General features: G+C 35.1%; 2 protein-coding genes and 2 long non-coding RNA genes across 6 annotated transcripts; 1 reads left to right on the forward strand and 3 right to left on the reverse strand.

Annotated features, from left to right (window-relative positions):
• Positions 1-2,660: 2,660 nt before the first annotated feature.
• Positions 2,661-19,856, reverse strand: LOC123547802 (uncharacterized). Its single transcript, XR_008372344.1, has 7 exons — positions 19,743-19,856; positions 18,084-18,149; positions 15,297-15,387; positions 11,137-11,211; positions 8,865-9,008; positions 6,477-6,605; positions 2,661-5,796 (listed from the first exon to the last, which is right to left on the reverse strand). It is a non-coding gene; the product is annotated as an uncharacterized LOC123547802 (long non-coding RNA).
• A 14,677-nt stretch (positions 19,857-34,533) lies between these two features.
• Positions 34,534-68,237, forward strand: LOC123546632 (uncharacterized). Of its 3 annotated transcripts, none has more exons than XR_006685518.2 (7): positions 34,534-34,906; positions 35,684-35,823; positions 38,385-38,665; positions 39,764-39,980; positions 43,692-43,827; positions 63,222-63,305; positions 67,660-68,237. It is a non-coding gene; the product is annotated as an uncharacterized LOC123546632 (long non-coding RNA). The 3 variants fall into 3 exon arrangements; XR_006685517.2 differs by having other exon boundaries at positions 38,406-38,665; positions 43,623-43,827; XR_006685516.2 differs by having other exon boundaries at positions 34,535-34,906; positions 43,623-43,827.
• Positions 68,238-78,156: 9,919 nt separating this feature from the next.
• On the reverse strand, positions 78,157-93,740 carry LOC123546633 (sodium-dependent glucose transporter 1A-like). The gene is made up of 4 exons (XM_045333075.2): positions 92,998-93,740; positions 82,412-82,580; positions 82,076-82,192; positions 78,157-80,123 (listed from the first exon to the last, which is right to left on the reverse strand). The coding sequence occupies exons 1-4, from the start codon at positions 93,178-93,180 to the stop codon at positions 79,102-79,104; spliced, it is 1,491 nt and encodes a 496-aa protein (XP_045189010.2). The 5' UTR covers positions 93,181-93,740; the 3' UTR covers positions 78,157-79,101.
• A 2,196-nt stretch (positions 93,741-95,936) lies between these two features.
• LOC123546634 (prominin-1-A-like) lies at positions 95,937-133,585 on the reverse strand. The gene is made up of 23 exons (XM_053550950.1): positions 133,486-133,585; positions 132,587-132,798; positions 131,601-131,721; positions 130,904-130,970; positions 130,432-130,521; positions 128,181-128,395; positions 127,705-127,782; positions 125,930-125,993; positions 124,897-124,973; positions 123,699-123,772; positions 123,308-123,466; positions 122,860-122,983; positions 120,839-120,933; positions 118,922-119,006; positions 117,868-118,008; positions 115,151-115,231; positions 114,778-114,861; positions 109,930-109,983; positions 106,199-106,279; positions 102,318-102,386; positions 101,833-101,922; positions 98,620-98,705; positions 95,937-98,342 (listed from the first exon to the last, which is right to left on the reverse strand). Exons 2-23 carry the CDS (start codon positions 132,796-132,798, stop codon positions 96,311-96,313), a joined length of 4,179 nt encoding a protein of 1,392 aa, XP_053406925.1. The 5' UTR covers positions 133,486-133,585; the 3' UTR covers positions 95,937-96,310.
• Between the last annotated feature and the right edge of the window lie 10,594 nt (positions 133,586-144,179).

The following is a 144,179-nucleotide window of genomic DNA, read 5'->3' on the forward strand; positions in this document are numbered from 1 at the left end:
ATTTAAAGATATCATTTCCTTGTGTAGACTTCAAGATAATTATTTTGACAATACTAGATTTGGCAACATTGATCCCATGATAAGAAGAAACACAAGTTGTCCTGCATTGTTACTCTTATTACATGACAAACTTCAATGCAAATATTCTCTGTAAGTTTCCAATTAAGAAGATAAACAGAAGCACATTTCAATTCCTTTGGACAGAAAGAAGTACTACATCCCGTAGAATGATTTTAAAGGTGGTCAATCACATTTAATCAACATTTAATGACATTTTTTACTTTTTGTATATTTTGGTAGAGAATTATTTAAGGAACAAAAAGACCGATTACATAGAGTCAGATTCCTATTTGAAATGTATATTTTATTATTTTTATAAAATTTTGTAATTACTCCCCTTTAATATGAAAGTATATAAAAAGCTGGGTATTTCTTTTTATTTCGATACAATGTCTAGTTTTACATTTGCATTCGATAGACATATCAACTATTGAACAATCTGAACCAAAATGCAAGTTTTAAAGCTGTGTGTAGCGTCTGAATTCATTTATTTCCAATCTATCTTGGTTGCGCAACCAAGATAGGCAAAGGGAGGTAATAATAATTTTTCAAACTTGCATTTCTAATGAATTCCATCTAAATACATAATTTTTAATGCAAATATTTTACAAATATATTACAATATGTCTAATATTTATACATTTCCTTAGGCAAAGTATGTTTATCAAATTTATACTTATGATAAAATAACTCTATCTTGGTTGGGCAACCAGGATAGGAAAATGAAATTTTAAAAATACCTCCAGTGAAAATCTAATTTGTATTAAGTGTTACATCAAATTTATACTTATGATAAAATAACTCTATCTTGGTTGGGCAACCAGGATAGGAAAATGAAATTTTAAAAATACCTCCAGTGAAAATCTAATTTGTATTAAGTGTTAAGTGAACATAAATGAGTGTAAATGATCAGATGCTAAAGTTTCGAACAAATCCGTTACATGGCCAAAATCTGATTATCCACCTTTAAAGGTATATTATTCTGCACAGCAAATAACCAACTTAAATGTGTTTGAATTAGTTAAAATACACTTCTGCTATAAATTAACTTTTTTGTATTACGTCTTACATAATACCAAGATGAAATATTGTAGCATGCTGTTTCTTGATCACAGTAAGATAGATACAACATCATTAATTGATCGATTTATTTGAAATATGTTTGAATGATTTAACAGATCATGAAACATCAATCAATATCGGAAGTAAATGTAGAACACTGTCCCAAAAATACATCGTCAATTCACAACTGCAATAATAAAGCAGATACATCATCTGGTCACTACTTTCTCAACTTTCTGCTTAAAATTATGAAAGGACTAGAAGATGCTTTTGTAGAAAAGAGCATGTCTCCCACAGTGTGTAGTCATAAGAAAAGAAGTCAATAACAGACAGGAGCAGAAGTCAAAAAGACACCAATAGTTGGCTGCAATAGGGATCATCTATTTGGCATGTCCAATCATCCCACTATGTTTCCAACATTTTGGGCCTAGTGGTTCTCAAGTTATGAATTGGAAACAGTTTTCCATGTTCAGACCCGTGACCTTGACCTTTGATCGAGCGACCACCAAAATCAGTGTTGGTCATCAACTTTGCATTTCCAATCATCCTAATAACTTTCAACATTCTCGGTCAAGTGGTTCTCAAGTTATTGATTGGAAAGAGTTTTCTACTTTCAGCCCTCTGTGCCCTTCACCTTCGATGGAGTGACCCCAAAAGCAATAAGGGTCATCTATTCTGTATGTCCTATCATCCTAAGAAGTTTGAGGATTCTGGGTCAAATGGTTCTCATTGGTTATTGAATGGAAAATGGATTTCCATGTTCTGTCTGCTGTGACCTTGTCTTTTAATAGATTGACCCCAAAATCAGCAGGGGTCATTTACTCTGCATGTCCAATCATCCTATGAAGTTTCAACATTCCGGGTAAAGTGGTTCTCAAGTTACTGATCAGAAATGGTTTTTCATGTTCAGGTAAATGGTTTTCCGTGTTCAGGTCCCTGTGACCTTGACCTTTAACAGAGTGACCCCAAAATCACTAGTGCTCATCTACTCTGTATGTCCAATCATCTTATTAAGTTTCAACATTCTGGGTCAAGTGGGTCTCAATTTATTGATCGGAAATGGTTTTCCGTGTTCAGACCCGTGACCTTGACCTTTAATGGAGTGACCCCAAAAAAATAGGGGCCTGCTACTCCATAAGCCCTGCCACCCTATGAAGTTTGAATGTTCTAGGTCAAATGGTTCTCTAGTTATTGATCGCAAATGAAGTGTGATGCACAGGCGGATGGACAAGGCAAAAACAGTATGTCTCCTTCAAGTTGGAGGAGTGGGGGGAGACATAACTAGTGCCTCTTAAGCATTCAAATTTCTGTAATCTACAAAGATGAGTGAGTGAGTTGGATTGTACAGCAAATCGACACAAAAAAGGTCATACACCACAGACTACAAAAGTGAAACAACAGAATATTAAAAGAACACATTTTTTTATTTCAAACAAACACGCACAAATTTCCATTGACGTATATCGAGGGCTTAGAGCGAAACTGGTCTATCTGTATATAGAAATAGAAGCAGATAGACCAGTTTCGCTCGATATGATATATCACTTGAGAAAAAAAAATCAATCTACACATATAAACATTTTTTGTAAAATGTCATTTGATGGAAAACAATTTAAATTACAAAATAAAACACAATTCCACATAAACTTTTCATTTTTAAATACTGCAACAGCCAAACTAAACTGTAAGATTGTACGCAAACACTGGGTATATTATTTCACTCACACAAAGTTCTCAGACCAGGTGCCAAGTTTGACTAGGGATATTTACCACTGTTTGGTCCCTTTGAATTTAAAATATCCAGTTCTGACTAGTTAAAATTGGGCAAAATCAAAACTATTAAATTTTCTTTCAATAAAAAACAATAAAGCCAGCAGTGGTTGCTATGACGTATCCTATTCAGAATACAAATTCTTAGAGTAACAACCTGAATTGAAAGCATGCAAAGAAGTCTCTTGTTAGAATACACACATTCACATTAATACAATCTCACTTGCAGGTTAAAGCAATTACTTCCTTAGGTAAAAACAATATCCTCTCAAAATGTGTTAAAAATTGCATTTTGTAAAAGTGATCTTTGGCAAATACATAATCAGGAACTGTTGCAAATCATCCATGTTAAGTACAAGTTTGTTTCCATAGGGAATATTTAGCTAACTCAATGATGTGATATTCACTTCTGAATGGGCCAAAGGTTTCTCCTTAATAAAAACATTGTCTGCTTGCAAAAGCATATACATTTGTATATATATATTTCCACAGTGGGTGTCAGTATAGTCCAAATACCTCATTACTTAAATCTGAAACAGTTTACATATTTATAGTAAAGTACTTCACTTCTAAAAGATGTTATTGTGTAAAAACATCTTATTTCAAGTTCATATGTAACAATGACCTTCACTAATGCAAACCAAAATGCAAATGTATCTTGGTCTCTGTGCAATACACCTGAGAACCAAGTTTAGTGTAAAAATGTATGTTTTATTTCTAACTGAAGTTAATATATTTGTTTTTCTATTTTTCATAAGTAAACACTGTTCTAGACCTTGACCATAGCAACAAAAAAATGCAAATAAATTTTAGTCTCCATGGCAGTTACATATATACAAAGTTTTGTCAAACTTTCTATTCCTAACTAAATTATCAACCAAAAACAATTTTCCTATGTAGAGGATATTACATGAGTGTCTTTTCATACTGAATTTTTTAAACAAGTTGAATAAAATAAAATGCGAGGCTCTGCCGAGCATTTTATCAATTTTATTCAACAAATTTAATAAATTCAATGTGGAAAGTCACAAAATGTAATATTCTTTTTATCACATGTTAGTTTTTCCTGCCGAAACATCAAAAATTCTACTTTCTTTAACTATTATAAACAAGTCAATTTGACCAACTTCTTCTATACTTAAAATGAAGGTGACGTCAAGGCTTTATTACACTAGTGTATTATCAATTTTATGTAATGGCTTTATTTTACTCCCATGATGTCAAATATGTGATAAATGTAGTTACAATGGCCTTGACCAAAAATGTAACCATAACATTGGCTTCTACAAAAACAACCTATTTACCAGTTTAGTTCATTCCTAACTTTCTGAATGAAGTTATTTTGAGTAATTATAAGAAAAACATTTTTTTCTGTTATTTAAGTAACGATGATCTTGACCTTGACCTAAGTAGCGCAAAACACAAGTATAATTATGGCCTCCGTGCATTCCTCCGAATTTCCAAGTTTGGTTCCAACACCTTATTCTTAACTATATTTATTGAGAAGAAACATTTTTTCTATTTTCAGCAACAGCAACCTTGACCTTAAACCAAGCTGCAAGAATGCATGCACACCAGAGTCTCTCAGAAAACTACATACTATGCTTGGTCACAATGTTCCACAGCAAAATTGACCTTATGCCATATGAAAAAAACCCAATGTTGTAAATACACGTATTCTGTATTATACTACTCTTCTGTTCCTCAAACAATTTCATTGAAACTTGCACAGCAACCATATTACATTAGTACCATGTTCTACTGAAATACTCCTAAACATGTCTGACATAAGGCTCAGGAGAGGCAGACAGAAAAAAACATCTTGCAAATGAACTGAAACCTGGCAGGGCCAATTTTCGTTAAAGCAGTTATCATTTATACCAGCTTTAAAATTTACTGAAATCCTGCAAACCATGTCTGAGATACGACTCCGACAGATTGAAAATTAAATACAAACACTATATTATATATCAATATGAAACTTGCGCTCTGCATTTCCCTATAGCAGTGAATATTTCTACCAGGTTTACTTGACACCATGTCTCATATGGCTCCAGATGGATGAAAAGATGGACAGACCATGCCAAAACTATATTCCTCCCCAGGAGCCGGATATTAAAGTGTTTCCTTTAGAATAATGAACAAATTTACATATTCTGCAACTCATTTAAACTGATATGGTACTACTTTTCATGTGGAATTATTTTTTTTTGTATTTTTAGTGTTTCCGCTATTAATTACTTTCTAAAACTGAACAATTAGTGAATCAAGACAGTTTGAAATACTAGTCACATGAAAATATCTGATACTGTAGTAAATCTACTTTAATTTTTGTCTCCAATTTTAATTAGTGACTTTAAAACATTAATACATTCTTTCTTAAGTTTAAGCTCAGAATACATTATGTTTGGGTGCGCCAGTTGCACAGGAATTTATTTCAATCTACTTACACACAAGAAAGTCAAGTTGTACTTATGTATACCAAACATGATACAATCATAAGTTTTCATTTTATATCTAAGACACAATACAGTTGGGTTTATAATTACTCAAAAATTCTGTAAACAATAAAACCTAATGATTCCTTATTTAGTATTGAAAAATTTGTCTTCAGCATGATTATTTTCCAGACCATGATAATGTTGTATATAATACAAAACCAGACAAAACCTTTCATTGAAACTATATGCATGTAGTCTTACGTTGCAATCATTTTTTATTTTAAATCTTGAAGAGTCTAAGATCTGCCAATATTATCTCCAGCCTGAAATCTTAGGCAGAAAGTCACCACAAATTGCATGGATCTGTATTGAAGCCAACTTTCTGCTGTAAGTCCTATCTTCAAAACAGGTACTGGTTTCATAAGTTGCTGACAGTTGCTGCAAATTTGTAACCCGAGTATACCTGAAAAACAAATGCTATGAATAATATAATGCATTACATTTTAAATTTTTTTCTGTTGTGTGGGGTCAGGCAATCTCGAAGAACTATAAGATTTTCATAGCAGACATTAATCTATTAGTGTACACTGTAGTAAGAGTAACATCTCTTGCAAAATGAAATAAAATTATTTCACTATTTATTCGGTTTCATCAAATAAACTAACAAAAAATATTGTTATTAAAAAAGAAAACCCATGAAGCAATTAAGTGCCCCTTTCTGACAACTCATTATGTTTAACAAAAGTTTCATCCAAATCCCTTAAAATGTTTAAAAGTGATAGCTCAGACACAAAGTGTTCAGTATGGACAAACAAACTAACAAATATAATTGAGCCGTGCCACGAGGAAACCAACATAGTGGCTTTGCGACCAGCATAGATCCAGACCAGCCTGCGCATCTGCGCATTCTGGTCAGGATCCATGCTGTTCGCTAATGGTTTCTCTAATTGCAATAGGCTTTGAAAGCGAACAGCATGGATCCTGACCAGACTGGGCAGACGTGCAGGCTGGTCTGGATCCATGCTGGTCACAAAGCCACTATGTTGGTTTTCTCATAGCATGGCTCATTTTTATAGGCCATGTGACTATATGTGGGTATAAAAATCTTTCAGGCCTGTAGTTACTTTTGTAATGGAGAAATACCTTAAGGTTCCAACAAAAAAGTTCTCTCTCACTTTCTCATGCACAACCTATACAAAAGGTTTCATCACATTATCACAGAAAAATGTAATCTGTTGTCAGTGTGTCACCACAACTTTAGCAAAGCAGAACCTGAAAAGTGTTGAAATATTCTGGATGTGTATGCGGAAACTTATAGAATCAATGAAAGTGGGAGAAACATCAAAATGCTGGAAATTTTAAAATGATAGCAAGGAATATGACATTAAAATTCATGTATCAATTATTCAAGTTGTTTTTTCTTTAAAGCACAATATAGAGTACTTTTTTATCATTATTCTTATACCAGATTTATATAGCACCCTTTTCATGATAAGCACGATCAAAGGCACTTTACAAAGTGCTAAGGCAGCCACTCATGGCATCAAAGTCATCCTCTACTAGTAAAAACGCAAGGAGATCTGTCCATAATACAGAGCAAGAGAAAGCCCCCAGAACAGAACGGGAAAGCCTTTAGATATAATGTCTGTCTTGTTAACTTAGTCTTGCTCTTTATGAATAGACAGTCTAATTCTTTAACCTGCCTGGTGTATAGCATAAATACATGTAAAGCTGTCTTTCCCGGGTAGAACCAGTACTGGCCTCTTAGGTAGGGGTCACACCCAAGAGCATCTCAGAAGTTCAAGTGCCTGGACTAGGCTTCAAACCGTGGACCTCTGGATTGGCAGTCAAGCAGGTTACCACTAGACCACTGATTTTACATTCAGTTACATTTGCATGACCAACACTTAGAGAGTTCTACCACATAATACACTTCACAATGTCAGTTTTAGTTTCTGAACATAATACTGGTTTATAGGTCGAAGGGAAGTAACAGTTTTCCCATAGACTTACATTGTAATGTTTTGGGTTATAGCCCTTTCCTAATATTTAAACTTTTGATGCCACCTACCAAGGGTGAAAGAACTATTCAAGGCCTAAAAGAAAACAGCCAGAAATATACATGTTGACCATCATTTTTGTGCACTTTTTTCACCCGCAAGTCAGTAACCCCCAGTCCGGCAGTGAATTTTTGTTTACATTTCATGAAAATACCAAATCACTGAAACAAGCAAAAATTTCAAACAAAATACACTTCAAATATTTTTTCCTCCATTAATCATGGCTTAGAACTTCAATTTAAGAAATAAAACAGTTTTCAAACATATTCAACAGATATTTCACCAATGAGAGACCACTTTACATCTTAAATATTTGTCTCGAAATACCATATACTTTTTCAACCAATCAAAGGCCCTGTTAGTTATTTCCCTTTGACCTAAATCCCTCCTGTTTCAAATCTGTGTCAGTACTGGTAATAAATATTTTAAATATTAACCTGCAGCACAAATCTGAGTTCCAACAGTTAGTCATTCAATTCTTGTATTTTAACATACTAGTACAGGGGATATTTGTTTACTTTAGTGTAAGATCGAAATGCATTCACCCAGTGAACACCATATGCAATACTTTCACAAATGATGCACCCATGAGAGAAAATGAAATTATGGCGTTCTTAAGTGAAATAAGTTTCTGTCTTAATCTGAAAACAAATTTTCCTTTTATTTTATTTATTTTCAATCATTTTAAAACAAATCATATCCATTTAACAGCACAACAGCATCGCATCATGACATCATAAAATTGTCTTATAGTTCTATGATGTTTCTAGACTTCTTTTAGATTTTGTAGTGCAGGAATGTATATCTTTAAGATCCTGTTAGTACTTCTATACATCTATAACTTTACTGAAGTATACTTTGCAAGGAATTTCTGATTATTCATAATTCATATTCTTTTGCATTGAAATGTAGTTCAAAGCAATTTAAAAACTAGATCGAGTTGCTTTTGAGAAAAGCGCATGTCTCCCACAACTGCCTAATCATCTGAATAGTAGTAGTATATGAGTCAACCATGCACCAAGACCTCAAATGCCTTATCAGACTTTCAGTGCTTTGATTATCAAAAACAAGTTTCAAGGGCCATAATTCCGAACTGGCTGGGCTGATTTAGCTAGTTATTGAACTTGAACGCACACTTATTGGCAAACACATTTTGTTCAAGTTCAGTGAAGATCGGATAAGAAATGTTTGACTTAAAGTGCAGACAAGATTTGTGAGAGACACACAGACAGAAGTAAATCAATATGTCTCCCACACCACTGTGTGGTGAGACATAATAAAAACGATATTTTCACCTTTAGAAACAGTGAAAATATCAATTTCATTCACTGAAAGTTCAGTATTTCACTGAAAAACTTAAAATAAAAATCTTTATCTGTAATGACATTTGGTCAGAAGGATTTCATCACAAAGACATATTACCTTAAATTACAAATTTGGTCAGAAGGATTTCATTACAAAGTCATATTACCTTAATTTACAATTTATCTGTCCCTTGGAAAGTTGGACATCAGCATCAGGAGCTATTTCATTTGAATGTGCACTCCATTTAGGGTTAGACAAATATATAAGCATCTGCATCTCTGGAGGTGTCACTGTATGAATACAAATCTTTCTGAAAATTATAATTAACTAGAGATGTTTTTGAGAAAAGCGCATGTCTCCCACAACTGCCATGTTTCTCTGGATGGACTAGACGAGCGGATCCAATCATGGCCTAGACGATTGGATCCAATCAGTAATTCAAGGGCCACAATTCAAAAGTGCCTGGGCGGATTTGGCTAGTTATCAAACTTGGCCGAGGTCTTATGGTCAAACACATTTTGTGGTGAAGATCGGATGAGAAATGTTTGACTTAGAGTGCAGACAAGATTTGTGACAGACAGACACACACACACACACAGACTGGAGTAAATCAATATGTCTCCCACACCACTGTGTGGTGGGAGACATAAATATAATCTCATCAAAATTAATGAATAAAGAGACATTTGTTTCAAAATTGTTATGATATACATGTATCGTACTTCTAATACAAAACACAACAGAACACTTGTGAGAAACAAAACCTTGAAGGCAGCAAGCTACAAACTTCATTCCTGAATGTATACGAAGTACTGGTTGGGAACCAGATTCCTGACCAAACCAGTTTCTGGACTAGTAAAGAAAATTTTACATGATGTAAGATCGAGTGATGATATTTTTGTATTGTAATAGATGCTGCCAGCTTTATCCGTATGCACTGCTTAAGCTTGCTGGCCTTCCTACTAACAGCTTTACCAGTATGCACTGCTTAAGCTTGCTGGCTTTCCTACTAACAGCTTTACCTGTATGCACTGCTTAAGCTTGCTGGCCTTCCTACTAACAGCTTTACCTGTATGCACTGCTTAAGCTTGCTGGCCTTCCTACTAACAGCTTTACCTGTATGCACTGCTTAAGCTTGCGGGCCTTCCTACTAACAGCTTTACCTGTATGCACTGCTTAAGCTTGCTGGCCTTCCTACTAACAGCTTTACCTGTATGCACTGCTTAAGCTTGCTGACCTTCCTACTAACAGCTTTACCTGTATGCATTGTTGTGAAGTTTGCTGGCCTTCCTACTAACAACTTTACCTGTATGCACTGCTTAAGCTTGCTGACCTTCCTACTAACAGCTTTAACTGTGTGCACTGCTTAAGCTTGCTGACCTTCCTACTAACAGCTTTACATGTATGCACTGCTTAAGCTTGCTGGCCTTCCTACTATCAGCTTTACCTGTATGCATTGTTGTGAAGCTTGCTGGCCTTCTTCACTGCCGTGAAGCACAGTGAGCTTGCTACTGGTTTTACTTGTGTGCATTGCCATGAAGCTCAGTAACCTTCCTTCCAGCCTTACCATTGTGCATTGCCATAAAGTTTTTTGACCTTGCTTCAGTCTTACCAGTGCAAACTATTCTGAAACTTGGTAACCTTGCTATCAGCCTTACCTGTGTGCACTGCCATGAAGCTTGGTGGCCTTGCTTCCAGCCTGATATGTGTGCAATGCTGTGGAGCTCTGTGACCTTGCTACTAGCCTTACCTGTGTGCACTGCCATAAAGTGTGGTGACCTTGCTACCAGCCTTACCTGTGTGCACTGCCATAAAGTGTGGTGACCTTGCTACTAGCCTTACCTTTGTGCACTGCCATAAAGTGTGGTGACCTTGCTACTAGCCTTACCTGTGTGCACTGCCATAAAGTGTAGTGACCTTGCTATCAGCCTTACCTGTGTGCACTGCCATAAAGTGTAGTGACCTTGCTATCAGCCTTATGTGTGCACTGCCATGAAAACCCCAGGTGCCACTCTGCGCATTATTTCATCAAGAGCGTGCACCTGGGTAGAACCACCAACCTTCCATAAGCCAGCTGGATAGTTTCCTCACATGAAGAATTCAATGGGCAAGTGATTTGAAGTCAATGACCTTAACCACTCCTGCTATCAGTCTTACCGGTCTGTACTGTCATAACGCTCAGTGACCTTGCTACAGCCTTACCTGTGCGAACTACCCTGAAGCTTTGTGACCTTACTATCAGTCTTACCTGTCTGTACTGCCATAAAGCCCAGTGACCTTGCTACCAGCCTTACCTGTGCACACTGCCATGAAGCTTGATGACCTTGCTATCAGTCTTACCTGTCTACAACATTGTAAAGCTCAGTGACCTTCTTGCTAACAGTCTTACCTGTCTACAACGTTGTAAAGCTCAGTGACCTTCTTGCTAACAGTCTTACCTGTCTGCACTGCCATAAAGCCCAGTGACCTTCTTGTTTATCAACAGTCTTTTACACCACTTTCCATGAAAAAACCTGCACATGAAATATAAATTTACATCTATAGCCTGTGACATCACTTTCTATAGTCTGGTACATCACTTTCCACGGAAATACCTGCACTTGAAATATAAATTTACATCTAGTCTGGTACATCACTTTCTATAGTCTGGTACATGACACTTTCCATGGAAATACCTACACCTGAAATAAAAATTTAAATCTATAGTCTGGTACATCATTTCTATAATCTGGTACATCATTTTTCCATGGAAATACCTGCTTTAAATCTATAGTCTGGTACATCACTTTCCATGGAAATACCTACACTTGAAATACAAATTTAAATCTATAGTCTGGTACATCACTTTCCATGGAAATACCTACACTTGAAATATAAATTTAAATCTATAGTCTGATACATCACTTTCCATGGAAATACCTACACTTGAAATATGAATTTAAATCTATAGTCTGGTACAACACTTTCCATGGAAATACACTTGAAATATAAATTTAAATCTATATATTGTACATACAAGAATTGTGATGTAAATTGACTATTGATATTTCAAGTGCAGGTATCCCAATGCAGAGCCAATAATAATCAAAATATAAAAAGATCAGTCATTAATAAATTGTATACAGGGTGCTTAACACACCTCATGTTTGACTTAGTTATTTAATTATTAAGTTACACCTAGAATTAGCCATCTAGAAGGTTACATGAAAGGCAGAACAGAAAGTCCTTGTGAACTAATTGGAACTTGCATAGTTACATCTAAGATGAAGAATACTAAGTAGACATCCATATACCAAACTATGTAAATGAATACTTGTAATCTCTCACTATCATGATCAACACAGTACTGAAAATTATAAAGAACATACAAGTCAACGAAGTTGTGGGCCCTGAGTTAACTGCTAAAATTAGGTTCTGCAGACATGTGTGGCAGAAGCAGTATAACTATCAGTGCCATATTCCAGTGCTCTGTTGATATAGGGAAACTCCCAAGAGACTGGATGATGTGTTGCTCCTGTCTACTAAACAAGAGGGCAATGATGGCCTTATATCACTCACCTGAGTTTATTTGCTTGCTTGAACAAATTTCTTTGATAAAGCTTCAAAATCAAAAAACTAGGTAAGAAGGTCATGGTAAAGATTATTCAAGATACTGAAATCTGTTAAAAAATAAACAAGTGGTCCAAATTTCTTTGCTGTAGCTTCAAAAACAAGAAAGTAGGTCAGTAAGTAAGGGTTAACAATATTAAAGTTGAGTATTGAAATCTGTATAAACAAGAGCACCGCCTTGCGGGTGCTGACGCTCATCTGATTTTTTGGTATAATAGAAATATTGTTCTACCCATGATTTTCTAAGTCTAAAAAGGGCTATCATTCTTGCAAAAAGCAGGATAGAGTTATATTTCTTGATGTACAGGGTCCGCTTATGATGGTGAAAAACTGTTGCAAGTTTTAAAGCAATAGCTTTGATAGTTTATGAGAAAAGCTGACTTAAACATAATACTCAACCAAGAAAACTAATTTTCTAAGTTCAAAAGGGTCAATAATTATTGCAAAAAGCAGGATGGAGTTATGTTTCTTGCTGTACAGGGTTAGCTTATGATGGTGAACAAGTGTTGCAAGTTTCAAAGCAATAGCTTTGATAGTTTAAGAGTAAAAGTTGACCTAAACATAAAACTTAACCAAGAAATCTGATATTTTCTAAGTCCAAAAGGGGCAATAAATCTTGCAAAATGCAGGATGGAGTTATGTTTCTTGATGTACAGGGTCAGCTTATGATGGTTAACACGTGTTGCAAGTTTCAAAGCAATAGCTTTGATAGTTTAGGAGAAAAGCTGACCTAAACATAAAACTTAACCAAGAAAACTGATTTTCTAAGTCCAAAAGGGGCAATAACTATTGCAAAAAGCAGGATGGAGTTATGTTTCTTGATGTACAGTGTCAGCTAATGATGATAAACAAGTGTTGCAAGTTTCAAAGCAATAGCTTTGATAGTTTAGGAGAAAAGTTGACCTAAACATAAAACTTAACCAAGAAAACTGATTTTCTAAGTCAAAACGGGGCCATAAATCTTGCAAAAAGCAGGATGGAGTTATGTTTCTTGTTGTACAGGGTCAGCTTATGATGGTGAACAAGTGTTCCAAGTTTCAAAGCAATAGTTTTGATAGTTTAGGAGAAAAGCTGACCTAAACATAAAGCTTAACCAGGCAACGCCCACGCAGACGCCGACACCGCTCAAGTGATGACAATAACTCATCATTTTTTTTTCAAAAAATCAGATGAGCTAAAAATTATACAGGTGGTCCAAATTTCTATACAGTAACTTCAAAAATGAAAGAGTAGGTCAGTAGGTCAAGGTCACAGTCAAGTGACCCCTAATTACTTGCGTTCGTTAGGTAATTATAATTAAACAGTCTAGGAAATACGATCAGATAATTTTCAAAGTATTTTTTCGTATTTTTTCCTAGATAACTCATATACAAGTGACCCCCAGGGCGGGGCCTCTTTTCACCCCAGGGGCATAATTTGAACAATCTTGTTAGGGAACCACTAGGAACTACTACATACCAAATATCAAAGGCCTAGGTCTTGAACTTTCAGACAAGAAGATTTTTTTTTTTTTCCTATATAAGTCTATGTAATAAAATCTATAAAAAGATCCTTTGGAAGCAAAGAATGCAACCAAGAAGAATAATAGCAGACTCGGTTTGATTGAGTCTATTCATGAGAGGTAATGAAATGTACAACACTTCTCTAGCACCGGCTTAAGCGGAACTCTATTATACATATGTTGAATGAACTCCATGATCCCAAAGGACCAGAAAATATAACAACACTGAGTCCAAGTATGGGAAGACTTTTTACAGCCGCCATGGACCAGGGCAGGGCCTCTTTTCACACCAGGGACATAATTTCAACAATTTTGGTAGAGGACCACTGGGCAATGCAAAATACCAAATACCAAAAGCAACAATCTTCACAAAGGACCATTAGATACTGTCACATGCCAAATATCGAGACTTTACGCTTTGCGGTTATGGACAAGAAAAAAGTTTTTCCTTTCGATTGCCATGGCAACCAGAGTTCTGTGTGGTATTCAATTCTTTGAAAAATTTTGAAGGGGACCATCCAAGGAACATCCAGGCCAAGTTTCATCAACTTCCACCAAATGGTTTCAGAGGAGATGTTGTTTAAAGGAAAGTGTTGCCGAATGCCGGACGGACAGACGGTGAGATCAGATGAGCTAAAAAGGACAAGATCTATTGTCTTGTTTTGACTGACTTGTGTCATCTCCAAGCTCCCAATGTGAAGCATATCATCTGTTATATATACTCAACCACCTTGACAACAAGAGGACCATGATGGTCCTGAATCGCTCACCTGTCTCCACATGACCCAATTTTCATGAAGATCCATTGAAAAATATGGCTTCTAGAGAGGTCACAAGGTTTTTCTATTATTTGACCTAATGACCTAGTTTTTGAAGGCACATGACCCAGTTTTGAACTTGACCTAGATATTATCAAGGTGAACATTCTCACCAATTTTCATGAAGACCTCATGAAGAGTATGGCCTCTAGAGAGGTCACAAGGTTTTTCTATTTTTATACCTACTGACCTAGTTTTGACCACATGTGACCAAGCTTCAAATTTTATCTAGATATCATCAAGGTGAACATTCAGACAAATTTTCATGAAGATCCATTGAAAAATATGGCCTCTAGAGTGGTCATAAGGTTTTTCTATTTTTAGACCTACTGACCTAGTTTTTGACCACAGTTGACCCAGTTTCGAACTTGACCTAGATATCATCAAGATAAATATTCAGACCAACTTTCATACAGATCCCATGAAAAATGTGGCCTTTAGAGAGGTCACAAGGTTTTTCTATTATTTGACCTACTGACCTAGTTTTTGATGGCACGTGATCCAGTTTCGAACTTGACCTAGATATTGTCAAGATGAACATTCTGACCAATTTTCATAAAGATCCCATTAAAAATGTGACCTCTAGAGTGGTCACAAGCAAAAGTTTACGGACGCACGGACGACCGACACCGTGACAAGGTGAGCTAAAAACAATAAAAAATTAAGTTACCTCAAATGTATACAGATATTACTTTAATGTAATCAGGTCTCCAGCTGCTATATCTGTAGATTTTATGGTGCAAAGTACTACTTTTCACAATCTGAAATATAAAGGAAATGATAATGTTTTTCGATATAATTATACAACAGGTTGGTAGTTCTACATAGTTAATAAGGCTCCAAATCAGTTAAATGGCACCTATGATCTTCTTCAACTCTGTTATCAATAACTGGAAAGTTAATACTATACAGATCTACTTTTGTGGTAATAGAATGTCAAGGTTAAGGCCAAAGCAGCTTTTTCATGACCATATGAATTACAGGATTTTATTTTGCAGCTAAAATCAATAAAGATTTCATTAGTTTATACTCATTCTTTATTGTTGTGATAAAGCTTCCAGCTTATTTGAACTCTACTCTTGCGTCCACTTCCTTGAAAAACCAGTACTGGTGTCATATGAGGAATGGTTGTGGCCCCAGTACAGCACAAACGCATGACTCCTGCTTACAATGGCAAAATCCTTCACCATTAGATTTATCAAGTACCCATTTCAATTTGAGGATGAATTTCAAAATGGTGGGGAAATATGTCATGGTATAGGACTTGAATATCAAAACAGGGAGAAAGTGTATAGACAGCTAGATTGCTCAGTCAGTAGAGCATCGTAACACTATCCTGAGGCCCAGGATTCAAGTCCTGGTCTGGCTGCACATTTTCTCACCCTATGACAACCAGATCACAACTACCTTGATAAGATTTTATTTGTTTGTTGGGAATTGGTTATTGCAGCAACAAGGAAATCAACAGAAATGAGTCCCCTATGAGCATTACAGTATATTACCTAGTGTTGTTGTGACTTAAACCCAACAAACATGAAAACAAGTTACTCTTGCACTTGGATCTGCCTTAAGGATAATCCGGAGAATTTTTTTGTTCGGACATTTTTTGTTTAGAGGACAAGCTGCTATTGTTTGTTTTGGATTTAACACTGTCTTTTAACAGTATTTCAGTTATGTAATGGTGGGCAGTTAACCTAACCAGTGTTCCTGGATTCTGTACCAGTACAAACCTGTTCTCCACAAGTAACTGCCAACTTCCACACATGAATCAGAGGTGTGGGACGAATGATTTCAGACACAATGTCTTTTATCAAATCATCATGGAGAACATACCCCTCGCCCGAAGCTCGAACTCACGACCCCGAGATCTGTAGATCTGCACTCTCCCTATTGAGCTAAGCGGGCGAGCGGGACAAGCTGCTATTAGCTTAAGAATGCACATGTGCAAGCTCTGTTACATTCACCTTGACATAACCAGAATACATCTTGGGTATCAGTACAATTTTGTGACATTTCAAGCCACAGGTACTACGACTAGGGGACTGGGTTTAAAGGAACTATGCCACATGCACAGAACTTGTTAATGTTTGCCTCTGACATCGCAGTGTTCCAAGAATTCTTAAGAAGTGTTGCAAATGTCCAGTTATTGACAATGTGAAATGGGTATTTAACCAAGAGGTCAGAACATTATTTATTAATGCAGACTTGTGCAGTCAAGTCAATGTGCGATCAAATGGCTAAAATGTATGTGCGGGGTAGCAAAATCATAAAAATATATTCAATCTTTCACAATCTTTGTAATTGTAAAATACTGTGCCAAGTTATTTGAGAATCATGCATGCACTGTACATCTGTTGACTTGACAAAATGGGATAGACTGACAGAAAGACTGTCTGACACATCACAAGATAAGAAGTCTCTTGTATGAAATATACTGTTGCCTTTATGGTAAGTATTGAGGCATTCAGCCTCCATAGATTAATAAAATGCCAATTAAGTGTTTCTGTAGAAAAAAATGTACAATAAACAAAACACAAACTAGAGCTTTCACTAAAGGTGATGAATGCACCCCCTGCATGCACTGACACAGTACATTGCAATTTGACACACACAAGATTGCATAATTATTTGGACTGTATGTATATAGACTGTATGTATACAGTATAGTAACAAAAAACAAAGTCCCATAACTATGCAGAATATTTATCTAAAAGAACGTAACATGCACCATGCACAACTAGGGTTGGTACTGATCACTTGAATGTGTGAATTTTCATTAAATTGTGTGCAAGGGTTCGGAAGATTAGGCGCGCACAAGACTGCATATGCAGACTGTATGTACATAGTAGAAACAAAGTCCCATAACTCTGCAATTTTTGTTGTTGAAAGAACTTAACATGCCCATGCACAACTACAGTTGTTACTGATCACTTGTGTGAAGTTTCATTAAACTGTGTCAAGGGGATGAGGAGAGATGGTGCGCACAAGATTGTGTCTATGTATATAGTAAAGTAACAAAAAGCAAAGTCCCGTAACTCTGCAAAAAAATTTTCTGAAAGAACCTAATTTGCCCCATGCACAACTACCATTGTTACTGATCACTTGTGTGAAGTTTCATTAAATTGTGTCAAGGGGATGAGGAGAGATGGTGCGCACAAGACTGTGTCTACGGACAGATGGACAGACAGATGGACAGACAACCTGAAACCAATATACCCCCCTTACAACTTTGTTGTCAGAGGGTACAATAGTTAAGAGCAGATTAGTATTCCTTATTCAAATTGAGTTAACTCCCTTTAATTGTAAAACTTGTTTCATAAAAAAAATAGACTGCATGTTTTCCACTATTTTGTACGTTTAAATGAAACATGAATTATGGTAAATAATTCCAAGTGCAAATGATCTGTATACTTATGAAAGATTTTCTATGACTGCCATGAAATCTAAAACTCCTTACACAAAGCTGAACAAAGATCTCTGAAGCTCATGGTCCGTAGCCATTCTGCTTTACTGTTACTTCACACTATAAAAGAAGAGACATTTTAAGATTACATCAAAATACTACATGCAGATATAAGAAGTTACTGATTTATTTAATGATCATCATCTAAAATCTTTGACAAGTGTCAGGAAGTTTTTTACCTAATATAATGAAATTTTGCACAAAGATTTTTGGACATAAATCCATGCATGTAAAAAACGTTTAGACCAAACATCTAAACCCATGCATGTTAAAAAAAGTTTGACAAAACACGAAAAATCACCTTACATTTTTAACATCTGACTGTTGCTTTGTCTTTAAATGTCTCAGCAATTTAAAAATCCATGCATGTATTGCAATTTTGTTAAACAGAAGAAAAACTGGATAGGTTATCTCACTGAACAAGTGTGTAAAATTTCAACCCATTCCAACAAGTGGTTACTGAGATACCAGTTTAAAAACAAAACCTTAACCATATTAGAATGTGAACACAGATGCAGAAAATTGCAAAAAAAGTCAGTGCAACAGTTCTACTCATTCTTGTCAACCTAAAAACTAGTTTACCAAAACAAAATTAAGAAATGGAATTTTAGTGTCCTTTTTTAAAATTGAGTTACTTCCCTTCAATTGTAAAATTTCTTTAAGTCTTTAAAAAAAATTATTTATGTGTTCAGCCTTTCTTTATAAATGCATCTGGGTTAGTGGAAAATGATTTTACATACACATTTTAATGACCTGCTGATATACATAAATGTTTTCTTTGATAGTCATTCACTGTGTTTCCATCATACACCATGTTGAACAAAGATCTGCATCTCCTAACATGGGAAGTTGGTCTGTAGCTATTCTGCTTTTATTATTGAATTTAAACTTCACACATTTCACTACAAAAGAAAAGACATTTTTCACAACGTTCAGTAAAGCCAGAGAAGTTCAAGATGCACATTAATTTTAAAGTTATTGCAAAAATTATGAAATCCACTGTCTTGTTTCAGCTAGACAGACTGTCAGACATCAGGTCAGAAATATCGATGATAAGCTCTATGTGTGAAATTATAAGCTATGACCAGGGGCCATATTCAAAAAGCATCTTAGAAATCTTCTTAGATTTTACTAAGGAATTTCTTAACTTAAATATTTTAGAAGGTTACACATGTTTTTAAGGTGGTCAATTGCATTTGAGCAACATTTTACAACATTTTGCAGTTTTCATATATATTTTATTGTTCTTCTGGGACAACAATTCGAAAAGTTGAGCATTGGCTGTCTTACGTACAACAGTTTTCGTCACCTTAACGCAACAAAGTCGTATCTTATTATAAATTTATTATAACTTACAACTTTGTTGCATTGAGGTGCTTTTTTTTGTTCAAGTTCACTTTTTTTTTTAAAACTTACTTTATCTTTGAAATATGATATATTTTTATCTTATCAAATAAGATGAGTAAGAAGGACAAGAACCAGAACTATTTTCTTACATTTGGCTAGCACTTGCAGAAAAGCGACAGCACCCACAGGCTGTGTTGTGCTCTTGTTATAAATTGTCATTTAGCTTATGCATCAAAAGAATCAGATGTCACACATATTGAAAATTGTAACCAAATGCACTAGTTGCTATTTAACTTTATAACTCACTTGCATGCTTTAAAAGGCTGTAGAGTATTTTCACCATGTAGAACTCCCCATCTTCTCTTCAACTGACCAATGCCTCTTTCTACTAGTCCTGGTTTCTTTGTGGGCTCTAAAATATATAAATGTAAAATTCTTGTTAAACTATTTATCCATTGCATTGTTCGACGTAGCAGTTCTGGTTTACATCTTGTATCCAAGCTTGTATTTCTTAAACAACTATTGAAATTGGTTTGAAACATCACACACTTGTTAGCTCGACTATTCAAAGAATATGGAGAGCTATACTACTCACTCCGGTGTCTGCATTGATTAAAGTTTTTATGAAATGGTAATATCTTGTATACCATCAAAGATATTTTAACTTCAAACTTGGAACACTTGTTTACTATAGCAGTCTCTACCTGTACACATATAACTCTGTGAAGTATTTTGGCTGAATTATGGCCCTTTTTGGACTTGGAAACTGGTTCAGATATCATACAAGTCCATGTTATGTAAAAACTGTATGACGTGTGGCTTTGAAACTTTGAACACTCGTTTATTATATCAGTCTCTACCTGTAGGCAATAGTGCTTAATTCTGTTAAGTATTATGGCTGAATTATGGCCCTTTTTGGTCTTGGAAATTGGTTCACATTTCATACAATCCCATGTTTTGTAAGAACTATTTGACTGTTTGACATGTGGCTTTGAAACTTTGAACACTTGTTTATTATAACAGTCAGTCTCCACCTGTAGGCAAGAGTACATAACTCTGTCAAGTATTATTGCTGAATTATGGCCCTTTTTGTTCTTGGAAATTGGTTCAAATTTCATACAAATCCATGTTTTGTAAGAACTATTTGACATGTGGCTTTAAAACTTTAAACACTTGTTCATTAGAACAGTCTCTACCTGTAGGCAAGAATACACAACTCTGTCAAGTGTTTTGGCAGAATTATGGCCTTTTTTGAAATTAGAAAATGGTACAATTTTTGTACAGGTCCGCGTTTTGTCAAAATTATCTGACATGTGGCTTTGAAACTTTGAACATTTGTTATTTGTCATAATGTTCATCTGTAGGCAAAAGTACATAACTCTGTCAACTATTTTGGCTGAATTATGGCCATTTCTGAACTTGGAAATCAGTTACATTTTTCATACCAGTCCATATTTTGCCTATTTACATGTTTGTCTTATGACTTTGAAACACTGACCACTTGTTTTCTATCATAATTTACATATGTAGACAAGACTACAAAACTAAGACAAGAACTTAAGCTCAGTTATAGCCTCTTTTTGACATAGAAATTAATTAAGTTTTGCATATCATTCCATATTTTGTCTAAACTGTTTGATATAATATAGCTTTGAAACTTTGAATACTTGCTTACCATCATGGTCAAACATTGCCATACAGTGCAAGACTTATCCAAATCCACAAAATTAATACAGGTAAATTTTGTTTTTTTTCTTTTTTTATTCTTTTGTCTTAAAATATCTGGTAATATTTTGTCCCCATACTTCCATCAATTCTTGAATAGTCACATGCAATGCCAACAAACAGCTCTTGTTTAGTTTGATAATCTGACTTGTGATGCAGAGGTTCCATAATTCTGATACTTTTAGAAATTGTTAAGCCTCATTATTTTACTTTTGATAGAATTCATTCAACTTAATTGTAGGGACTAGGCTTTTGATTTGGACCCGTACATCATTGCTGTTCTCCATGAGGTCCTGGTAACTTATTATTATTATTATACCAGATTTATATAGCGCCCTTTTCATGATCAATTTCACGTTCAAAGGCGCTTTACATGGTTCAAATGCAGCCACACAGGGTGCATAATTCATCCTCTACTAGTACAGACACAGAGCGATCTGACCAGAGGGACAGAGTGAGACAAAGCCCCCACGACAGAGAGATCAGAAATCAGATACAGGCTTGTCCGGCTAACTTAGCCTAGTTCCTTGCGAATAGACAGCCTGGTTCTTTAACATGCCCAGTGTATAGCACTGATACACTCAAGGATCGCCAAGGTTCCTGACCAGTACACCTCTAGTTGGGTGGGAAACACTGAAAAGCGTTTCTGGAAATTCCAGAGTAGCTGCCGGGGATCGAACCCCCGACGTCAGGATTGGAAGGCCAGTGTGCAAACCACTGAGCTATCCGTCCACCTTAGAAAAATTTGTACCTCTTTGGTTTTTTTTTTTTTTTTTTTTTTTTTTTTTATATTCAACCTACTTAAACTATATAACTTTGAAACTATATACCATTACTCTTAGATATTGAGTTATATTGTCAAATTATACAAGAATACTGTTGAAGTCAATTGTTTAGCAGATAATTATTGATAAATAATAGGCGGCAAGTCTATACAGAATGTTAATTACATGTCAAAATTGTTTGTTTTTTTTTTTTGCAATACTTTATGGTTTTCATGTTTAACAATGCACAACTTTTGCAGTTGCTTTCTTATCGAAAATGGTATTTTCAACACTTCTTTTCTCCAAATTTCTGTTCTGTATACAAAATAATTTAATATAAAGTGGAAAATTTTTCAACTTAATAAATGAAGTTAAATCCTTCTTCAATTCATGGCATTATGTAAGTTTGTAAAACTATTTGTGTATTAAATACTCAAAATATGTAAAAAATTATATATGACATAACTCTATGAGAAGATCATTTATTTATTGCTTTCACAATTATAGCTTACCTATTATACTCAGTTTGTGTGAGCCTGCCAGTGATGCAAGTATGGCACCAACAGCCACTGCTTACAAGGATAGTCACTGTCACCTAATAGTCCTCCTTCCATTAGGACCCATAATCAACTTTGCCTCAATATACGGCTGTCATTGGTGGCTCTGCGCCATCTGGACGCAACTTGTCTAAAAGGCGATACTTGGCATCAAAGACAACCTATATTAGAAAATTATTATGAATTAGGAAATATGTGAATAAAAGAAATATATGTATTACATGTTTCTCTTTGCATTAAATTTAGTCATATTTGGTATTTATATACAGTTGTGACTTACTAGTGCAAAAACATTGTTTCAGCTTATGGAGACGTTGGTCAATTTGACTTAGTCTAAAATAGGTTGTTGAATAGAAAGGATAAAATACTCTGCTGAGACTTGCATTTCATTACTTCATTTATCTTTTTTAATAAATTCAGTATAAAGAGACCATCTTGTAATATGCTCTACTAATATTGTCTGTTGATAAAGTCTTACATGTTTTGAAAATAATTCATTTAATTGTGTTAATACATTACCTTTAATATGTTTAATTCAACAGGTCAGTGTAAAAACATTGACTATCACTTGAAATCAAGAATTAATACATGTATTGTTTAAAATGTGTTAAATTAAGTAATAATGACAAAATATTAAAAATAAATTCTACTTGAGGTGTGTTTTATCTTTCTTAACAAATACAATGTTTTAAATTCATTCAATATGGGAAATACATTTCCTGGTTTTGCTTAGAACAGCTACTTAGGCGTTAAAAAAAGTTGTAAGAGTAGTTTTTCATGAAATTGAATGAAAATCATGATATTAATGCGTGACAATTTTCCCATCATGAAATACGAAATGACATGGTAACATAGAGGACTCCATGATCTTACAACAACGAGATGGATCTGAACATGCGATATTAATTATTAAATTCAATGATTATCGTTATTTAATTCATTCACCAAAAATTAATTACGGAAACACATGGATTATTCATGAGTTAAAGTTCAATGCATTATAAAAGCCAAGTGCCAGTTGAATACACGGCGGGAAAAATGGAAGAATCATTCGGTCTCCACGGATTTTATCGACATCTACTCATGTACGAGATACAATAAATAATCGGTGACACGATTACATTACGTCAGTACATCTTGGTTGACATAATTATTTCGGTGATCAACGACGCTCTGAATGAAATTTAATGCATGATCCAGACTGCAAATTCAACAAGAAGATACGTGACAAAAAGAATATTAAATTTTAATGAACAGAAATTAAAAAAATGATCATACTTTTTTGGTCAAAATTTTTTTTGGACCGGCGCAATTCTTGTGGGTCGGGCGAAAGCGGAAAACAAAAGAAATTTTAATTTAGGCCTTGTTCGAGCCTCAGTAGGGACCTTGGTATTTTCTATCCCAGGCTAATAATATTAGTTTTCTTTAGTTCAACAAATAATTCTCCAAATCTCCAAATTTACATCTTGATATTTCTATTATCCAATGATACAAATTTAGTTAATTTAATGATCTGATAAATACCCAAATAGTCTTTATCTCGAATGTTAGTCGAACTAATCCGACGTATACAGTTTGTTTTATATTGTGTCGGTCAAACTGTAACGTCTGACGCGGTGGCTGCAAAAGTAAAAAATTAAAAAGCAGCCACTCAGCGACAGTAAGCTTGTCTACTCGAATGTCGAACTGTGCAAATACATTCCTGATTATAGCAGTCCCAATGCTCCCTAATGGACTCCACTCCACCCCCCCCCAACCCCGCCCCCCTCACCTCCACCACTTACCAGGGTTTTCCAGGACACAGGTTTTCTGCGTCCCTGACGTGCTTTTACTGCTTTGAACTCGCATTTTTTAGTGCCTCTGCGTCCCACTGGACCCGCAAAATCGGTCACGAAACTCCTTTGCACTGAAGCCTCCTTTGCGCAGATACCCATATAAAATGTGCAGTTTTTTACCACCGGGACCATCCCCGAATCATGGGTGCTCATTATACACAGGTGTAGACGATTTTCCAACTTCAAAACAAGTTTTGTTATCGATGTTTGCCATTTTGGTAAAGGGAAACTACTTCTCCGCGCTAACTGTCACCGCTAAAATCTAAGATTGCCGTTACGTTCCGTAAAAGATCGAATGGTTTATTTTTTTATTAAACAAAATTAATTTCATATAAATTTAAGGCAGTGGCTAGAGAACCGGAATCGGTTCCCTAGACAGCAAACTTATTCGTCCGGAACCAGTTCTCTAGCCAAAGTAACGTGCATAGGCTAGGGAACCGGAATTTTATTTCTATGCATAAACTGGCGAAATTCACTTTGTTTCTTTTCGTAAGTATCATGTGCATGTTTTTATCTTAATAAGTTAATTAATTTTACTATTTCAGCAAGCTATGCCCTGTTATTTATTTGTGTTTACTGTGTCTCAAGAAGTGTACTCGCCGCATACTGTCCGCCATATTGGAATGATAAAATAAACTAGTACGAATGAATGCGAAAGCCGAAATAAACTTGAAATTTAAACTTAAAAGGTGTAAGACAATAAAAGAAACGATTAAAACAAATTAAATAATTTCTGTTAATTAGTATTGATTACATATCTTTGAACATGAAATGCCGAGGTGTTACAAACCAGTATTTAAAGAATCTGTATGAAGTTTTAAGGGCAATTAAATTAATTTGTTCATCTATAAACATGTAATGACGCAAATACAAACCAATATTATTTTATATTTAAATAATTTAAATATAGTAAAAGTTTAAAGCAAAATTTAATAACATTTAAAAACTGCGAAGTATAGTTCACGCACTTATTCGTACTAGTTTATATCATTCCAATACGGCAGACACGGTATATATGCGGCGAGTACACTTTTGGAGACAGTAAACGCAGTTAAATGCAAGGGAATAGTAAATTTAATTAAGATAATAATATGCATGACACTTACCAAGAAACAATGTGGATTTCGGCAGCATTATGCATAGAAATAAAATTCCGGTTCCCTACCCTTACAGAAGAAAAAGGCCTGCTGCGTACTCTTGCTGTGTACATACAGCGTATATGATGCGTACATGATGTGTACTGAAATCAAGGGCTTTAAATAGTACGCAGGATATACACCGCACATACACCGATAGTACGTTTGTAGTACACTTTTGACATGCAAATGAGCTCTGCCGCGTACTACTTGCTGCGTACATGCTGTGGACTACATAGTACACAGGATGTACGCTGGAGGAATTTAATATGCAGGAAATAGTACGCAGCATGTACGCGGCACATACACTTTTCACATGCAAATGAGCCTGCAGTGTACTACCCCTGCGGCGTACATGCTGTGTACTCCTGCAGCGTACATGCTGTGTACTCCTGCGGCGTACATGCTGTGTACTCCTGGCCCGAGTCCTGCGGCGTACATGCTGTGTACTCCTGCTGCATACATGCTGTGTACTCTAATGGCGAAACTGCTGTGATAATGTAAATTCCTTACCCCACCAACTTTCTTATGCAAATGCTGATCATTTGGACAGAAAAAAACAGAAAAAAGATAAGTGACATGCATCAATAAGTATTTACCCTTACCAAAATAATGTAGATTGATGTTATCAAATAAATTAGTATGCTTTTCTTCATCCACTTTTCAATGAAATTAATCAATTTTTGTAGCATGTAATTTGGTAAACATCTGAAGAAAATGGCGTAACTGCATCAAGGGGAAACAACTTTAATGCAACTAAATATAAGTGTTATAAATTTCGAAGTAGTTGCGGTGTACATGCAGTGTACTATTTTCTTGTACAAGTCCCTCCTGCGTACATGCAGTGTACTCCTTAAATTTTCAGAGTCTGTGCTGCGTACTTGAAGTGTACTAGTGACCTCCTGCGTACATGCTGTGTACTCGTCGAAATAGTACGCGGCATGTACGCGGCATGCGGTGTATGTAAAATGTACTCCTCTGGCGTACTACTGTGTTCGCGGCATATACACAGCAAATACGCAGCATGTACACCACACAGGGTTGCTTCTGTAAGGGTAGCCTATGCACGGTATTTTGCTTAGAGAACCGGTTCCGGACGAATAAGTTCGCAGTCTAGGGAACCGATTCCGGTTCTCTAGCCACTGCCTAAATTTAAAGTATTTTGATGAAAAAATATTAATAAATCACAGAAATTATGATACTAATTAAGGATCGAGTATTATCTTTAACCGAGATAAAACTGTGAACAACATAATTGACACGAGGTGACACGTTAATTGCCGGTAATTACTGGCTATTTGATCATAACAAAAAGACTATCACACCTTTTGTAATCAGTCTGAATTGAGAAGCTCATGCCATTTTGAAAGATACCATTCCGAAATATTGAATCAGCTGCTATCTAAATTAAAAAGATACAATTAAGTCCATTCGGTTTTAGGGTAAATTTTTATAGTAATAATGTCCATTTTCAAGATCAATAATTTGTGGACCCCCAAAAATTATTAGGGACCCTTAAATTAGCAGCCATGGGAATCCATGGACTCCCAAATAAAAAACCTGAGGGAAAACCCTGACTTACAATCATGATTCATGTCCTAAACACTAGTTACAGAGCATGTACCTCAAATGTTAGTAGAAAACATATGTGTTACACTTTATTCTGACTTGTATTATTCTTGTTGTCAACAAGAATCTCAGACGACAAATGCGATAAGATGCTCCTGTGCAAATGGCGCACTTAGTTAAAGGGAAGTAACTGTGCACTTTCGTCAAGTAGAGCGTTTAAATAATACTTGATATAGATTTAATTATAGAATCTAGATTTACTTTACATAAATAACCGCTTTCTACGGAAACTCAGGCTATCTACCACAAACATGTTTATAAAATGACTGGTAAATGCAGCAAAATCTCGGTTCAGCAAGAAAAAAAGCAGGCAGCATCAGAGCATATAATTTTATTGTCCGACTAGCCGTCATGTTATAGCCTACTTTTTTATCACCAAAATTGTTATCAAAACTGAGTAGCTATAGTCTACATACTTCACGGCCATATCCAAGAATACGTCTCCGGCTGTCGACGCAAAAATCATAGGCCTATCTAAACTGGAATATACATATGAACTTTGTGAACTTCTCTCCAGTGTAACAGACATTCAGGAAAAACTGGGATGGCACTCTCTCTTGAACATACCAGATCAGATTTCCGTCCAGCAATGTTTTATAAAATCTACCATCATCTTGTTGCAAACAACTTTAGAAGTTACACATTCAAGTACCACAGTCTAGATTATCCAAACAGATGCACACGCTTAGTTCAAACAAGTACAGATCGCCTGTAATTATCTAAGATTTTCATTATTTCCTCATTTAGTTGTATTATGGAGTTTACTGCCGGGCCATAAAGTTACCATTCCTGGCTTTGATGCTTACAAGTCGGCTGTGGCAATCATCTACTACTAGATTTATTTGTGTTCCTATGGGATTATGCATCCCTTTCAATATTGACATATAGCCAGTGCGATGTTTCATGAACAGATTCAGTCAAACCGAGTCTGCTGATATTTTATTCAAAGGGTTGGACCATTGGTTTATACTAGCTTCTAATTTGTTTTAGCTCGATTGTGATGAAAACTTTAAGCTTATTGTAACCACTCTCGAGTCCGCTTCCTGGACAAAAAACAGTACTGGTGTCTTATGAGAAGTCATGGTCGTAACCCCAGTGGGGCTCGAACCCATGACCCTAAACTGAGCGGCCGACACCTTATCCTCTAGACCACCCCTCCCCTAAAGCATTAGAAGTGTTGCAGTTTTCATTACATGTATATCTCAAGAACAGACTCAGTCATATTGCATCTGAAAATTATTTTGCTTGTTTGTGTTCTATGCTTCCAAAGAGTAATGTTAGAGATTAACTTTAACTTGATATTATTATTATTATTATTATTATACTTTCGGAATAACATACCGTGTTGTCAGTGTCGCTGATTTGCAGACGGCTTGCACTAAGAATGATCGCTACTCTGTCTTTTGTGATATATGCGTATGTTTGCGAACCGCTTGAACAATCGTGACTTTAATATTGAATCCTTAACCGCGATGCACGATGTTGTACGATGGTGGAAACCAAATGGCGCGATGGCACGATTATAAAACAACGATGGTACGATAGTGAAAACGTAACTGAAACTGAAAAAATCGTGCCATCGCGTTATCACAGTCGTACCATCGCATTATCACCAACTGCCATCGCGTTTTTACCATCGTCCTATATAGATACATTCATCCATTGCTGAAAATGTATGTACAGGAAACTATGCCCTAACCGGAAGGCGATGGCATGATGGTGAAAACCCGATGGTACGATGGTAATTACGCGATGGTAAGATTGTACGGCGGTAATCACGTAATGGCACGATGATGAAAACGCGATCGTACGATGGTGATAACGCGATGATACGATGTTGAAAATGTGATGGTACGATTGTATTTTGGTGAAAACGCGATGGCACGATGGTAAAAACGCGATATTATATAAATATTTCAGCATCGTACTATCGAGAATTTATCATTGTTCTATCACGTTTTCTCCATCGTACCATCGTTGTTTCATCATTTCGCCATCGCGTTATTGCGTTTTCAGTATCGTAACATCGTGCGTCGCCGTTTAGGATTCAAAAATAAGTCACGATTGTCCGCATCGAAATTTTTAGATTAGCAAATGCTACCTTAACACATCTTATGAAAATATTGCTGCGTTTATGTTTGTTTTTAATAAATCAAACATTAAACTTTATGATAGATCTATCACGTCAGATTTTATAGCGTTTTCGTGTAGATTCTATTCTTTATCAAATTACTTAACTGGTAAGTCCGGTCTAGTTATACTGAAATATATTGTGTGAAAATGTATAGAATTTCTACTTACTGTAGATCTAATTGAAACCGAACAAAAATAATTAATTAGTCCAATTTCAGATTAGCGCAGTTTGTAGCCCAAATTCAACTTTACATTTAGTTCAACGCAGCAGCATTGCTTAAATGGTGAATTCCCTCTTCTGTCAGCTAGCGAAGTCTCTGTTGCAAGTCAAAACTAGAACTCGCTTTATCTTATAAAATGCCGGCAAAACAAACACATCATTTTCTCTCATAATTACTAGTATATTTGTAGTATTTGGTTCCCGAGGCTGGTTGCAACATTGCTCCCTGACAAACTCTGAAGGTATCCATGGTATACATGCTAAATCTATTTAATACGACCCCTCCATTTTGCCTTCGATCATACGTGAATGGAACCAACCACCAGTAGATGATCGAGTCCGACAAGAACAAAATATAACACCTCTGTATTATTACGCAAGGTAAGGGAAATAATTCAACGTGATTCCATATATCTGAATTGTATGTATTGCTTCCACTTATATACCATACACGCACTTTTTCCTAAAATAAGCATATTGTGCTATTTGCCGCATAACACGTTATATATGCTATCTACGGTGACACAGAAAGGATATATTATAACGGGTAGTTTTACTTTGCAAGCGCACTTAAAAACTATTGCATGCTCACTTGGAGACTGTTTCGCATATCACGCATTGGCCTTTTTTTTTTGTGCGCATGCATGTGTACACGCGATATTATTTAGTGTTCAAACTCATAAACGTACAAAGCCAGTGATTTCAGTGGCAGCAGTCACTCAACCGCAGATCTAGAAGTCCCTGCTAACGCATGAAGCGGTGATGTAAGACGCGTTGTATATTTTTGAACGCCACTACCGCCACCCATGATTAGCGAAATCTTTTATATTTTAAACAATTATTTTTATTGTGAAAGGCGGGTTTCTGTTTATCAGACCTTTACGAAGACACAGTTAACGCTGTACGTGGTATTGTAGTGAACCCTATTTGAAATCTACGTTTCCGTAAACATGAAAAAGTAAAAAATACGATTAATCGTTACATCTATGGAAGCAGGCTAATTGTGATACACTAACTGCGCTAATTGCCATGTCAAATTCATTTGACACAAAGAATAAAAATTCATTTATTCTTTGTGCCTATATAGCTCTTGAATAAATGAATGCAATCTTCAGTTATTTGGAAATACGATGTTCTTTTACTATGATTTAAAGCAATAGCATGTTTAATGGTTATTTTAACATGGCACTGAAACTGTATTACGTAACGTAGTCTAAACGGAGAACAACACTCAACAATCGCCATTTTTGTATATTTCTTAATGGGCATTTCGCACTCAAACAATTACAGTTTATATAATAGTTGGCATTCAGCAATTAGCATTTGACATAAAGTATTTCGCATTTAACATTTGGCAGTTGGGTATAGCATGTGTGGAAGCGCACGACAGCTTGCTTGGCGCACCGGCCTTCCATACATTCATATGTATTTACCATGATAATGGTGAACCGTTTGCTACTATCCATCAGTAGGTAGTTTTAATCTATCAATCCCTTCATCCTTATTTTGCAACAGGATGCTACATCTTTACTATGCAACAGGGTTACCACACGAATGACAAATGGCTCTTTTTCCAAACATTACACTTCTTCATAATTCATCCATATTTATTTTGTTCTTGTGAAAGATCTTTTTGACAAATATTATCCCCCGCTGAAGGTGGAGTGATATAGGTTTGGCGTTGTCCGTCCGGCTATTTGTCCGTCTGTCCGTGTGCGGCAGTCCGGCTGAAATTGAAAATGCTTGCAATTCAAAAACTATTTTAGCTAGGACCGCCAAATCTTATGTAATTATTGATTAGCCCATAATCTTTGTGCAAATACAATCTTTTCCCCCGTGATCTAGTAAAAGCAGAGTTTTTACCCAATTTGGTAAAAAAAATATGATTTTTTGACCGTATCTAAGTAATCTATTGATTGATCTTCATGGAACGTTACACGAAAGTAGATCACTAAAGGGCGGTGGTTTATGTGCAATTATATCAGGATCACTTCAGTAACTTCATAATTATTGCACAGTTTATTGTTTCACAATCCATAATATACCGAATAACACAGTAATCTATTGATGGATCTTCATGAAATTTAATACAAATGCATATCACTGTAGAGAGATGTTGTAGCGTTCGCACCATTCGTGTGGATCTCTTCAGAAACTGATAAATATAGACCCTTAATTGTTTCGAAATTCGTAAATTGATGGATCTTCATGAAACTATTAAGTTTAAGCAAGTATAGATCACCATAGGGTAGTGGTACGCGCGTTACTTTCGTCAGATTCTCTTAATTACTATTATATCTTACAAAAGATAGTTTCCTCATTTACAAAACAACTGACACGGTGGGGGATATAAATTCACTGAATTTGCTTGTTATAATTTACATTCACAAACATCAAACTTCACTAACAAAAGTCATGCAGTATGCAGTATGTCATACGAAGAATATCGCTTGAAACAGTCGGATGGTAAGATGCGTTATGGAACTTACATGTGTTTTTTGTTCGTTTCGGAACTGAAAAAAAAAATAAACTTGCAATTTTCACGAAGACTGTCAGTTATTCAAATATCAAAATCAAGCATGTTGTCGGGAACCTCCATTCGCATTTTAAACTGACCTGCTCTTCTACCGTAGTCATGGTTTACACACCAAAACAAGTTTGATACCGTTATAATTGAAGGTTTGCATTTTCTGATTGGTCAGTCATGTGACGTACATGTATCCTCTCGGAATGCGACTCGTTCTCACAACAAGGCTATCTAGTCACATACGTTAATCTGCTACGTGATTTATGATACGGAACTGCGCGTTTGCATTCAAACTAAAATTTGGAAATCACATCACCTAATTTCTTGTTACACAAGTTTTTTTGTGCCCATATGAGTGGTGGGGGCATATAGATTTGGTCTTGTCCGTGCTTCCGTGCGTGCGTGCGTCCGTCCGAGGTTCGTGACGCGCCTAGCTCAAAAAGTATTTGATATAAATTGATAAAACCTTGCATGAGTCTTTATCATGATATGAACTTGCGCACCTCCCATTTTTCGTCTGGCCTCGCCCCCTATTTCCAGAGTTATGGCCCCTGAAATATTAAAAAATGCACATTTTCACCTTGTGACACGCCTAGCTCAAAAAGTATTTGATATAGATTCATGAAACCTTGCATGAATCTTAATCATGATATGAACTTGAGCATCTCCTATTTTTCATCTGGGTCCGCCCCCTATTTCCAGAGATATGTCCTCTGAAATAGGCAAAAATGCACATTTTCACCTTGTGACACGCTAGCCCAAAAAGTATTTAATATGAATTTATTAAACCTTGCATGAGTCTTTATCATGATATGAACGTGCGCAACTCCTATTTTTCAGCTGGGTCTACCACCTATTTCCAGAGTTATGGCCCTGAAATAGTCAAAAATGCACATATTCACCTTGTGATGCTCTTAACTTAAAATGTTTTACATACAAATTGATTAAACCTTGCATGAGTCTTAATCATGATATAAACTTGCACACCTCTTATTTTTCGTCTGGCTCCACTCCCTATTTTTAAAGTTATGGCCCCTGAAATAGTCAAAAAAGGCACATTTTCACCTAATTATATGCCTAGCTCTAAAAGTATTTGATGTAATTTGATGAAACATTGCTTGAGTCTTTATCATGATGTGACCTTGCACACTTGGTATTCTTCTTGAGAATCTTAGCGCTTATTACAGAGTTATGGCCCTTGAAATAGCCAAAATAGTGGATTTTTTGTTTGTGATGCTCATAGCTCAAAAAGTATATGGCCTAGAATAATGAGTCCTTTTCATAAACTGCTTATTGAGGCGAAATCCCATTAAGTTTACCTTTAGATATGGCATATGATACATGTATGTGCTAATGTGATATCAGGTACTGGTCCGAGGAGTTTTGCTGCTTGTTTAGACAAAATCAGACCAATCATTAAAAAACTCTCTCTTTTTAGCATACCGGTATTCTCATACAAAAATAAAATTATGGAATGCATCATTGCCAATATTTTCATGATCAGAACACCGTATATATATTTCTATGAAATACAACCGACACTTACGTTAATGACGTCACAGCGGCGCGCAAAAAAAGAAAACCACACAAAACAGGAATATATTTTGTTAATATGTTTAAAGATGCAGATAATAACCCCTAATAACATGTTAGAATCGAAAAAATATATCTCAGATATGTTTTGCTCTTGGTTAAAATAATTGTTTGTCGTTCATATGCGTATTTATATACTGATCAAATGGGCAGCAGCCCCGTGACGTAACTGAACGACAAACATTGAATTTATTCAACGACAAATCACCAATTGAGATACAGTCAAACCTGTGTTAAAGACCACCTCTGAACAGAGACCACCCGGCTCTAATGACCACATGTTTTGTTTCCCATTTTAAAAACACAGTAGTTTAACCCGTGGATAAATACCACCTCCAAATAAAGTTCACATTTTGGCTCTCCCAAGGGTGGAGGCAGGCTTTTGGGGTCACTTGACCCACTGGGTATTTTTCTTAGAAAAAAAAACGTTTGGGCTCACTAGAGTCTGTCTCCGCCACTAAAAGCTGGAAAAGTTGCCATATTTCCTAAATTGTACCGGTGTGATTCTTAACCTCGGCAAAAAAGAAATGAAATGTAAATATGAGCCGTGCGATGAGAAAACCAACATAGTGGCTTTGCGACCTGCATGGATCCAGACCAGCCTGCGTATCCGCGCAGTCTGGTCAGGATTCATGCTGTTCGCTTTCAAAGCTTATTTCAATTAGAGAAACAGTTAGCGAAACAGTTAGCGAACAGCATATATCCCGACCAGACTGGTCTGGATCCATGCTGGTCGCAAAGGCACTATGTTGGTTTTCTCATGGTGCGGCTCATATATATTTTTTACCAGGTGAAAATAGTCATCAGTGATGTATACTTTATAGTCGTTATTGTGCTACTGTTTGTCACTTGGTTTATACAATGGCAAATGTACATATTTTTAATGTATGTAATTTATTAAGACAGCAATAGATATTGGTGTGTAAAGTTTAAAAAGATATACATATGAGAACAATGATGTGACACAGGTTAATATCGGTTTAAGTTCCAGGCTGTGGGAGTAATGCAAGTTTTATATTGAAGGGACAATTTGTGTGGCTCTTAAAAGATGGATGCAACGGTGACGACCGACGGTACACGGGTTCAACACGTAAAAGATCATATTTCAAATTCAGTATGTTAGATTTGTATTTTATGGAAATGGCTGGGGAATAAATTGATATTTGAAATGAAGCGTAGCAATCCTGCACTCCGGTTTAATTAAGATCCTTGAATAGCAGATAACGTACAGTGTTTTACTCTGTCGCCAGTGGTGCGCAAAAGTGTGAACACGTGAAACATATTTTCACGCTAACTGTTCAGTTTCAAGGAGAAGACGGACAACGAAGGACCAAGAATGAAAAAAGGAAAGGTAACAAAATTGATAGAATTATTTAAATGTTTGCTTTCCTAGTTTTAGTTGAATGTTCGAAATTTCATTTTGGTTGCCTAATGTGAATATATTTTTTTTTTTTAAATACTTAGGGAAATGCTGCGCTTTTCGAGGCTTGACTTCCCGCCAATATTTTTCGAGAGTAATTTGGCAACAATTGAATACTAATTTTTACAGTGATCAAGCATTTGTTATGACTTGTTGGGTGCCCAACCATTTTCCAGGAAAATCCATTCAACACTGTTCAATATCCCCTAAAATAGCATCTTCTTAGTTGGCGCCATTTTGTTCACAGGCACGAGTATCGAACCTAGAACAACCAAAAAATATGACCACACTGATAAAAGCCATTGTTTTCATCCAACATATTTTTCATTTTGGACTCATTTAGGATGAAAACAAGGGACTTATCAGTCTGGTCATATTTTTTTTTGTCCCAGCGTGTGGTTTTGTTAGGTCTGGACAAGTGATTGTCTTAACTTGCATACATAATACTATGTATTAACAAGGATCATTTAAAAATGTATTGTCATGATTAGATCATAGGTTCTCTAAAATATCACTTTAATAATGATTTTAACCTCTACAATTTTGGACTTTTCCGATTTAAACAGATTAGTATCCGAGTATATTTTGAGTAAAGTATGTACGTGTTTCATAAATGGCAGTCTTCTCGCATATCTGTCTCGTTTTTATTTTTGTTTATTTATATATATTCATTATATATATCAATTATATATATTTAATCATTTGCAGACCATTAACCTGAATCACAGAGATTGTGCAGCTGAGTTTGTTGTGAAGAAACTGGAGACCACAGAGAGATTGTGCAGCTGAGTTTGTTGTGATGAAACTGGTGATGTTGGCTACTGTTGGTGCATTTAGTCCACAACTTGGTAAGCATATGTGTTTGTTATGTACATTTATAATGTGTAATTGTATAGCTCTACTTAAATGCATATGTAAGTTAACATATATTTCAAGTATATGTCTGAAGTATTGTGTTTAATAACAGTGTGCCACAACACACGACTATATGTTTTAACATATATTATTATTTTAATAAGAGACTGATGTTTTTATTGTAAGATGTATGGTTGTCTGATGTATCTATTATTACCTGGACGGAAAGCTATCCTACTCGCCCTGGTGTCGGTGTCTTTCCGCGTCCACACCTTGGTTAAAATGTTGATGCACTTTCTCTTTTTTAAGCTGCACTATTCGGAGAATAGGGGAGCTATTCTACTCGCCCCGGCATCGGCGTGATCTTTCTTGGTTAAAGTTTTTCGCCAACTTTTGTATACACCCCCACCCCCTCCATTGAGTGGTGGGGGCATATAGATTTGGTCTTGTCCGTCCGTCCGAAGTTCGTGACGCGCCTAGCTCGAAAAGTATTTGATATAGATTGATGAAACCTTGCATGCGTCTTTATCATGATATGAACTTGTGCACCTCCTATTTTTTGTCTGGCTCCTCCTCCTATTTTCAGAGTTATGGCCCCTGAAATAGTAAAAAATGCACATTTTCACCTTCTGACATGCCTAGCTCAAAAAGTATTTGATATAAATGGTTGAAAACTGATATCATGATATAAACTTGCACACTTCTTATATTGTGGCTGGCTCCACTCCCTATTTTTAAAGTTATGGCCCCTGAAATAGTAATAAAATGCACATTTGCACCTAACTATGTGCCTAGCTCAAAAAGTATTTGATGTAAATTCATGAAGCCTTGCTTAAGTCTTTATCATGATGTGACCTTGCACACTTGGCATTCTTCTTGAGAACTTAGCGCTTATTACAGAGTTATGGCCCTTGAAATAGCCAAAATAGTGGATTTTTTGTTTGTGATGCTCATAGCTCAAAAAGTATATGGGCTAGAATAATGAATCCTTTTCATAAAAGGTTTGTTGAGGCTATACCCCATTAAGACTGCAAACATTTGAATTATTGCCCCTTATTTGTGACAAATGTACCAATACACATTCTAGTTTTTCTTATATCTTACTGTAACTTCACATTAACATTGTTTAGCATGCAGACAAAGTATGTGCAGGGGCTGAGCCCATTATACCCAAGGTGAAGGTCAGCAAGGTGTTATACTTAGATTATTTTTAAGAGTTTTTTGGCAACCTTTGTTTTTCTGTCATATTTTTGTTACTATTGCTTATAATTATCTTACTGTAACTTCACATTAACATTGTTCAGCATACAAACAAAGTATGTGCAGGGGCTGGGTCCATTATACTTAAGGTCAAGGTCACCAAGGTGTTATACTTTGGTTATTTTTTAAGGTTGAAGTTTTTCGGCAACCTTTGTTTTTCTGTCATATCTGTTTCTGTTGCCTATCATCTTACTGTAAGTTCACATAAACATTGTCCAGCATACAAACAATTTAATAAGTATGTGTAAGGGCTGGGCCCATTATACCCAAGGTCAAGGTCATCAAGGTGTTATACTTAGATTTTTTTAAGGTTAAAATTTTTCGGAAACCTTTGTTTTTCTGACATATCTTTGTTACTATTGCTTATTTCTTACTCAAACTTCACATAAACATTGTCCAACATACAAGCAAAGTATGTGCAGGGGCTGGGGCTCAGTATACCCAAGGTCAAGGTCATCAAGTTGTTATACTTGGAATTATTTTCATGTTAATTTTTTTCGAAAGCTTCGTTTATAGACATATCTTTTGTACTTTAAAAGATAATGACTTGAAATTGAAATATTTCTTTATAGTCACTATCTGCATGTGTGGTTACAATCCCCATAACTCTTAATTGTATTTTTTACAGAATTACTGCCAGTATGCTCCTTTCTTACTTAATTATTTTTAGCAATCTTCGCTTTCTGGATATAACTTTAGTATAATATAATTAGATAATGACTTGGTGTATCTTCCTTTTAAAGTAGAGTTCTCGTATCGAGACATATGGATTAACAAGAAATAGACATATCTTGTGTTAATAACAAAAAATGTGGCAGCCACATTATGAACAAATAAAGGCATTGTGGGCCTTTAATTCCCTTAACTTGTAATTATATAAGATACGTACATAAATTACTGTGTACATCAATGTCGCCAGTGCTGATTTGAATCCAGAGACTGTTTCAACACTACATGACTACACGAGATGGTAATGTGTTCATACACTGAACAACTGTTCTAGGGAAAATTGAATTTTTATAATAATCAGCTGTAGTAGATGGAATCTGAAGTGCCAGATGATTGTGGTGTCTGGACTGTCTTGTGTAAGGTGTAACACATTGCTTTAGATAAACATCTACATGATAAAAAACAATTTTGTGAAGTAAAATTAGTCTTTACTTGAATACATAAAACTATTTATTAATAAGATTAAGAGTATTTTGAGTAAAGTTTATGTTTCATAAATGGCAGTCTTCTCACATATCACTGTCTCATTCTTTAATTACACATTTAACAATTTAATCATTTGCAGATCCACTAACTTTGATTACAGAGAGATTGTGCAGCTGAGTTTGTTGTGATGAAACTGGTGGTCACAGAGAGATTGTGCAGCTGAGTTTGTTGTGACGAAACTGGTGGTCACAGAGAGATTGTGCAGCTGAGTTTGTTATGATGAAACTGGTGGTCACAGAGAGATTGTGCAGCTGAGTTTGTTGTGATGAAACTGGTGGTCACAGAGAGATTGTGCAGCCGAGTTTGTTGTGATGAAACTGGAGGTGTTAGCTAGTGTTGGTGCATTTAGTCCACAACTTGGTAAGCGTATGTGTTTGTTATGTACATCATCATTATAAAGTATGTGTAATTGCATATTTTAATGAATATGTAAGTTTACATATATTTCAAGTATATGTCTGAAGTATTGTGTTAAATAACAGCAATACATGTGATCACTACACACAGCTATATGTTTTAACATGTATTATTATTTAAGTAAGAGACTGGTGTGTTTAGTAGCTCATCTGAGCCATAGGCTGATGGTGAGCTTTTGTGACAGCTTTATTTCTGTTGTCCGTCCGGCAACATTTTCTAAAAAACTTCAAGTCCATTGGGCAGATTTACACCAAACTTCACAGGAATGATCTTCGGTTGGTCCCCTTTCAAAAATATTCAAACAATTGAATTCCACACAGAATTCTGGTTGCCATGGCAACAGAAAAGAAAAGCTTTAAAGTCTTCCTGTCCAAAACCGCAAGGCACAGAGCCTGGATATTTGGCATGTAACATCATCCTATGATCCTTTACGAAGATTATTCAATTTATGCCCCTGGGGTGAAAAGATACCCCACCCCGGTGGGTCCCAAGTTTATCATAGACTTGTATAGGAAAAAACTTTAAAAATCTTCTTGTCTGAAACTCCAAGGCCTACGCTTTTGGTATTTGGTATGTTGTAAAATTGCCTAGTGGTCCTCTAACGAGATTATTATCCCCCACCAAAGGCGGCGGATATAGTTTTGGCGGCACCTTTCTGTCCATCCGTCCAGAGTCATATCTAGGAAGTGGTTTGGAATATTCAAATAAAACTTAATATACATACCACTATAGGGAAATGTGGCACATCATGTTTCAGTTACAGATTGCCCAAGTAACACCATAGTTATGGCCCTTAGAAGTTTCTAGAGTTATCTATAGGGTACTATAAATATGGTAATTTCTGCTACATAACTGTGACATTTTTCACCTACAACTACGAAACTTATCACTGTAAATAATGATTTTAACCTTTTCAGTTTTGGACTTTTCTGATTTAGACAGATTAGTATATTTTGAGTAAAGTCCATGTTTCATAAATGGCACTCTTCTCGCATATCACTGTCTCCTTTAATTACACATTTAACAATCTATCATTTGCAGACCATTAACCCGAATCGCAGAGATTCACTGTGCAGCTGAGTTTGTTGTGATGAAACTGGAGACCACAGAGAGATTGTGCAGCCGAGTTTGTTGTGATAAAACTGGTGGTGTCAGCTAGTATTGGTGAATTCAAGATCACAGAGAGACTGTGCAGCTGAGTTTGTTGTGATGGAATTGGTGGTGTCAGCTAGTGTTGGTGCATTTAGTCCAGAACTTGGTAAGCATATGTGTTTGTTATGTACATGTATAATATGTAATTGTATACTTCAATGCATATTAAGTTTAACATATATTTCAAGTATATGTCTGAAGTACTGTGTTTAATAACAACAGTGTGCCACTACACACAACAATATTTTAACATGTATTATTATTTTAATAAGAGACTGATGTGTTTATTGTAATATGTATGGTTGTTTGATGTATCTATTATTAGCTCCATGGAGAGCTATCCTACTCGCCCAGGCATCGGTGCCTTTCCGCGTGCACACCTTGGTTAAAGTTTTGATGCACTTTCTCATTTTAGCTCCACTATTCGGAAAATAGGGGTGCTATTCTACTTGCCCAAGGGTCGGCGTGAGCTTTCTTGGTTAAAGTTTTTTGGCAACCTTTGATTTTAGCTTGACTATTCAAAGAAAAGTCTAGCTATTATACTGACCCTGGCATCAGCGTCAGCGTCGGTGTTGGCGTCACACCTTGGTTAAAGTTTTGCATGCAAGTACATATGGCTATCATTTAAAAGCATATAGCTTTGAAACTTTTTTTTTCTTTTTCTAGGTCAATTACCAACCTCGCTTGGTCTAGTTCCATAACTCTGACATGTATTTTGGCCAAATTATGCCCCCTTTTGGACTTAGAAAATCCTGGTTAAAGTTTTACATGCAAGTTACTATCGCCAAAAGTAATGCAGATATTGAATTTAAACTTAACATGTGTCTTAGGGGTTATGTAACTAGGTGATAGCAGCAAGTCTCACAACTCTGACATGCATTTTGGCCAAATTATACCCCCTTTTGGACTTAGAAAATACTGGTTAAAGTTTTGTGTGCAAGTTCATAAAGCTTTTACTTAAAGGCATATAGATTTGAAACCTTTTTTTTTCTAGGTCAAATACCAACCTCACTGGATCAAATCCCATAACTCTCACTTGTGTTTTGGCCAAATCATGCCCCCTTTTGGACTTAGAAAATCCTTGTTAAAGTTTTACATGCAAGTTACTATCTCCAAAAGTAATTAAGATATTGAATTGAAACTTCAAATGTGTCTTCGGATAGCTGATAGCATCAAGTCCCATAACTCTGACATGCATTTTGGTCAAGTTATGCCCACTTTTAGATTTAGAAAATCCTGGTTAAAGTTTTGTGTGCAAGTACATATAGCTATTACTTAAGGGCATATAGAGTTGAAACTTATTTTTTCTTTTTCTGTATCAATTACCAACCTCACTGGGTCAAGTCCCATAACTTTGACATGTATTTTGGACAAATTATGCCCCCTTTTGGAATTCTGGTTAAAGTTTTGTGTGCAAGTTACTTTCTGCAAGACAAATGCAGACATTAAATTGAAACATGAAGATCACAACTCAGGGTCAAAGGCTTGAGCTTTCCATTTTATGTTCCCTCTGTATCTCCTAATCCCCTTGTAGGATTCATATGAAACCTTGGTCAAATGATCACCTCATCAAGACAATATGCAGAACTCATGAGTCAGCCATGCCGGCTCAAGGTCCAGGTCACAAAAGTTTGAGCCTTCCATTTTGTGTCCACTCTGTATCTCCTAAACTCAAGGTCAAATGTTTGAGCTCTGTATTTCTTAAGCCCCTTGAAGGATTTTCATGAAACTTTGGTAAAATGATCACCTCATCAAGATGATGTGCAGGATGCATGAGTCAGTCATACCAGTTCAAGGTCAGGGTCACAGCTCAAGGTCAAAGGTTTACCCTTTCACTATCCATAACAGTGGCGGGGGATTTAGCTGTCGTTCAGACTGCCTTGTTTAAATCTTAAATCTTCCTCGAATTTTTTCAACATGCAATGTTGTCCTACCCCCCGCCCCCCCCCCTCGCGCCTTCACCAGTCACCCAATTATGCATCCCCCCCCCCCACAACATTTTTCTTTGTTTTTATATTTCATCAGATTCATTATCAATATGTGAAGTTTTACCATCACCGTCACCTTAACACCCCCACGACCACCCACCCCCCCCCCACCCCCACCAAAAAGATAATTTTTTAAACTTATAAAACCTTCCATTAATATTTGTCAACATGTGAAGTTGTAAACCCAATTCCCCTGTCATCACCCAGTTACCAGATTTGTTACTTAATTGTGCTCTCTTAAGGACTTAGAACTGTTCTTTTAAGTTCAATGTAATGAAATTATTTGCTTCTGAGTAACATGTCCTAAACTATTTACCATATATATTTCTTTGCCATTCCTCAACACAAACCCATTGGGAGGCGGATACCAATTCATCGAATTTGCCTGTTCAAATTATGCCCCTGAGGTGAAGAGGCGCCCCATCCAGGGGGACCAAAATTTTACTTACAGACTTATATAGAAAAAAACTTAAAATATTCTTGCTTGAAAATGCAAGGCCTAGGCCTTTGATATTTTGTATGTAGCATTGCCTAGTGGTTTTCTAATAAGATTGTTCAAATTATGCCCCAGGGGTGAAAAGAGGCCTGGCCCAGTGGATCACTTGTTATGAGTTATAGGAAAAATACTTCAAACATTATCTGATCACATTTCCTAGACTGTTTAATTATAATTACCTGATGACCCCAAGTAATTATGGGTCACTGACTGACCTTGACCTACTGACCTACTTTGTTTTCTAAGCTATAGCCTTGAAATATGGATGATGTATATAGTTTTGCACACATCTTAAAACTGACTTGCAGTGACCATGAATGGGATCTACTGACCTACTTTCTTAATATTTTGCTAAAATTTAGCAAAAAATAGGGTCAGTAAAACTATTAATATCAGATCGGTGACTGTTCATGCATTTTGATACAGGTTGCTTAGTATGTCGTCCCACATACTAAGCAACCTGTATCAAAACACATGAGCAGTCACCGATTTGATATTAATAGTTTTACCACATACATAGCAACCTGTATCAAAACGCATGAACAGTCACTGATTTGATATTAATAGTTTTACTGACCCTACTTTTTCCGCAATGGTTGCATCACATTTCAATTTACAAGATCATTGCTTAAAGGACTTTTCTTTTATGCCTATTGGTGTTGTAAGAAATGACATTGATCATCTCTGCAAAGAAACAGTGTGGATACATAAACTGAAAACGCTCTATCCAGATGGTTTAAATTCTAAAGTTTTATTTGATATTAATTGACCAATTAACTATTTGTATTGATCTATATATATAGATATGTAATGCCGAGTATATTGTTGTTTTTTCCTATTTCTGTTTTTTTTATATAAATAAGTATAAGAAATTATGTATAAACACTATCCGACAATTTACTCGGTATGTTTGTTAAATTCGTTTAAAGAAACGTTATTTTGAATTCATTTAACATTGTAAATAATGCAGATCTAAACTTTGTATACATTTTACCGCTTTTTTACGCTACGTTTCTTAACGACGTCACGTGCGTTGTTTTTATTGTTATTCTTCCCTGATGAAGGCTTAACGCCGAAACGTTGGAAGTTAATAATTATCTATGAACAAACGCTACACGTGTTGTTGTTGATTTTTCCTGTTTGCTAAAATTTAGCATCAGTTTGACATGTAGCTCATATTACTCTTTATTATGATATATATGGTATTCTGATGTATCTATTATGTGTATTTCCTGATAGTAAGTTTTATGTCATATACTTTCAGGATGCTTCTTTTACCAACACATTAAATTGATGAAGGTATTACGGCTTGTTTCATACACATGGCCTCTAGATGGACCTACCCACTCAACCCCACTGGTAGTTCTGCTTCCTTATAAGCTGTTATGGTAATAAATGGACAAGTGACACATTTTCACCCTTACTGTTCAGTGAGTTTCAAGGACAAAGAAGGATAACCAAGAAGGAAGGTAACAAAATTTATTAAAGTAAAGTTTTTTAAAGGTTTGCTTTTTAAGCTTGAATTTAATGTTTGGATTTTCATTTTGATTGCCTGATGTGAACAGAATTACATAATGAAGGTAAATTTGAAATACTTTGGGGAAATGTAGCTTTTTTGAGACTTTACTCCCGGCCAATATTTCTCAAGTGCAATTTGGCAACAATTGAATACTTTTTTTTACAGTGATCAAGCATTTTTCATGACTTGTTGGGTGCCATCCATTTTCCAGTAAAATCCATTTATGTGTAATATCCCCTAAAATAGCATCATCTTGGTTGGGGCCAATTTGTTAGGTCTGGACAAGTTATTGTCTTTACTTGAATACATAAAACTGTTTTAAATAACAAGAATCATTCAAAAAATGCATTGTCTTGATAAGATCATAGACATCAGAACAGACTTTCTCTAAACAATTGTCTTGGTTATGAATTGCAATATCCTTGAAAATCCATTGTGATTAGTGGGAGCATAATGTAAGATTTGATCCAGTTTGTTTTTTCTTAAATCCTTTGAGAATGTTAGGTCTGATCAAGTATCACCTAGAATCCTTTGAAATTGTTTGGTCTGATTGAGTATAACATCAACTCTATTGTCTTTACTAGGAGCATTTTGTTAGGTCTAATTCAGTATCTCCATTGAATCCTTGAAAATGGTAGGTCTTGTCATATGTCGGATTGAATCCTTTAAAAATGTTAGGTCAGATTCAGTATTCTTTTACAATTACTAGGTCTGATCCAGTATCCTATTAAAACATTAGGTCTGATTTAGTATCCCCTAAATCCTTTGACAGTGTTAGGTCTGATTCAGTATTCACCTAAAATGTTATGTCTGATTCAGTATTCACCTAAAATGTTAGGTCTAATTCAGTGTCACTGAAATCCTTTGAAAATGTAAGGTCTGATTTAGTATCCTCTTTAAGATTTACAGTGTAAGGTCTGCTCAAGTATCCCCTTAAAAATGTTCAGCCTGATTCAGTATCCCTTAAATCCTTTGACAATGCTAGGTCTGACTCAGTATGGTGTGATATGGTGGGTCTGATCCAATATCCCCTTAAAAATGTAAGGTCTGATTAAGTATCCCAGTGATTCCTTGAAAATGTTAGATCAGATTCACTATCCCCTTAAACTCTTTGAAAAAGTCTTATCCAGTGTCACATTTAATCCTTTAAAATTGTTAGGTCTGATAAATTTCTATATCACCTAAAATCCACTGTCTAGTGGGAACATAATATTAGGTCTTATCCAGTAGCCACTGTCTTCATTTGAAATATTTTGTTACTGTTAGGTTACAAACCAGTCTCAAACCAGTCTCTTCCTAAATACCCATTGTCTTGTTTAGTGCTTGTCCAATTATACTGTAAAATGTAACATGTTTGGTCCTGATTTATTTATGCAATGAAAACTGTGCAAAAAAACTTGACAAAAGGGGGAAATACTATATACATTCAATATAGAGTTATGGTTCTTGCATTCTGAATTTCTTCTCATGGCCATATGTCAGTATATTTAGTGCATTAAAATTCTGTTCAGTAAAAATATAATGCAACAATCGGAAGTTTGTAATCTCTAAAATACTATTGTTTTAAATTGGAGCAAATTTTAAGCCATTGAAAATGTATCATCTTAAAAGCCATTGTCTTAACTAAAAACAGATTATTCTCTTAAGCTTTACTCTCTAAAAAGCCATTGCCTTAATTTTGAACAGGTTATTTTTCTGAAGCTGTATGCTCTAAAAACCGTTGTCATAACTGGAAATGGATACTTTTGGGTAGATTTATCCTCTAAAAAGCCATTCTCATAATTGGGAGCAATTTGTTATTCACTGAAGCTATATTCATTTAAAAAGTCATTGTCAAACTTGGAAACAATGCTTTCTTCTAAAGCTGTAACTTCTAAAATGCCACTGTCATAATTGGGAACAGAAAGTAAGATTCTAAAGCGGTGTCCTACCTTAATTGGGAAGGTATTGTTATTCCATAATCTATATGCTATAAAAGGTCATATTCTTAATTGGGAACAGAATGTTATTCTCTGAAGCTGTACTCATTAAAAACCCATTGTTTTGATTGGGAACATGTCATTTATCTTCAGCTGTATCGTCTTTAAGTCATTGTCATAACTGGGAGCAGATTCTTGTTTTTTTTCTATAATTGTATCCTTTAAAAAGTCATCGTTATAATTGGGAACAAAATGGTTAATCACTGAAGCTGTATCCCTTTAAAAAAAGTCGTTTTCTTATTTTGAAAAAATGCTTTTCTCTGAAGATGTATCTTCTAAAAGTCCCGATAGGCCTCTGAAGTAGTTCTTTCAAAAAGCCATTGTCAGTAATTGGAACAGATCATTGGTCTTTCCAGTCTCCAATAAAAAGCCATTTTTAGTAATTTTAGACCGTTACGGTAATAAATAATAAAGTGATTTTGCTCATGGGTGACACAAGAAAACATTAAGCTTTGTAGAAAAAATCTAAATTGAATGCTTTTTTCAGTTCAGTTAAGTTTTTCCCAGAATATTCAAATTCTGCCCAACTTGGGCACCATTTTTCAAAATTACGTTTACTAGTTAACACAAATGGTCTGATCATAAGATTTTAGATCATAAATAGGTAAAATCCTTTTAGTTCATTATACTAAACTTTGACTTGGAGTATTGAGTGAGTTATATCTTTCCCTTGCACTTTTCCCCCGCACTGTCCCACGTCACTGTTCTCTTTCCCCAGCATGCATTCCTCACACTGCTTGTCATATTTCTCATTCGTATACTTCTAAGTCAAATTTAGTATAATGTTCGATCTAGATTTTTCAATTTTTATATCTTTGCTGTTGATATTTTATGAAATATTTAAAATGATTCCAAAAATTTAAAGCATGGTGGAAAATTGTGTCATTCATGAAAAACAGGTCGATAACTCTAAGGTCAAGGTCACAGACAATGGCACATAAATATTTTCAAACATTAATGTTTATAATAAGTTTCATCATTTTTGAGGTTTCCAATGGAACTTTTTAACAAATACAAGTGGCATAATACTTCCATGCTAAGACATTTACATAACTTTTAAATTCAAATGAAGCTTAGAGATGTGCATGATAATTTATGTTGTGCAGGTCAGTGCTTCCAAGGTCAAGGTAATAGGCAATAGTTAGGTCAGTTCTTCCAAAGTCATGATAGGTCAGTTCTTTCAAGGTCAAGGTAATAGGCAATTGTCAGGTCAGTTCTTCCAAGGTCAGGGTAACAGGCAATAGTCAGGTCAGTTCTTCCAAGGTCAAGGTAATAGGCAGTAGTCAGGTCAGTTCCTCCAAGGTCAGGGTAAAAGCGATAGTCAGGTCAGTTTTTCCAAGGACAGGGTAACAGGCAATAGTCAGGTCAGTTCTTCCAAGGTCAAGGTAACAAGCAAGGGTACTTGTAAAAAATCCTTTATGGTATTTTGCGTCTGGGCCACAAGTTTAATCAATTTAATAGGATTCTGATGAAACTTTATGAAAGTTAATAGGTTAAAAGGTTTGCTAATTGCAAAAGTCAGATTTGTAGTGCAAGAAAATGACACTTTCTTGCATTTAATAAATACAGTATTCTGTGTCTCAGACATAACTTTCAAACAATAGAAAACTCTTTGGTTATCTTTTTAAGGTTTATAATAGATTTTGCTAATTTAGCTAATTATCATGCTGGCTATGGGTTATATATCAAGGACATTTGTTAACTGCTTTTTCATACATTTTGTCCTGGTATAGCAACTATTACTAAAGACTTGTGAGGTCTTAGCAAATTATTATTCTGACTGTTGTTTAATATTCAGTTAAAAATGATTTGAATATTTATGAAATAATCCAGTGATTAAGTTGAATTGAATCATTAAGCATTTTGTAGGATTTGGCAAATACTGGCTTCTGATTTTCATGAAACTACCATATCACTTGATTTTAAAGATTGTTTGTTCCCAGTTAGTCATCCAACACTTTTATGCTACCTTTAAGTTCACGAAGCGGTGACATGGTGTTAAGGTTAAATTTCTGTGCACTGGTGTAGTCTCTAGGTTATGTTGATATTTCTTTATGTTAAATTAATGTCCTAGACACAGTGGAATGGTTCAATTGATGTTTATGATACTTGGCAATATGATTTGTTAAATCAGTATAGTGCCAGGGTCTATAGGTTAAATCAATGTTGAAGGCACTATGGCAAGATCTTTAGGTTAAGTGGATGTCCAAGATGCAGTGACAGGATATTTAGGTTAAAATATTGTTAAAGACACTGTTTCAGGGATGAACAATTGTCTGAGATACAGTTGCAAGTCCCTTGCTTTGATTTCGTGTTTAAGATACTGTGACTAAGTGACTAGGTTAAATCAGTATAGTGGCCGTGTGAATGTTTAATTGATGCCAACACAGGCAAGGTCTTTCAATTAGTGCTTAAGATATAGTGGTAAGATTTCTAGGTTAAATGAATAACCAAGATGCAATGGGAGATTCTTGCCACAGGAACAATGTTGTATTTAGGTTAAATCAATATCAGATACAAAGTGGCAGGGTCTTTAGGTTAAATAAATGTCAGAGACATAGTGGTAGGTTCTTTAGTTTAAAAACATTGCCTAAAGAACAGTTGCAAGATATTTAACTTAACAGAAAGACATAGTAGCAATGTTTTAGGTTAAATTTTTGTTCATAATACTGCTCCAGCTTTTTAGGTTAATTAAACCTGTGGCAATGCTAATGTTTAATTAATGGGCAAGATTCAGTGGCAATGTCTATAGGTTAGGCACAGTGTCAGGGGTGCCTTTAGGGTAAATTCATGTTCTAGACACAGTGGCAGGGTCTTTAAATTTATGCCTGAGATACAATGACATGTTTAGGTTAAATTGATATTAAAGACAGAGGCAAGTAATCAGGTTAAATTTCATGTCTTTATGTTAAGTTAATGCTCCAAGGTACAGTGGAAAGGTATTTAGGTTAAATTAATGTTAATGGCACAGTGGCAATGTTTATGTTTAATAGATGACTAAGATACAGTGCTTAAGTGTTCAGGTTAAATTGATGTTAAAGACACAGTCAAGGTTTTCAGGATAAATGTCAAAAATACTGTGACATGGTCTTCTTTAAATAAGGCAAAGAGGCAACATATTTCGGTTATCTTAATGTTAAAAACAAAAGCTCGGTGTCTTATGGTTAAATTGATTTGTAAGTCCGTCGCTTTAAAAAGTTTAGGTAAAATTAATGTCCAAGGTACAGTTTTGACGTGTTTAGTTTCAATTAATGTTAAGATACAATGGCAATGTGTTCAGGTTAAATCTATGTCCAAGGTATATTAGCATGTTCTTCGGCTTAAACTGATGTGTATGACAGTGAAAAAATCATAAGTTAAATTGCTGTCTAAGATGAGTGCTTAGGTGATTTATGTTATTTTAATACAGTGGTAAGGTCTTTAGGTTTGAAACAGTGGCAAAGTTTTAGGTCAAATTTATATCCAAAGGTACAGTGGCAAGGTGTTTATCCAAAATACAGTGGCAATGTGTTTAGGTCAGATTAATATCTGGGATACAATTACCAGCTGTTTGGGCTAAAGTAAAGTTAAAGGCACAGTGATAAGGTTTTCAAGGTTACAATTATGTCAGAGTTGGAATGGGTCTTTGAATTGAACCAATGTCCTTTGAACCATGGTAGGCTCTTTAGGTTAAACTAATGTGGGAGATAGTGGAAATGTGTTTAGTTTAATTGCAAAAACACAGAGGCAAGATCTTATGGTAAAATTGATTTATGTCTGGGACACAGTGGCATATTCATTTGGTTAAATTGATGTCGCGGACACAGTGGCAGGTTTTTTTAGGTAAAATAGGTGTCCAATATACAACGGTAGGATCTTTAGGTTAAAGCCCAAGGCACAACGTCATACAGTTTAGGTTACGTTAATGTCAAACACAATGGCGGGGCATTTTTGGTTAAATTAATATCAGAAATACAATGGCATTTAGCCAAAATATAAAACATCGTGGCAATGTCTTTAGGTTATAATTATATCCCTGACACAGTGGTATTGTCTGTATGTTAAACTGATAAAAAAAGACAGTGGCAGGGTCTTGTGGTTAAATTGAAGGTCTGGTTGTTGAATTAATATCCTAGACACACTGGCTGGGTCTTTAAGTAAAATTTATGCCCAAGACAAACAATGATAGGTCTTTTAAGTCCAAGGCACAATGGCATGCTGTTTAAGTTGTGTTAATATTGCAGAGACAATGGCAGAATCTTTGAGTTAAATTTATATCTAAAAAAACAATGATATTCACAGTATTAGACACAGTAGCAAGGTCTTTAGGTTATAAATATTCATGACTCAGTGGCAAGGTCAATAGGTTATACTGATGAATAAGACAGTGGTAGGGTCTTACGGTTACATTAAAGGTCTGATGGGTAAAGAAATATCCCAAGATACAGTGGCAAGGTCTTTAAGATAATTTTATATCCAGAATTCAGAAGCAAAGTCAAAGGTTAAACTGATGTAAAAGACAGTGGTAGGGTCTTACGGTTAAATTAATATCCCAAAACACAGTGGCAAGGTCTTTAGGTTAGAGTTATGTCCATAGCACTTTGGTATAGTCTGATGGTTAATTTAATACCCCAAAATACAGTGGCAAGGTCTTTAGGTTAGATTTATGTCTATGACACAGTGATATGATCTTTAGGTTGAACTAAAGGTCTGATGGTTAAATTAATATCCCAAAATACAATGGCGTTGGTCAGTAGGTTAGATTTATGTCCATGGCACTGTAGTATGGCCTATATGTTAACTTAATATCCCCAAAATCAGAGGCAATGTCTTTAAGTTAGATTTATGTCCAAGACACAGTGGTGAAGACTATAGGTTAAACGAAAGGTATGATGGTTAAATTAATATTCCCTAATACAGTAGCAAGGTCTTTATGTCAGATTTATGTCCTTAGCAGTGTTATGGTCTATAGATTAAACTAAAGGTCTGATGGTTAAATCAGTATCCCAAAATAGAGTGGGAAGGTCTTTAGGTTAGATTTATGTCCATGACACAGTGTTATAATCTATAGGTTGAATTAAAGATCTGATGGTTAAATTAATATCCCAAAAATTAATATCCCCTAAAAGCAATGGCAAGGTCTTTAGGTTAGATTTGTCTACGACACAGTGGTATTGTCTATAGGTTAAACTAAAGGTCTGATAGTTAACTTAATATCCCAAAATACAATGGCAAGTTCTATACGTTAGATTTATGTCCTTGGCACAACCTTATAGTCTATAGGTTAAACTAAAGGTCTTGTGTTTAAATTGATATTCCCCAAAATCAGTGGCAACGTCTTTTGAGTTAGATTTATATCTGTGGCACAGTGGTATTGTCTGTTGGTTATACTAAAGGTCTGATGATTAAATCAATATCCCAAAATACAGTGGCAAGGTCAGTAGGTTAGATTTATGTCCTTGGGCACAATGTTATAATATATAGGTTTAATTAAAGGTCTGATGATTAACTTAATATCCCCAAGTCTGTGGCAAGTTCTTTGAGTTAGATTTATACCCATGGCACAGTTGTATTGTCTATTGGTTATACGTAAGGTCTGATGGGTAAATCAATGTCCCAAAATACAGTGGCAAGGTATTTAGGTAAGATTTATGTCCTTTGGCACATTGTTATATTCTATAGGTTAAACGAAGGTGTGATGGTTAACTTAATATCCCCAAAAATCAATGGCAAGGTCTTTAGGTTAGATTTATATCTATGGCACAGTGGTTTTGTCTATTGGTTATACAAAAGGTCTGATGGTCAAATTAATATCCCAAAATACAGTGACCAGGTCTTTAGGTTAGATTTATGTCCATGTCGCAGTGGTATGGTCTATAGATTAAAACTAAATGTCTGATAGTAAAATTAATATAAAAAAAATACGGTGGCAATGTCTATAGATTAGATTCATGTCCTTGGCCGAATGTTATAGTCTATAGGTTAAACTAAAGATCTGATGGTTAAATTAATATAACAAAAATCAGTGACATTGTCTTTGAATTAGATTTATGTCCATGACACAGTGATGTGGTCTATAGGTTAAACAAAAGGTCTGATGGTTAAATTAATATCCCAAAATATCCATGAGACAGTAGTATAATCTACTGGCCATACTAAAGTTCTGATAATTAAATTAATATCCCCAAATACTGTGTTACAGTCTATAAATTTAACTAAAGGTCTGATAGTTAAATTAATATCCCAAAATACAATGACAAGGTCTATAGGTTATATTTATGTCCTTGGCACAATGTTATAGTCTTTAGGTTAAACTAAAGGCCTGATGGTTAAATTAATATCCCAAAATACAGTGGCAATGTCTATAGGTTAGATTCATGTCCTTGACACAATGTTATAGTCTACAGATAAAACTAAGTGTCTGATGTTTAGATTGATATCCCAAAATACAGTGGCAATGTCTTTAGGTTAGATTTGTGTCTGTAGCAGTGTTATAGTCTTTAGATCAAACTAAAGGTCTGATAGTTAAATTAATATCCCAAAATACAGTGGCATTGTCTATAGGGTAGATTTATGTCTTTGGCACAATGTTATAGTCTGTAGGTAAAACGTAAGATCTGATGGTTAAATTAATATCTCAAAAATCAGTGGAAGTCGCCATATGACCTATTATGTGTCGGTGCGACGTTAAATAAAAAAAAAAACAGTGGAAATGTCTTTAGGTATTGTCTATTGGTTATACTAAAGGTCTGATGGTTAAATTAATACCCCAAAATATAGCGACAAGGTCTTCAGGTTAAATTTATGTCCGTGGTACAGTGGTATGGTCTATACATGAAAATAAAGGTCTGAAAGTAAAATTAATATGCCAAAATACATTGGCAATGTCTGTAGGTTAGATTAATGTCCTTGCCACAATGTTATGTTCTACAGGTTAAACTAAAGGTCTGAAGTTTAAATTAATATTCCAAAATACTGTGGCAAGGTCTTTCAGTTAGATTCATGCCCTTGGCACTGTGTTACAGTCTATAGATGAAATTAAAGGTCTGATAGTTATATTAATATCCCAAAATACATTGGCAATATCTGTAGGTTAGATTTATGCCCTTGGCACTGTATTATAGTCTGTAGATGAAACTAAAGGTCTGATAGTTAAATTAATATCCCAAAATACAGTGGCTATGTCTATAGGTTACATATATATCCTTGGCACAATGTTATATAGTCTGTAGGTTAAACTAAAGGTTAAATTAATATCCCAAAATACAGTGACAAGGTCTTTAAGTTATAGTTATGTCCATGGTACAGATGTATGGTCTATAGGTTAAACTTAAAATCTTACTGTTAGATTTATATCCCTCAAAACAGTGACAAGGTCTTTGGGATATATTTATGTCCATTGACACAGTGATATATCAATAGGTTAATTTGATGGTTAAATTAATATCCCAAAATACAATGGCAAGGTCTTTAAATTAGATTTATGCCTGTGGCACAGTGGTGTGGTCTTGATGGTAAACTAAAGGTCTGATGGTTAAATTGATATCCCAAAAATACAGTGGCAAGGTCTTTCGGTTAAATTTATGACCTTGAGCACAATGTTGTAGTCTATAGGTTAAACTAAAAGTCTGATAGTTAACTTAATATCCCCAAAAATCAGTGTAAAGGTCTTTGGGTTAGATTTATATCCATGGCACAGTGGTATTGTCTATTAGTTATACTAATGTTCTGATGGTTAAATTAATATCCCAATTTACAGTGACAAGGTCTTTAGGTTAGACTTATGTCCATGGTCCAGTGTTATTGTCTATATATTAAACTAAAGGTCTGATTGTTAAATTAATATCCTAAAAAATCAGTGCCAGTGTCTTTAGGTTAGTTTTATGTCCATCACACAGTGATGTAGTCTGTAGATTAAACGAAAGTTGATGTATATATTACTATCCGAAAATACAGTGGCAATGTGTTAGTCTATAGATTAAACTAAAGGTCTGCTAGTTAATAAATATTCCAAAATACAGTGGCATTGTCTATAGGTTAGATTTATGTCCATGGCACAATGTTATAGTCTATAGTTTAAACTAAAGATCTAATGGTTAAAATAATATCCAAAAAATCAGTGGCAATGTCCTTTGGTTAGATTTATGTCCGTGACACAGTGATTCGGTCTATAGGTTAAACGAAAGGTCTGATGGTTAAATTATTATCCCAAAATATCTGTGACACAGTAGTATTGTCTACTGGTTATATTAAAGATCTGATGGTTAAATTAATAACCCAACATACAGTGGCAAGGTCTTTTGATAAGATTTATGCCTTTGGCACACGGTTATAGTCTATAGGTTAAACTAAAGGTCTGATGGTTAACTTACTATCCGAAAATCAGTGGTAAGGTCGTTAGGTTAGATTTATTTATGTCCATGGCACAGTTGTATGGTCTATAGGGTACACTGAAGGTCTGATGGTTAAATTAATATCCCAAAAATACAGTGGCAAGGTCTTTAGATAAGAGTTATGTCCTTGGCACAATGTTATAGTATATAAGTTAAACTAAAGGTCTGATGGTTAAATTAATATCCCAAATATAGTGGCAAGGTCTTTAGGTTAGATTTATGTCCATGACACAGTGGTATGCTCTATAGGTTAAACTAATGTAAAAGACTATGGCAGGGTCTTATGGTTAAATTTGAAGTCTGATGGTTAAATCAGTGGCATGGTCTTTAGAATAGTTGATGGTCAAGACACTAGTTAAAGTAATGTCCAGGAGACAGTATACCATAGTTTTTACAATACATGCATTAGTCATTCGAACCGAGTGTGCTCAACTCGTACATTTCACTCAATATTATTTTTTTCAAAGAAATGAAACGTGCAATCTTTTTCTACTGCACAACTTACGAACATACGTTTTTAGCTCGACTTTTCGAAGAAAAAGTAGAGCTATTGTACTCGCCCCGGCGTCGGCGTCGTCGTTGGTTAAAGTTTTTGATAAAGTCAAATATCTCTGTTACTATCAAAGCTATTGATTTGAAACTTAAAATAGTTATTTACTGTCAAAGTCTACACCAGGAGAAACAATCCCCATAACTCTGATTTGAATTTTGACAGAATTATGCCCCTTTTTAACTTAGAATTTTTGTTTATAAAGTTTTTGATGTCAAATATCTCTGTTACTATCAAAGCTATTGACTTGAAACTTGAAATACTTGTTATCCCTCAAATTCTACATCAGGAGAAACAATCCCCATAACTCTGATTTGAATTTTGACAGAATTATGCCCCTTTTTAACTTAGAATTTTTTGTTAAATTTTTTGATAAAGTCAAATATCTGTTACTATTAAAGCTTTTGACTTGAAACTCAAAATAGTTATTTACTATCAAAGTCTACACCAGGAGACACAATACCCATACCTCTGATTTGAATTTTGACAGAGTTATGTCCCTTTTTAACTTGGGTATTTTTTTTACTGGCAAAGCTCTAATTCAGAGTCAAGCACAGAGAAAAGTCGAGCGCGCTGTCTTATGGACAGCTCTTGTTATTTTAAGTATTTCTTCCTCAGACATTGCACATTTTTATTTGGTTAGATATGATAGCATTAATATAAGTATGATTAATACAAAATTTGAAATTAAATAGTAGAAAATACATACCTTTGACAAGTTTGGTCTTGAAAAAAAACTAAAATATACATATGATATTTTTGAAATTTTCCAAGTACAATGTACATAGATATTGATTATTAATTTATTATGACAGTCATCGAATTTGTACTGCTTGAAATTGAATAGCATTTCTCTCTTAGTAGGCAGGATGATTGGTAGGTCTTTTGAAATGTTCGCCCAACAAGCTTTCCAAAAGCAGACGACCTAAAGAGTGCAATATGTTTAGTTCAAGGTCAAGTCATAGGTGGGAGCTAAGGTCAAACAGGCAATATTTTATATATGCACTGATTTTTACCTGTTTTAAAATTCATTGAAGTTGGTACAGAAGTTTGTCAAAAAAATAAGATATATACAGAATGTAATTTGTCGTGTAAGTTTAAGGTCAAGGTCATATGGTGGAATAAAACGTTAGTCAGTACTTGATATATACACTGTTTCTTTCTCTTGTCTGAAAGATTTCAAAGAAGTTTGTGCAACTTCCAGCAGTCAGGCTATTTAAGTTCAAGGTAATTATGGTGAGGTCAAATAAGCATTATGTATGCTCTTTATTTTTTATCTGTTTGGGGGATTTCAATGAAATTGCTCCAATTAAATGGTGTACAGAGTACAACTTTCATTACTGTCAGGTTAATGTCATATGCTGAGATCAATGGTCAAGACAGGCTAGTTAACATGTTGGCTTCAAATCTTTACCCCCGAATGGATTTACGAATAACTTTACTCAAATATTTGCCATAATAAGACAATTTAAAATGTGTATCTTTCATTCTTGTCAAGTCAAGGTTATTCAGTGCAGTTAGAGGTCATATAGGCAGTATTTCTTGTCACAGCTGTAGCTTTTTACTTTTTAGGGACTTTAAAGGTTAACCTAGCACAAGTGTTTAGGCAAAATGCAGACTTGTTTAAGGCTAACAAGACATGTATTAGAGATTAATTCTTCCTATCATTTAAATGAAACTGTATGGGGAGACATAGTTAATTATGGTAAATGAAAATCCGTTTGTTGCTGGTCTAGATTTTTAAAAAATCCATGAAGAAAAGCTTTGGAAATAATCTCATTACACTGAGGGACTGGTTTAGCTTAAATATACAATGTAGGTTTATGGGATTTTATTATGATACAAGAATTACCTGTATAGTGCAGATTTAACATAAATTACTATAGAGAAAATATTTGAGCAAGTCCAATTAAAAGCTGTTACAATGCTGTTAATTGGTTACAGTGTGAGATTATAGTCTTTGAAAAGGGATTTTTAAATTCAAAAATTATTGTCAAATTCAAGTTAACCATGGTTTCTACATTTCCATAACATTCTTCACAATTAATATAAGTTAATATTTTGCGTACAGTAAAAATTGCCAAATGTAGAGACCGTACCATAGCTCTTCGCATACTTTGATTTTTCAAACTAAAGTGATTTTTACAAGTGCACCGGTTACGATAAAAATGTAAACAACGGAATCTGTCTATGAAACTTTGAAATGAATGAATGACAGTCGATCTCAGTCATAATACTGATTGACAGTGAATGCTAATGACTCCATGTGTTGCAGAAAGGTATTTAGTTTGTAACTGTAATTTCCCATCATTTGAAATCCTCTCAAAACTGGTAAAATAATTACTTATATTTGGACAAATCTCATCGTCTTTGCCGTTCGGCAGCTGCAAAAAGGGCAAATATAAAAGATTCAGTATAAGTAATATTTCACTGGTACTGCCAGTTAGTAAGTTCATACTCTGAACAACACGTCAGAGAAATTTGGGCAGATTTGACCAATTATGACGTTGACAGCATTAGATTATATTTTTTCTTTACACAAAAATTGCCGTTAGGTAACAAAGCGAATACGCCGATAATCCGGAGTTCACCGATTATTGTTCCAGTTCACGCAATGTAATCCAGCAATTAAACTGCATAGCTATTAGCTACTGCTGTTATAGGGAAGTGGTAGAGTGTCTGCCTTAGGGGTGAGAGGTCCTGGGTTCGAGTCCCAGTTAGAGCTTAACTATTTAGATTCTGCTAAAGCTAAGTTTTGCTGTTGATAGACTGTTCCAGATGTTCTAAATTTTTAGCACACAGTATCATGGATCAGTATTTAGCAATCCAGATCAAAGTTGAATGTTAAATCAAATGCACCCAATTAGAAAATATTGACTATATTATGTCCCTTTGATGTTTATGCTCTCCATGTTCAAGAAGAGTTACATTTCCTTGATCACAAAATTTTCGTTATCATGAAAATATTAAATGCTCATAACTCCGCACTTCTGGTTAAAATATTGTCTATATTTCTGTTTTTGAGAAATATATGGACATTTCTCTTCATTTCAAAGCTTTTTAACTTCAAACCTATAATTTTAAAAACTTAGGTACTATCTCTACCAAATGAATTATTACAAAAAAAATTATTATAAGGACTGGAAGATAAGGCCAAATCTTTAATGCTTCTGTCTTCCATTGTGCTACCAGGTGATGTGTGTTGCATGCAGCCAGCTAGCCAATGCTGATTCTCGGTATCATTCTATTCACTGTGTATCCCATATTTAACTGCTTCTGTCTTTCATTGTGCTACCAGGTGATGTGTGCTGCATGCAGCCAGCTAGCCAATGCTGATTCTCTCTATCACTCCATTCACTATGTATCCAATATTTAATTGCTTCCCTCTTTCATTGTGCTACCAGGTGATGTGTGTTGCATGCAGCCAGCTAGCCAATGCTGATTCTCCCTATCACTCCATTCACTATATATCCCATATTTAATTGCTTCCCTCTTTCATTGTGCTACCGGGTGATGTGTGTAACATGCAGCCAGCTAGCCAATGCTGATTCTCAGTATCATTCCATTCACTGTATATCCCATATATAACTGCTTCTGTCTTTCATTGTGCTACCGGGTAATATGTGTTGCATGCAACCAGCTAGCCAATGCTTATTCTCCCTATACTTCCATTCACTGTATATCCAATTAAGCTGCCCGTCTTTCATTGTGCTACCAGGTGATGTGTGTTGCATGCAGCCAGCTAGCCAGTGCTGATTCTCCCTATCATTTCTATCATTCTATGCACTGTATGTCCCATTCAGCTATCTCTCTTTCATTGTGCTACCAGGTGATGTGTGTTGCATGCAGCCAGCTAGCCATTACTGGTTCTCCCTATCATCCCATTCACTCTGTAAGCAAATTCAGTTGCCCAATTTCCATTGTGCTACCTTGTAATGTGTGTTGCATGCAGCCAGCTAGCCCGGTCATTCAATTCACTGTACATCCCATTCAACTGCCCCTCTTTCAGTGTGGTACCGAGATGTATGTTACATGCAGCCAGCTAGCCAATGCTGATTCTCTCTATCATTCTATTCACTGTATGTTGCATACAGTCTTTCCCGTTGTTCTGTATTGCAGTTTGCTGCCTATTGTTCTTCCTTCCTGGTCTTTGTCTTTCAGTCTTTAGAAACATTTCATTAACTTTTGTTTTAAAATAAGAAAACATTTGGCAGTTATGAAAATGTGGTGCCTATTATGGTAATTAAGAAGTAACAACTAGCGTTTAGCCTATGGTATAGAGTACTACAAAGAAAAGCTTGTACAAATTCTATATTTTTGATATTATTTCTTCCAGAAAAGCAAAAATAAAAATACAGACTTTGAGTGTTTAAAATCTGCATTAAAATGGTTGTTCATTCATAATAAAAGTCCACAGCAATTAATCAAATATTAGCCAATGATTCCCTTTTTTTAAACTTTAATGTTAAAGAGTGTTATTCAAAACAAAAAAAGAACAGATTCAATAGAAATAGCCATGTTCCAAGAATGAGGGTTAATTCAATCTCATTTTAAGTGGAAATTTTTCCAGATCTAGTCTAGCAACTAACAGATATTCTTTACATTATTACTTAATTCTTATCCAGTTTTTCCCCCAGCTTAGTCAAATCAGATCATCTTGGTCGCTCTGAAGTATTTTTTTTCTTTTTTATACTAGTTCAAAATTATACTGAATGTATATGTATAAAAAATCCACGGCCAAGTTCGATAACTAGCCCGTTCAGACCAGTATCTCAAAAGTTAGTTTCCATGTCTTAGTAAAATTGGGCTGCCAAATAGCTAGACATCTTTTTCTTAAGTCTCATAGTATGTAAAAGCTAAGTAAAATACAGCCCCAAAGTTATGACCAATTGATTATTTAAAATTGCAAACTTATAAAAAAAATGAAAGGGAGAGACATTTAGGTAAAGTGTATATTGGATAGGAACATGACTCTTGGGCAATGAAGAAGCAGGTTATTTCTAAGTTTACAAAGTTATGAACAAATTATCCAGACTGCTAGGTAAGGGATGCTGTATCAAAACATCAATGTTGGGTGAAAATATGTTTACAAATTTACTTTTAGAAATATTTGCAATGTTTGTTAAATACATTTTCTAACCAGTTAAAGTTAAATAAATTTTGTTTTAGAATCTGTTCAATAATTAATCAAAAGAAAATAGTTTAAATTTCTGTTTAAGGAACTTTTTAAATATATTGGCAAAGTATTATGAGGAAGTATTGATAATTAAATTTAAGGGCTTAAAGGAGATACATTTGGCAAAGCGTAAGTGGCAAGTACAAAGTAACATTTTTTTTTATTGCTGAAACCTATTTTTCTTGTTGCCTAAATGTAATTTTTAGAAAATATGTATCACTCTTAAAATTCCAGTGAAATTCAACTTCAAGTCAGATTAGACAACTATCCCTAAAGTACAACGTTCAGTTAGTTCAGACAAACATTCCTATATTTCAATATTGTCACTTCAGACCACTACTCCTGGGATAAGATATTAAGCTAGTTCAGACTATCAGTTAAGACCTCTTCTAATAGATTTGACCATTAAATATGTTTAGACCATTATCACTAGGAGTTCAATATTAATTCAGTTAGTCCTACTTAATTATTAAACCAGTTCAGACCATTATTCCCTATAGCTCATTATTTATTCAAATCAGACCACTAGTTATGTATTTCAGTATTAAGCCATTTCAGACCACTATCCTCAGAGTTATGGTAATTAAATAAGTCCAAACAGATCCCTAAACTGTCCATCAAAACTATCGGTTCTATCGAGGGTCCCGGTGTCAATATATCCGCAAGATAGATTCGAGTGGGAGTAACTGATCTACAATTCTGTGCCGGCAGGGTTAAGATGAAGGTTTTCCCTTGGTTAAGAGATGGGAATGGGAGATTGCAAGGATTTATTTTTCAGATCACTATACCAATATTTTTGTATTAAGTCAGTTCAGACCATTATCCCTACAGTTCAATATTAATTCATTTAAAACTGCTTCTTATGATTTCATTATTAAATCAATTTCAAGCATTATTCCCTAGAGATTAATAGTAAGCCAGTTAAAACCCCTTCTAATAGATTTATTAAGCCAGTTCAGACCATTATCCCCAGAGTACAGTATTTATTAAGTTCAGACAACTAGTTATAGGTTACAGTATTAAGCCAACTCAGACCACTATCCCTAGAGTTCAGTATAAAGTCAGATCAGACCATTATCCATAAAGTTCAATATTAATTCAGTTAAGACCACTTCCTATAGATTTCACTATTAAGTCTGTTCAAACCATTAACTGTAGAGTTCAATAATAATTCAGTTCAGACTACTGGTTATAAATTTCAGTATTAAGCCAGTTCAGACAATGGACAAGGGTGCTGTATCTGATTCTGAAAAACATTCATGGAACTATTCAAATACTGAACATATATTGTCAATTTTATAATATACTAGATTGCCTAATCTGAAAACTAGTGAAAATGTTTATTAGCATGCAATAAATGAAAGATTTAAAGCTAAGTCATCTTGAATTATTAATTAGGTCACTGGTCAAATCATAGAAATATCTAAGTAAGGGTCAGAGACCACCAATTCAAAAAAGTACAGGGGACTTACTGGGAATGAGGTAAGTGTATACCTGGGAATAAGGTAACGTCTGTGCGTTCTGATTGGTCAGTCATGTAAACAAACCCAGGAAGTAATTATTTTTTCAAAATTGATATTTTTTCACCGCATTTACAGTATTTTATTAGACATTTTGACAAAATTTGCTACATTTTATGTGTATTGAAAAAAAGTTGTATCAAATGAATTTCTCCCGCCACGTCAATGATGTAAACAGGGGGTCATCTCATTCACACGAAAATTACTTAAATAAAGTATCACTATTCATATGTTTTTCGTCCGATATTTTGGTAGAACTAAGATAGTTCTTGAAAAACTTGTAATTAGATATACATGTTTCGATGTATGGAAGGCCGTACACGCCATAATGTTACAATGTAAGTCTATGGGAAAACAATTGGTGGTCTCTAACCTAAGTTTTCATTCACCATATTTTCTACATAAAATACGGGACGCCAAGTTTTCTACATCAATTATGGCCATGATGATTGGCTTTTATATAATTTAGACTCAATCAAGACTGGGTCACATGAGAATTACCATTGCTAGGTTAAACCATAGAAAACGCTTGTTAATGGTCCAGATTGTTCAGATTCCCTGGCAAGTTTCTTTCCAATACCAGATAAAAAAAACAACAACATTTGTTCTACTAGCTCACTTCAGCTGACATTTACTTTACCAAATGTTTTAAGAAACTATTTTTGATTGTCAAAATGTGTCATTTTTTTTTTTTTTTTTTTTTGAAAATAAATTTTATTTAAATTAAACTGTATAAAATTACTACTTTAAGGACCTTTTTTATACAGATTTGAGTTTGAGTGAGCAATTTTTCTCTGCTAATCAAAAATTGGCAGAGTTGCATTCGTTTACAGCTACCAAGGCCTGACAGATCCCTTAACTGTTGATCAAGACTACTATCGGTACCATCGAGGATCCCGGTGTCAATATATCCGCAAGATGGAGTCGTGTGGGAGTAACTGATCTACAATTCTGCGCCGGCAGTGTTAGATAAAGGTTGTTCCTTAGTCAAGAGAGATGGGAATTAGGGATTGTGAGGATTTACATTTCTTTCAGGTCCATAGCCTGCCAATGACAACTGACTGTATGTACCGTCCATGCGTACAGTCGGCAGGTTTTTCTTTCAGCGTCAAGACCTGCCTAGGGCAACCTCTGTTTGAGGTAGGCAGGATTTCTTTCTTTTTTCAGATTTAAGGCCTGCCATAGACAGCAACTGTATGTTCAACTGAACATACAAATGGTAGAATCTTTCTTGTAGGTTTCAAGGCCTGACGATCCCTTAACTGTTGATCAAGACTTCTATCGTGACCATCGAGGGCTCCGGTGACAATATGTCCGCAAGATGGAATCGTGTGGAGTAACTGACCTATAAGTCTGCGCCGGCGGATTGCTAGATGATAGTTGTTCTTTTGTTGCGAGAAATGGGAATGAGGGATTGTGAGGATTTTTTCTTTTCTTCAGACACATTCCCTGCCTATGACAACTAATGTTTATTTATTTTGGGCGGAATATACATTGGGCAGGATTTCTAATTCTTTCAGGTTCAAGGCCTGCAAGGAACAGTGAAAGGCAGGATTTTTCTCCCTTTTTTTCAGATTCCATGCAAATGTTTGCCTCCATTACTAGGACAGGCAATGTTATACTTTTATTTCTTGTAAGCACACTTAAACTTACTTCTGTAGCATTAAATTCTAGCTTTATTAAAGCAAACTTACTTAGCATGAACATATTTGGGCTCCTCTTTCTTTTTTGGTTCTTTTTTTTTCAGGCTGACTATTCCTATGGAAATGTGAAATGGTGCGAGCCCTTGTTTTGTCTTCTGCTCCCAATCAGATACTTCAATCTTTCATTAGTAAGTATTTTGCATACAGTATGTCCTCTTCAATGTACAGATTAATACAGTTATGAGCCAATTAAGTTAAAGTTTAAAAGAACAGTTCCAGGTATTGAACCTTTAGCCTGCTAAGGCAGTATCACATACTATTCGAAGGGGTATTCACAGAAAAACTTACTCAGACTTGATAACAAACAGTGCAGACCATGATCAGCCTGTAATACAGTCAGATATGCAGACTGGTCTTTGTCTGCACTGGGTGCAAAGACAGAATCACTTGCCTCCAGCAAGCTAAAGATTACTAGTTAACTTTTCTAAAGAAGTTAAAATTTAGAGCATTATAACAGGCATGTCTGGAAACTGTTTACGGTACATCTAGGGGGCCTCCGTGGCCGAGTGGTTAGAGTTGTTGACTTCAAACCATTTGCCCCTCATCGATGTGGGTTCGAAACCTCATTTGGGGCGTAGAATTCTTCACGTGAGGAAGCCATCCAGCTGGCTTACGGAAGGTCGGTGGTTCTACCCAGGTGCCCGCTCGTGATGAAATAATGCACGGAGGGGCACCTGGGGTCTTCCTCCACCATTAAAGCTGGAAAGTCGCCATATGACCTAAAATTGTGTCGGTGCGACGTTAAACCCAACAAAACAAACGGTACATCTAATTATACAGACTTTCAAGTGGCCCTTAAATTCCTGAAAAATCCTTTTTTTCAGGCCTCCCTAAAATGTCTAAAGCCATCCAGCTGGCTTACGGAAGGTCGGTGGTTCTACCCAGGTGCCCGCTCGTGATGAAATAGTGCACGGAGGGGCACCTGGGGTCTTCCTCCACCATTAAAGCTGGAGAGTCGCCATATGACCTAAAATTGTGTAGGTGCGACGTTAAACCCAACAAAATAAATAAATAAAATTTCTAAAAAAAACACACAAAGGGCCAAATTCCTACAAAAGCCCTTTTTAGCTCATCTGATTTTTTTTAAAAAGATGGTGAGTTATTGTCATCACTTGATATCGGTGTCGGCGTCGGTGTTGGCGTCGGCGTCGGCGTTGCCTGGTTAAGTTTTATGTTTAAGTCAGCTTTTCTCCTAAACTATCAAAGGTATTGCTTTGAAACTTGCAACACTTGTTCACCATCATAAGCTGACCCTGTACAGTGAGAAACATAACTCCATCCTGCTTTTTTGCAAGAATTATGGCCCCTTTTGGACTTAGAAAATATCAGATTTCTTGGTTAAGTTTTATGTTTAGGTCAGCTTTTCCTAAACTATTCAAGCTATTGCTTTGAAACTTGCAACATTTGTTCACCATCATAAGCTGACCCTGTACATCAAGAAACGTAACTCCATCCTGCTTTTTTTAAAGAATTATTGCCTCTTTTGGACTTAGAAAATCAGATTTCTTGGTTAAGTTTTATGTTTAGGTCAGCTTTTCTCATAAACTATCAAAGCTATTGCTTTAAAACTTGCAACACTTGTTCACCATGATAAGCTGACCATGTACAGCAAGAAACATAACTCTGTCCTGCTTTTTGCAAGAATTATGGCCCCTTTTGGACTTAGAAAATATCAGATTTCTTGGTTAAGTTTTATGTTTAGGTCAGCTTTTCTCAAGCTGACTCTGTACATCAAGAAACATAACTCCATCCTGCTTTTTGCAAGAATTATGACCCTTTTTGGACTTAAAAAATCATGGGTAGGACAATTTTTCTATTATAAAAAAAAATCAGATGAGCGTCAGCACCCGCAAGGCGGTGCTCTTGTTTAATTATTCCTATTTTTTTTGTAATTACTGTCTGAACGTTTTTAGCTCGACTATTCGAAGAATAGTCTAGCTATTCTACTCACCCTGGCGTCGGCGTCACACCTTGGTTAAGTTTTTTTGCATGCAAGTACATACAGCTATCATTTAAAGGCATATAGCTTTGAAACTTATTTATTCTTTTTCTAGGTCAATTACCAACCTCACTTGGTCAAGTTCCATAACTCTAACATGTATTTTGAGCAAATTATGCCCCCTTTTGGACTTAGAAAATTCTGGTTAAAGTTTTACATGCAAGTTACTATCTCCAAAACTAATGCAGATATTGAATTGAAACTTCACATGTTTCTTCGGGGTTATAAAACTAGTTGATACCATCAAGTCCCATAACTCTGACATGCATTTTGGCCAAATTATGCCCCTTTTTTGACTCTGAAAATCCTGGTCAAAATTCTGCTTGAAAACTCCAAAACTAATGCAGATACTCAGGATTGAAACTCTATAGATATTTTAACTTTTATGGTAATATTCCTACTACTTGGACAATAATTCGAATAGTTGATAGCACCAAGTCCCATAACTCTGACCTTCATTTTTACCAAATTATGCCCCCTTTTGGACTTAGAAAATTCTGGTTAAAGTTTTGCGTGCAAGTACATACAGCTATTACTAAAAGGCATATAGATTTGAAACTTTTTTTTTTCTTTTTCTAGATCAATAACCTACCTCACTGGGTCAAGTCCCATAACTCTGGCATGTATTTTGGCCAATTATGCCCCCTTTTGGACTTAGAAAATCCTGGTTAAAGTTTTGCGTGCAAGTACATACAGCTATTACCAAAAGGCATATAGCTTTGAAACTTATTTATTCTTTTTCTAGGTCAATTACCAACCTCACTGGGTCAAGTTCCATAACTCTTAACATGTATTTTGAGCAAATTATGCCCCCTTTTGGACTTAGAAAATTCTGGTTAAAGTTTTACATGCAAGTTACTATCCCCAAAACTAATGCAGATATTGAATTGAAACTTAACATGTTTCTTCGGGGTTATAAAACTAGTTGATAGCATCAAGTCCCATAACTCTGATATGTCCCCTTTTGAACTTTAAACTCTTTTGGTATTTAACATTTTGGGTAATAATTTCCAGCTTCTGTGACAATATTTCGAATAGTCGAGCTTGGCTGTCTTACGGACAGCTCTTGTTTTTTTTTGCACGAAGTCATGCATAATTAATATAATGTACCAATTAATTTATTCAAGTTAATATTCTTTAAAATTCATTTACAGAGGATGATTCTGTTCCCCCTCCCCCCAGGTTAGCTGAGAAGTGACTTATAATAGTCTAAGTTGTACCGAACTACATTTCAAAATTTAGCCCAATAACGCACCAGAGGCCACCATTCCATACTATTATTTCCAAAATTTACCAGGGAGAAATCCCCATGCCATAACACCCTCAAATAAGGGGAGTACCCCTCCAGTACCTCAAAATTCAGATAAAAGATGCACCAGATACCACTGTCATACCTGTGTTTTCAAATTTTCCAGATGGAGAGTTCCCACACACCCCTAAAATTACAGGGATACCCCTTCCACACATTAAAATTTAAACCAAAAGAAATGCACTACAATCCAGCATTTCATACCTGTATATCATAACCTTTCAAGGGGAGACCCCACTCCTCCCAATATGGACAAAAAGGCCTTACTCCCATACCTAACCCCTTCTCGTGCTATGTGCCTCGCCGTGGACGACCCGGGCCTGGTGATGATGAAAAGCAACAATATATATGGTCAAAGGGTGGGCTCGACATGCTGCTCGTGAGCATTTAGTCCTAATTTAGTCCTTTTTTTGGCAAAAATAGCCCTAATTTTTTGCCAAATAGTACTTGAAAGCCTGAGAATAATACAAACTTGAAATACACGTCTTGTCATTAAAGTGTAATTCATTTACAGAGCTTCGTTAAAACAAAATTCACCATTTCTTTACCCGCCCGCTTAGCTCAGTAGGGAGAGCGTTGGTCTACAGATCGCGGGGTCGCGAATTCGATCCCCCGGTGCGGCATATGTTCTCCGTGACAATTGTATAAAAGGCATTGTGTCTGAAACCATTCGTCCTCCTCTGATTATTCATGTGGGGAAGTTGGTAGTTACTTGCGGAGAACATGAATGTACTGGTACAGAATCCAGGAACACTGGTTAAGTTAAATGCCCGCCGTTACATGACTGAAAAACTGCGTTAAACCCTAAGTAATGATAAAAAATATTACATTTTCCTTCAGTATCAGAACTTTTAGATATTGTTTCCAACCTTATTTATTTTTCCTTCAGTATCAGAACTTTTAGATAGTGTTTCCAACATTACTTACTCAGCTGGTAACTTCATACTTCTTAATATATATTATAAAAAGCAATTGTTCTTCATATGTGATTTTTTTCTCAAATTTTAGTTTTATAAAAATTTAGCTGTGATAGTAGCATGTTCCTTTAAGTTTACCACATCGAAATGATTGTATTTGAATAATAGAATATTGATAATGCTGTTTCTTGAGCATTTGATAAATGCTTTATCCCAAAATAGTATCAACTATTGCCAAATTTCTGATTTTATTTCAGGGATGGAACTTGACTTTGGCAGACTGTTATGAAGATGTGATTGTAAAAATGGTGCTGAATTTAAAAATGGTTTGGGATGAAAGCAGGGAACCTATAAAATACAGTAATTTCCATATTATACAGGAAATCTTAAATCATTTATACAAAACTTGAGGATAAAACATGTGGAAAATGTTAGTTTTTGATTGAAGAGAAGAGTGAACATGAATAATGCTGAAATTTAAAGATGCCCGGAAGTTTTAAACCCATTTTACCGAGAGAGTCGAGACTATGGGGATTATCGTAGTTATGTAACCAGACAAAACTTTGTTAAAAGTCTTACAAGCATAAAGGAGAGAAGACAGTAAACAAGAAGTATGACAGAAAATCTGACTGTTAACATGCACTGTTTTATGGTTGATAGAAACACTAAAATTGTTTTAGTTTCTAACGAAGAAAGTTTGACACCAGTGACATTAGGAAGTTTTAAGATTTATAGTTTCTTTTCAATATTTGTTGGCAAAGCAAGGGATTTTAGTTATCATCCCATTCTCTGATGTGTTGTATCGATAAGTTTCATTTAAATAAAAAAGTTAAAATAACAAATGTATTTATTCCTCTTCCATTTTTAACTCGGCTATACAAAGCATATGTGGAGATGTCCTACTCACTCGGGTGCAATCCAGATTTTAATACATGTAGTTACTCTTTCAATATATCTAATTTACCACATAATAAATTGCTTTATATGTAAAAATAGTTGTTTCTCGTCTTCGCCAAAATCATGTGACACAAGGAACATAATTGGCACCACATTTTCATATGTAATAACAAACTTTTACATAGAATATCGGGTTCCAGGTGCCTGCCTGTGTTGAAATAATGCTCAAGAGGTGCATCTGGTGTCTTCCTCCAACATGAAAAGCTGGAAGGCCGCCATATGACCTATAACTGTCATTGCCATTCCTTACATGCCTTTTCATACTGAATTTATTAAACGAGTTGAATAGAACAACAAAATGTGAGATTCTTCCAAAAACGTTTTAATTTTATTCAACCAGTTTAATAAATTCAATGTGGAAACTGGAACGACACAAATATCACAACAAATTATTTTTTTTCTTCTAAAACATCAAACTTATTTTATTTTTATTATATTTTATTAAATCTTATTTTAGACCACTAATGTAATACAAAAATTATGTAATGGTTAATTTCATTTGTATGTCATAGGCTAGAAATAGCATACCTCAACATAGGGTATGTAAAGAGCTTACAGATGCATTTGACATTTTTTTTTGTATGATGAACCTATTTCGTAATTAAAAAAAGAAGTTCGCATAATTGAAAAATTTAAAAACTATACACCTGAAATGTTTTTGCCCTCTAAGCTGTTACATATATTTTTTATAGATGATTTGTTCATTGAAGCAAACAGTTCAATATTATAGGTCTGATTTAATCACATGGTACAGAGCAATGTTAGCATACTTTGTAATTACTTAAATTAAATATCCTTAAATAATCTGTACCTTGAAAAGGCTAAGCTTGCATCCTAAAGGAATATATGCATGTCCCAACTGGAAGCTAATGTGAGAATTTACAACAACATTTATGCCACAATAAAAGTGTTTATATTTGCCAAAATACATTTTTAATGAATTTTTAGTTTTAAATATTTTACAGCTTTCACTCAATATTTATATAAGAAAAAACTTGATTTTCTTGTCTAAAACCAGCTTAGATATTTTGCTTGTAGCATTATGTAGTGTTCCTCCACCGATTTTTATCAATCGTGCCTCTGCATGGGGTTAAAATTGTTCATGTCCAATGGTCACTCGTTTAACGTAGACTTAAAAACTAAAAACATGAGCTGAACAATGTATGTCATATAATAATGCAATGGAACAGAATAAATATGTTTCAAACACTTTATGATGTGACACAGAATGCTCTGAATAAAGGCTAAGCTTTCTTGCGTCATCGTCATTTCAGTAACACTTTGCTTATTGGCATTTGTATGAAAGTTATTCAATGTATGTTAGCACCTATCCCTATCATTATGTCTTATGACATATTGATTTACTCCTGTCTGTCTGTCTGTCACAAATCTTGTCTGCGCTCTTAAGTCGAACATTTCTCATCCGATCTTCACCAAACTTGAACAAAACGTGTTTGCCAATAAGTCCTCGTTCGATAACTAGCCAAATCCGCCCAGGCACTTCGGAATTATGGCCCATGAAACTTGTTTTTGATAATCAAAGCACTGAAAGTCTGATAAGGCAGTTGAAGTCTTCGCGCATGGTTAACTCATCTACTACTAATCATATGATTAGGCAGTTGTGGGACACATGCGCTTTTTTCAAAAGCAGCTTTAGTTCTTTACAATCGTAGATAACTCTATGATTAAATACATATAAAATGATTGTTCTCGCATTGTTGTCCATCTTTCAATTTGTACAGTACCATTAACTGTTAAAAGGGGTGCTTACCAAAACGACACTGACTGAATTGCGATCCGTGCAGTCTGATTAAAATCTACACTGGTCGCAAAGGCAGACTCGATCGTGTCCAGAATGATAAGGATTGAATTTTGTCATTCGTTTTCTTTTACCTGGCAATGTAAAAAATCCTGTAAATCCTGCATGGCTGTATGACCTTAAAGGGCCTGAATGGCAGACACATTAAATTTTGATAAATGAGTTCTTTTCAAACTGAGACAGCAAACGTAGCTACAATGAATATAAAGTCACTACTAGAAGTACTGCGATTTTAGTGTTGCTGAGAATTATGGTGGGAAATGTCATTAAAAACCCAATGCAAATGAGTTGTCCCAATGAAAATTAACACCAGTTTTTGTAACTTTTTGTTGTGGCAGCTTATGGCTCATGATAAAGAGTACTTTACCTGTCAGGCAGTATACTATTTAGTGGTAGTGGTCTATGAGCTATGTACAGCTTGTTTTAATAATTGATCTTTTAACATTTTTGACTCTTGTTTTATTTTGTTTTGCATATTTTGTTTTGCTTAAGTCGAAAACTGGATATATAATAAACCAACTGTAACACAGTAGCGAATGGGATTGTGCCCCGGGAATGAAGTTGCTCGTATACATTATAATGTCAAACTTTCCTGGTCGTTTTAACAACATAGTACGTCACTCTTACAAGATAGTATACACATTCGGCATGAAAGCATGTTACATTGACAAAATAGAATGGCAGTTTAACAAAAAAGTATGTCACGATGTCCACTTGATATGATAGCATGATGCTTTGAGAAAAAATAGGATGGTCTTTTAACAATATAATACGTCACTCTGACAAAATAGTACGTAGATTGCAAGTCAACATAATAACACAGTATTTAACAAGACATAGTATTCATCTAACGTGTGACAGCTCCGGCGTTCCATAGATAATTACTGTTCATTGTTTTTAGCTACGGTCCATTCGCCCTTTCGGACACAGTACCGCTTTGGTTCTGTTTAGTACGGACCACAGACTTTAACCGGACATGCCGTTAAAGAGGGTACTAGTATTTGAAGCCAAATGGTGAAGAAAAGTTATCTCTGCAAATTATACTGAGTATAAGTCAAAAAGTCAATACTTTTGGAGCCAAAATGGTCCACTGTTCACGGACAGGATGACCTAAATGATACTGACCCAAGGGACACGTGGTGGCATACAGTACAGGTGAGACAATTAAGGTTGCCCATACTAGGACGGTTGTAGCTGCCGTGCTCAGGCGGCTGAAATCGCCGCTAGAATCACTGGTCGCCGCCAGTGTGGTGCTCTTCCTCTCCCGCAGGTCATCATCGGAGACTAACGGTATATTATATATATGTACTATTAAATCGTTTCAAGAAAATAATGCAATATCTGTCGACGTAAAACGTTCAAAACTTTTTAAGTTGTTAATTTTAGTCATTTTCAATGTAACAGGAAATAGGCTCGTACTTTTTATACTGCTGTGGTTCATCAGGACGACTGGAAAATGTATTGAACCGTGTCGATTTATTGATAGTATTTAATAATAAATGGTAAAATTGTCGACGGATTTTCAGCACGTTCAAAAACACCTCATTACAAAAATGGAGCATGTTTCGGGTTCAGATACTCGACCCACTATTTAGTCAGCCTATGTCGTCGTCGGGGATTGTATGAGACAGACTATGAAATCAGTACCAGCAATTAAGGCACTATATGCCAACAAACAACGGTCTATAGAAACTGTAGTACATATCATGTTTTTAATATGCCGGTGGTATATGTTCAGACTTCGGAAGGTCCCATTTCGAATATTGCACATGTTTTGGTGCTAAGTTATTGTTTTATTCTGCAACGAAACGGTGAACTCGACAGAAAAGTTGGTCCACTTAAGTCATCGTCGGGGACGATATGATTTACACTATGAATGAATTAAGAAAGCAGTACATTGTGTACCTACAAAAACATTCATTTTTCTCATTTTTCAAAAATTGGCTCAAACGTTTGTTATTGCTGTAATTCACAACGTCAAGGAGAGCTAGATGTATGTGCAAAGGCAGTGCGTATTGCAGTGAAACGGCATACTCGTTAAGGCGTGTGCTGTCTTTCATATGAAGAAGCAGTCTAGCTTGCCGGTAGAAAGTCGACGGTTCTCTACAAGTCCATTTCCATCAGGAAAATCAACTGAAAATACTAAAATTCACTTCCTGAAATACAATATGACAATACTGGGTACTAAGCTGGTACGAACTATACCGATGGCTCCGACAAATTTCATGGGTCCCGCAAATTCAAAAGAAAGAAATTTGACTTCTTTTATATGTTCAATCAATTCTCTGATCAAAATAATAAACTTCATTATTGGTGACATTCACTGTTAACTATTTTGAATGTTTCTTTTCGAAGTTATTAAAAGATCGATATTAATCATTGTTAATGAAACTGAACTCCATGTAGCAGATTTTCAACAAATTGTTTCAGAATGAGTCAACTGCGTGTTGTTTTTTTTCTGAGCTTTGAATTACCGGTACCTATGATATACATTTTTAACCTTTACCCTGCTAAATTTCTATAATAGACAGGACTGGACCATCATTCAGTTTGGGCAGTATGACTTCTTATTTAAAGGGGTGTTCACTGAAAAATTACTGACTGAACATTATAGCGAACAGTACAGACCATAATCAGCAGGCTGATCTTGGTCTGCACTTGTCGCAAAGGCAGAATCACTTGCCGCCGAACAGGCTAAAGATTAAACGTTCAGAATAAATGCTTGAATTTTAACAACTTTTTTGATTATTAGGATCATAGTTATTCCTTACTTACTTGTAATGAAGTTTATCAATATCATAATTTTAACAAAAAAATGTAATTTACGCTATTAAATACCTTTTAAATATTTGAGCCGCACAATGAGAAAACTAACATTGCATCCGCGCAGTCTGGTCAGGATCCATGCTGTTCGTTTTCAAAGTATATTGCAATTAGAAAAACCGTCAGCGAACAGCATGGATCCTGGATGCGCAGGCTGGTCTGAATCCATGCTGGTCGCAAATGCAGGTATGTTGGTTTTTTTCATGGTGTGGCTCATTTTCGATATGTTACTAGTAAACCTTTTGTATATAAACAAGTACATGGATGTTCGACGTAGATGCTTCATTAAAACGTAAGCAGAAATAAAAAGGATTTGAATTAATTGTCCTGGTTTAAACACCCGTAATATTTATCTATAAGTAAAATTCACTTAAGCTTTTACTTCTCTCAAAGTTTTAGACTTTTGAGTAGTATTTCAAATCTGTTTCAGAATGATTTTGTATATAAGAAAATTTAGTTACAAATGTAGTTTGTGTTGGTGTTCAAGACAATATTTGATATGGTTATTTATATACAAATTAAATTATCCTGTACATATACTGATTCCTTGGTTGCGTGTTATGATTCCAAAGTTTACTGTTATGTTGAAGTCAATAAATACGTTTTGCAGCAACGTGTCTGCATTTTTTTAGTTTCAGTCCGTTCTCTCTAAATTTGCACTGAATTGGTAAATGAGTCATATTACATCAGTCATTGTGTGTTCTGTCTCGAAGTCTATAATTGTATTCTTACCACGCTAAATTTTAATGAACTTGTCAATTGTTTAATTTGGACACTACCATTAACTCTTAAAAGGGGTGCATACCAAAAAGATGCTGACAGAATGGCGAACAGTGCAGATCATGATCAGACTGCACGAATGTGCAAGCTGATCTTGATCTGCCCTTGTCGCAAAGGCAGAAACAATCATGTCTAGCAAGATTATTATAAGGGTTTAAAATGCCTCTATTGCATTAGCATCCTGACAGTTTTGACATACAATTGTTGTCAATTTTCCATAACATTGTTTGAAATCTTCAACGTGAACAATACCAAGGAAAATGCGAAAAGCATGAATATACATGAATAGATACATGTATACAGGTAACATGTACACAATTTTAATCAACCTGTTATAGCAAATGCTTGATAAATATATTTAGCTAACTTATTAATAATACAACTGAGACAATTGTTTAACAAAGTTTTAAACTTATTCAAATTAGGCCAATGTCAATAATAGTTTGGTAGACAGGTACTTCGTAAGTCTCTATAAAATGGACACATTAAGGGGACGCATATTGCTACATTCACAGTTCATACAGCAATGCGGAAGGGGTGCATATTCAAGAAATCGATGGTGGGAAAATAAAAAACATATTCCTAAACTGATATAATACTGATGGACACCTGTAATATTCAGTATTTTGTGGATAAGGATATGGTACTATGAATGTAATAGGAAAACAGAGGTGTTTCTGAAAGTACATTCAACACAAAATATTAAGCTTTTGTATAAGGAAAAAACAGGTTTTTTACAATAACAGTGTTCCAAATAATGTTGAAGGGATGAGATTTTCTTTCTAACACACCAGGTTTGCTTAAACATGTAAAAATTTAACGCCACGTCAGTTCATCTCGGGATGGACGCCATATTTCTCATTGACAAAAAATGTAAACAAAAAAATCAGAGTGGAATTAGCATTGCAAGGACATAACATGACATTCTACACAATGAATACCTTAGAACAGATATCTAAGATGCTACACAGGTCAGGCGGGTTAAATGCATAATGTCGATCACTTGAAATTCATCTTGAAAAGGTGATTAATTTTAGTTTGTTTACATGGTTTTTAATTTTCCCACGACTTCTCGGCGATTCACTGCAAATGTATTACTGTGCCGGACGAAAGGTAACTCTAATAAACAACGGGAGACAACTTAGGTGTCAGCACGTGTACGATTTTTAAAAAAACATGTCGATGATTATAATTTCTTATCAAATAATGAATCCTATTCAGATATTCGTCTTTAATATTAGAAAATTATTAATTTCTGTGGACATTTGTCAAAAAATATTACTTACAGTGGACTACTTTGCGCATCAAACTGGTTTCCGCTTCAGCTGTGAGGCACTTCCGTTATACTTTTGACAACAATAACATAGAGACCGTACCATAGCTCTTCGCATACTTTGATTTTTCAAACTAAAGTGATTTTTACAAGTGCACCGGTTACGATAAAAATGTAAACAACGGAATCTGTCTATGAAACTTTGAAATGAATGAATGACAGTCGATCTCAGTCATAATACTGATTGACAGTGAATGCTAATGACTCCATGTGTTGCAGAAAGGTATTTAGTTTGTAACTGTAATTTCCCATCATTTGAAATCCTCTCAAAACTGGTAAAATAATTACTTATATTTGGACAAATCTCATCGTCTTTGCCGTTCGGCAGCTGCAAAAAGGGCAAATATAAAAGATTCAGTATAAGTAATATTTCACTGGTACTGCCAGTTAGTAAGTTCATACTCTGAACAACACGTCAGAGAAATTTGGGCAGATTTGACCAATTATGACGTTGACAGCATTAGATTATATTTTTTCTTTACACAAAAATTGCCGTTAGGTAACAAAGCGAATACGCCGATAATCCGGAGTTCACCGATTATTGTTCCAGTTCACGCAATGTAATCCAGCAATTAAACTGCATAGCTATTAGCTACTGCTGTTATAGGGAAGTGGTAGAGTGTCTGCCTTAGGGGTGAGAGGTCCTGGGTTCGAGTCCCAGTTAGAGCTTAACTATTTAGATTCTGCTAAAGCTAAGTTTTGCTGTTGATAGACTGTTCCAGATGTTCTAAATTTTTAGCACACAGTATCATGGATCAGTATTTAGCAATCCAGATCAAAGTTGAATGTTAAATCAAATGCACCCAATTAGAAAATATTGACTATATTATGTCCCTTTGATGTTTATGCTCTCCATGTTCAAGAAGAGTTACATTTCCTTGATCACAAAATTTTCGTTATCATGAAAATATTAAATGCTCATAACTCCGCACTTCTGGTTAAAATATTGTCTATATTTCTGTTTTTGAGAAATATATGGACATTTCTCTTCATTTCAAAGCTTTTTAACTTCAAACCTATAATTTTAAAAACTTAGGTACTATCTCTAAATAACAAAACACAAAATGAATCAATAAAGTCACTTATAAACCGACTGCTACTTAAATCAGTGTAGGTAAAGTTGTTGTTACAACATTATACATGTTCGTTACGTTTTGAGATAAAGTTTATCTTGAACTGCATAATCCATTAACTACGTTTACATGATATTGCATTTACAACTTATTTGACCCCATTTTTTTACGTGAATGACAGCATTCTCGTGCAACTCGTGCAAACAGAGTTATGAAAAGTATGGTGGAGAATTCAAGGACAAATTATAAATGACATTAAAGTGAGGATAACTGTATATTCGTCCAGTTTTGATCATTCATTGACATTCCTGCTGTGTATTAAGTAACTTTTGTGAACAAGATTAGAATGTTGCTTTTGCACATATACACATTGATTGGACCTCTCAACCAAATTTCATACCTTATTTTAGGGATTTTTAAGACAGTAGATTTTCAAAAGTTTGTTGAATGTGTTTTGATATTTAAGTGCATTGCGGTTCATGAATACCAAGTTAAAAATTAATAATGGCAACATTTCTAGGCCTTTATTGTAAGCCACTAGACTTCTGTAATGATAAATGTTTAATGTATTAAGGGGAATATACTCTTTTAGTTTTGTAATGTGGCATTCCTTGACCACCGTATCTTTTCTTATGCACTACTTTGTAAACAAACTAAATAATGTGTTTTAGCTCACATATGCCAAATGAAAAGCAAGACAGTGAACTTATTTCACATTCTTTCTTTAAATTAGAATCTGTAGGACATTGATAAATGTTTGGACAAAGTGAAGCACTATTATTTTCGCACCAAAAAGTTTTAATTGTTGACTTTGAATGTACACAAGAAGTCTTATGTAATTCAACAATAACTTTCTTGTTTCAGTTTTTCTCATTTTTATTTTAGTGAGCAATCCTTTGTGTACTTATAACAGTTGAAACAGTATTCATTTCATTTACCAAAACCGTGTACTTTTTTGCAGATAAATTTTATAATACCCCACCCACTTTTTTTCTAATTTCAAAGTATGCGTCCCCTTAACAGAAAGTGATATTCATTCTCAATTGTATTCATGTTGCACCTTGTATCTGTCTATACTTCTATGCCTCCCTTCTTCTATAAGTAATCTGTGTGCTGACCATCTGAATCTAGACAATGTATTTCTATAATTAGCGTTTTTAACACATGACAAATACTTTTCTACTTGAAACTCGGTTTTAAACATACAATATGTTTCAAGTTTAGGTAAGTTTCTAAGGTCTGTAAACATTTTGTTTTTGCGCGTACGACACTGATATATTATTCCATAAATATGAAAATCCTGTATCGTCTTATAGCTTTCTAATATTTTTAGACCACTTATTCGTATAATTACCGTTTTCATCGCGTAAATTGAATAATCTATACACAACAGACAGACAGACAGACAGACAGGTTTTATTGGCGACTTGTATTGTACATTGTCTATAACACAAAAGTTACATAAATAATATCCACGTGAAATTACACATAAACTTCATTAATAGTATCAACGTGCAGTTATAAACGGTTTGAATAAGACATAATATAAATATGAATGGAAAATGAATAAGTAATTGTATAAACCTATATAAACATTGAATATGGATATTCGATGAAGATGAACAAATTTAAATTTCAACATTTAGAACATTAGAAAGTGTACATAATTACATAATGCTTCTTTAACAAATAAAGCTAAATTAATATGTTCGGTTCTGTTGGTTATAGTAAACAATAGGATATATTTAAAAGCTGATGGTCTATCATGATATAATCTATTGACATATGTCAATATTTTCGTCTTAAATCGGAATAATAAGGACATGTACATATAAAGTGATGCTCGTCTTCTAAATCATTTGTATTAAAACTAAACAACGTCGTTCAGGTCTGGGTATACTATTACCACTCATATCTACCAGTTTGTATTCGTTACAGATGCACAGACATAACTAGTCTACACAAATATCATCTCACTGTGCTATTTTTATTATTGCTAAGAATCGTGGCCGGCAGTTAGAGGTTTCGTGGTATTTCCCATCGAAATCTTTGAATGAACGACGATTTTAACAATTTTCACTGCTTCAATTGAAAACAAAATTATTTGACCACCTTCAAGTAGATTTTTTCTGTAACGATATTTAATTGTTCTACGGAAAGTAACTTTAAATATATTTTTATACTATTAAATGTTTCAAAGTGACTTCTGTGTCTCTTTGATTGTGCGAATCGTTGACCTTCAGTCACTTGCCCCTAACTGAAGTGGGTTCGAAACCTTGATTTCATCCTATGAGGACGCCATCTAGCTGGCTTCAGGAATGTAGGCGGTTCTACCCAACAAAAACAAAAACAAAACAGAAATGACTTGTGTCTTACATCTGATTTTTTTCTGAACAGATTGTTACAGTATAAAACACAGTGAAAAGGTATAATGTATTTTTGCTAATTTCTCAATCAAAAATGTAGTGTAACTCAACATTTTCATACAATACATTTTACATAGTAAACAATTCATTGACTACAATTGTTTTAAGCGAATATAAAAAGATAACTTAATAACATTTCTGTTCACGGGGAAATGATTTGCTTGCTCACCAAGTGGCAGACATTTGTAAAAATCTTCTTGTGTAAATGGCTTTCAAGGATAAGTATTCAAAATTAAATAAACATTTAAACTACAACCGAACTTCTATTTTGATGAAATTATTGTATTTTTTGTACTAACAGGGAATAATTGCTGTTACAAACAACGCCCCAACGCATAGATCTTAGAAAATAGGACGCCGCCCCATAGACAAAAGGCTTTCAAAATGTTATATTGTAAAAAAGTTCCCTATGACGTGGATGTTATTTGTTGCCTATAACCTAATATATTTTCATTTGTATTATTTATTTACGGCGTACCTATGAGTTTTCACGTCGTATTTTGTTTTCGCAATAAACCAATCCAATATAGTAATATCAAAAATATGATTATAGCAAATAAGCCTTCTCCTATATTAAGATAGTTAAAATACATGGGAGAGACATTCTCCATCAACACACCGATGTACAAAGGATCAATAAAAAACCCAAGGGCTCCAACAAAAAGAAAAAATCCGCCCATTTTACCACTGATTTTAAGGGCGTTTTCCTGTGTCCAGACTATAAATGTTGGAAATATGACTGAAATACCAAAACCAGCCAATGGTACCATAATCCAAACGACGGCGTCAATTAAGAAATATGAAGCAATACACATACCACATGAAGCTATGATTACCATGCCAAGAAAAGAAATCAGCAAATAGCTGGGAACTAAAAACCGTGATATGAAAATACCAGCAAATCTACCAATGCCGTAAAAAGCCCATAGCAATGATATCAGGTGTGCCCCCTTTGATTTTCCCCAGTTTAACTGCATCTGAACAAACGGCATTATAAAAGACTGGTATTTGCATTCTACTGTTGAGTACGATACCACAGAAACTCCTAAAACAACAATGAAAATAAATCTTTGTGTGCGCGTAAAGTTCACACGTGACATTCCTAAATCGGTTGAAGGAGAAACTCTTTGCTCTTGGATCGGTTTGGAATATGGCGGGATTTTATCATAACCTTGCCTATACAATAGAATATAATGCAGTCCAGAAAAGGAAGTAAGCAGTCCTGTAATAACAAAGGCAATGTGAACTTTTGTTTCCCCGTACAATACAGCGTCATCAACGGGTTTCAAGCCCAAAAAGTCTGTGGTGGTATTTTCACTTCTGTCATCGGAGGAATATGTGACATTCTCGAACGTTATGTTTTCTGTTGATGGTATGTGTATTCTTGGTGCAAGGAAGAGGCTTGTTACTAAGGGTGATATAATTCCACCCAAAGCATAAGTGAAGTGTAATGCCTGCATGTACTGTCTCCCTTCTGTTCCCCAACAGGAAGCTACCTTGGCGTTACCACCTGATAAAATATGTAACATACTTTATTATATACCTATATAAATTCTTTAAAAAATCGGCTTATAATTCACAATTAGATATGAAAAGGCAGAAAAAAATCCGTATTGTACCTTTTAAATTCCGTATTGTACCTTTTGTATTGTATGCTGCCGGACTACTTTCATTAATACTTCACTTAGTTTCATTTTAATATCGATAAACATTGAAGATTTCGTTCAATAACAAATCAACAAACAAAAAGGTAGAAGTATATAATAAAACTAGATCTGGGATTTGTATTCGGCCCTCGTGGATTCTGCAAGGTCGGATCACGCTCGGCACTTGATTTCATTATACCGAAACTTTTCTTTGGGATGATATAGATTTGTCCCTGTTTGCCTGACTGTCCGTCAGACACATAACTCCAAAAGTATTTGAAAAACGTTATTATTACTTGAATATTATTCAACATCAGTTGTGCATCTGGGTCAAAGTGCTCAAGATGAGCTAATGTGGTCGTCAGTCGTTGCCGTCCATTGTATACAATTTCACTTTTAACACACTAGATGTCACAATTCTATCCCAACAGGGTCAGAATGCTTATCCATATGGATACTGGGTGAATTTCAAAACTTGCTCATTTCAGGTGAAAATCAAGGTCACTAAGTCAAAGCACAGGAAAATACTATTAACACTCTATGGACTATATTTTCTGCCTACCTTATCTATATGAAATACGGTTGTGAAATATAACTCAAATTTGAAACTGTGTTTTCTGAGGTTAAAAACAATGCCACTATGCCAAATCAAGAAAAAAAAACGTTGTTAACACTTTAGAAGCTGTTTGTTCTACCTAATTTTCATAAAACCTTGCCATGTGAAAAAGTGATAGCTGAAGTCCAAAACTAGACCACTTAGTCCAGATCAAGTACAGTTAAAACTGATAAGCATTTAGAGACACATTTTCATAGATTTTATTCATTTTATTTTGCAACGCAATAAAGACTTTACTTAGGCAACAACTTTTAGCTTTGGTACATCGAGACGTTAGTACAGTGGTTTCATAGATCCAGCAGAAAGATATAGCATCTATGGGGGTTTTTCTATGATTTGATCTAGTTACCTAGTGTTAGTGCCAAGATGACTCAATAGAAAAAGTTAATACACACTTTCTACGTGTTATCAGGATGACTGAGTTGACATTGTGACCTGCAGAGTGTCTTAAAATAATGAAACCGTGAACGATGGATGACGACGCAAGGCGGACACAGTGCTACCATTTCGAACTTTTTGCTAATATGAGCGAATGCAAAAAAAAGTCCACTGGAAAACTTTTCATGTTGTTTAAATAAATAATCAAGTACCATGATGGTAGGTCAAATGCTTTTGGGAGTATGCATAACACTAATTTTTCCAACGGACAGACGGAAGGATGGACAAATATAGGCAAATCTATATCCCTCACCGCAAAGTGGTGGCATAATACAAGTAAGCTAGACCTTCAAACAGTTAAAGGTGCATATGCCAAATATAATTGAATTATGCTGCAAAGAATCTCTTGAAATATCGATCATCCGAGCAATTCATTCTTCCACTTCGTCTTATTTCGCAAATGTCTGTTAACACGTCTAAACCTATATTTGCCTGAGAACGCAGTTCACCTGTCTACTTGGATTACACAGGGTAATACTAGATACAGTTGCTTTTGCACTTAGCTGATCACGGTTCACTTTCTTATTTGGCATAATTGTTATGGAGCTATTAAATGAAGACTTTTTTTCTCGCATGAGTTCGATGAACAATGTAATAAAAGGAAGGAAGAGGTGTGTTTGAAAACAGTTCCTTGTCTTCTTAAGTTTTCTTACATCAGCTGTTACTGCTGTGTCCAAAATTTTGCTTTTGCTATAGGAAAATTGCAGGAAAAAAAGCAGAAACATCTATATGCTTCGTTAGTTACGGTTAAAATGCGCTTACCTGCGTCACGCCCTCCACACAGAAAGCCATCGATAAACCTCACTGCGAGAAATAATCCAAACAATTTACACCATGGTAACACAATACTTGTTACTCCGTTAACTACTGAAAGAACTCCTGAAAATAGTTGGTTTTTTTTTTTGTATTTACTCCTCTTTTACATAACTGTTTATTAAATATAAAATATAGCAAATGGGTATGGGCAGAGCTTAATGTTCCTTTTTACGTCATTAGTTTACGCCTTTTTCACTGGTTTCGGTGGATTTAAGGCGAAATGTTAATTGTCTGATTTGTTGAATGTGGCGCCATTTCAGATCATAACGAAACATAACTTACCAAGAAGTTTTAGATGACTAACTCTATCGTAAACAAAACCAATGCCAACACTCCCAGCCATATAGCCAACTGAATTCATTGTAAACACTAGTGACGTTTGTTCCACGTTAGTGTTCAGAATGAGTTGTAAGTCGGGAAAAGCTGTGCCAAGTTGTCCATATGTCCAGCCCTATGAGTAAACACAAGACAGTTCATATCAAAAAACAGATACCATAAAACTTATATGCTTAAGAGTATTGTCCTTTTATAAATAGGTAGGTAATTCGCATAATGTTATTCCGCTTGGACTTCACAATAACTTTCCTACACTAGAGCCGAATACAGCATCCCATATTAATATATATTGTTTTTTTTTTATATTAACTATAATTATTTTATCAAAACATAAATAAACAAGAAACGCGGCAATGCAACGAAACCAGGTTTTCAACACTTTTCATAAGAATAAACAAGAGTGCCAGAATGTCACAATATACGCCCGTCACAGCAAATTTCTTTACTCTAGCACCAATATTTGCAGATGTAATTTTAATTTTGTGGTTGTTTAGTAATTGTAATTCTTTTGTTTTTCTAAGTCCACAAAAAAACTCCTTACCAGGTAGAGATACCTTAAAATACACCTAAAATTAGAAAGTAACAACTATGTTGTACCACAGAAAAGTGGTCTTGGTTTTTCCCTACGGTCAATTATAAAAAAGTTACAATATGTTATTTATAGTAACAACTAAGGGAAGTTAAAAAAAAAAATACAAAAAAAAAAAAAATTGTAAGTCCAAACAGAAATCCTTACCAGGTAGAGATTGGTCAAAAAACACCTCAAAATTGGATGTAACATGCATGTTGTACTACAGAAAAGTGGTCTCGAATTTTCCCTACGTCTAGTAATGAAAAAGTTACAATATAAGCTATTTATAGTAACAACAAAGGGAAGTAATTCTAAAGAAGGGAACTGCGCAAGACACTTCGTCTGATGATGGTGTATAATTGTGCCAAGTTACATCAAAATCCCTTTATGCATGAAGAAGATATGCTCCGGACAAATTAGTTTTCATTCTTGTATCCTTTGACCTCTAAGTGTGACCTTGACCTTAGATCTAGGGACCTGGTTCTTGCGCATGACACTCCGTCTCATGATGGTGAACAATTGTGCCAATTTTCATCAAAATCCCTCCATGCATGTAGAAGATATGCTAACCCTAACCCTAACCTAACCCTAACCCTATTTTTAGTAACAATGACCTTGACCTTGATCCCAGAAACCCCAAAATCAATCCCAGCCTTTGTCTTGATATAAGCTACATACATACCAAGTTTTATTCAAATATCTTTACCGAAACAAAAGTTATTGACCGGAAACCCTTTTTCTATTTTAAGTAACAGTGACCTTGACCTTAATCCCAGAAACCCCAAAATCAATCCCAGCCTTTGTCTTGATATAAGCTACATACATACCAAGTTTTATTCAAATATCTTTACCGAAACAAAAGTTATTGACCGGAAACACCAGTTTGACGCCGCCGCCGCCGCCCGCCCGCCCGACCGACAACTACCCCAATCTAATAACTCAGGTTTTCGTTGAAAACCTGGTTAAAGAGAGAGCTTCACGGGAAGTTCATTTTTGAGAGAAAAAATACCATATATATCAGTATGTATTAATTTATTAACTGACTCCAGCGACATATGCCGCATTCGCGTTATTTTATTTTATTTTTTTTTGTATAAATTACCTGGATAATTTAAATGAATACGTTTAACACTCATTGCATCAAACAGAGATGTAATTGTTGTGTTCTTTTTTTTCATACTAAATTATACATTTTCAATCCTGTCGTAAATTATTATGTAAAAATACCAAATAATTTGTTCATATAATAATTCCTTTTACAACAAAGTAAATGGAAGATGCCATTTGATATGACTGCATTTGATTTCGTTCTTTCAAAAACATAATTATATAACCGAAATAAGCTTTCTGGTAGCGTAGCGCCCTTTCTTGCATACCGGACTGGCGTTTCCGGTGATTTTACCCATGCCGGCAAAACCCATCTGGCAACCCCATGCCAGATGACTCTCGTGCTGTTAATAACAACTACTGGTTCATGCACTAACAATGTATTGTTTATGTAAAATACGTAAAAAGCAGGTACCTTGATAGTTTCTCTCCGTTCCTTATAGTATATTTCTCGATTCAAAATACGTTAGTTTACCATAAAAACATAACGTTACGCTACAAACGACAAAACTAAAGTGGAACTTTGTTATTATGCGTAATACCCCCTTCACATCTATGACTTTTCTTACGATTTGTGACGGATTGCACAAAATCGTAAAAGTTCATCGATTCCCCACAATTACGAGCTATTAAAGAGCTCTTTACGATCAAATTGCGATTTATTCCGAGTTATTACGATGCATTTACGACCAAAATTACCGATTTGTTCCGAGTAATTACGGATCAATACGATCGTTTTACGAGGTATTTACGAGTTATTCACGAGCTGTTGCGGGTGAATTACGGAATATCATGATTCACCAAAGGCTTTACGAGTACATTACGATTTGTTTACGAGTTGTTACGAGTAGTTGCGTGTTAGATACGAGTATTTACGAATATCATGTTGTTGCAATTTAAATTTGCACGAAGACGAGCGTACTCTCTTCTTCTTGTTGACTACTTCCTTTTTAGATGGCATTGTCGCAGATATGATTGAGGTCTCACTCCTTTGACGTATTGACAGCAACTGAAAGGAGCTGTCCGATTTGGCAGCTTTTATACCTCTCATAAATCGTAAAGCATACGTACGTACTCGTATTGTACTCGTAAAGTACTCGTAAAGTGCCCGTAACAAATCGTAAACCCCTCGTACCGCATCGTGAAAGAAATCGTAAGAACTCGTAAACACATCGTAAACACATCGTATTTAATCGTAAAACAAACTCTTTAAGATACATTTACGAGCGCTTACGAGTGGTTTACGTGTTGTTTACGATACTTACGACTTGTTACGAGCTCTTTACGAGCTCTTTCCGAGCTATTCACCGATAATTCAAATCGCGGACGATCGTAAGAAATTTTTGACATGTCAAAAATATTACCTCAACGTTCACGATTGCTTGCGATCGTCTGCGACGGTAGTGCCGAGCTATTTACGACTACCGACGAGCTATTTACGATTGCGTGCGGCTGCCTACGAGTTGGCAAATCGTAAGGAATCGTAAGAAAAAATCGTAGGTGTGAAGGGGGTATAACGCAAAACATCATGACGTCACTTCTGCTTACGGATGTTAATTTCCCGCGCTTTGTGTTCATTCTCCACTGTAAGAAAGAGTGCTATAAAGAAAGTATTTCAACCTTTTGTAAAATACGGTATGCAAGAAAAAGTCTGCCAGAATAAAATGCTAACATGTATACGATATGCAAGAAAAAATATCAGTCATGTGTTTACGAATCGGATGGAAATATCCGTCCCTCGGCCACCTGCGCATGGGCGGTAATTCGGCAAGCTTCATTACCGCCCAATGCGCAGGTGCCCTCGGGACGGATATTTCTATCCAATTCGTAAACACATGACAGATATTATTAAGTCTGGGCCTACACTTTTCCATCAAAAAATGAAAAAACTTAAAACGCTAAAAATGCAATAAAATCAAAAGGCGTGTGAATGGGTACTTGATAGGCTTTAACCTCTAAATGATACCAATGAACAGTTTTGCTTGCAATAAAAATGTTGCATAGAAAATTATAAGGACAATAAAAAATATGGACGATAGCCAACAAATCTTGATAAATTGTCCATGTTTAACAAGATATACTTCTTTTTGCGATACCATGTGTATTCTTTTGCACTGTAAAAGTTGATGATTTCCCTTTCCGTAACTACATTTAGTTACAACTTTCCCATGCTGGAAGTAGGGAAAACACCAATATTCGATTTCCACAATGGGAACTTTCTGTGTGTTTGGGCAAATGCGTGTGCTATTTTATTTGAAACAGTTTAAAGGCATTAAAAATTAGTGGAACGGGATGCAATTCTGTTAACGAATAAAGATCAACATGGCTAAAGAAAATATTTCTCCCCAGAATGGGAGGTGGGGGCGGGGTACATTATAAGGTAGAAATTCTTCCTAAATTGCAGAATATGGCAACTATTACGTCTTGTACACCTCAAATGTTTTCAGTAGAACCATTCTTCGTCGTCACATAAAAAAGAGTGGATGTGATTAAACTGAATATTCCCGCTATATATCACTGTTCATAGATGGAAAATAAGGACAAAATATGTACAGTAAATAAATTATTCGTGCGTTTTATTCAGCAGCGTATGTCTATGTTTGATGCTCATTTCCACAGGCATAATCTATAGAACAGGTCAGAACAGAACAGAACAGAACAAAACAAAACTTTTCTTACCATTAAAACGTAACTGGGTGTTGCTGAAGTTGGCGGCCTAGCGGCCTGAAGTTGGCGGCCCAAAATGGTCAACAAATATCTTAAAGGTAGATACAGGTAAAATAATGGACTAACATTAAAATCTTTTAGTACGCCAGATTTTGATAACACCTGAATACTGCTATAAAATGCTAATTTTCAATTTTACTTATTTTTATTACAGCAAAGATAACAAGATTGATAGTCAAACAATTGACTGAACAATATGTCACGTGTTTTCATGACATCACAAGAACAACCATTTTCTGCTCATTTATTTACTTTAAAGATGTACTAGACATAAATTCTATATTTGAATTCTGATTATTTACTAAAATAAGCATTTTAGTGCATCAATAGCACTATGCATTAGGTTTAAACAAATAGTACACACTCCTCATGCATAGCTAAACACGTGAATATAAGTGTATATAGTAAAAGTGTATATTACCATTAAAATAACTGGTAGTTGTTTTAACAAACACCTGTTACTGTAAACCATTTTATTACGAGTTTAGCTCTGATTTATTTAGCCCGCCGTTACATAACTGAAATACTGTTGAAAAACGGCGTTAAACCCAAAACAAACTAATTTATTTAGTAAAAATAAATACATTTGATGAAGATTTTGTACACCTGAATAAATATCTAAAGGTAAAATATTTTAGTGAAAGACGGTCATTGGATATTTTTTAATACTTACGGATCTATTTCATGAAAATATACCCGAATATCGTTTTAAAATCAGAGTACAAACAAGTAGTTTTCAGAGACAGGGCCGCCATCATGCTTACTCACAAAATCACTGTCCTTAATTTGATTTATTAAATCATACTTACAAGACCCTTACTGTGTCATTTCATCCACAATTTACCACTACTGTTGATCTGACAAAGCTTTATTATACCTGCTCATTGAAATACCTGAATATCAGATTATATTTCCAAGTGATCTAATATCTCATGCGCATTTTAGGATATTTTAGAGTTTTAGGGGAATGTGATATTTACTTTTCATATCACCGGTTTTCATACTCTCAAGTACTTTAATATCTCGTGCGCAAAAGTGCTATTTTTTGGTTTTCTGTGTTTTCTGTGCGTGTGACTTTTTCATAGCACGAGTGTACAAAAAAAATGTATATGATATTTTCTGAGTAACATCGAGAGGAATTACAATGTACAAGAACCATACCAAGCATGCAAACAACGTTTAATCAACGTTGAAACTTGGTCGTGACATTGATCAGCCTTATTTCAACCACCAGCAGCCATAGCAGATGCTCTGCTGCGCGACGTTGAATCAGCTTGAATATTGGTCATGTTTCAACCTTCTTGCAAGGTTTAGATAAAAAAAGGAGTGCTTTGAAAATATTTTCGAAATTAATGCAGAGTGGCCTAGTTATTTTTACAGGTGTAAATAAAAATCGTAATTACAGGCATATATTTCAACTTAATTTTTCTCTCTATTACAGCTTCTCCAATTTTCAAAAAAATAAGTCTCAAATATGATCAAATTTCTAAGTTCAAAATAACACCGGTAAATAAAAGTTTTATTGAAACTTCTTGATAAAGTAATAGAAATAAAATGATATGCAGACAATTTCTCTCTTCTACCGGTTATTATACTTATTTAATAAAATCACGTCATGGTTTTCGGAGGTAACTGTTGTAAACATGATAATGCATGGATGCACCAACCATAAGCTCAATATAAACAGGATTAGTGTGTGACATTTTAAGGGATTGCTTGCCTTATCTTTGTGCCTATATTTGTCATGTATCATTATTATTCCTTTTGCAAACAAAATTCTCGCACATTCCTGTTGATAATGCTTTAATGTCATAGTTGTATTTGGTGAGAAGGAAAATGAAAGATTGTTCGTACTTTCTTATACCATTAAGTGTACTACATATTATTCCGAGATGCATTTCTGAATATAACATACAGTAATTGTTTCTATTTATTATAGTTATGGAATAGTATTTGGTAAACCTGACCAGCGAATTGAATATACAAAGAATACTATAAATTCCATTTCAAATAATGAACATTTCTTAAAATTTGAATTTATTTGAATGTAATAATTTAGCAACAATTAGCGAGATTACTTTATACTTTCAGAAAAATGGTGCACATGATTATAATCTCCTGAATGCTATAATTCAAATGGAGGACTGGATATAAATTTGGACTTGATGCAGTTAATTTTTTTAATCATGAAAATATGAAGTAAATAAGTCCTAAACCTTTATCGACGTTATTTCAACGTTTAACCAATCCCAATTTAGTCAATTCCTTGGCCATCTATCAATATTAAGTCTAGATATCAACAAGTTACAATACATGATCAAACAATAAACAATAAGTTATTTAATACTTGGTTGACTTCACTTGGTTGTTAAATCAACGTTGAAACAATGTTGAATCAACGTCATTTCAACCTCAAAATCAACATTGAATAATGGTTGAAACTTCAAAATCAAATATAAATCCAACAAAGTTCAACGATGAAAGATCAATGAGTTTTAACGTTGCTGTGCCTGCTGGGTAACTCCATCTAGCTTATTCTTTATAACCTATAGTTTTCCGAGACATTAACTCAAAACGCCGAATGTCACTAATGAGGCACAGACGAATGTCAGCTGGTCTGCCTATACTGACAACTGATCATTTTTGGGCTATTTTTATGAAAATCACTTTCTCTTATGTAACCGCGCAGAATTTAATCAGGAATAGACTGTCTCACAACTATTTTATATCTATCCGCTATACAATGAAGTTCAATGCGGAATAACTTTTCACCTTTGACGTCATTATCGTTACATACTATATCACCACATTTGAGACAGCCGTGGACTTGGTCACAAACTTACAAGTTCTCATGCGAAGTAAAAAATAGTTCAACATACAGTCGTGTACTACGAATAACTACTGGCTGCAACTGCACATCCTTTCACTTTACAGCGGGTCTGAATGCATAACTGTATATATCACCAAAGCGCAGTATCATATTGATGATATAGTTAGTCAAATCAAATCCTAATTGTATTGGTATTCTAACTATCAAAGCGCTGATAGCGCCTGTGCCATTTTTGTAATGAATTCTTTTCATACACGTACTAACATTAATCACCTTCCATCAGTGCTGTACTTTCAGTACTTTGATTTATTCAGTCATCTAAATAGTGCAAATCTATACTTCTGTTACTGACACCTGCTGATAAAAGATATTTATAGTTTAGATAATATTGCAGCAGATGGTCGCATAAGTCAATAAACACAGCGGTTAACAAGAACTGTATTCATGATCAACAATTAGGTAAAATTTGTCGTCTTATCGGTAAAATTATCCCCCTTGAAATCACCTGGTAGTGCGATATCGATTTTCATCTGGTTGATATTTTCCAATAGAAACAAAGAAGGAAAAAAAGTTTGAACAAATATTGTTTTAATTAGAATGAACACATAATATTTATTATCCTATTGAAGTGTTCGTCATTCTTTTCTCTTTACAAAGATATAAAAATTATTTATCTAAAATGAAGAATTAATGCTTCCCTTGGCGATTAAAAAACATCACTATCAGTCTCTGTTTACGGCATATAGTTACTGAATAAAATAAGCAAAAACCTGTGATACGTATCTTATTTTTTTCCCTGTAGCCACTTTATTCATATTTTGAGAATATTTATTATCCTATTGAAGTATTCTACAGACAATAAACTTTTTTATATATGTTTTTATTTTGAAATTATTTTAATGTCTTCTTGCTTCCCTAGACGTTTAAAAGTTGGTGATTTTTGTATTATTTCTTTATTTGCCGTGTCCGTGGTATTTCCGGACGCGCGCGGAAACGCACGAACTCGCCCGAAGTTTAGCTGCCGATGATACAGAAAATATGATTGTTACAATATAGTATTAAGTGATAATAACAGTGCGGGAATAATTTCAGTTATGACAAGGCGAACCATAGTTTTGGGGAATTACAAGCTTTCCGCAAAATAAATGTTGCAGAGAAAGATGCTGACGTATCATATGTTAATAAATAAAAAAATATAAGACATGATGCACGTTGCAACTATATATATTTCTTTCTAAACCACTGTCTCGTATTTTAAAGATTCGTTTAATTATACTTATACCCCTTAGTTTAAGTTTTAACCATAAATATGTTATAAAGAATTTATATAATGCAACATTTGAGTAAATTGTTTTCAGAGCCTCTGAAAGAGCCATATTAAAGCGCTTTTCGATAGTTGTTTATTACCAATTAATAGCTTCTTGCAAGTTTATTGCTTATCAACACCTTTTTATTAGGGGATTAGGGACGATCAGGTCTTTTTATTACACAGATAATAATCTTCTCGGTGACTGCGTGATAAACATATTTAAGCCTACATCAAAATTTTATTTATTTATTTATTTTATTTGGGTTTTATGGCGCACCAACACAGTATAGATTATATGGCGCCAAACAGGACTACAAATTTTGGTTTCATATCTCAACATCAAAATTTGACCTCAGTTCCATCACACATCCTTTGCCACCAATATATACCGTATGCGAGGGCTGTTCCGTTAAGTAGGAGACATATTTTACAATGTTTCACAGTAATTTAACACGGCACTTACGAATACACCCAGAAAATAACAATAAAATATATTTAAGAAGTATGTTTCTACACGAAGTTAAAGCGGGGCATGTTATGGCTACAGGGACACGTCACCGTCAAAAGTATATTGAGCACGCGGGAATAGTTTGAGAAAAAAAATGCATATTACATGTACATGTAGTTACCTTAATTCCTGTGCAACGAAAAAAAGAACAAAGACAAGTCCAAAACGAAAAGCCACATTTAAAGAACTCTGCCCATACAACACTACATGGAAATATGGGTATATGAGCTAATGTAAGAATTAAACATACATTAAGAAGGAACACAGTAGGGTACCGCCGGCAGTAACACCACTTAGGAGTTTAAACTAGTTTAGTTGGCGCCAAGCCCTACCATGATCCTATTTTACCAGAATTTAAATAAATTATTCCCACCATGCATTCCTGACACACGTAACAGTAACCACAGGAACACAATGTAAAACACAAAAGATACTCATGTAGAGATATTTAAATCAAAACCTATGGAACCGTAAAATATGTACCCGATGACTTTTGTAAAGCCAGGGCACCAAGGCAAACATCACTATAAGCACACGACAAAGCAGGACAGGGGATAAAAGCCGAAGGAGGAAAGTGTAGTGACCAACTGTAGAAGGGCTTAACATGCAGTGTGCTAGGAACAATACGATCGTAACCTCTTGCAATAAATGTTTAATAATTTAATAAATAAAAGGTCGGAAATAGCTATGCCTGAGCATTTTAAGAAGATTGTAAAGCACATCTCCAAAACAATCAGGTTGTGAAATACCTTGTGGCAGAGCAGTCTTCAGATTATTTTTTTGAATTAAGTCACTAATTCCTAATTACGGGGTACACATCCAAGGTGAAGGAAATTGCCAATATCTAAATAGTCATATAAAACTATCTGACAATGCAACTTGTTATAAATCTCTCCGCAACAGCCATTATTTTGGTTTAGGACGGATTTTCAAAAGAAAGAAAAAAGAATGCATGTAGAATATACTTTCCGGCAAAATAAACAGTATCAATTTTCCAACATGCCATTTAAGAATAAGTATGTAATACTTGTCAACAGAAAGTTATTTAAGAATGTAATTGTATATACTTGTCAACATGTTATTTGGGACAAGATTGTATTTACAATTTGTACTTGCCAAGTAGATTGTATATACGTGCCGAGAGATTAGCTTGTATATACGTGCCAAAAGAATGTTTAATTATTTATTTGGGTTTTATGGCGCCCCAACACAGTATAGGTTATATGGCGCCAAATAGGACTACAAATTTTGGTTCCACGTCTCATTTACATCGAAATAAAAACACGAGGTATGGAATCAAAATTTGCATACCTGCTGGAATCACAGAGTTACTGCAAAACCAAGTGTTAAGATCCTATTAATCGACTCTTACGATCAAGCAAGGGTAAGGCAGTGGTTCCAATTCTTTTCATACACAGATCGTCCCAAAACCACATGGGGCAAAAGAATATTATTTAAACATTAGATTACTTATACTTGCCAAGAGGATAAAGTTAAAATAAACACAACACGACTGAATGAAGTTCTTCCTATGACATTCATTTTCAAACGTTAAATATCCTTTCACTCTTTTCGAAAGAACACTGGGTGTAGAGTTTACATCAATACTTTCCGGCCCATTGTTCAACTGCTGTACATTTGTCACTTCGGTCCGTTTGTCCATACTGATCAAACGAAATTGCGACCATACGACACACCTGTTAACTTTATTTCATTTGTAATGTCTATCATGCAATTTTACATCAGATACAAAAGTAAATCCACCGTTGACGCTGATCAAAGTCATTGTCACAATCCAGTATTTACGTCATCCATGTGTTTGAATACATTGACTTCTACACTTAACGTGCTTTGTCAATTTCTTATTTCATTTTTGCATTAACAAAGTGTATATTGCGCGAAAGTATTTTACACTCTCCTTGGGGTATACTGCGAGTACCAAGGTACCTAACGGGAAATATATTGACCCATTTCGATCGCGCATTTTTTCACCTTAATCGTGCATATCAGCGAAAGGACACCATGCATAGTGAACCAATGGTAATTTCATCTCCCATCGTGCACCAGTCGCGTGTCCGTCTCCCAGGATTTACATAGAAAAATGACAATATCGACAACTGTTTGTTTTAATAATCGGGTTATTTTGCCAGTAGTAAATAATAATTGGATAGATCCAGAATCCATCATTCAAAGATTGACAGTAAAACATATAACCTACAGATCGCGATCCTCGTACGGACACGGAAATATACGGAATGCAGTTACCGGGCAATTTCCGTGATCCATTTCATTATGCGAAAAAATCTGATAAACGACTATCAATTCCATGAAATCACCAGCTCGGTAACTAATACAGCGGACAACGAATGCTCGTTACACAGATGGTGCGCAATAATTTAAGAGATTAAAAATGAAAACTCTTTCTTACCTCCAGACAATCAATTATTTAAGATAAGTACATCAGATTTAAGTGCGTTACATGTTCATCCTGTCTCATCAGTTCAGAGATTTACCATAAGGCAATAAGGCAAGGGTAGATTTCCTAGAAGTACAGATCACCCAAAACAGCCATGGTACGCTTTAAGAGATGAAAAAGAAACCGTAACGGAAAGATACAGCAGACGGGTTGCTTCAACAATCCAACAATAAGTTCATTTTAATTATGCAAAATACAAAAATGGGTAAGAGTTAGATAAAAAGGTGTGGGAGAAAGTGAACAAAACCTGTTTATAGTAAATAAACCAATGAGCGATCATAGTCTGCTAACCTTAATCTCTATGAAATGGACAAGAGGCTCATGATGACCCTGGATCGCTCACCTGAGTAATATGAGCTACCTGTTTCAAATGTCAAACTGATGATTAAATATTAAGAAAGTCAGTAGGCCACATTCATGGTCAATGAAATTCAGTTTTACGATTTGTGTGCAAAACTGTGTATGTCATCAAAATTTCAAGGCTGTATCTTAAAAAACAAGAAAGTAGGTCAGTAGGTCAAGGTCACAATCAAGTGACATCATATTACTTGGGGTCATCAGGTAATTATAATTAAACAGTCTTGGAAATAGGATCAGATGATTTTTTAAGTATTTTTCCTATATAACTCACATAATAACTAAGTGACCCCAGGGCGGGGCCTCTTTTAACCCCATGGGCATAATTTGAACAATTTTGGTAGAGGACTTTTAGACAATGCATCATACCAAATATCAAAAGCCTAGGTCATATGGTTTCAAACAAGAAGATTTTTAAAGCTTTTTCCTGTATGTCTATATAAAACTTGGGACACCCAGGGCAGAGCCTCTTTTCACCCAAGGGGTACAATTTGAACAATTTTGGTTGAGGACCATAAGACAATGCTACAAACCAAATATTAAAGGTCTAAGTGTTGTGGTTTCAGACAAGAAGATTTTTAAACTTTTTTTCCTTATACGAGTCTATGTCAAACTTGGGACCCCCGGGGCGGGGCCACATTTTACCCTAGGGGGATAATTTAAACAAACTTGGTAGAGGACCACTATATGATGCTACATACCAAATATCAAAGCCCTAGGCCATGTGGTTTTGTACAAGAAAATTTTCCCTATATAAGTCTATATAAACCATGTGACCCCCGGGGCGGGGCCATATTCGACCATAGGAGGATAATTTGAAAAATTTTGGTAGAGGACCACTAGATGATGCTTCACACCAGATATCAAAGCCCTAGGTCCTGTGGTTTTGGACAAGAGGATTTTTAAAGTTTTTCCTTTCGGTTGCCATGGCAACCAGAGTTCTGCATGGAATTCAATTATTTGAACAATTTTGAAAGGGGGCCGCCCAAGGATCATTCCTGTCAAGTTTGGTGTAATTCTGCCTAGTGGTTTTCAAGATTTTTTTAGAAATTGTTGACGGACGACGGACTACAAGCGGTCACAATAGCTCACCTTGTCACTTCGTGACAGGTGAGCTAAAAAGTAATCTATCTAGTACGTTACGTACAGAAAAAAACACAATCATACATCTAACTGTCCTCGAATGTTTTCTTTTATTTTCTCATATTTCTAGACATTGTTTGCATATACAAGCAACACAGACGTCTTTTCTGTCCAGGAATGTCATCATATATTTCACCTTGTTGTGAAATGCTGCGCTTTTAACAATTTCCAAAAAAGTGTCTGTTTGTTAACAATGATTCTGATATTGTGCAGTTTACTTACCTGGTATGGGGTATTATATACGTGACGAAATTGGTATCTACACGATTTGTAGCAATAAACATGCATTATCGTTACCATTAGTTCTAGATGGTTAGTGTACTGAATTTGAAAACATTTTTGCACGACCGCAGTGGAGTCTGTTAATTGGGTACCACAAACATGACATGCACAGTTGGATTTGGCGGCTGCCTCTTGGACAAATTATGCTACTAAAAATAAGATCAAGTATGTGATTATTTATTTCTCCAATAAATAATATTTCGTCTAACAAAGACTTTGTGATATAAATGACAAAATGGCTGCCAAGACAACTCATTGTAAATGTAAATACAATTATTCAACAGAGCAATGTAGACCACAAACTGTCATCATAATTATACAATGGCAAGTACATACAACTTTTTTCTGCAATAAAAAATCTTAACACATTAACACAATTTACGTTTCAATATTATAACATAACAATAAACAAAAACACACATTTAAACATATTTAACATATTGGACAGCATGTCTCTATTTTCAAACATAACTGAGTACTTCAGTATGCATTGTCATAGACACCGCTATACGTAAGATACCCGAGTGCTGTCTTTTCATGTGGTTGCAATCTCACATCGGTGTACCTGCGTTTGTTGAATTTCTGACAAATGGGATGAAACTGCCATTGATAAACTGGCTAAAGACTCCGGATGCCTAACATCTTCAGAATCGATTTTCAGCTCATTTTTTCTACAAAACGTTTTGTTTTCTTCTCGTGTGTGTGACAACTTCCCTGCTGTAACAGCCAAGCTCACTAAAGATTCTGGTTCATTATAAGAAAGGTCTTTATTGCGCCCATCCTGTTCTTTTTGAGGCAACAGTTCATCATTTTCAGGTGGACATTTCTCACAAAGTAGTATTTCCTGTGATGATGGATCATTACATACGTATTTTCCACTGGCATTGTCCTGTATCAAACTGTTTTTGATGTTTACGTCATCACCTGTGTGTTTTTCTCGCGGCCAACTATTGACATTGTCTGGACAAGTACAGTTCTCTTCAATAAACTTCCAAAACAGGAAGGCTGACTGTGGAGACCTCATGTTTTCCAATGACCGATATGGCTTCACTTCTATATCTAACTTATTCTGGCTTTCATTTTTGTTCTTTTTATCTACACCTCTATTGGAATCCATCTGTTGTCCAGTCTGATGTACACAGGAATGATCATTTCCTCCAGACATGTTTTGAAAAGTGTCATCAAAGTCCTGAAAGCTATTCTCCAATGATTTACTTAATATTCCAATCTCTGAATTAAATCCTGAAGTTTTAAAGCCAGAGGCAGATTCCCTTGTTATAACGTTTTCTTCTTCAACTTTATTAAATTTTAACATTGGCTGTACATCTACTGATTCTTCCTTCTTTGAACCAGCAAGGAAAGTTTGTTCAATTTCTATGTCTCTCCTGTTCATGTTCTCAGCACGAATGCCTTTGCACAAAGAGCATATAATTTCTTGTACTGGATATTCCATTTCATCGAGATTGTCTATGCTCTTATTTTCAGTTAAAGACTTACCAGTCCAATATAAGGAGTCAGAACTGTCACATTTTAGATTGGGAGCATCAGCAGTCAATTCACTATCGTCATTCTCTATGTTCTCAGTAACGTCAGAGCCATGATCTGACTCTATGTAACCAAGATTAGAAAAGGTTATCCCAGCTACTGCATCCTGCTGCTTAAGTCGTTTTCTTCTGTTTCTTTCTTCAACATATTTTTCATTTTCAGAACTGTATTTAACAAGTGGTGAAGAACCAGTTTGTTCAAACTTCGACTCTATTTTATAACTGCTTAACCACTGATCCTTAACTACATTCTCACGATTTATACAAGCGCTTTGTTTTGGCTCATGCATATCTATAGCCTGTTGCTTATCACCATGTTCTTCAAAGTTAATTTCGTTTGCTGTACCATCGGTTTCATGGTTTTCTATTTTCATCTGACTTACTGGTATCAAAATAAACTCATCCCCATTAAGCTGAAAGTATGGGAAAACGGCACTTTCATTACAGTTTCTGTCACTTTTTGAACTACATCCCGATGTTGCATGTTCAACTGACGCATTTACTTGGGTGCTCAAAGCTTCAAGACTAATAACAGACGACTCAACTTTGTCAACAATCTTATATTCCTCTCCCTCAGTGATATTACTATCTTTCTGTTTTTGATCAAAGGTTACAAGCGTATCCTGACTTGAATCTCCTTCAAAAGATGGCAGACTTTGACTGCAGCAAGCGCTGTCAGTTGTTGAACAATCAAGTTCAATTACTGTACACAAAGGTCCATGATCATGTTTCTGATCTAGAGTTTCTTTTAAACCATTTCCCGTTTCTTCAGGTGTACCTCCTCTATTACCTCCAAAGAACTGAGCAGAAAATGGACCAGTGATATACCGTCGCCTTTGTCTCCATTTTTTGTGAAGTCTTTGATAGTTTGTCTTGGGATAGATAGCATTGTTGCTTGCATTCCCTTCAGCCAGACTCTTGTAATATATGAGGTCCACGTTTGCACTACTTGGTGAAGGATTTGAATTGTTAGTAAAATTTTGACGTGCTCGATGCTGTGTGTATACCATATCATCTGGTCTCCTGTAATAACAAATATTTTTACACAACATGTCATTACTTAACCAAACTAAGTGCGAATAATTACACGAAAATTTATTTAATATTTACTCCAATTATAAATAAATCTGTCAATTTCTATCTCAATATAAACAAATATATAAACATATGGACATCTTAATATTGTATTATTACAGGCATAATTATGTAATAAAGAAATTAAAATAGTTTTTTGTTCATTATTTTCTTCCAGTTCCTCAAATCAATACAGTTAACAAACATGATTTGTATCACAACGAACCTGAAGTATTTTGAGACTGTACAACTGGACACCATAAGGATGACACACACCATCCCACCAGTATAAAATGAAGCCCAAAGTACATTCTGAAAATGTCATTCATAGTAACATAGGAAAAAGGAAAAAAGTCATTATGATTATATAACATTTGTACTGCGATTGTTAAAATCTGTATTTGTGTATTCATCAAAACTTACCAGTAATCCCAAAGGTTTACCAATATGGCTAAAAACGCACTGACAAGAAAAAAGTCAAAAGTTTGGATGATAAAGATGGGTATATATGCTATCAAAATTCAGAGGTTGTCACAGTTCTTTCGATTAGTGTAAACACCAACAGAAGGGCCCCCAAACAAAAAAAAGGCCCAATAAACACCTAATAAACACCACTAAAACCATGATCCGCAAGCGAGTTGTTAGTCCAATAAACACCATCAAAACCATGTTCCAATTTCACATGCAAATGAGCTAATGGATCGCTAATTAACATAAATGTGTCATTTAACAACACGCTAATGGAGCGCAGAGTAGATCGCTCAATAGAACGCATAATAGATCGTATAATGGATTGCTCAAAGGATTGCATAGTAGATCGCTTAATAAATCACTCAATGGAATGCGTTTCAACAAACAGATACATTCCTAACTGCAGGCTGCATTTAATTGAAACCATTCAGTTTTGACAAATTGTTTATGTGACTCGCGTGTAGCCTGAATTTGCAGAGATATGCAGTAATTATGTATAACTGTTGATAAGGCCTTTCTGTTAAAATGTTTCAAACATTAATTTGTTACAAAAATGTTATCTACTATTATATATATTTATATATATGATTCAAATTTTGCAATCATTCAACATTTTCGTGATCATTGGGATTCAGCTTTATACACATCATTTGATTTATCATGTACAGGCACGTGTCCAGGTGGGGGGCCAGGGGGCCCGGGCCCCCCCCAGCTGGCTGGCTAGTTACGATTTTTATTACTATGGGCCCCTCAATTAACAAATTTATACACCAGCGCAACTGGCTTGATTTGACAGCAATACACAGGCTAAAGAGCCATAAAACAGTGTCCGGTAGTGGAAATTAGCCCCAGGCATGTCACAGGTAAAAGTTTACAGATCTGTGCTTGCTTCATTGATCGCTTGATTGGTACTTGATTGGGTAGTGGAGAAACTATTATGTTTTTTACTCTTTGGAAGTGTTATAAAATGATCAGAACATTGTTGGTTTTGTGAAGTAAATCTTAAAATGAATCTGAAAATTGAAACATTATGATGGTTGTATTTCGTTTTTACATTAAGGCACATTCCCCAAATATTTATTAAATTGATAGATATTTATCCTATCTTTTTATTTTACAACAATTATGAATTTGAAACTACTGTATCAATTTAACTCTTTTGGGTCCAATAACCTTACTTAAAAACTCTCATAGTTTTAAAAGTAGTTTCTCAGTAAATCTTACAAAACGCAGCTGAAACTCGTTACTTATGAGGGGTTTTATACATAAAAATATCATTTAATATGTGCTGTGATGTTATAGTTTGTACAGTCAAAGAAGTATAAAATACACATCTATTTATTTTTTATAGATCTCTGGTACAGTTAAGAGTTCATTGTCATTTGAAATCTATGATGTAAATAGTAATTGTCATAATACTTCGTTTGTTTTGTTGGAAATCTAAAAACATTTTGCCATTTTACAAATAGGATACCCTTAATAATTAGACTAGCCACTAGACTGATAATTACGATATTTCAATGATTTTTTTTGATTTTTTTATGTTCATAGAGACAAAAGCCAGTCTATTCTAGAGATTTTCTAAGAGGACTGATGTTAAAATTGTAATATTGGACATAGTATATAGACTGGCTCAGTTCACTACATGAAATCATAAAAATGTGAAAAAAATATCATAGTCTAGGAGCTAGTCTACTTAATAATCATCTTAAAACTTCAACATTTTTTAAAACTGGGTATCATACAGAAAAATAAGTCCATACACTGTGAATGTACAATCATACATGCATTGAAAAGGCTTGATGAAATGATTAAAAAGTAGACTTTTCCTTAAATATATGATACATTCATGCATCCTTAAAGGTGTTTCAGGTAGCAGGAAAATGCATCTATTCATGTGCCATATTAAAAAAAAAATCGCAATCGGCTTGATGAAATGATTAAAAAGTAGACTTTTCCTTAAATATATGATACATTCATGCATCCTTAAAGGTGTTTCAGGTAGCAGGAAAATGCATCTATTCATGTGCCATATTAAAAAAAAATCGCAATCGGGAGGGGATACCCCTCCCGAACCCACCCCAGGTTGGGCCCCCCCAGCAAACAAATCCTGCACACGGGCCTCATGTAGCTAACAGAAGTTCAATCTTTGTGAAATATGAACAGAAAAAGAGAAACATACATTAATTTAAGCTAGTTTTCATATAAGTAAGTATACTGTATACTGGTCATTTGAATCAGCATTTCAAAAACTATTATGTTATATTAAATAAAATCTTTGAATTCTAACATACACTTGTTTTATTAAAATCTTTAAAGAATCACAATGTAAACATGCATTTATTTATACTGAATTGTAAGTATTAAGAAAATACCTTAAGTTGTAATTCATAGAAGACAAATGAAATAACAACCACCATTTTCTCTTCTAAAAATCCATATCCTGCCATCCTCTATTCTTATTACTTACAAAATGCACTAATTTCTGTCCCTTTATATTATACCTTAGATGAGATTACATAACATAACCATAGCAACTAGAAGATATGCTGTAATGGTAAATAGAAGGGATCAAAACCATATGTTTCCTGATAAAAGAGGTGAAAGCCTTCTGAATGACTCTGTAAAGTTAATAGCTCACTTCAAAATCGCGATCCGTTTAATGGAACACGTTCCGTTAACGATCCGTTGCAATTATTTCTTGACTGTTTCAATGGATCGCTAATGGAATATGCACTAACAAACATCGAAAAAGCGGTTCTGATAGTGTTTATAAGGTGTTTTGATCATGTGTTTATTTAAAAAGGAATTTTTTTGTTTGTGAGACTCTATCTGGTACGTACTATTTGACCTAAGCAGGTAACATCTACCCTTCTAGTACATTATGTAGTGTTATTCAACAAATTAAATACTTCTCTTGAATTATGGTTACACTTACAAACTACACTATATCAACTGCTATACTTACAAGGGCATCTAGGAAATGGTCACAGAACGAGGCAATCACAATATCATAGACATCAGCCAAAACCTTACACCGACCAATATCAGTACTCAACTGAAACAAACAGTTCAAATATATATCCCTGTTAATTATGACTGTGATCACATAAGAATATAGAAGTTCTTGATGTTAGGAATCATGCAACTAAATGAAAATGTTCAATTGACATGTTGATGGATGGAGATTAAAGTAATGTCTTCTTTACTTATTTCTTAAATGTTAGCTTACCACATCTACATGTAACAAAACAGTATGGATATAACATGAAGAAAAAAAGCTTTGTACGAAACAACATATTACTATTATGTTTATCATATTTGTTTTGTTACAAGAAACTGGAATTTAAGATATTACATCAAATATGTTATATATATATTCTTGGTATTTTTGCTATTAAGAATGAATGGCATGTAGAAGAATAATATAACACATTATGTCATAAAACTTACTTCATTTAAGACAGAGTTGATCAATGTATCAGGGACCGACTTCATTCCATTCAAAAAGCCTTCAAGAGTCTGGTAAGAAAATAAAAAAAATCAAATGATACTACATAGTGTTCTTAAACTCCGGGGTGTTTATTTATTATGATACCGAAGAATAATCCTATAAAATTAGACTACACATAATGAGTAATATTTCTATGTTTGATGACTCCCAAGTCACCTCCTTTCTGAGATATATGTAACACAAACTTTTAGACCCTCTATGCAGTCAAGGGTCACAACGTTTTCTGGCTGAGTGAAAGGCCTGCTGCACAACTCTACATACTGAATAACATTCCTAAATTTCACAACTCTAGGTCAAATACTTAAATTTGAGACATGCAGCACCACTTTTAAAGGCCATTTATGCATATTTTCAATTGTCAAGGGCCATAACTCTGGTCTTACTGAGTGCAATAAAATTAACTTGCTCAATAACAGTCCTATTATGTTTGATGACTCTAGATCAAATACTTATATATGCAAAACACAAATAATTCTACAAAATGCATAACAGAGTAATGGTTCTTGGCCTTTCCTTACTGATTTAATGATGAGAAGCAAGTGTAAAAAGTGACCTGTATTGCAGTGGGAACACAGAAGTTTCCTATCAGTAAAAACTTTACTAGTGTTTGTCCTTTTTGGTTGTTGGCAACAGATGCTGTTTGAGTAATTGCAGGATACAGCTTTGCGGACCAAAGTGGAAGGATGAAAAGACAGATGGACAGAGGGCATTCCTATAGTCCCTTATGGTGTTCCATTGGTAGGGGACTAAATATGTTTTTAGGCATTTAGGAGCTAAGAAACAAAAACTATTTTTACTTAAATTTCAAGTGACCCTGACCTAAAAGCATAGATTATGTGCGCAACACACTGTCTTATCTTGGGGAACATTTGTATGCAGTACTAAGATAATCCACCAATGCACATAAAAGTTATGGAGCGGAAACAATTTTACTTGACCTTAAATAGTGATCTTGACCTTTGACTAACCATGTGTCTTGTGCACAACATTTAGTCTAATGGTGGGGAAAATATCTGTGTAGTAATAAAAAAAAATACTTCAATGCATTTAAAAGTTATGGAGCAAAAACAAGTTTTACTTCAATTTCAATAGTGACCTTGACCTTTGACCACCAAGCATGGGTCATGTATAGGACATATTGTCTGGTCACAAGGAACATCTGCTTGTGGTGGTAAAATATCCTTCAATGCATATAAAAATGGGAACAATTAAACAATGACCTTGACCAAATTAAGTTATTGAGCAAACAATGTTATTCTCTGTTTTAAGTAACAGTGACCTTTTGTCCTTGACCCAATTAGCCCAATATGCAATCCCAAGCTTAATGTTTTCCTATAAGCTACCTATAAGCACAGTTTCATTTCAATATGTAAATCTCAACCCAAACTAGAGTTGAGCTGATGCTGCCCATCCACTATTCCAATTAACTTGCCAATCAAATAAATTAAACCAGGTTTTTAAGTATGAAAAACCTAGTTAAAATGCATTCATATACTTCCAATTAACTGATGTTGTAGCTAGCCACTACTTTTTTCAACAATTTTGAGTACATCAGCATACCATTATGAGGTAACAAACTATTTATGTTTAAGAAATAAACTAAAGCTAGATAATTTTCTTAAACAAAGGGAATTATACTGAAGAGAAGAGATTATATTAAAAATTCAATACCATTTAATCTAAGATGTCAAAAATGAAAATATAAGAAGACAGTAAATATAGTCCAACCTGTGTTAAGCAGCCAGTTAATGGAAAATACCAAATTATTTTCTTTACACAGGGTGACCACTTAATGCAGGCAATGATACTGTCAGAAGTACATTATTTCAGAAAAGTAAATATACATTTATAAAATGTGGCTAAAGTATGTGTAATGCTCACTGGTATTACTAGGTGGAAGATATTGTTGGCATTTTAAGATTAGCCCCTAACATAAACAAAAGTAAGACTGTTTCCATAATCTTTTAAACAAGTCTACACTCAACAAAATTCTTAATCGGTCAGTTTATATTTGTATTACTTTTTTGTTAATATTGCATGTATTTACACAAAATTTCACATGCCTATATTTGAATCGGTATTGCAGCTACTTATTAATTTATTTTTGGCGACTAACGGCCAAAGTAACCATATTAGGCGTTCTGACTAATATTGCATATTTTGCACATGTTGGTTGTTGGTTTACACTTTTGGTATTACTGATGAAAGTCCAACTAAAACAAGAGCTGTCTCCATAGGATGACACATGCCCCCGATGGCACTTTGAATGAATAGTTATGGCCGATGTTAGAGTTTAGGACCTTTGACCTACGGACCTGGGTCTTGCGCACCACACGTCGTCTTACTGTGCAACACATTCATGCGTAGTTATTTTAAAATCCATGCATAAATGACAAAGATATGGACCGGACATGCCCATCATTGCACTATCATGAAATATGACCTTTAACGTCTAAGTGTGACCTTGACCTTTGAGCTACGGACCTGGGTCTTGCGCGCGACACGTCGTCTTACTGTGGTACACATTCATGCCAAGTTATTTGAAAATCCATCTATGGATGACAAAGATATGGACCGGACACGAATGCACTATCATGAAATATGACCTTTAACATCTAAGTGTGACCTTGACCTTTAAGCTAAGGACCTGGGTCTTGCGCGCGACACGTCGTCTTACTGTGGTACACATTCATGCCAAGTTATTTGAAAATCCATCCATGGATGACAAAGATATGGACCGGACACGAATGCACTATCATGAAAAATGACCTTTAACGTCTAAGTGTGACCTTGACCTTTGAGCTACGGACCTGATTCTTGCGCGCGACATGTCGTCTTACTGTGGTACACATTTATGTTATTTGAAAATCCATCCATGGATGACAAAGATATGGACCGGACACAAAAATTGCGGACAGACCGACAGACTGTTCAAAAACTATATGCCTCCCTCCGGGGGCATTAAAACGCATATCATGGTGAATTTGACACAACAGAAACGTGATCGAGCTGTCGGAATGTTGCTAGCCTTGACACATTTGCGACACGTGTGTAATTATTTTTGCAATTTCCAAATAATTTTGATATAACTTGTGTGTAGCTGTTACTTTTAGTGTTATTTCCATTTTCAACGTTATTTCCGTTTACAAGAACCTTCAATCGTTGGTTATCTACCATCCGCGCTCTTTTGGCGAAATTTAACCGAAGTACAATTCACTGAAGTGACTGATTTTGAATTTTGTTGTATAATTCAAACAGCCTGGGCGCGTTGCTCTTGTGTCAATTTCACGATGATATGTGCATGTTTTCTAGTAGGACTTTCGTCAATAATGCTAAAAGTGTTCATTAACACGTGCATATTGGTGCCCATGACCTGCACGTGCAAAATATGCTAAATTCATCAAAACGCCTAATGCAGTTACTTTGGCCGTGAGTCGGTCAGAAGTAAATCAATAATTAGAAACAATGCTTATTCAAATGTCGGTATGTGAAATTTCGTGTAAATACATGCATTATTAACAAAATAATGATACAATATAAACTGAGCGATTAGGAATTTTGTTGAGTGCAGAATTGAATACAAAAACATGTGATGTGACCATTAGTCAGATGATGCATTTAGGAATAAAAAACAGTTGCTGCTGACCGCATAAAGCAGGTGGCCTGATATAAGAAGTAATTTGAATAAGGAAATTTGTTGTGACCATTGATTGCAGGTGACAGCTTATGAAAGGTGACAGCACAAATTTGACTATAATCCTGTTTTCATTTACTTCCAATTTTTTCCAAATGCAACAAATAATACTATGTATATACATACCTGTACAACAATATTGACAGCTTCGATCTCAATATAACTTGTAAGATCATCTAAATCCTGGGATAAGTCAGTTATGATTGCCTGCAAAAACAAAACATAGTGGTATACATTACTTTTTAAGACAAAATGTAACTTAAAACTTTTTTGCTTTTTGACCAACATTTCACAGACAGATATATACTGTCAAATGAAACACCTTAAAAAAAGATGCATATATGTAAGTATTCCTCCTAAAACCCATAATTACCTTTGAAATAGGAATATCAGCACAATTTACTGACGGATCATAATGATAGCTATATAGAGGATATTTATTTTGAGTAAAAAATAAATATATTGCACTGAGAAGGGAGACAATTGCTATATTGCTATATTTGCCTCACAAAACAACCATATTTTCTTTTCTTTAGAATTATTCATATTGAAATATGCATTTTGCAACAAAATTGAACCTCAGCACCGGAAACAGGTGCACATAAGAAAAAATGCCACCAGGTGTCTTTTGATGTTACAAAGAGTTATACAACATAAACTTCTATTTCTGAGTATTTCATGCTAATATTTAGAGCATAACATTATGAAATTCTTGTCAAGTAACACTATCTGAATCTAGAAATATTCTATTAAGGTATTGGACCCCTAATAGTAATGTTTAAAAAATGGCATTTGCTTGGTATATTTTTAAAGTTGACCATGTTTCGCACTGTGTTGCAAATTTTAAACAACTTTTACCGTGCCCTTTTTTGTAAATTTTGTGTAATTTATGGTATTTCCTCAAGCTCAGGTAGAGACAAATTTCAATGTGATGGCCACCTTCTAAAACGTTTGCAGAGAATTCATTACAGCATTAATTTTGATAAAAGAAACATCAAACTATTGTTAAACAATTATAAAACACAAAATAAAACTGTAAATATCATTTTCTCTAGGGTGCCTCAAGTAAACGGATTTAATGATACAGAATTCTAACTCCAACATTGAAAAAATAAGGTCGAATCCTGCGGGTCTGTTTTTAATTTTGCTCACTTCATTCAAAAATAACCTTGGGGCAGAAGTAATACCTACCTGCATTTCTTCCACGATGTGTAATCTAAAGAATGTAGGCAAAATAGAGAACTTTTACCGCATGTAACTCAGTATTTTTAAAGATGTCTAACTCTACCCCTCCTGATTCAGCGATAAATTCACTTTGAACAGCAAGAAATCGCTTATAAAATGAAAATTTTCCACTTTTTTACAATACATCCATATTAAGTCTTGAACGAAGTAAAAACTAACTAGAAAAAAGGAAAATGTGGGGAAAAAAAGTTTGGTCCCAGTGGGGCTTGAAACTACGCCCCCCTGAAAACTGCAGTCAAAGTAGGTTTATGGTAGGAATTGAATACTCTTCAAAAAGGAGGTACTCTATTACGGGTCCAATACCTTAAGAACTGAGTTCAGTGCAATTATCCCGCCACAACCTATTTTCGGACACAACTCGTATTCGGCCGGCCCCGGTAGTACTTTAGTTTTCCTGCCCCTTCCGGTTTCCCACGCGCACGCTTTGTTTACAAACGCCGTACAAATGTCATTCTGGTAGTTTTGAAGTAAAATGAAAATTAAAACAGTAAGTAAATGATAAAAACTGTTACATTTTTACATGTTTTCACTATTCCCAAAATATAACTTCCAAAATTTGTGTTTTTAGAAATATAAATCCAATGTTTTCATGTTGACAGTTCCGATCGTCTGGCAGATGAGGTTTTTCTATAGGCCCCGCCCACCTGTCAAATTTTGCAAAAGTATACTTCACATATAAAGTTACGCGTTCATGTACCCATGTACCTTATGAGATGTTCTTTACTAACTTGGTAATGAAAATTTAAGCAGTGTAAGTAAAGTTTTTTTTTTCTTTGTTTCTTTTCAGAACCACGTGCCCTCTAGGGGGTCATACAGACCTTATGATAATGATAACATGACAAATGCATATATGGCAGTGAAAAACAATACAATGTCTTTGAGAAAAGGGTCTTAGTACCGAACACAAGCCCCCAAAGGTTGTACCAGGGAAGTTTTCAAAGAGCCAAGCTGTCACCTCAGGAAAAAGCAAAACTGACCCTTATTGGCTCTGTAAATGGCATTGGGCAACAAGTTCCCCCATACTTCATATTTCCTGGTGCAAGGATGTTGGACTCTCTCATGGCAGGTGCAACCCCAGGTGCTGTTGGAAGAGTTACAGTCAGTATGGTCCAATACAGAGGTTTTTGCAGATAACATGAAACCTAGACATAACAATGAACATGTACTGGTATTATATGATGGACATAAAAGCCATGTGTCTTTGAGTTTGATTGAGTAGGTCAAGCCTGAAAACCTCATTTTGTTTGTACTACCCCCACACCCTCACATGGCAGCCACTTGCTTCAGCCGCTGGATGTCAGCTGCTTTGGTCCTTTTGAATTAGCCTGGAACAGCGCTTGTCACACTTTTATGCGTGAATCTGGTGGCTGTTTTGTAACACGCTATGATGTATGCCAGCTTGCTTGCAAGGTCTATGCCAGCACATTATCACCAGCAAACATTCAAGCGGCTTTCAGAAAATGTGGTATCTATCCATTTGATCGCAATGTTGTGTCAGATAGCCAAGTTGCACCCTCTACAGCATTTCACAAGGACCCAGATACTTCCAATCAGGTAGACAGTAATTGTAATCCTGTCCCAGTACAAACTCAATGTGCTGAAAATTTTCTACTGAAAAAAGACGGCAAAATATTAGAAAATGTGCAAAAGGCCAAAGTAAGGAACACGCTACGTAAAGTGGTAGGTGGCAAGGCTATAACCGAGGATGAGGTTGTTGAGAAAATTACTGAACACAATGACAAGACAAAGTCTAAACAGAATGACAGTAAACAGAATAGAAATAAAGGTATAAAGTCTGTTGTTGATCTAACCCTATCAACCTCAGTTAATTACCTGCAAAGAAACCAAAAAAAAAAATGCTTAAATGAAAATTTTTCAGTTTCTGATGACGACGATGATGAAGAGATACCAGATTCTGAAAAGTGTGTTATCTGTAAGAAGTTCAGTGTAGACACATCCAAGAAACCCAACATTTTCATTGTCAAATGGGCTGAATGTGACAAGTGTAAGGGATGGGTACACTTATCATTCTGTACCACAGTGAGGGTAATCAGAAGAGGAGACACATTCCTGTGACCCCACCAACTAACTCCATAAACTAACATTGAAAATACTTTGTAAATACGTTCTTTGGAATTTTACTTGTTACTTACAGTTAAATTTGATGTTTGAGGTTTGTTTAAACTGTTTCTGACTTTTTGTGACGTAGACTTTGGAGCGCAGTATACTTTGAAGCAGGTGTCCGAAACCGGGTTGTACAACTTCCAGTTCATGGGAAAGTGGGTCAGCCATGTTGGAAAGGATATCTAAAACATGCTGCGGGATGAGGTTTGTTTACTTGCGTATTATTTAAGATAAATGATTGTTGAACAAAACTCCAGCAGTTATAATTGTTGTACATTTTTCACGTAGCGAAACCGTAGCGATATACCATTAGGTGTCCGAAAACGGGTTGTACCGGGATACATTCATCCTCTTTTACATAAATAATTATAAATTAATACACATTGTATTAGCAGATCAGCAAAACTATATCACTCACAGTTAGTTATATGTATATCTCACTGATAAAGCACAGCTTGTATTTCATTAAGTAGCATAAAATACAATACCTTTATCGACTGACTAGTGCTGTTTAGTCCATCTAAAATTGTTGTTAGATTTTCCTGCAATAACATGTACATTTAAAGTAACCTGTACGTCTACAGAAACAATGTATGGTATTTGCCAATAATGCACAATGGATTGATAATGAAATTAATGCAAATGTAGATATCAAATTGTCAAAAAGAATCATACGACAAAAATGAAGAACAGGTTAGAAATCTAGTGTACGATACTTCTATTCCTTCACACTTCCTAATAGCAGGTCTATATTACGTGCTTTAAGAGAGTCAATATTCAACACACCTTTGCTTGGCTATAGTAACAAGAGCTGTCCGTAAGGCAGCATGCTCCACTATTCGGCGATTTGACAGTAAAATGGATTTTAATAATAATGTCTCAATAAGAGACCTCTACTTTAAAAGGAAGATACACCAAGATATAACAAGAGCTCGTCGAACACGAAATGCCCCCGTTGATGCATTTAGTAATTGCACAAGGAACAGAAATTATATGCTCACTGTAAACAAAAGTTCTACCATTCTGGTTTAATCTGACACAAAACTATGCATGTGGTCCAAATTTGAAGCATGTGCCTTCAAAAACATGAAAGTAGGTAACTAGGTCAATGTCCAGGTCAAAATTTTTTTCGGTGCACAAAACTATGCATGTGGTCCAAATTTGAAGGCTGTAGCTACAGAAATGTGAAAGTAGGTCACAAGGTAAAGGTCAAGGTCAACTCATGTCAAGGTTCATCTTGCAACTCAAAACCATACATGTGGTCAAAATTTAAATGTTGTAGGTTATTGACAGGAAGACTTTAAAAACTTTTCCCTATATAAGTCTATATGAACCATGTGACCCCCAGGGCGGGGCCATATTTGACCCTAGGGGGATAATTTGAACAAACTTGGAAGAGAATCACTAGATGATGCTACATTACAAATATAAAAGCCTTAGTCTTTGTGGTTTGAACAAGAAGATTTTCAAAGTTTATCCCTATATAAGTCTATGTAAACCATGTGACCCCCGGGGCGGGTCCATATTTGACCCTAGGGGGATAATTTGAACAATCTTAGTAGAAGCCTACTAGATGATGTCACAAACAAATATCAAAGCCCTAGGCCCTGTGGTTTTGGACAAGAGGTTTTTCAAAGTTTTTCCCTATATAAGTCTATATAAACCATGTGACCCCCGGGGCGGGGCCATATTAGACCCCAGGGCAATAATTTGAATCATCTTGGTAGAGGACTACTAGATGATGCTTCACACTAAATATCAAAGCCCTAGGCTCTGTGGTTTTAGACAAGAAGATCAGAAACCGTTTTAACTGTTCCTGGCCAATGTGACCTTGACCTTTGACCTAATAACCTCAAAATCAATAGGGGTCATCTGCTGATCATGACCAACCTAATTATCTATTTTCCTGACACTAGGCCCAAGCGTTCTTGAGTTATTGCCCGGAAACCATTTTACTGTTCCTGGTCAATGTGACCTTGACCTTTGACATACTTACCTCAAAGTCAATAGGGGTCATCTGCTGGTCACGAACAACCTCCCTATCAACTTTTGTGACCCTAGGCCTATGCTTTCTTGAGTTAACATCCGGAAACCGTTTAACTGTTCAGGGTCACTGTGACCTTGACCTTTAACATATTGACCTCAAAATCAATAGGGGTCATCTGCTCGTCATGACCAACCTCCCTATCAACTATCATGATCCTAGGCCTAAGCGTTCTTGAGTTATCATCCGGAAACCGTTTTACTATTCAGGGTCACTGTGACCTTGACCTTTGACATACAGACCTCAAAATTACTAGGCCCAAGCATTCTTGAGTTATCATCCGGAAACGGATTGGTCTACATTCCGACCAACCGACATCTGCAAAACAATATACCCCACTTCTTCGAAGGGGGGCATAAAAAGAATCTAACTACTCAGAAGGGTTAAAGGTCAAGTATGGAAGGGGTACTGACATTCTTTATTTTGATGGAATTAAATTATATCAGAAAAAACAGTGCACATAAAGTATAAAGACTTTGCTAAACTCAAATTATATTCTATTTATTTTTTATTTATTTTTATTTTATTTTATTTATTTATTAATATAGCAGATGATGATGATAAAGATACATCTTAAGTTTTCAAGTCATTATCTTATATTGTATTAAAGTTATATCCAGAAAGAGAAGATTGCCAAAAACCTTTAAGTATGAAAGGGGCATAATTCTGTCAAAAATACAATTAGAGTTATGGGGATTGTAACCACACATGCAGATGATGATTATAAAGAAATAGATTTAATTTCAAGTCATTATCTTTTAAAGTACCAAAGATATGTCTATATGAAAAAATATAAAGCTTTTGAAAAAATTTAACATGAAAATAATTCCAAGTATAACACCCCCTGCACATACTTTGTTTGTATGCTGGACAATGTTTATGTGAAGTTACAGTAAGATATAAGCAATAGTAACAAAGATATGACAGAAAAACAAAGGTTGCCAAAAAACTATAACCTTAAAAAAAAACTAAGTATAACACCTTGGTGACCTTGACCTTATGTATAATGGGCCCAATCCCTGCACATACTAAAATGTTTGTATGCTGGACAATGTTTATGTGAAGTTACAGTAAGATATAAGCAATAGTAACAAAGATATGACAGAAAAACAAAGGTTGCCGAAAAAATTGAACCAAAAAAGTGACACGCTGACGCCGGGGCGAGTAGAATAGCACCCCTATTCTCCGAACAGTGGAGCTAAAAACTTGAATAAAACTAGATGTGTGTCCATAGATCACAGGTGCCCCCCAGTCCTGTCATATTACATGGTTTTATGATTCAAGGTGAAACATTTTTCAAGATGTTTGCAATGCAAATATTTACGAACTTTATGTGTATTTTTCACTAAGTGAACACCCGGTGCAAAATTTCATTTTTATATTTTTCACTAAGTCAAGGACCATAACTCCAATCTGGCTGTGTGAAATCCCAAACAGGACACGAAATGTGCAACTTCACATGCTATATAACAATCCCCTACTGTTTCATCACTCTGAGTCAAATACTTTTTGAGATACATGTGACACAAACATTTATCCCATTTATGCATATTTTGACTATCAAGGGCCATAACTCTGGTCTGACTGATAAAAATCTGGAACAAAATCCCAGGTGCACAACTTCACATGCTGAATAATATTCCTATGATATTTCATGACCCAAGGTCAAATCCTTTTGAGATACGTGCAACACAACCTTTATGCCTTTTTATTCATGTTTTTTACTAAGTCAGGGGCCATAACTCTGGTCTGACTGAGTGATATCTCTATCCAAACCCCAGGTGTACAACTTCACATGTTGAATGATATTCCTGTAATGTTTTTTTTTTTGAGATACATATGTGACACAAACTTAGGCCCTTTTTATGCATATTTTATTACTAAGTCAAGGGCCATAGATCTAGTCTATGTGAGATAAAAAAAAAAACCTGGTGCACAACTTTCCATGCTGAGTAACACTTACCTGAGGTTTGATGACTCTTGGTCAAATACTTTTTGAAATATGTACCACACAAATTGGGTTGGACAGACAGACAGACAGACAGACATGGGCAATTCTTAAGTGCCCCCCTCCCAAATTTTGAATATTTATTCATGTCAGGTAATAAAATACTTTAATAATAGATCATATCTGTATTAGATAACTCTAATTTACTCAGAGATTAGCTCCAGATTCAAAGCTCCAGACTAAGACTAAGCTACAGACTCAGAAAATAGATAGCTCCAGACACAAGAGATCAGATAGGTCTAGACTCAAAAAATTAAACAGAGATAATATAGCTCCAGATTTAAGAGATTAGATAGCTCTAGACTCAGAGATTAAACAGCTCCAGACTCAGAGATTAGATAGCTCCAGACTCAGAGATTAGACAGCTCCAGACTCAGAGATTAGACAGCTCCAGACTCAGAGATTAGACAGCTCCAGACTCAGAGATTAGACAGCTCCAGACTCAGAGATTAGATAGCTCCAGACTCAGAGATTAAACAGCTCCAGATTTAAGAGATTAGATAGCTCTAGACTCAGAGATTAGACAGCCCCAGACTCAGAGATTAGACCGCTCCAGACTCAGAGATTAGACAGCTCCAGACTCGGAGATTAGACAGCTCCAGACTCACAGATTAGACAGCTCCAGACTCAGAGATTAGACTGCTCCAGACTCAGAGATTAGACAGCTCCAGACTCAGAGATTAGACAGCCCCAGACTCAGAGATTAGACAGCTCCAAACTCAGAGATTAGACAGCTCCAGACTAAGAGATAAGACCGCTCCAGACTCAGAGATTAGACAGCTCCAGACTCAGAGATTAGATAGCTCTAGACTCAGAGATTAGACAGCCCCAGACTCAGAGATTAGACAGCCCCAGACTCGGAGATTAGACTGCTCCAGACTCAGAGATTAGACCGCTCCAGACTCAGAGATTAGACAGCTCCAGACTCGGAGATTAGACAGCTCCAGACTCAGAGATTAGACAGCTCCAGACTCAGAGATTAGACAGCTCCAGACTCGGAGATTAGACAGCTCCAGACTCGGAGATTAGACAGCTCCAGACTTAGCGACTAGACAGCTCCAGACTTAGCGACTAGACAGCTCCAGACTCAAGAGATTACATAGCTCAAGATTCAGGGATTAGATAGCTGCGGACTCGGCGATTATATAGCTCCTGACTTAGTAATTACATAGCTCTAGACTCTGTGATTACATAGCTCCAGACTTGAAGACTGCATAGCTCAAGATATGGCAGTTACATAGCTCCAGACTCTCAGATTATATAGCTGCAAAGAAAAGCACTTACCAGTGATTGCTGTAATGGTACTTTGCTATCATTGTGTAACTGCTGTAAGCCAGTACCTATTGCTCTGTATTTATCTGCATAAATCTGCAAAATATCATTATCAAAATCTTAATAATTTTAAGGATATTTTAGTTTAAGAAAAAGGAAAAATATTATGCATGACATACTTATGTCTTTGACAAGAATTAAAGAATATTCTTCCAAATCACTGTGGCTTTAAATGAGGAAACAAGGAAATATTTCTTGTAGAATCAGACACTTGTTGCTAAGCATTCAGTCAACACATAAAGGTGTCATGCAGGGTGAACATCAAGCTCCTTTTATAGTGTCGGAAATCTTTGATCAGAATTAGAATACTTTCTTATGTAATTACCTGATCTGGAATAGTATCTGCAAGGTCATTTATCTCCTTGGCTTTTCCTTCAAGATCTATCCCATTTAGTTCATCTTCAACCTGTAATGGTATTTTATGTGTATTTCTTTCATTTCTATTCATGTGTCCATGCAAAAACTAAAATATATATTTTATTGTTCAACTAAGTAAAGATTGAGCACTGTGTAAAAAAAATAAATAAATTCACCTTATGTATATACCACATAAATGTTTGTTTCATGTAATCACTGAAAATGAAATTTACCTTCTCGATAACTCAGATTGTAAAACAAATTTATTCATATGCAGCTAAGCAACACACTAGTGTTCTGAATATAAGCTTAGTCAATGTTTATAAAAATACAAATTAATGATGTGCATTTTGTTGGCAGAATGAGTAAATGTTTGGAACATGAGTGCAAAACATCAACAGTTAAATGGTTTATAGATAAAAAGGTATTCCTATAGATTATTAACTCAAGGAGAAGCTGTTTCCAGTAAAGGCAACACAATGGTATTGTTATGTTTACTATATTGAAACATACTTGAAAATATGAATGGTACTATACAACAAAAACTGACTGTAAAACATGTATGCCTCCCAGGATGGCCGCTCCCATTTTCAGTCCAAAGATTACTTTGACTGAAGCCCAAATCAACATGGGTCATTTATCAGTTTGATGACTGTCAGCCAAAGTGTTATTTAGTTATTGAGCAGAAACTTAATTCTCAAGGTAAATACGAGGGGTGTTCAACATAAATACCCGGAAAAGTGCTCTCAATATCTTTATTAAATTTCTAGTCTCATGGCTAAAAATAAAATATGACGGATATGAACATACTGAATGCAAATACCTACATAACAGATTTCAAAACACACACAATATTTGTTTGTCATCTCCTAGGCAACGCCATCACCTCAAAAGCGGCCCAACATCATTATGATGCTGTCACATCACACTCAATTGATTAATACTACTCGTGATTACCATTGATTCAATGTTTTTCACCATTAAATGCATTTTACACCTTCCTAAGAATAAATAAATACGATCATATGATGTTCCTGTCGTATTGAAGAAATTGGACACTGAACTGATGCACTATCAAGGAGCTCTTAATTCATTAAATGTGATTGAAGTTATTTTCATGTCTGTAACACAAGTCGTAAGCAATATTTCCTGACCACTTTTAATCGTCACGTCCACTAATAAAATTTTGTTTTCTTCAGGGCATTGTCCCTTAAACCTTTTTTAGCATAGCTTTGTCTCTTATCCTTGATTTTCGATTACCAAACACAAAATGCTATCTCATATCACGTTCAACACTGTTTCAAGCGACGACCAAATCAATATGCCTGCCAAATATTTTAATGATGTCACATTTATAATTTGACGTTATTGGCGTAACGCTTACTTTTCATATCAATATTCACCCAATTTAAGAAAAGCTAGCTTGAAAAATAAGTAAATGGCAAGTAATATTTTGTGAAATAGAAAAAGAGACAAAATTGGGCCGGATGACGTCACATAACGTTGCCATGGGGACTCACATTTACTTATTATTTATCCAAAGACAATCTAATTTTGACATATCAACTCAATATTCCCTAGTCTACATTTTATAGCGTTTTCATTTATTTTTGATGATACATGGAGAATTGAGAGCACTTTTCCGGGTATTTATTGAACGCCCCTCGTATGAACTTGATCTTTGACCTACTAACCTCAAACAATAGGGGCCCATCTACTAACAACAGGCAATCAATAAAGCGTCCTTTAGTTATTGAACAGAAATCTTTGTCAGACTCAAGCTCATTTTGACCTTGACCTATGACCTACTGACCAACATCTATTGAACATAAGCAAGCATCCTATGAAGTCAGACTATTATGAGACCACTTACTGATCAGAATCCAAATGGCCTACCAACAGACCTACCACAGTGAGCAAAATAATATGTGTGTGTGTGTTCGGGTTTAACGTCTTTCTCAACAATTTTTCTGTCATAATAATATACCCTCTCTTCCTTGAAGAGGATATCCCATATGCATAACAAGAGAAAATAATATGATTTTAATGTAAATATGGTCCACCTCTACAAATATATCTATGAACATGATTGATGACTAATGGCCAATCAAATATCATAGCAGCATGGAATGTTGAACATGCAATCTGTTTTGTTTTTGTTGGGTTAATGACCATACCAATACAGTTATAGGTAATATAGCAACTTTCCAGCTTTTGATGGTGTAGTATAAGCCTATGTATGTGCCTCACCACATACTATTTTCAGGTACAGGTGGGCACCTGGGTAGAACTAACAATCTTCCATAAGACAGCTGTATGACTTCCCAACATGGAAGAATTCTACACCCAAAGTGGACTTTTGAACCCACAATAGAAAGGAGCAAACATTTTGAAGTCAGCAACTGTAACTGCTTGGTCACCAAGGTCCCTTGTTGAACATAAGGATATGTATTACAGGGGAAGTGAAGTTTGCATTACTGAATGCATATTAATTATGAAGCGATATCAACTAAATGTCATGTAGAGTCATCATGTTAAATATGGAAGGAACTGGTCCATTACAAAATGAAGAATTTAGTATGGATGGACGGACAATTCAAACCAGTATAGTTCCTTCAGTGTAGTATAACAAACTGCAACTTAAATGTAATGCATTCAAGATACATGAACTGTAGGAACAAATACCTCCTGTGCTGCATTTAAATCCATATCCGGCAAGTCAAGTTTAGATTGGAGGTCATCAAAAAGACTGGTATCAACAATGCTGATGTCTTTGATAGTGGTGTTGATCTGGTCCACAACACTGTCACCCAGATCTGGTACAAACTGTAACCAAAATATCCATTACTGTCTGTATATGATTAATATAATAGTTTCCTGAAGATATCAGGATTCTTTATGATTGCTAAAGAAATATAGCCCTTGCTATGTGAAGAAATATGGCTTTTTTTATGAAATCTTGCAATGTGCAGTTTAAAACAAGAGGGCCCCAAAGACCTGACCTGGTTCTTACCCCAGATAACCTAGTATCTAATTTGGCCTAGAATTTATAGTCAAACATTTTGACCATGTTTTATGTAAATCAACTAGATCATTAACAAAGTTTTTCGATGATTTGACGTAAGGACATAGCTTTGTCCTCAGGTATCCCACTTAAAGAGTGTTTACAAGATTTTTCTATAGTTTGACCTAGTGACCTAGTTTACGACCTCATGTAACCCAGTTCTAAACCCAACTTAGATTTAAAAGAGACTAAATACCCAATCTGTTCTGGACAATCTGTCAAAACCTTGCATCAAGTTTACTTATTGGGTAATTTGTCTGTGCTATGCAACCAATTTCAGTATTGAGTAATTTGTCTGTGCTATGTACCCGATATTAGTACTGGGTAATTTGTCAAACTTATGTACCTGATTTGAGTATTGGGTGATTTGTCAAAGCTATGTACAAAATTTTTGTACTAGGGAATTTGTAAAAGCTATGTTCCAAATTCAGTATTAGGTACCGTAATTTGTCAATGCAACATATTAAGTAATTTGTCAAATCTTAGTGTGTACCGTGGAAGTCACTCCAGCAGGCTGTTTCTATTCTGATAATTTAATTGCCCTTTGCTTGTAGGAATTGTTTAGTCGTCTGATGACAATGTGCTGTTTTAGAGATTTCAAATTTACTTAAAAAATGTATGCAGTATTTATTGAAAATAGCCATTCAGTCAGGGAGCCAGGCTTATACCATTTACCTCATCAGGATCGAACATTGATGACAAGTTCATGACGCTCTCTAAATTAAGTCCTGTATATACAGTTCCATCAGCCCGACATGTCCTATAAAAATATAAAGATTCACACTGTATTTTACACAGGATGGTAACAAATTTGATGAAAAAAAGTTAACAATTTTCTTAATTCTGCATTATTTTTCTAAAAGAAGAATAAATTATCTTAAACAAAACAGTTAAAAGTGTCACGGTGTACTTCAATTTTTACTGTCTTTAATATTCAAAACAAGAGGGCCATGATGGCCCTATATTGCTCACCTGTTATCATTGCACTTGAGGACAAGAAGGTCCTCAGAAAAAATATCTAAGTCCAAAGGCAGTAACAACAAAGGGAGAACTTAACCAATAAGAAAAAAATAATTCTTACAAGTTACAGATATGTCAAAATACACCTACAAATTGGAGGTACATCATGTTGTACCACAGAAAAGTGGTCTCGTTTTTCCCTAGGCCAATAATAAAAAGTTACTAAAAAAAGCTATTTATAGTAACGTAAAGGAATAATTAAAAAAAAAAATTAATGTAATGAAGAAAAGAAGGATCTGCCAAATTAAACTGTTGACATAATGAAATTTCGATACATTATCTCATTAGTTCGGAGATATACTCATTTTAATTTGAAATAAAGGGAGGTAATTTGACATAAAATCAGTCCAATAGTATCTACCCTGATTGCTCATCCAACTAATGACAATAATGAAATTTCAAATAAGCACTGTATGTTACTTACTGATATAAATCCATTTTGATTACAATCAGGGAGGTAATCAGATATAAAATAACTCTGAACCTACGCTTGGATCTGATTTCTCATGGAATCCAAGAATTATTGTTGTTGAAGTTATTTGGAACTTTGTATCAAATAAAACCAAAATAAAGTCTCTATATGCTGCAAAAGCCAAAATAGCCATTTTGGACCTTTAAGGGGCCAGAATCTGGAACCCATGAAGAAATCTCACCAGTTCAAGAAAGGAACCAAGACCTTGATGGTGATACAGTTGTGTGCAAGTTTGATTAAAAAAATCATAAATGAAGCTGCTATTTGCAGACAAGGTCAAAATAGCTTAATTTTGGCCCTTTCGGGGCCATAACTCTGGAACCCATAAAGGAATCTGCAGTTCAAGAAAGGAACCAAGATCTTATGGTGATACAAGTTGGTGCCAGTTTGGTAAAATAAAATCATAAATAAGCTGCTGCAGACAAGGTCAAAATAGCTAATTTTGGCCCTTTCAGGGGCCGTAACTCTGGAACCCATAATGGAATCTGGCCATTCAAGAAAGGAACCGAAATCTTATGTGATACAGTTGTGTGCAGTTGTAAAAATCAAATATAATGAAGCTGTCATTGTGCAGACAAGGTCAGATGTAATTTTGGCCCTTATTAGGGCCATAACTCGGAACCCATAATGGAATTGGCCAGTCAAAAGGAACCGAGATCTTATGGTGATACAGTTGTGTGCAAGTTTGGTTAAAATAAAATCATAATGAAACTCTATCTTGCAGACAAGTAAATTGTGGAATCGGATCTGGACGAAGGGCAACACAAAAGCTCACCCTGTCACTACGTGAAAGGTGAGCTAAAAAGAGAAATATTTTAAGTTTTAAATACATTTTAAAGGGTTTAATGTCTACTAAAAAATCTTAAAGCTTAAAATATTTAAGTTGATTTATCTATGACTTTTATGTACAAGTATTTCATTTGTGCACACTAAATAAAATTTATTCTAATACAGGAGAGAATTCCTCATCTTCATGAAAACCTATTATTATCACGCTATTTCAAGGTGCAAACATGCAGTGTTACGTAATGCAATAAAGCAAGAACAGAAGCTGCCAGCATGAAATAAATTTGTTTTAGCACCAACATGAAAAGACATACTTGAAGAGGTTTGTGACAGACATATTAAGAGATGCATCACTGAAGAATTTCTCTCCCAGATTTTCACCACCAAAAAGCAACCCACTGTCCACAAGCTGCAACAACAATGTAGTAAACTGTCTGAACATTTATGTAACTGGGTGTAGTATGCAATTTCTAACACATCTAAACAATGGACATCTCTATGTAACTTTGCGTGCAAATGTCATGAAGTTAAATGACACCCTTGAGCAGAATTTTCACAAGATTTACTGTATAATGCGCACCCACGATTTTGGCCCAAAATCCTGGGAAAAAACATTTTTGATCAATTTTGAGGTGGATGGAAAACGAAAGTAGAGTTTACATCGACACCGGTAATAAATTTTATTTCCACGGCGGAGAGCAGCATCGGTCTCGCGGTACTATCGATTTTTGTTTTCTCGAAAATAAATCCAGTAAAATATTGTTTTATTTGTTGTTTTACCTTTTTAATTAACTATTTTGAATAAATAAACAGCAGCTGATTCAATATTTCGGAATGGTATCTTTCAAAATGACATGAGCTTTCTTATAGCCAGTAATTACCGGCAATTAACCCGTCACCTCGTGTCAATTATGTTGTTCACAGTTTGATCTCGGTTAAAGATAATTCGCGATCTTTAATTAGTATCATAATTTTTGTGATTTATTAACATTAATTCTTTCATCAAAATACTTTTAAATTTATATGAAATTAATTTTGTTTGAAAGAAAAATAAACCATTTGATCTTTTACGGAACGTAACGGCAATCTTTGTTACCTGTCTAAACATAATAGAGTTGGAAAATTGTCTATACATGTGTATTATGCGCACCCACGATTCGGGGGTGGTCCCGGGGGTCAAAAAAACTGTGCATTATACATGGGTATCTACCGTACTGAGCCTATATAACATGACATGAGTGTCTATTTTATAACATGTTGTCTGGAATGGTAAGAACCTGAGAATGGCACAAATTTGATAAAATAAGGAAAAATATTTATTGAACTTAACTAATATACCTATGAATATTCTGTCTAAATTTTGAAAACACTGGATAAGAGCAGCTTAAGTTATCATGCAGACAAAGTCTATTTGCACAATTTTAAATAATTCAAGGACCTTAACTAAACAATGTTTGGGCCAATCCAACTGGTTATCAAACTGGTCTGAAATATTATTCCGGTAAACAATGTGACCACGTTTGGTGAACTCTCGATATAAACTATTTAATTACAATTTTTAATAATTCAAGGGATGTATTTACTCAAGAGCCATTGAGATAATCCAGATAATAATATCAAACTTGGCTCACAGATTATGCCAGTAAACATTGTGACCAAGTTTGGTGAGTATTAGAGAGTTGTCACAGTAGCTTTTGCTATTTTTGCAATTCAAGGGAAATAACTCCTTAGTCACTGGGATAATCTGGATAGTTATCAATCTTAGTTGACATATTATGCCCATAAACATTGTTACCAAGTTTGGTGAATATTGGATAAGAACTGCTGGGAGCAGACACTCAATTTTTGCAATTTTAATTAATTCCAAGGCCATTCCAGACAGACATAGAGAACCTGGTTATCAATTGTGGCTGAGGTATTGTGCCCATAATCATTGTTCAAAGTCTGATAAACACTGAATAAGAAAAGCTCATGTTAAGAGAGCCAACACTGTCAATTTTTGCAATTTTTAGCAATTCAAGGCCCGTTGATGGTAGATATATTATGCCAACAAACATTTTGATAGTTTGGTGAACATTGGATTAGAAAGGTTAAAATTAGAGAGTGAGACTGTGCCTGCTGTCAATCCACAGGCAATCCCATAATACATCCAATTTCATGTGCATATTTAAATGTCCAAATGCTCAGCAGCGCCTAGAATTTTTTTATAGCCAATTAAGATCCTCTATGCATTAAAAGCTTGCTAGCTGAAATTCAGAGCCATTTTAGGATTGCAAAAGTAACAGAGGATGATATTTGTGTCCTGAATATCAAAGAAAATACCTGGTCTGCTTACCCTTCTGAAAACTGTAAGGTCCTGTAGAGGTTTACATATAATGGTAAGATTACCTCCTAGTAACATCAGTACAGACCCAAATAACAGAACCAGTAGGACAGGGAAAACTGCCAGCCCTACAGACCTGAAATATAAACCCCAAGGCTCACTGTTCTCCTTATCCAATTTTCCTTAGTTTATTACTATTTATATGATGTTAAACAATCATCCTGCAAAAACTTTCAACTGTTAAACATCTGAAGATACATTCTATCATAAAAATATGTGAAGTTGCTTTAAGTGTCACAAAATGAGCTGATAAAACTTGTTACATGTATACTTGTAACTATGTTACACTTTTAAGCCCAGGCAGTACATTACTTTGAATTATAAGAAAAAAATATCAAGTTTCTGTGACTATTAAAAATTTGGATTGCACAATAAATATGATGGAAGTAAAATAGAATACGTCATTAGCAAACAAGCTCCACAATGTCCAGCCTTGGTTCTTCCTGTCTGGGTTAATGTTGTAGACTTCTTGGTGCAGAGGACACCAAGCATCAGACCCGCTAGCGCAGTCATTGCAATAGTCAACAGAATACAGCACAACACTGTAAACACAGCTCCACTGAAATATAATCCAGGACTGCATCTATACACTTGCATACATCAGGTTTGTGTCACTAAACAATTTACAATTTACTTGTTGTGTAAATTTTTCAACATTGGTTCAGTTAACTGTCCTTAAATGATATGACTAACAAAATCAGAAATTTATTTGTATCTACATATTAAACTTGTCTTTGCAAAATTATCTCACTAAATCTTATTAACATGCAAAACTGATATAAAGATCTTACACGACTTGCTTATTGTTTTCAAGTTGAGCGATGCCCTCGTCTAATGGGACTAGGGTATCACTTAAGTCTAAGTCCTGAAAAATAAAATAAGCCTTCCCTAAAACTGTAAATCTACTTTGGTAACTTAATAATTTACTGAATTAGTATGAATATACCTTTTACCAAGAGATAATGGCCAAAAATTTTCATTTTAACATTCTTCCAACTTTTCAATTCATATCAAATACACTGTTTGATTACTTATATCGAATAAATCTAAATCATAAACTGGTTACCTAGTTATCATATAATAATTTTCTTCCAACTTTAAATAAGGCACTGTAAAATATGACTGGAGAATTTAAAGTTTCTTTTTGAATTTTAATTCAAAAAGAAACTTTGAATTCTCTATTATATGTGTAGTTTTATAAATCCTTCAAATTGGTTTTAGTACCTAACTTTAGTTCTTTCTCTTTGTAGTGCCATTCACAGTGTGAAAGAGCATGAGGACACTGCTTGTGTTATTTGGATTATTATATAGAATTGTTCTACTGTAAGTATGAAGTTTAAATTTAACTCTTGTATTCAGGATAAAACAAATTTAGTTAAAGCCATCATTTAACTGATTTTACAAATCTGCTTTTGCAGCTCATGTGTATCTCGACTAAGTAATGTTAGAACTAAAAAGTGCCTAGAATGACGTCATAAAAATGTAAAATACCTCCACCTGATCAGGATTTGTCAATATTTTAAACCAGACTGCTTAATGGCAGTTTTGTGGAAGTGTGCCATGGAAGAAAATGTTTTACTTTATTCGCGTATTGCACAAATATCCTTCGTGTGTTAGACGAAATACATTGCATATTAGTAATATCAATATCAAATTAAATCGACATAATTCAATCTCATTAAATTATTAAAATGCTATGAACTCTTTGATTTTGAAGCATTGCATGGAACTAACATTACTGTACTGTGTTGCAACAGAAATATTGCAACAGCAAGGACTCGTCAACTGATTTCCAGATTAGCCGATTCAACTAGAGATGCTTTTGTAGAAAAGCAGTTGTCTCCCCCAAAGCATAGTAGTAATAGGTAAGAGGTCAATAGGGGGCTGGAGTGATAGTCAGACACTGATGGTTGGTTTAGTGACTGAAATGCAATAGGGATCATCCACTTGACATATCCAACCATTCCATGAAGTTTCAACTTAACTTACAAATTTTGCAGCTTCTAATGCTTTGTCAATCTCTGGTTCTAGGTCATCCTGTACTGTATCTAGTGTTGCTTTAACAGCTGAAATGACACAACAATAAAAAAAACATTTTTGTTATTAAGGAATCTATGAAAAAGGTCAATATTACATCATAACAATATTTTTTAAAACAAAAAAAATATTTTCCTAATTTCCTTTGTCTTAAAATACTGGATACATTACTCACATATAACTGTGGATATTATACTCAAAGAGCTATCAAATTAAATAGATCTAAAATTGACATAAAGAGCGCTATGTGATCTTGTTACATCTCCTGATCACCATTTATTGATGAAAACACTTTCCATGAACTTTACTTAATCAGCATCTAGACAGTCTATCAAGGTGATATATAGTTTCAGAAAAAATAGCCAGCATCCATTCTGCTGAATACTATTTCTTTGATACATAGACATCACATTTGTAAAGCCAAATATGATGTATAAATTAATGGGAAAATATACCAAAATGCAATGTCAGTTATCTTATTCTGTTGTCTGCAAGGTATTTATTTAGATACCAGTCCATACTATTATAGACAACATATATATTCTTTATTGTTCTACTTATCTATTTCAATTATAAACAAAAATATCAATAATACAAGAGGATAATGCTGTTAAAAAAAACCTCTTTTTATACATCAGTTAACACAAACTGTTTACAAGTAGAGGCCATTACAGGTTCTTCCTTGGAATGATGGGTTTACATAGGTCTGACATTCCAGCCACATTTAAAGAATCAAACTTTCTGTTTACAAAGAGCTAAGCCAAGTTAGCCAGAAAGGCCTGTATCTACAAGATTTCTTTCTCTAGTGTTTTGGGGGATTTTTCTCGTTCCGTCCCACAGGCCAGATTGCTTTGTGTCTGTACTGGTAGGCTATATATGTAAAGCTCCTTTGAACAATTGATTGTCATGAAAAAGGTGCTACATAGATCTTGTCTAATAATAATAATAATAATAATGATAATAATGATATTATTATTATACATACAATCAATGGCATCCTGGCTGGCATTTCTAACAGTTTTGGGTACTTCTTCAAAGGTTGTGTTTCCCTGAAAAGAAGAGCTATCTGTTGATATCAAATGTAATGTATGACCAATCAAGTGGTTCATGGGAAGAAGTCATTTAAAAATATTTCTATTTTTAGCTCCAGCTGCCCCTATGAGTGGTCAAGCACCTCCATTTGAACAAATATGAAAGAGGACCTTACAATGCTAAAAAATCAAGTCTGATGAATATCCAACCTGCGTAGTAATTTCAATATATTTTTTTCTATTGTTAGCTCTGATGGCCCCTAAAGGAGCAAACCTAAACTTTAGATTACTTTGATAGTGGTCTTTGTGCGGATGCTACTGACCAAATTTTGTGTAATTCTGAAAAGAAGTTTCAGAGAAGATGTTTAAGTAAAAATTTTATGCAAGATGCAGGACAATGAACACGGGACCATCCACCTATACTAATAGCTCACCCTGAACATTATTTCAGGTGAGCTAGAAATATCTGAAGAACATTTGTGTAAAGAAATACTTCGTCATAATGAAAGGAAGTAATTCTAAGAAGAAAGGCGAAATTTTTTTAAATTATGTCTATATGACATATCAGCTTGTTATTAATTGTGTGTGTTTACTGTATGTCAAGTTATTTAAATATCCATGCATGCATGAAAAAGTTATAGACTGGACAAGAAAAATTACCTAAGATCTTTAGACTTCTAAATGTGACCTTGAACTTTGAGCTAGAAGTCTCAGCTCTTGGACAGACACATCATCTCATTATGGGGAGCATTTGTGCCTAATATTAAAATCCTCAATGGACGAAGACATTTGGGAGACAAAAAATGATCTTGTTTACTTTTGATCCTTAATGTAACCTAATTGCAATAGGCTTTTAAAGCGAACAGCATGGATCCTGACCAGCCTGCACGGATGCTGGTCTGGATCCATGCTGGTCGCAAAGCCACTATGCTAGTTTTCTCATAGCACGGCTCAAATGATCTCTTCTAATAATAAGATTTAAATGGGAAGTAATTCTCACTATGTTTTGCAACCTTCCATGGTTTGCCTTTGACGTGAGTTAGGGGCCTAGGTCTTTCATATTACACATTGTCTTGTTTTGGAGAATGTTTGTGTCATGTTATTAAAATATCCATCCATGGATAAACACGTAGAATTCTGCATAAGAAAAATTTTGTTAAATGTTTTGACGTCTTGAGTTTGACATATACCTTTGAGCTAGGAATCTGGGTTTGGCATACAAGACATCATCTTGGCACAGTCACTGTCTGGACATGAAAAATGCCCTGTTGACTATTGACATCCAAAAGGACCTTGCCCTTTGAAGTATGGATCCAGGTATTGTATACAATAGGTTGTTCCATCTTTGGGAACATTTGTGTTTATTAGTGTTAAAATCTTTTGTTGGATGGCAGAATTATGGTATGGACAAGAAAGACCTGGACTGACTGAGTGGTGACTACTAACACATAATACAAACCTACAGCTGCATTTTCTCCAATTATCATCTAACCGTAAAGGTTTCATTGTATTCTCTTCAATACTTTTGGAGTTATGCTCCAGGCAAAATGATAGACAGACAAATGTACAAAGCAAGAACTACATTCCACCGAAAATGCTCTTCCTTTCAGTGAACATAAAATATTACACCCTTAAAAATAACAATATGGGATTTTCCAAGACATACAAAAAGAGGCAAATACAGCAACTAGTTAAAAATATACATGAAAAGCAAATGGATATGGTTTACCAAAGAAGTGTACTCAGTCAAGTTCACGCTGTTCGCCTCTGCAACAAGTTTTGTAACTTCTACAGCTATATCCGTCAACTGTCAATACAGAAAGACAATATCAACTGAAAATATCAAAATATAGATGGATTTTAGGGAATAATATGTTATGCAGTTATATGCCTCTGAAGACCAGAATCAAAATATAAATTGATCAGTAAATATTCTGCACACAGTTTATGAAGTTTCAAAAGAATATGTTAAACCTATACAACTGTAAATTAATAAATAACAGTGCTTAAAGTTAAATTGCCAATAGGCATAGAAAAAAAAGATTTTTTATAAAAAAATACAAGAAAATTTCAAGTTTATTAGATTTAAATTCAAATTATAATTTAAAAGATGCTGATGAAGTTATGCTTGTTCAAGACATCTTGTGTCTCCGTATTTCAATAGATTACAATCTCAGAAGGCTTGCATGTATGATAATCGTTTACCTTTGTGTTGTCAATACTGACATCAAGAGCATCAGGGCCTGATCCATCTGGTAACGAGCCACAAAATAGTTTGCCCTCAATTCCACAATCAGTCTTAATTGTGCTGTATAATCCATTAATGTTATTCAGTCCCATCTGTAGATTGTTACTGTACAGTATCATTGCATCTACAGTGTCATTTATCTGTGCCTCCGCTAGTTTCAGAGAATCTATGCCTAAAATTTAATAAATATATAATATGTAATCATGGGCTCTTAAAGCAATGAATAACTGGCTGCTGTGTTCAAACTTCAGTTGTTGAAAATATCATCAGACAGACATGTACTATCTTCCAAATTTATGTGGCATATTACCTCATAGTTCTTTACATCTATTTATAAACAAGAGGGTCATAATGCCCCTTTATTGCTCATGTTGGCCTTGGAATTATCAAGATAAACACTCTGACCAAGTTTCATGAAGAAAGGTCATAAATGTGGTCTCTGCAGTGTTAACAAGCTTTTCTATTGATTTGAGCAAGTGACCTAGTTTTTGACCCCACACAACCCAGTTTCAAACTTGGCCTAGGATCATCAAGATAAAAATTCTTACCAAGTTTTATGAAGATAGGGTCATAAATGTGGCCTCTAGGGTGTTAACAAGCTTTTCCTTTGATTTGACCTGGTGACCTAGTGTTTGACCCCACATGACCCAGTTTCAAATTTGGCCTAGAGATCATCAAGATAAACATTCTAAGCAAGTTTGTGTCAAATCAAAGCATAAATGAAATCTCTATATGACTGAAAGGGCCAAAATAGCAAGTTTTGCCCCTTTCAGGGGAATTAACTCTAGAACCCATGATGGAATCTAGCCAGTTTTCAAACGAACCCAGGGGTTTTTTTTGTACCAGGAGGGGAAGGGGCCCAGGCCTGTGACTTGGGGAAAAAATAGCTCGATATTTGGGCAAAGGGGAATAATTAAAAAACCTCATGTTAAGTCAATTTTTGGGGAACTGCATGATTTAAAAGAAATTTTCTGAGGGGAAGGGGCCTATCAACGGCCCCTATTATGAAGGAAAAAAAACCTTGGAAATGAGATCTTATTGTGATTTAAGTTGTATGTAAGTGTGGTTAAAATCAAATGTAAAATGTCACTTCTATTGTGTTCACAAGGTGGTATGGTTTTTACACTGACTTTTTCACTTCCCCTAATTTCCATCATTATGTAACTTTTCTTCATATTTCTTCAATAATAGCAAAGTTATTGCAAAAATTTGAAAAATGTATAAAGGGAAATAATTAAAAAAATAATTCAAGACAAAGGTTCAGTTCTTCAGCATTGCATTTACACTCACAGATGTTAAATAATGTCATTATATTCCAAGTTTCAGTACTTTTGGAGTTGTGCTCTAGACAAAGAAATCAAAACTGATGTTACAATATACTACATGTAGCAAATTACAAAAGAGCCATTAATTTAATATTACTGAAATATCACTGAGGCCCAGAATAGGCTGAAAATATGCGTATATGTTATTGGTAGTGAAAAAGATATGACAGTATTAAATTTAAGGAAATGGCTGATCATGGAGGCAGTCACTTTAGTGTATTTATGACATCATTTACACACTGCTGAATTCTTTATTTAGCAAATAACCTTTTAAATAGGTTTTTTTATGTTTCTTGTGTGTTAGATGTAAAACATGGTAATTTCTTTCATTATAGCTGGAAATAGTAAAGAAATTGTATTACAGAAACAAGTAAATACAATTCAAATATGTATTTAGAAATTTGATAAATCTGCCATTTTGTTTTTTGTTGCCATGGAAACAAAATGACCACAATTTTGATCATATATTTAAATACTCATAACTTTCTCATTTTTAAGCCGATTTTGAAAATTCTTTCACTTCTTTAAATGGTTTAAGAAATTCTAGAAGACAGAATTAACAGAAGAACAACACTGCATTTCCCTTTAAAGTTTCTGAGATAGACAGACAGGCGAAGTGGCAATTTAATGATCCCTTGAGAATTTTCAGGAAGCATTATAAAGCCAAATGCTAATGGCAAAATATTTATTTTCTGGAAATAAGTATGTCTTTGTTCTTATACATTCAGTTTCTTCAAAAGTCAAATTTAGGTTTACAAATATAATGGAATATAAGCTTGTGGACTGAGATTTGAACAAATTTTAGAAGGGTTATGAGAATATCAGCGGCAACAATTCAAGAAAAATTAAATCTAGCTGGCATCAAATTGAAGATAAAGCCCACCATCAGAGACGACATCCATTTTGCTCTCTATTTTGTCAACATAAGGTCTTGCACCATCAGTTACAGGGTCTGACAATGTATCTGGCAACTCTAATAAAAAAGAAAATATAAATAAAGATAAATTACTGGACTCATATTCATTTTTAAAAATGTGAGCAATTCTTTAATCTTGGAACTTTCTCCATTATGGAGTGCAGGAGCACAAAATTAAATGTCTAAAGAATCAGTTTCAACTAGACTTAAAAGGAAAGCAGGACTATTTCTGTGACTTTATTAAGCTCATTTTGGGGTTTTCTGAAACAATATGTGTCAAAGTGAAGTTTTGCCCACTTAATAATTAGTTATTGCAGACAGATTCACGTCACTTTGTCAAAAAAAGCAAATGGTCATACAATAATGATTAAAGAAATTTGAATGTAAACCAATTGGAAATATTTGAAAGTATTTAGAATTATACATTTATCATAATTACCATCAAGGTTATCTTTAATATCATCTATAGCTGTGTTCAGCACATCCATTGTTAAATCTGAAGCATCCTGAAAGACATTTGACAATACTGGGAAAAAATGTAACAAGTAATTTTCTGTTGCTCAACGTGTGAAAATAGTTTGTTTGTAAAAATTTAGGAAAAGGTACAGAAACTGTAGATGGTTAGCTACACAGCAGACAAAACTGTTTTCAGAGACAACACCAAAGCACCTGTTTTAGATTGGTGATGGTGTGAAATCAGTAATAAACAACCAATAAACTAAGACATTATGGCAGGGTTGTTCGATTATTTCAGCCAGGATGGTCTGATTATTTGGTACATTCATTGCAATAATAGTATTTATAATAGGGAACAATGCACTCGTCCTGCAGGACAACCTAACACTACAAAAAATTTTGCTTGTTCTCAGACCATTTCTACTCATCAATAACAAAGTTTCAAGGCCTTCTTCAGAAATAAAGCAATAATTTTTTAATATCTAAAAATGTTCTTTTTTTGTTTTTGTCATACCATATGGAGGTCAGAGCCTTTAAGACTAGAACTCTTTTTCTGCTGAACAATCACCTCTGCCATTTCTTGCTTACAAACACTTTAGTATTAACGACACATTTTTTCAAGGAAAGACACACAAGTATCTTTATTGAATTCTAAATTACTTTAATCAAAGAGATCTTACATCTACGAAGTTTTCAAGGAAACTTGGAATATCGTCAAGACTGGCGTTTACGGTACGGAATATCAACCTTGGACTGGTCTGCAGTCTGCCTCCACTCACTGGTATACAACATGCCATGGCACTAAAATTAGGAGCATGTTCACAGGATAATTCTTTAACATGATATCAATAATACAAAATTTCTAATAAGTTGAATAAATACTTTATACTTTATGAATATTTCTATGCTTTGTGGAATGAAATCAATAAATTTCTAAAGTTCTGAATAAAGAATATATCTTAATCATATGGCCTTGTTAATAAGTACCTCATTTTAAATGATCTGAAGGTAAGCAATCACAGTTTTAAGGTATAGGTCCATGTTTCGGAGAAAAAAGTTCGAACGTCATCAAATCATAGAAAGAAAGCATTGTTTTACATGAAAATTTAACAGCGTATAAAACATTTATATTATTCTACAAAACCATTGTCAATTTACTCGTATATGTATTGAATTCCGGAAAGGGGCTGCATGAAGGGGCCACACTTCTGGACAGTTCAGTGCCTTTAAATACTTACCATTTTTTAAAAGCTGTTGCATGTCTTCGTTTTGATGCATTTGCAACCTCGTGCGAGTGTTTAAACTTTACATAACTAGGTAAAACATCGTTTTTGACAATTGTTTACATTTATTTCTTTACAAATGGTATTCTTATTTAAAGGGGGACAACTCATTTAGAATATTTTAAGTATCCAACTCTGTAGGACAGAACAGTAAAACATGTATTGGACAGATAAGTTGTGTGTCAAGATGCTGTTCATTTACTAAAAAAATCCGTTGTTTTGTGATATACTGCTAAACCTTAACTCATATATTCATTGTTTCCTTTTGCTTTTATATATTCCATTTATAATGACAGTTCAAACTCAGAATTATTAATTGCTTTGTCATTTTTTTTTTTTGCTGAAGTAATATATTCACTGCATATGTATTGTAATTGTAGTACCTGAGAATTCCAACCATGGAGACAACAATGAAAGCATTGATGAGCATGCAGACAAGTTTATGTTTTCTCACATTCTGAGTGCTAAGCTTGCCACCACAATACCCACAGCAGCATCTACAGCAGCAGAAAAACAAGGTAATGATAGGAACCAGTATAGCTAACACAAGTCCAAGGCACGCAGGAACCAGCAAAGGCAGTTCATGCATAATCATCTGAAATCAAATATTATATATATCTTGTAAAATACTCTGAGCATTTATCATACTGGTAAATATAAATTTTTTCAAGTGTAGCTTGTGAAACAAATAACATATTTCTTAACTCTGTAGAGTTTTTGAGTGACCCTATAAAAAAAACAACAATTATATCTTACACCAACAATTTGCTGATACCCATTTGCAGCTTGACTAATTGGCAATGCCTGATAAAGTGCACTGCTTCGAAGTGTAACACAGCACAATCGGAACAGCCATGATTGGAACCCAGAGCCTTCAAATGCAACAAATGCAACTGTTTGGAAAAAACAGAATTCAACTGTAGTCATTCATTTTTCAGGCAGCATAAATGAGGAATAGCTGCAGCTACCTGAAGCAGACTCAACATGACATACTACATGCTAATTTCCATTTTATGCTCCCAAATTTTCTTCTTAAAAGTTATTTTTCTATAGTTAAAAAAGTAGCACTTAAAACCTTTCTAAGGGCAAAATTTCACATTGTAAGGTTAATTATGAATTCTTCAAAACATGACTTGACATTAACAGTGTCGTTGAGTAATTTTTTATTTTTTTAGAATGGTAAACTTGTATTTCTTGTAAGACAGTCACCTAATGAGAAGATTGTAAGGAAAAATTATATTTCTACAGACAGACAGAATGATTTTTTCTGATAAATAAATACCTGTTTCACAAGATCAACAATGTCAACTTGTTCTTCAGAATCAAGCACATGTTCAACAGTTTCTGGAATGAAAATTTACAATGTTATGTTTAGTTTTCTCTGTAAAGGTGTCCCATCCCATCCTGGTTGTCTTGTCTGTCTGTCATATTATAGTTACACCCCTTGCAAGAACACAGACTTTGAAATTTTTATCACATATCCTAGCCAAATGATTGCCATTAAGGGAGACAGGAGTAGGTAGCTGATGGTCCAGTGGTAACAAGCCTGACTGTCAATCCACTGAGGTCCGTGGTTCGAATCCCATTCCAGGTACTGGAAATTTCTGAGATACTCAAGAGTGTCTCCCACCTATCTTTAGAAGCGGCCAGTACTGGTTCTTCTCAGTGAAGACGGCTTTCTGTGTAGGGGTTCAACACACCGGGCAAGTTAAAGAACCAGACTGTCTATTCACAGAGCTGGGCTAAGTAAGGGAGACAGGTCTGTATCTAACAGAATACTCTCTCCCTCTGTTCAGGGGACTTTCTCTTGCTCTGTCTCTCTGGTAGATCACTCTATGTCTGTATTAGTAGAGGATGAATGATGCTTTGTATGGCTGCCCTCGTATGTAAAGTGCATTTGAACGTGTTTGCTTTATAGATCTGGTACGTACCAGATAATAATAGAAACAAAGTTCCAACAGACAATTTATGAAAATCAGAACTTGTTAGGATTTGTTTGCAGAGTGGTAAGATAGCCTGTTTTTTTTTTTTACTTTGTATAAGATAGCTTTTTTAGGGGCCGGACATTTGAACTTCTTGGGGCGTCGTTGGATTTTACTTGGAGCCAAGAACTTTTTTGGCCTTCTGTGAAAGTCAGAATTTTTTCTTTCTGTTCTTGAAAACCAGAATCCCCCTCCCCCCCCCCGAGTAAACCACAGATAATTTTTTTCTTCTCAAAACATTTTTTGTTATATTTCTGTTATTAAAAAAAAAACAAGCGTGATAAAGACATACATTCTGTATTGTGCAACTTGCCCAAGTACACATGAAATAGCTAAATGCAAGACTCTTTGATTAAACCAATTCCTAAATTACAGTTCCTTATTTTGAGCATACTAAGCAAAAATGCTATAAGAAATTTGCTTAAAATGTTCATATATGTATATAAATTATATAATTGATACCTAAAAGATAAATGCATACATGTGATCTCCCGCGTGTGAGGGTCAAAATCCCGATTTTTTCACCTTGCCTCCCGTCTCCAATCCAAAACCATATATTTTCTCCCGCTTTTCAAAGAAAATCAGTATTATGACTGGGTTGATAATTACCGAGGAGTGCCAAACATGTTTACAAAGTAAATCAAATTTAAGTGTCTGTTGTGTATTATACATGTTTGACACACATGTAGCTGGAGGAAAGAGTTGTTTTTCACAGGTGAATTATTAATTGTTTGTTTTGATAAGGGATTAGATAAGCAGGGCCTTTTCCACCTGTCTCACGGGGGCCGAATATCTGCCCATTCTCAATGCCAATTAAGCTCCATTTTTTACCAGTATGAAGCAAAAAACTGTCAGTCAGAAGAAATAATTCCCAACTGAAATGAATTTTGATTATTCAAAGAAAAATATGGCTCGGTAATAAAACCAACCCATTACTACTTTTAGAACAGGTGTGTTAATTCCCCTTATGGAGTTATGCCATTTTCTTCCAATATCTACCAAATTAATTTGCTACTAAATCGGACTTATTTCATTGAAAATTGGATGAAAACTGTGTGACACACTCATTTATTTCATAACATCAATCTACATTATTTTGGTAAGGGTAAATTATTATACATGTTGATGCATTTCTGTTTTCTATATATTTTCATGTCAAAATCATCAGTATTTTTTACGAAAGTGGGTGGGGTAAGGAATTTACATAATTTATGAGTTTGTGTTCAGACCAATTTAGAGTTTCGTTTTTTTTAAGTCTTTGAGTAGAATAATGTTTATGCATGTTCACTTTGTTTCTACAAATTTAATCTGTTAAGAAAGTTTAAAGTTAGAACAAGAGGGAACTTCTGTAAGATAGCATCCTTGACTTTTCACAGTGATTGACTCTGAATTAAAGCTTTGCCAGTAAAACGGACAATTAAAGCTTTGCGAGTAAAAGAGGCATAATACATGCAGTTAGGCTGTGGTCAGTTCTTGACATTGATTGATAACAAACCTAAAAAGAGGTTTATGAATTTTCGGATTGTACTAGACTATGATATTGGACATAGGATATAGACTGGCTCAGTTCACTACTTTCAATCATAAAATTGTAAAAAGATATATCATAGTCTAGGAGCTAGTCTACATCCAGCCCAAACTGGATGTTGGGCTAGATGTTGATTGGAACAAGTTAGGGGTTTCAGTGGGGGATGCTCCCAAGAAAAAAAATTGAATTGCAGAACAGCTCAGGTGCATTTTGATGTGGAAATATACTCTCCCCACTTTTGGATTTTTTTTTAATAAATTATACCCGCGGACATCATGAGCATGCCTTTGCCTCTGGACCTGTGTGGCTTATAGTTATCTGATGTAAAATGGAAGCAAAAATGTCTGATAAAGTTCACTTATATTTTATAGCCTTACATTTTAAGAGAAAAAAAATCAATCAAAAGAAAGGCTTGTTTCACATGAAAACTGTGTTATAGCAGAGCTACCGGCGCCGCGTCGCATTATGGCTAGACGTATGAAAAAGAAAACAAAAGAGAGATCTAACTGTGTATACTACCAAGTTGAAAATTCGTGGTACTTTTTGGAATCGGTGTTGTTCGGATTTTTTCATGTACACTATGCACATAGTAATTAATCAGTAAAGGCGTCAGTAGACGCTTACTGTTTACGGTTGACAAAAGCATCTCGCTTACTGCTTTGAATATTGAATAATAATGCAAATGCGCGTTTGGTAATAATTAAGAAATTAGTGCTAAATACATTTTCTACGAAGAAAAAAGAAAAAAATACAATATTTTCATTTTGAAACGACTTTCATCACGCTGCCATTACTGAACTTTATTATATATACTTACGTTTGTCTCGATGACGTCATAACTCCACAGTGGTGTAGTGGTTAGCGAGTTCGTGTTGAAATCCAGAGGTCGTGAGTTTCCAGAGGTCGTGAGTTCGAACCTCACCTGGACCAGCATTTTTTTAATTCCTTTTGTATTTCAGGTTTTTTTTGTATCATTATGAGTTTTGAAAATATTGCATAACTAAAGTCATTCATGTGAAATTTAACAAGTGTTTAGTTTTGATGTCAGGTTCCAATGTAGTGCCTGTGCAGTAGTCAGTAGACATAACTTTAAAATAACAAAAAAATAAAAAAAGCTTTAGGATCAAAATATACAGGCATTGAACTGTGAAAAGCAAATAATGCTCATCTCCCCTTTCCAAAATTATTTCATCCTTAGCTTTAAAATCACGCCCAAAGGGGTATAAAAAAACTGAAACTATTGGCGAGAAATCAAAAAACATAAAAAAGGGGTTTTACTACCATCCTATTTTTAAGGCAAAAGATTAACCAAAAAAACCAATAAATTTTTACTAGAAGTTCATTAAATAAACAGGGTTTTTTCGAAAATTTTCGGCAAACACTTTTTTTCTCGGGGAAAAAATCGTCATACCCTTCAAAAAGCAGTCTTTTGGGGTTAAAGAAAGCTTTGACAGTTAAAAATATGAAATTTTTCCCCATACCAGCGCTATTATAGCGTATTTTTGACTAAAAATTGGACAAACATTTCCCCCCTTTCAGAAAGAAACCAAATTTTTGACAATAATGACATTAAAAGAATTACAATAGTCATTTCCAGGATACGTAAATTCAATTTTCTAAAATTTTTGGGAATTTGGAACTTATTTTTTACATTAAGTCCCTTGCCAAACATTCACCCAAAAAAAGGACAAAATTTCCTTTTGGCTAGGGCCTAATGAGATTCTTTTAGATTTGAAAACTCAATTGGGGTAAACAATTATTTTGAGGACTTTCCAGGTATAACATCGTTGTCTTTAATTATAGACACCGTGTCTGTTTTTTATACATTTTCCTGCCAGACTGTTTTTACCCACTGACTGATCAGGAAATTTTTCCCCGGACCAAACAAGACTTTTCATAACCCTCATTTTCCTTTCAAATCATTTTTGGGTTTTAGGTTAACACACCGTACCAGATCCCAACTTGGTCAGCACCAGCAAAATAATTTTTGTCATGAAGTCCAAACCAAGAATGCCATTGTCACCACCCCTTTAAATCTGTTAAGGGAGGAGTAGGCTTCCTAAGAAAAACAACCCTGGTATTTTTCACTCTTTTTTTGGGTCTTCAACCCAAATAAACTAAATCCGGACCCAGTATTTCCAAAACGAATACTTATGTGGTCACTGTAAAGAGGAACCCTTTGGCCCGAAGGGCATTCTGTCGAACCTGTGAACAATGGTACCACACAGACGTCAAGGATCGAGACAGCACGTATGATCGCTTTCTGCTCAAGGTTTGCCGGCACTGCAATACTGTGGACAGGCGAACATTCCTACTCCCAAATTTGAATCCCTTGACCCCCTTAATGAAGAAACAAATACTCCCCAATTAGATTATATTCTACCATTTTAGATGCAGTCACCGACCAATCGGTCGTTAGGTCCCCTCTCAGAACCCAAATTTCAAACCCTCCCCAAAAGATATTTTCCCCCAAAACAAAAAAAAAAAAACCCTCCAAAGCAAAAAAGACAAAGCGGAGTAACCTTCTTAATATTAACGTAGCCATAAAAAATAAAATCCCCCAATCTCCATCAATTAATCAACAGGTAAAACCAGATACATCTCTTGTACGAAACCGGTTAAAACCCAATATCCAAACCTCAAATCTTCCCCAAGGACCTAAACTTCCAGGTTTTCAGGGATGATAAAACCCTCGGGCCGGGGAGGGGGTGTCCTTACGCAATCCCAAACACCTCATTTCTCAAGAACAACCTGAACTAAAAACCAAACTGCAACCTGTCCGGGGCGAAAATTACTATCAAAGGGGCCAAGGATATAACATTGCACATACAAAAACCCCACGAAAATGAAGGACTCCCCCGCAATTTAGGGTCACCCTTTCTAAAGTACCCCAAGACAGTACTTTTGGGTTACTGGGTGACTTCAATCTCCTGATATAGTTTGGGCCCTCTGAGGCCCCCAAGTCCAAATGCGATTCAAGAAATTATGGGGATTTCATTGATAGGAAAAATTTCCCTTTTAATCTACAGCAAAGGTCAAGATCCCAACCAAAAAGAAATATTCTGGACCTGTTCCTCACTAATTTTTCCCTTTCCCCTATTTCAATGTACTAAAACAACCCCTTGTCTAGTAAATCTACCACACATTTTTTTCCATAAAATCAACATAAAATGGCCCCCCCTCCACCCAAAAGGTCAATAAAATGTTTTAACAAAGAAAATTTGGATGTTTTCAAAAGGGACCTATCAGAGTTTGGAAAGAAATTCGCTGATTCGACCCCTGACCCCGCCTCAGATTGGAATCTGTTAAAAGATGAACTAAACGATTTGTTTCTACACTTCCCAAAAAACACTAAGACCGCGCACCCCCCAGGTTTTAACTCCCAAGACCTTAGGCAAATCCAAAACGTGATAAAATGTACACTAAATGAGGAAATCCAACCAATCCCCATGTAAAAGAAACCCTTTCAAACCCCTTAAATATGCTCCAACAAGATTGCAAGAATTCACAAAAAACCCCCCAAAACAGCAAATTTCTTTACTCTAGCACCTGTATTTGCAAAGGGAATTTTTAAATTTTGGGGGAATTTTTTTGTAATAAACTAAGTTTTTGTTTTTCTTATTCACAAAAAAACTCCTTACCAGGTAGAGATCCCTTAAAATACACCTAAAATAATAAAACACTATGTTTGTACCACGAAAAGGGGCCCTTGGGTTTTTCCCTACGCTCAATTAAAAAAAATTACAATAAATTTTATTTATATAAAAACAAAGGGGAAGTTAATTTTTAAAAAAAAAAAAAAAAAAAAAAAAAAAAAAAAAGTAAGCCCTCAAAAAAATCTTTACCAGTAGAGACTGGTCAAAATACCCTAAAAATTTGGATTAGCATGCATTTTGACTACAGAAAAGGTCCATTTTCCCCCCACGCTAGTAATAAAAAAATTTAACAATATAAGCTATTTATAGTAACAAAAAAGGGGAAGTAATTTCAAAGAAGGGAACTGCACAGACCTTCTCTCATGATGATTAAATGTGTCAAGTTACATAAAAACCCCCTCCACATGAAGAAGAAATTTTCGGACAAAGTCATTCTTGATCTGCCCTTTTTGGCCTCTAAGTTAACCTTGACCTTAGACCTAGGGACCGGGTTTCTTGCGCATACACTACTCTCGGGGTGGTACATTTGTGCCAATTATATCAAAATCCCTCTATGCAGAAGAAAAAGCCCCGGGAAAAGGTTTTCATTCTTGTACCCTTTTTGACCTCAAAGGGTTGACCTTGCCCTTTAACCTAAGACCTGGTTCTTGCGCATGACACTCCGCCTCATGCTGGGAACTTTGTCCCAAAGTTATACAAAATCCCTCAGCAGAAAAGAAAGCCCCGGGACAAAGTTTTCATTCTTTTTTCCCCTTTGACCTTAAAGTGTACCTTGACCTTTAGACCTAGGACCTGGTTCTTGCGCATGACACTCCTTCTCAATATGAACAATTGTGCCAACTTTCACAAAATCCCTCTATGCTGAAAAAATGCTCCGGGACAAAGTCATTCTTGAATTATACCTTTGACCTCTAAGGGCCCTTTGCCCCTTAGACCTAGGGACCTGGTTCTTTGCCCGCGACACTCCGTCTCATAGGTGAACAACTGTCCCAAAGTTTCATCAAAACCCTTCATGCATGAAAAGATATGCTCCGGACAAGGTCTGTGGACCCGCCCGCCCGCCAGGGCGTTCCCAAAAATAGTCCCGTTTTTTAAAAACGGGGTAAAAAAACACAAAGGAACTCATACGGTCTACCTAGAATCAGTCAATCAGGACATTCACAACCAGGAAAAAAAAAAATTCTATTCCTTCATAAAACATAAGAAAACAAAAAATTTGGGGTGTAGCACCTCTTAAGCTAGGCCCTAACATAACTGACCCTGCCCCCAAAGGCCCCAAATACTAAAAAAGGGCAATTGAGTCGGTCTTCTCAAAACCACAACCACTCATTTGAAGCAACTCGCAAAAAAGTTACTAAAAACACTTCAGCCCCAACATCCCAGATTTCCGTTACAGAAGGGGTGTTGATAAACTCCTGCGGGGGCTCTCTCCAAACAAAGCCCGGCCCAATGAACTCTCACCAAATTTTCTAAAAGACTACCCACGAAAATGCCCCCACCTTACAATTATATTTGGGTCACCCTGGAAACGGGCTGTGTCCCCCAATTGGAAAGGCAGTTTGTCGCCCCCTGTTTAAAGAAAGGCCCAAACCAACCCGTAACTACGGCCCAAAATATCCTCACCTGCTAGCTTCCAAATTATTGGAACACATTCTAGCCCCTCCAACATCATGACACTTTTGACAAAAATGACCTCTTAAGCCAACCAGCATGGCTTCAGATCTAAGCATAGCTGTGAATCACAACGACAGCTTACACAAGAAGTTTACGACAACCTTGAGCAAGGTCAACAACAGATGTAATATAATGGTTTTAAAAAGCATTCGAAAAGGGTTTTTCAATAAACTTAATAGCTGGGGTCCACCCTCTGGTATCACAGTGGATAAAGTCATTTCTAAAGGGGTCAACCCAAAGAGTAGTTGTAACGGCTGCACTTCTACCCCCCTGCCTGCCTTCCGGTGTCCCTCGGGGACCTCCTGGGGCCCGTCTTTTTTCTGGCTATTTTAAATGACCCCAATTCTATTAGAAAAGGAAGACTTTTTTCAGATGATCCCATATATCCTTACAGTCAAGTCCTCATCTGATCCCCAAACACAAACAAAAAGATTTGTACGCCCTTAAAAAGTGGGAACGGGACTGGTCAATGGAATTAAACCAAACAAGTGTGGGTCTGAGAATTATCCAAACAAACCCGCATTTTTCCTTACCCCGCATGAAAAAGGAACTAAATCTACCAACCGCTAAATACTTAGGTGTTACACAACTAAAGACTTAAACTGTCTGAACATATTAATACTATTCCCTAAAGCAAAAACTCTTTTAAAAATTCATCAAAAAAAGTTCAGACAACAAAAAAAAAGGGAAAAGAGAAACCCTAAACACCTAGCCCGCCAAAACTCAAGTTTTGCCATCCATCTGGCACCCCTGGCAAAAGTCCCTCTCATACAAAGTCAAAAAGGCAAAGATCACTGCCCTTTTTCTTTAACACTAAACTATAAAACCCCTGTAACCCCAGATGATTAACCCCAAAACGGGAAAACCTTTAGAACAACGGCGCTAAAAAATTTCTCCCCATCTATTTTTACAAATCCGAAAAATCATGTATCCACCATAACCACTAACCCGACCAAAAACCTGAACTACCTAATTCCCACCCCGACTCAATACCACATAATTTCCCTTTCTTCCCCCGTACAATCAACTAGAATGGCCTTCCCCAATTTTACAGTCCAGCCCCACCCTCAACATTTTTTGCTGAGCGGCGGGCCACGACACTGCAGTAATTCCCCACTATGTTTTTAACTTAGCACCGTAGTAATTTTTTTTCTTTGCACCTAATGATTTTTCTCTTTTTTTAACACTCCCCAACAAGCCCCTTTCCCGTCATAATCGTTAATGATTGTTGGAAGTATATGAGAGTAGATGTAGATGAGAAATTTTAAAGGGTTTCAAGCTTTAAATTTTGAAGGAGTTTCTTTTGTGACTTTTTTCCAAGGTAAAAATTTTAAAATAAAATTGTTGATGCAGTACGTTTTAATAAAGTAACAGAAAATTCCAATATTTTTTTTTTTTTTCCTTTTTCTGGGTGCAAGTTAACTATATCGAACTTTTTTTTTGATAAAAACAGAATATTTTTCGATTTTTCCCATTCAAAATTAAATTTGATAGTCAAAAAACATGATTCAAAATCATAAATTATCTTTAATATTTAAAATTTTTTAATAGAAAAATAGAACAAAACTTCCAAAAAAACCAAAATTTCCAGACAATTCCAACGTCACCCTTAAATTTTTAAAGGGGGAACGGTTTTTCAAGGGAGCTCTCCCTTTTGGGTACACCTATTTCATATTAGTATACTAAAGTATAAAAATTTAAATTTTACCACAAAACAACTGTCTTTCGAAAACCATCCAAATTTCCCGGGAAAGGGACGCATAAATGGGCCACAAAATCAAAGTGCTTAACGGTATTACCCCAAGAAAGGCACTGCTAAAATTATGGCCTACGAACATTCCGGAAAATTTGTGACAACGACCATGACCACCGACATTTTCCCTTCATGCAGTCACTGTATTTTTTTTAAAACCACAGTAGCTGTAACATGAGTCCAACGAAAAAGAAATAGGGCAAACATATTTCCTGTTTTTGATTATTTTAAAATATGCCGGGAAAAAAATTTTTCAACTCTCCTTTTTGGATTGACTCATCAAGCTTTCACCCAAATAAATTTTGTTTTTAACATGGGCATTAGTTCACGTAAGCACTAAACAACTCTGACTGCCTACGGATTTGTATGTGGTAGGTATAGGTTGAACGGCGCCTCTGAAGAATTATTTTTGCAAGGGTTAAATTTTATGCACTACCTTACTTTTAAAAAGACTTTTTTAAAAATTTTAAAAAAAATCGCGGTTTACCAATTAAATGATTATCTTTTTGAAACATGAAATCAAAAATTTCAACGTTCAATGATTTTAAAGGAAGCCTAAAAACGGGTTATTTTTTCCCCAATTTTTCTAACGGGGTTTTTAACACACAACCATAATTTTATTAAATAATTTTTTACATAAACGGAAAAAATGGGGGTCTATAAAATTTTGGGGGACCGGCTAACGCCCGCCCCCCCTCTCCCTTCCCTCCCACACCCCCATTAATTTTACTGAACCCATATTTCCCCGTGGAGGGTCACTAACAATCCCAATAATAAATAATAGTTAGCAGGAAGGTAAGGCAAGACTTATTTTGTTTGTCTTATAGAACTTCCAGGTAAGGTATAACTGTAAAAGTTTTGTAAAATATACAGTGTTTTCTGAAATTGTTATCTTGGGTAACGATGGGATTTTTCTCTTTGGCCGCGATTTTTTTTAAAGACATGCCAGTTTTCTTGAGACCTTCAGAACTGTGATTCTTGCAAAGTTAGAATCCAAAATAAAAGCTAGGCCTATACGCCGAGCAGCGATCGCGATATTGTCTTCGTTGAGGCTTACTCTTGGCCACAAAAGAAAGAAACCTGCCCTTCGAAAGATCCCAGATGCCCATTTAAAACTTTTCCGAGGGGGCATGCCCTCAGTTCCCCCAATAGAATTAGTGCCTATTCATTAGTTTTTGTCGAGCTATGCCTTTTAGTGGGAGGGTAGTACGATTCTTTAGCGCACACAACACTTTTATCCCAATATTAAATAGTTTGTTTTAGTTGGAGTCCTGAGCCGGGGCTCGAACTCACCCCATCCCTGGACTAGTAATCGGGTACCGCAAACCACTGTCTGCTCAAATAGCGGGGGCGTACATAGGCAACAGCGTTTCTATAATGGAT

Source organism: Mercenaria mercenaria, chromosome 9 (genome assembly GCF_021730395.1).
Source record: "Mercenaria mercenaria strain notata chromosome 9, MADL_Memer_1, whole genome shotgun sequence".
NCBI lineage: Eukaryota > Metazoa > Mollusca > Bivalvia > Venerida > Veneridae > Mercenaria > Mercenaria mercenaria.

What these genes read in the sequence shown, in the direction of transcription:
- LOC123546633 (XM_045333075.2), bottom strand. Translation starts at nt 93,180, where the DNA reads ATGGACAAACGGACCGAAGTGACAAATGTACAGCAGTTGAACAATGGG. An exon ending in ATTTTAACTTTATCCTCTTG is followed by an intron (nt 82,581 to 92,997) that starts GCAAGTATAAGT and finishes GTTTACTCATAG; the next exon opens with GGCTGGACATATGGACAACT. An exon ending in GTGTGGAGGGCGTGACGCAG is followed by an intron (nt 80,124 to 82,075) that starts GTAAGCGCATTT and finishes ATATTTTATCAG; the next exon opens with GTGGTAACGCCAAGGTAGCT.
- LOC123546634 (XM_053550950.1), bottom strand. Translation starts at nt 132,798, where the DNA reads ATGATTATGCATGAACTGCCTTTGCTGGTTCCTGCGTGCCTTGGACTT. An exon ending in CAGCCAGGATGCCATTGATT is followed by an intron (nt 124,974 to 125,929) that starts GTATGTATAATA and finishes GTGTCATTTCAG; the next exon opens with CTGTTAAAGCAACACTAGAT. An exon ending in CAGATACTATTCCAGATCAG is followed by an intron (nt 114,862 to 115,150) that starts GTAATTACATAA and finishes GATATTTTGCAG; the next exon opens with ATTTATGCAGATAAATACAG.